The sequence below is a fragment of the Solanum dulcamara genome, chromosome 8, assembly GCF_947179165.1.
Source record: "Solanum dulcamara chromosome 8, daSolDulc1.2, whole genome shotgun sequence".
Classification (NCBI taxonomy): Eukaryota; Viridiplantae; Streptophyta; class Magnoliopsida; order Solanales; family Solanaceae; genus Solanum; species Solanum dulcamara.
This window is the reverse complement of record NC_077244.1, coordinates 60,875,138-61,019,316: the sequence shown is the minus strand read 5'-3', so window position 1 is coordinate 61,019,316 and position 144,179 is coordinate 60,875,138. Positions and strand designations below refer to the sequence as shown.

Genomic DNA, 144,179 nt, shown 5'->3' with positions numbered 1-144,179 from the left:
AAATTCAACCCGCACCTCCACCACCCAAAAAATCCATGCGCAATTTACACATGAAAAACTAGCAAAATCGTCTAATTTTTATTGTGTCGCCAATAAAATGCTCCTAAACCTTTTTAAATCGCCGCCGGGGCTACAGGAGTTGTTCTTAGGTCGTTACGAACGCTAATATGAAAAAAACTAAGAAAATTCAACATAGACCCCGATACCTAAAAAATTCGTGGGCTAACACAGAGAAAAAACTGGCAAAATCACCTAATTTCTATTGTATAGCCAATAAAATATTCCTTAACCCCTTTAAAGCACCGCCGGGGTTATTGGAGTAGCTCTCAAGGTGTTATGGATGCTACTATGGAAGAATCCAATAAAATTCGAACTGGACCTCCAGATCTAAAATATTTGTGGGCTAACACACGAAAAACAAGCAAAATTACATAATTTCAGTTGCATCGCCAATGAAATGCTCATAAATCCCTCTAAAGCACCACCGAGGCTACTGTTGTTATTCATCAAGTCATTACGGACACTACTGGAGAAGAATCCAAGAAAATTCGACCCGTACCCCCGGTACCTAAAAAATCTGTGGGCTAACACATATAAAAAACTGGCAAAATCGTCTAATTCCTATTGCATCGCTAATTAATTGCTCCTAAACCACTCTAAAGCATTGTCGGGACTATTGGAGGTGTTTCCCAGGTAGTTACGGACGCTATTATGAAAATATCTAAGAAATTTTGACCCGAACCCCTGGCACCTAAAAAATCTTTGGGCTAACGTACACGAAAAATAGGAAAAATCGCCTAATTCTTGTTACATCGCTAATAAAATGCTCTTAAACCCCTCAAAGCTCCGCTGGGGCTACAGGAGTCATTTTCCAAAGTTGTTACGGAAGTAACTATGGAAAATCAAAGAAAATTTGACCCGGACCCCCGACACCAAAAAAATCATTGGGCTAACACACACGAAAAACTGGCAAAATCACTTACTTTTGTTGCGTCGCCAATAAAATTCTCCTAAAATCCTCTAAAGCACCTCCGGGGCTACTATAGTCATTTCTCAAGTCGTTATAGATGCTACTAAGGAAGAATTCAAGAAAATTCGACCCAAACCCCCAACACCTAAAAAATCTATAGGTCAACACATACGAAAAATTGGCAAAATCACCTGATTCCTGTTGCGTTGTCAATAAAATTCTTATAAACCCCACTATAGTGCCATCGGGGCTACTAGAGTCATTACCTAGATCGTTAAGGACGATACTATAGAAGAACCTAAGAAAGTTTCACCCAGACGCTCGACACAAAAAAAATCTGTGCGCTAACACACACGAAAAACTAGCAAAATCGCTTAATTCCTGTTGCGTCGCTAATAAAATGCTCCTAAACCCCTTTAAAGCACCACCAGGGCTACTATATTCGTTCCCCAGGTCATTACGAATGATACTATGGAAGAATCTAAGTAAAGTCGACCCGGATCCAAGGCACCTAAAAATCCATGGGCTAATACACATGAAAAAATACAAAATCGCCTAATTCTTGTTGCATCACTAATAAAATTCTCCTAAACCTCTATAAAGCGCCGCCGGGGTTATAAGAGTCGTTTTCCAGGTCATTATGGATGCTAATATGGAAAACTCCAAGAAAAGTTTACTTGGAACCCCTGAAATCTAAAAATCTGTGGGCTAACACACACGAAACATAGGCAAAATTATGTAATTCCTGCTGAAAATCCAATAAAATGCTCCACCCCTTTAAACCACCACTGCAGCTACAATAGTCATTCCACGGGTCGTTACAGATGCTACAATGAAAGAGTCCAAGAAAATTCGATCCGAACCCCTGGCACCTAAAATATCCGCGAGGTAACACACACAAAAAATTGGTAAAATCGCCTAATTCCATTTAGGTCGTCAATAAAATTATCCTAAACCCCTTTAAAGCGCCGGTAGGGCTACTGAAGTCGTTGTACAGGTCTTTACGAACTCTATAATGGAAGAATTCAATAAAATTCAACCTGCACCCCCGACACTTAAAAAATTCATAGGCTAAGACACACGAAAAACTGGCAAAATTGCCTAATTCTTGTGGCGTCGCTAATAAAATGCTTCTAAACCCTTCAAAAGCAATGTCGGGGGCTACTGGAGTCATTCTCCAGGTCGTTACGAATCTACTATGGAAAAATCCAAGAAAATTCAACCCTAACCCCCGACACCTAAAAATTCTGTGGGCTAACACACATGAAAAATTAGTAAAAATCCCTTATTTACTGTTGCGTTGCCAATAAAGTGATCCTAAACCCCTCTAAAGTGCCGCCGAGTCTATTGGAGTCGTTACCCAAGTCATTACGTTCGCTACTATAGAAGAATTCAAGAAACTTCAATTCGAACCCTCGGCACCTAAATAATCCATGGGCTAATACACACTTAAAACTGGCAAAATCGCCTAATTCTTGTTGATAAAATGCCCCTAAATCCCTATAAAGCATCGTCGGGGCTACTACAGTTATTCCCCAAGTCATTACGGATGCTACTATGGAAGAATCCAAGAAAAGTTGACCCAGACCCTCGGCACCTAGAAGATCTATGGCCTAACACACACAAAAAATTTGCAAAATTGCCTACTTCCTGTTGTATCGCAAATAAAATGCTCCTAAACTCCTCTAAAGCACCTTTGGGGATACTGGAGTCGTGACTCAGGTCGTTACGGTCACTATAATAGAAGAATCCAAGAAAATTTGATTCAAAACTCCAGCACATAAAAACTGCATCGGCTAAAACACACGAAAAACTGACAAACATTGTCAAATTCCTGTTACGTCATAAATAAAATCCTCCTAAACCCCTCTAAAGTGTCGATGGGGCTACTAGAGTCATTCCCAGATCGTTATGGACGCAACTATGAAAGAATCCAAAAATATTTGACCCGAACCCCTGACATCAAAAAACTGTGTGTGTTAAAACATACGAAAGACTGGCAAAATGACCTAATTCTTGTTGCATCGCCAATAAATTGCTCATAAACCTCTCTAAAGCACCATCGAGGCTACTGAAATTATTCTCCAGGTCGTTACGGATGCTACTATGGAAGAATCTAAGAAAATTCAACTCGAACACCAGGTACCTGAAAAATTAGTGGGCTAACACATATGAAAAACTGGCAAAATTGTCTAATTTCTGTTACGTCATAAATAAAATTCTTCTAAACCCCTCAGATGCACTATCGGGGATATTTGAGTCGTTCCCTAGGTCTTTCCGAATGCTACTATGATAGAATCTAAGAATATTCGACCTATACCCCGGCACCTAAAAAACTTATGGGCTAACACACCCGAAAGACTAACAAAATCGCCTAATTCTTGTTGTGTCGTCAATAAAATGCTCCTAAAACCCAATAAAGTACCACCGAGGCTACTGGAGTCATTCCCCATGTTGTTACAGACGCTTCTATGGAAGAATTCTAGAAATTTTGACCCATACCTCAGGCACCTAAAAAATTTGTGGGCTTACATACACGAAAAACTGGCAAAATCACCTAATTCGTATTGTGTCGCCAATAAAATACTCCTAAACCCCTCTAAAGCACCGTCGGGGCTACTAAGGTCATTCCCCAGGTCGTTATGGACGCGATTATGGAAGAGTGAAAGAAAATTCAACCCGGACCCCCAGCACCCAAAAATATTGTGAGCTGACATACATGAAAAACAAGTAAAATCACCTAATTTCTATTGCGTCGCAATAAAATGCTCCTAAACCCTTCTAAAGCACCCCCGGGGCTACTAGAGTCATTTCCAGGTCATTACGAATGCAACTATGAAAGATTCTAAGATAATTCGACCTGGACCCCCCGGTACCTAAAAGATCGAGGGGCAACCACACACGAAAAACTAGAAAAATTACCTAATTCCTATTGCGTCAGCAATAAAATCTCTTAAATCCCTCTAAAGCACCTCCTTGGAAACTGGAGTCGTTCCCCAAGTTGTTACGAATTCTACTATGGAAGAATCTAGGAATATTCGACCTGGAGCCCCGACACCTAAACAATCTATGGGCTTACACACAAAAAATTGGCAAATGCGCCTAATTCCTATAGCGTCGCCAATAAAATGCTCCTAAAACCATCTAAAACGCTGCTTGGCTACTGGAGTCATTACTCAGGTCATTACGGACGCTACTATGGAAAAATCCAAGAAACTTTGACTCGAACCCCCGACACCTAAAAATCTGTGGGCTAACAGACTCGAAAAACTAACAAAATCACTTAATTCCTATTACGTTGCCAATAAAATATTTCTAATTCATTCTAAATGTTGAAGGAGCTAATGGAATCATTACCCAAGCCGTTATGGGTGCAACAATGGAAGAATCCAAGAAAATTCGACCCGAACGCCTTGCACTTATACAATCTGTGGGCTAAGACATACGAAAAACTAGCAAAATCGCCTAATTCCTGTTGCATTGATAATAAAATACTCTTATACCCTCTAAAGCCCCACCGGGGCTATAAGAGTCTTTCCCCGGTCGTTATAGATGCTACTATAGAGGAATCAAAGAAAATTCAACCCGGACTCCCTGCTTCTAAATAATCTGTGGGCTAACGCACACAAAATATTGGAAAATTGCCTAATTTCAATTGTGTCGCAAATAAAATATTTCTAAACCCCTCGAAATGTTGCAGGGGCTACTAGAGTCGTTACCCAAGTCGTTACAGACGCTACTATGGAAGAATCCAATAAAATTCGACTCGGACCCCTTGCCCCTAAAAAAATTGTTGGCTAACACATGAAAAATTGGCAAAATCATCTAATTTCTGTTACGTCATCAATAAAATGCTCTTAAACCCCTCTAAATATTGCAGGGGCAATTGGAGTCATTCCCCAATTTGTTATAAACACTACTATAGAAGAATCCAAGAAATTTTGACCCAGACCCCTTGCAACGAAAAAATCTGTGGGCTAACATACACGAAAAACTGACAAAATCGCCTTATTCTTGTTGCCTTGCCAATAAAATGCTCTTAAACCCCTCTAAAGCACCTCTGGGGCTACTGGAGTAATTTCCCGGATCGTTGCAGACACTATTATAGAAGAATCTAAGAAAATTTGACCCGAACCCCTAGCTCCTAAAAAATCTGTGGGCTAACACACATGAAAATTTGGTAAAATCGTCTAATTCCTGCTGTGTTGCCAATAAAATGCTCCTAAATCCCTCTAAAGTGCTGCCGGGGCTACTAAAGTCATTTTCCAGCTCGTTGCGGATGCTATTATGGATGAATCCAAGAAAAATTGACCCGGACACCCGGGTCCCTAAAACTCCATGGGCTAACACTCACGAAAAATTAGCTAAATCGCCTAATTCTAGTTGCGTCGCCTATAAAATTCTCCTAAACCACTCTAAGGTGCCGCTGAGGCTACTGTAGTCATTCCCAGATCATTATGAAAGCTATAATGGAAGAATACAAGAAAATTCAATCAGAACCCCCGGCACCTAAAAAATCTATGGGCTAAGACACATGAAATCTGGCAAAATTGCATAATTTTTGTTGCGTCGCCAATAAAATGATTCTAAACCTTTCTAAAGCATCGCAGGGGTTACTGGAGTCATTCTCCAAGTCATTATGCATTTTACCATGGAATAATCCAAGAAAATTAAATCCAAACTCCCGGCACATAAAAATCTGTGGGCTAAGATACACGAAAAATTGGTAAAATTGCATAATTTCTGTTGCGTCGCCAATAAAATACTTCTAAAACACTCTAAAGCGCTGCCAGGTTTACTGGAGTCGTTAAATAGGTCGTTATAGATGCTACTATTGAAAAATCAAAGAAAAGTCGACCGAGACCCTCGGTATCTAAAAAAATCTGTGGCCTAACACACATGAAAAAATTGGCAAAATCGCCTACTTTCTATTGCGTCGCTAATAAAATACTCCTAAACCCCTCTAAAGTACCGCCAGGGCTATTGGAGTCGTTTCCCAGGTCGTTACGGTCACTATAATGGAAGAATCCAAGAAAATTCGGCCCGAAACCCTGACATCTAAAAAATCCATGGGTTAAGACACATGAAATATTGGCAAAAACGCCTAATTCCTATTGCGTGGTAAATAAAATGCTCCTAAACTCCTCTAAAGCGCTATCGGGCTACTAGAGTCATTTTCCAGGTCTTTTTGGATGCTAATATAGAAGAATCGAAGAAAATTCAACGACCCCCGACAGCTAAAAAATTTGGGGGTTAACACATACGAAAGATTGGGAAAATCGCCTAATTCGTATTGAGTCGCCAATAAAATGCTCATAAACCTCTCTAAAGCACCGTCGGAGCTACTGGAGTCATTCTACAGGTCATTACGGATTCTACTATGGAATAATAAAAGAAAATTCAACCCAAACACCAGGCACCTAAAAAATCAGTAGGCTAACACATATGAAAAACTGACAAAATCACCTAATTCCTATTAAGTCATAAATAAAATTTTCCTAAACCCCTCAAATGCGCCATCGGGGCAGTTGGAGTCGTTCTTCAGGTCGTTACAGATGCTACTAGGTAAGAATCCAAGAAAAATCGATTTGTACCTCGTCACCTAAACAATTCGAGGGCTAACACACATGAGAAACTAGCAAAATCGCCTAATTCTTGTTGCGTCGCTAATAAAATGCACCTAAACCCCTCTAAAGTGCCTCCGAGGCTACTGAAGTCATTTCTCAGGTCTTTGCGGAGCTTATTATGAAAGAATTAAAGAAAATTTGACCCGTACCCCTGACACCTAAAAAGATTCGTGGGCTAACACACATGAAAAACTGGAAAACATCGTAGTGTCGCTAATAAAATGCTCCTAAACCCCTCTAAAGCGCCACCGTGGCTACTAGAGTCGTTCCCCAAGTCATTACGGATGCTACTAAAGAAGAATCCAAGAAAATTCGACACCTAAAAAATCTTTGTGCTAACACACACAAAAAAACTAGCAAAATCGCTTAATTTCTGTTGCGTCGCCAATAAAATGCTCCTAAATCCCTCTAAAGTGTCGTTGGGGCTACTAGAGTCATTTCTCAAGTTGTTACGATGCTACTATGGAAGAATACAAGAAAATTCTACCTGGATCCCGACACCTTAAAACATTCGTGGGCTAATACATGAAAAACTGGCAAAATCGCCTAATTCCTATTGCTTCGCCAATAAAATGCACCTAAACCCCTCTAAATGTTGTAAGGGCTACTGTAAGTTCCTCAAGTCGTTACGGACGCTATTATGGAAGAATCCAAGAAAATTAGACACGAACCCCCGATACTTAAAAAATTTGAGTGCAAATATACACGAAAAACTGGCAAAATCACATAATACCTATTGCGTCGCTAATAAAATGCTCCTAAACCCCTCTAAAGCGTTGTCATGGCAACTGTAGTCGTTCTCAAGGTCGATACGGACACTACTATAGAAGAATTCAAGAAAATTCAACACGGACCCCCGGCACCTTAAAAATTCGAGGGTTAACACACACTAAAAATTGGTAAAATCGCCTAATTCTTATTGTGTCGCCAATAAAATGCTTTTAAACCCCTCTAAAGCATCATTGGGGATACAAGTGTCATTCTCGAGGTTGTTACGAATGCTACTATAGAATAATCCAAAAAAATTTGACCTGGACCCCCGGTACCTAAAAGATCTGTGGGCTAAGACATACAAAAAACTAGCAAAATCTCCTAATTCCTGTTGCGCGATAAAAGATGATCTTAAACCCCTCTAAAGCACCGCCAGAGCTAATGGAGTCATTCCCAGATCGTTAGGATGCTACTATGGAAAAATCAAAGAAAATATGACCCGAACCCCCGGATCCTATAAAATCTGTGGGCTAACACTCACAAAAAACTGGTAAAATTGCTTAATTTCTATTGCATCACTAATAAAATGCTCCCAAACCTGTCTATACTGTCACCGGTGCTATTGTAGTCGTTTCCCAGGTCATTACGGATGTTACTATGGAAGAATCACTGAAAATTTGATCCGGACTTTCGGCACCTAAAAAATCTGTGGGCTAACACACACGAAAAATTGGCAAAATCACCTAATTTCTGTTTTGTTGCCAATAAAATGCTCCTAAACCCCACTAATGCACCGCCGGGGCTACTTGAGTCGTTCCCCAGGTCGTTACGGCCTCTACTATGAAAGATTCCAAGAAAATTCAACCCAAAACCCCGGCACCTAAAAAATCTGTGGGCTAACACATACGAAAAACTGGCAAAATCATCTAATTCCTATTGCGTCGCCAATAAAATGCTCATAAACTCCTCTAAAGCATTGTCGAAGCTACTGGAGTCATTTCCCAGGTCATTACAGATGCTACTATGGAATAATCCAAGAAAATTCGACCCGAACCCCCGACACCTAAAAAATCCCTAGGCTAACACACACAAAAAACTGTCAAAATCGCTTATTTCCTGTTGCTTCGCCAATAAAATGCTCATAAGCCTCTCTAAAGTGTTGTCGAGTGTACTAGAGTCGTTTCCCTGGTCGTTACGAATGCTACTATGGAAGAATCCAAAATAATTTAACCCGGACCTCCGACACCTAAAATATCTATGGGCTAACACACACGAAAAATCAGCAAAATCGCTTAATTTTTATTGGATCGCCAATAAAATACTCCTAATGCATAAATCTATTTTTACTTTTGTTTGCTAAGTTGATTCAATTTTTTTAAAGTGTTTTGCTTGATTTTTTCTTATTATCATTTTTTCTTATATAGATCTAAATCAATTCATTTTTTGTATGTTTTTTTTGCTAAGATCTTCCTTTTGGTATTTATTTTAATATATATGGATCTAGATCTATTTTTACTTTTGTTTTCTAAGTCGATTCAAATTTGCTTAGTTCAAACTAACAAGTTCAGACTACTAAGAGCCTATTTGGCTTAATTTATCTAAAATAATTTATAAGCTGAAAGCAGCTTATAAGCCAAAAAACATAAGTTGGGGTAACCCAACTTATTATTTTTTTATTTTTAACTTATAAACTGTTTTAGATATGTTAAGCCAAAAAGGCCTAATTGTTGTTTTGGGCTTATTTTAAGCACAAAATAGCTTTAAGTTGGCCAATCAAACACTCAAAAAAAGCTGAAAACAACTTATTAGCTGTTTTCATCAACTTATAAGTTAATCCAAACGGGCTCTAGCTAAGTTCTTTCAAGAACAACCCGAAGCTTCAAGCCAGGTAAGTTTTGGATGTAGGGTAAGCTTATCCTTTTGTGCGCTCCAAAGAGATTCATCAAACTTCCACTTTGCAAGTCTACACCAGTGATACTTCCATTTTCTTGATAAGACGCTTGTCCTCACAGTATCTTTACAAGGCAAATGCATCAGAATGACATCAATAACATTATCATGAAGGTCGCTAAGGACGTCAGGAGGTAAACCCTGACAATGTTCTCTTCCTTTAGGAGGCATGACATAACAATAATCACCAAGAATCTATAGAAAATAAGCAATATTACGAAGTAAGGCATCTCCAAATATGGGCAAAACTGACAAAATCTCCAAACTATTAGGACACAACTACTATTCACAGTGTCAAATCAACATAGGAATGAGAGGATCACTTTGTAGCTGTTTGACTTATCTTATCTAAAATAGCTTATAAGCTGGAAATAATTTATAAGCTAAAAAAATTGTTGGTACCTCAACTTATTTTTTTGGCTTATAAGCTAAAAGCCAAACAAGCCCAATTATTTTTTTGGCTTATTTTAAGCACAAATTAACTTTAAGTTAGAAAATCAAACACTCAAAAAAAAAGCTGAAAACAACTTATAAGTTATTTTTATCAACTTATAAGCTAATCCAAATGGGCTTTAAGTTCTTTCAAGAATAAACCAAAGCTTCAAGCCAGGTAATTTTTGAATGTTCCCACAGAATTTGAACCCGAAATCTCCAAAAATAGCCTTCTATATAAGCTCTGGAATTTTGAATTTTTGTTGTCCCACATTGATTTGAACCCAAAATCCCCAAAAATCCCCTTCTATATAAACACTAGTCCCTTTCACTCTAGGCTTTTGAATTTTTTTAAAGTCCCACATCGACAAGTCCCCGAATTTGAACATAAAATCCCCAAAATTTTTGAAAGTCCCACATCACCAAAGTACCCGACTTTGAACACAAAATCCCAGAACCCTTCCACTCCTTATTTTTGAAAGTCCCATATCGACATATCGACTTAATGAGGCATCCGCTTTAGGCCCCCAAATTTAAGGGACTTTATTTTTCAGTAATAATAAAATTATTATAAGTTCATTTTAAAGAAAAAATTATATTATGTGTTTTAATTTATTTGTCTTACTTTTTTTTGATATGGTTTACACAAATTCATAGTGTTAAGAGTTAATTACATTTTATCACTACTCTTTTCCAAAATACAAAAATCTTTTAAAATTGGTGGAATCTAGATACATTCCAAAACGTCCTGATATATCGCATCTCGATTTCAAATACATCCTAAAATGTCTTAATACACCGCATCTCAGTTTCGAATACATCACTCAACGTCCCGATACATCACGTATGTTTTGATACATCGAATAAAGTGATGTATTTGATTAATACATCGCATAAAGTGATTTATTCGAGAATATGAGAGAGTAGAAATTTTTGTAATTTTTTCAAATGATAGGGAATGTTAGAGAATATGATAAAATAAGTTGTGTATTTAAGTATTTTTCCTTCTTTAGTTCGTTTCGAAATATTAAAGAATGTTTTTTTTGCTATTTTTTAAATTTACTTTCCACCTGACATGTTTAACACCATAAGATTAAAAGACATCTTGGTATATATATCTTTAGTTAAGATCATAAAATTCGAAACTCTTTTTTACAATTTTTACATTTCGTATCAAGTCAAAATTGGACAAAATATTAAAACAAATGAAGTACTATTTAGAAAAGTAAACTTTTTCATTAAAAAAAATAATTTTAGGTCTCAAAAAACTAAAAGAATATACTTTAAATATATATTTAAAATTAAAAATTTAAGGTCCCGATTTATTTTTGGCTTTAGGCCACTGATTAGCTTGAGCCGCCCTTGGTTCCACATCGACTTTGAACACAAAATCCACATAACTCTTAATCTATATAAATCCTAGGCGTTTATTCCGGAAATTTAAACCCTAGTCTATATCACATTCTTTGCTTTCTTCTCAAGATAGTATTGTGCTTTCTGAATTTCCTTGTGATTTTTGCGTTAATGAAAAATCGACTCATTTGATTCCTAAAATCAGTTTAGTTAATGTGTTCGGTTATAGTCTTGAACGATTTGTTGTTTTGTAAAAAAAAATTCGATTTTGTCTAGTTACGATTTCTTATATTAGGTTCTTCTAGCATTGGGTTCTAAGTAGATTTAATAATATTCTACTTATTCAAGCTTTTTGCTGGTCTACTATAGCCTCACTCCGGTTTGAATTTTCTTGTGTGATTGGTGCGTCATAATGACAAATTGATTCATTTTTTCTCTCCGAAAATCAGTTTGGTTTAGGTGTTCATAATCGTGTTATATTCTAGTAGAATTTGGTTTAATGACTATTAGTTAGAAATTTTCCTTGTTACGATTATTGCATGAACAATGTTTGCTCATTTGAATATTACTGTTTAATATGAGAATCATATTTTACTTATGAGTCTGTGTGTGGATCAAGGTAATTCTTCATTCCTTCTCGTTTATTTTCAGTTTTCAAGACTTGCTGTTCTAGAATCAGTTTAGTTTAAGTGTTGTAGAATCAGTTTAGTTTAGGTGTTCATAGTCGAGTTGGTGTAGTAGAATGTTTGCATGAACAATGTTTGTTCGTTTGAATATTACTGTTTAATATGAGAATCGTAATTTTTTATGAGTCTGTGTATGAATGAAGTTAATTCTTCATTACTTCTCGTTTATTTCCAGTTTTCAAGACTAGTTGTTCTAGAATCAGTTTAGTTTAAGTGTTCTAGAATCAGTTTAGTTTAGGTGTCATAGTCGTCTTAGTGTAGTAGATTTTGATTTAATGATTGTTAGATGGAATTTCTACTTACACAGCCTGTAAGGTTAGATACCAATTGGAACCTTCTCGATTCCAATTCCTCTTGCTTGTGTCCTTTCAGCCGAGATAACGGCATCAAGTCTACTTCATTGAGATACCAATTGGGATACAGATATACTAATTGGATTCAACCCATACCACAAGCGACAAACCGCACGAAAGGAGAGAAGAAATGAAACTACTTCCTAAAATGCTTCATAACTTCCTGAAGATTAGATGTGGACGTCAACACACCAATCCGCAGGAGTCTATTCCACACTTGCTCTTGTACTGGGAGACAGGTAACCTGGGCTCTGATTTCAAATTGTCACGACCCAACCCACCGGGCCATGCGGACACCTATTCTAACACCTAGATAGAAGAACTCTTACAAAAATAACATGCGGGAGTTTAACAAAATACTAATAATAGCTTTAAGAGTCACGAATACATCATAATTGAATTATCAAAATTCTAGAGTTTATTACAAAATACTTTAACACCCCCAGGATACTAGTCTAAACAGGTACAAGAGCTCCTAAAGATACAGAGTATGAATAAAAGCAAGACACAACTCCCACCATAAGGAATGAAGAGTAGAAGTTGTTTGAGACTCATCTTCATCTTCACTTATGAAACATCACTAACCCTACAATCAGACTATACCAAGTGGCATAGCAAGAGTAGTATCAGTACAAACAATACGTACTGATATACATCGCATAATATAAAGGAATCAACAAGAAGAAAATATGCTCTTAAGAGATTCACTGCCAAACCTTATGCATAGCTATAATCATTCTCGTTAACCACATTAGAGTCGTTCAAGCCTAACTTTCACCCTTTCTAGTTGGTCCACTGCCAATTCTAATACAGATCAAGGCCTAGCCCTTCTATCACATAGAGAAGTTTCTAAACTACGGGTCAGTACTAACTCCGTCTAACCCGTCTACTATATTTAGTTTCACACTATCACATGGACTTAGGATAATTAAAATCTCACTTAGAAGAGGACAACATTAGGGGGACTAAGCTCTCCTCCTAACCGCTATTGTCCCACCATGGCGAGACCTATCCTACTCTGGCGGCCTCGCCATAGCGGGATTCCTCCCGCCAGGGCGGCCTGCCCGGAGACAAAATCTTCTAAAACCTTCCAATCCTTATTTTAACCCATGTGTCTATAGGACATCAATAATAACTGACTTTAAGTCATTAATCTCCCTTAACAACACACTGAGTGCTTTCCACTGATTTACCCGCAACCTTATACCTACTATTCGGATGTATCTAGCTCCTATAACATAATCCAATTAGGCATATATATAAACACATTAGAAATTTACCATTTCAGGATAAATGTACAGTTTCACAAGGTAAATCTAAATTACAACAGTCAACATGATAACACTAGGATCTTCTATCCTTTCATATTAGTTATTCACCGGATATGCATGCTCAGTCATAATCTAATTAGTTTCTCTACCATCACATATATAGTCAGGATTAATTCACAGATGATAGTCACATATTGTTTCTCTCATAGAACCCATACACAAACCATATATGTGTCGGAATGTGACACCCGATCCTATATATGTGTCAGAATGTGACACTCGATCCTATATACGTGTCAAAATATGACACCCGATTCTATATATATATCAAAATATGACACCCAATCCAATATATGAGTTGATACGTGGTACCAGATCCAACATCACAATCACAACACAATCACAGTCCACAATGAATAGTTTACATACTTGCATAATCAAGTAACAAGTTCATTGCATGTAATTATTCACAATAGTCATTTCATTAGTTACATTCTAGTTTTCCCTTCATCAACAATATTTCATCAAGCCTTCTTTATTTAAGGCATCATTTTTGGTAAAGCAAGTTCAAGATTATGGATTTTCACAGTCTTGGGATTACAGACCCATTACAACAACATATCAACCATTCAACCATGTCAATAAGTAGTATTAAGGTTAACAATCAAGAACTAGACTATCATCACTAGTCACAGCATAATCATAACCCACAAAGCACATTCCTACATAAACAGCAATAACAACACATTCAGCCATCCAGACTCTGTGCCCGAAGGCCTAAACATGAAATCTCCCATCAATCCATAATGCATTATGCAATGAAAACGGATTTATAACTACTCAATTGAGAAACCTAGCCTACTTGGGCGTCAAGCAACTGCTGCAGAAGTCTGATTGCGAATTTTGACTCCTTTAATGAAACTTTAGCTTGTTCTTGGTCTAAAAGAACGGTATAATACAAAATCAATCACAAATGGCCTAAATATTTTCAGATTATATGCAAATCCCAAACCCTAGGCCAAACTCATGATTTTCCCATCCAAACTAGGATTTTTCTACCATTAATCTACCTAAACTACCAATTTCATGGCAGCATTAGAGAAATATGATAAATAAATCGAGATTAACCATTATTAAGATTAGCCCAAAATCTTACCCCCTAAAATCCTCATGAAACCATATTTTTCCACCTTAGAATGAATTAAAACCATCTCCTAAGGTCACAATTATGTTTTCTAAGGACTAAAGAATCAAACGAGTGTTAGATTGATGAAAGGACTTACCTTGGAGGAAATCGATGAAAAACTGAAAAAATCGCTCCTCCCTTGCTCTAACCTGAACTTGGATGAGTTTTGGGAGTAAAATAATATTTTAGGTCTGAAAATAACATTTAACTGCGCGTAGCCCACTCTGGTGGCTCAGTCTGAATAGTGTTCAGTAAAAAAGTCATAACGTTTTACTCCGAACTCCGAATGCCACAAACTTGGTAGCATTGGAAAGAAGACTCAAAGACCTTTAATTTGATAGGTCATAGGACACCTAATGATTTATAGGCTGAGAGATATGGTCGTTTGAAGTTGATCTTAGTTTAAACTCAAGTCCAAAACTAAATCGGAAAGACACTTTTAGCTCAATTTTGAGATAGGAGTATAGCACGACCTTAATTCACAACTAATGCACTCACATACCAAGGTATTGATCCTAATCTTATGATGAATGAGATTCGTATATCTTTACTGCAGGTATTTTTAGGTAACTATGGGGTTGGTCGTTACAGATTGCTTTGGAAAAATTAATTCAACTATACCCTAAATCTGTTGGAGAAATCAGTGCATCTCTAACTTCAGCTATACCAAAGACATCAACAAGCATGTAGAGATCAGACATGTTGCCTTTTCAAAAGAAATAATCCAGTGAGCAGGGACAAGGACAATTTGTTGTGCTTATAATCGTTCAATTGCTTGTATGAGCTCTCTGGTGGTTACATTCCTCCTAAAACTCTTTTTCAGGTAAAATTTTGCCTACTCACATAACTTTCATAATTGGCCATATTTCTTTGAGGTTTTGAATAGAATAACAACATTCCATTTATTTGTTATCAATCATGTTGCAGCTGAGGTCTACAAGATGATTGAAAAGGTATATACATCTTTTTTTGGTTAAATTACTTAATGTTGTTTTGCTGAAAAGCTTTTCATTTTGTTTTTTTATTGATTAGGATTACATCAGAAAGAAATTGATGAGTAACTATTTGGGCAATTTTGATGATGGAGATACCAATGCAGGTAATATTAAGCTTTTCTGGTCTGAAATTTATTCTTAAATAATTTAAATATTGTTTTCAATGTTGCTTTATAATAATCTGTACATTATGGTTTATCTATGCTGCAGATGATGAGTAAGACAATTTTTAGTCAAATAATTGTCATCTTTTTATTGGTACTGTAATGGTGAGAATGTTGTTTTTCTTTTTCTGCAGCTTCACACTCTCTCTTGGATTAAATGGAATACAATGCTCATTCAATAAAACTATAATTTTCAGCTTCCTTTTGTTGCCTTCTTATGACTTTGCTGAAATTGATAAATAGTGAATCGATTTGTTCAAGCTAAATGACATCTTGTGTAATAACATGTTTGTATTGTTGAGCTGTTGGATCTCGGTGTTTACGACAGTGTATTTGAACTCTACTGTCAGTACTGATTTTGAATGAAAGTATTGAAAATGTTGATATTATTTTCCTCTTTATCGTCTTATTAATCTAAATTTTGTGTACTCAGCTTCTAGATTCAATTAAGTACCTCCTTCAAGGAGCTGATGGATCTCAGCCGCAGATCCATCAAGTAATTGTAGAGTTTTGATTTTCATGTAATACTTTAATCTTTCTCGTTCCTGAAACTAATAATGCAGGGTGCTGCAAATTTATGGTTTTAGACAAAAATGAAGATGGCCTGCACGTTTCTTAGTCCTAGTATACATGCAAATAATAAACCATGGGGAACTGCATGCTGGAGAAAATGCTTATTTGCTCCTACCAATCCCAGAAGCTGACTTCTGTGGAGATTTATTATCTCCTTGATAGTTGTAAAAGTCAGAGAGTCGTTGCATTGACGATAGAACAACTTGAGATTTTTTGAACAATGTTAAAGATCTCCAATCTGGAAAAATCGTTCAATCCTTCGGGGGGAAAAGAAGAAACATGATTAATTAAAGAAATATTGGCAGCTAGATTAAAACTAACCAATTAACGATGAATCATCACATTATGTTTATGCCAGTAGAAAATATTGAGAGGTTCTACTACTTTTTATGCCAGCTGGAATTACCTATGGGTCATAATTAGCTCAAATATAGGTAATTCGTCCAAACTTTTATGGGTTTGGCTCAAGATAATTTATATTGGATTCAATCTCAACTCAATCAAGCTTTAACCCATTTTAAAAGAATCTTCAATTGAGTCAAACTTAATCTCTAATTTCAACTTATTTTAAGGATCTTTATTTGCATTGGTGAAATGTATGTTCTTATATTAAAGGTATGAATTACTATACATTTTATATCTTTTAGGATTAATCTATCCATTTGTAAATTTTTATTTTTATTTTCTTGAGTTGAAATTCAAATTGTGGTTATAAAAAGTAAATAATAATATGTTAAAATTGGGTCAAATTGGGTTGGTCATGACCCAACCCAAATTTTATCCCAATTGAGCACAACCTATTTGAGCCCAAAGTAAATTTGAGCGGGTCATGACCCAATCCAATTTTTATTATAACTCATTTTAATATTCTCAATTTCAATCCAACTCACTCATTTGACATCCCTAGTTTTGTCATTTATTGGGCCAAGAAGCCAGAAGGAGCCCATTAAATTGAAGAGAACACCACGTTTTGGGTCCAGATAGTTGCTTCTTTTTTAAGTCTTGCAAAACCACAAAAAAAAAATCAAATCAAGAAGTTTGAAACACAAAAACTTATGCAATAAACACAGTAAAAGCAAATCAAGTAAGCTAACTAGTATGACAGTTATCCCTACCTTGAGAAGGTAGAGAGACTATTTCTGATAGATTATCGACTCAAGTAAAACATATTAAAAATTAAGTATATAAAGAAAATATACGGTTGTGGAGAATCCATTCTGAAAACAAAATAGAGAATAGAACAATATAAGAAATAAATAATACGATAACTGAAGTCAAGAGGATGCTAAAATAAAAGAACAAGATATTAGGAGGGTAATAAAAACAAAACTAATAAAGAAACTAGACAACGCTCGACAATGCACTAACCTTCTATCCTAATTTTCAACCTCCAAATCTTTCCATCTATAATGATGTTGATCATGTTTTCGATAAACAAGTAAGCTAGTAAGACAAAGGTTAGTTAATGATTTAGAGACTGTAAATTAAACCTAAGACAAACAAACAAATAAACAAACAGAACCAAAATACGTCCAATGAAGAGAGAAAAAATTATTAAACTAAGGAAATAAAGCATTATTCTGGAGAACACCATCCATTCTATTAAAAATATGAATATGAAAACTAAAAAAGCTATATATGACTACCTATAAATAAATAAAAACTGATTGTGTATAATTCCTCTTTTTCCTATCGTGTCGAAGGGCTTTCAAGACGAATATAATCATACATGAGTCCAGTAAAAGGGCCATAAGCTGATGCTTGCTTCAAATATATTATATTTTCACCAATATGAAGCTTAGTCCCTGGAAATTCAATATTGAAAATCATATATAATCCATGAATTCCATGTCTTGCTATTGCATTACTCATCCCAATTGGTGAACTATCAAACCATGGCCTTGGTATTGATGGATTATTTATCCACACCTATAAATATAAAAATTTAAGAAAAATAAATAAATATATATTACCTTTATGTTATGAAGATATAACGGACAAAATAATATAGAAAAAAAAGTATAGTAGTTATCGTTTTAATCGGTTTATAGCTGTTACTTACCATTTTTATCACACACATTATTGTTCAATAACATTTTTGTTCCTTCTATTGTTAGTAAATTTGAAATATAATCTTTGTAATACCTAATTAAGTATATTTAACTTTTGATTAATTACTTGAAATGTGCATTTTCTTGATTCCCCATATTTACAAATTCTCAGAACTATTAACTATTATACCATTTATGAGGGTAATATATATATTATATTTCCTACATAAAAATGGACCAGTTATAACTTAGTTAAAATGTGTTAGAGTCATATATCACAAAAAAATCGAATTCATAATTAATCAACAACTGGCGAGTGACCAAAAGTATTGTTAGTAATATACTTCATAACATATTTTTCTTACAACCTCAATACATATATAAAACTTAAACTCGTTTGATATTTGATTTTCTTTAATTTTCTTTAAAAAAATTTCTTCATGAAATTTATAAAATAAAATATGTTAATTAATGAGAGAAGAGATGAAGCTTCCATACTAGCAAATGGGCATAAGATGCAGAAGCCAAAGCTATATGAAGATGATAAGTGCCACTAGAATCCACTTTTTTAACATCAAATACAATTTGCCATGTTGTTGGTGAAAAACTCCTGTCCTTATTTCTCCTGCAATTAAATTTTTTTTTTAAAATAATTAAAAACATGAAATTATTATAAGTGATTATTAAAAAAAAATTAGACAAATAAATAATTAAAGAAACATTAAATACCTGTTTACATGGGCAAAGAACCAATCTTTTCGAAAATCACTAACACCAACTTTGTACACTAAATCTCCATTAGGATATAAATCAGTGTAACGATCCCATAAACCATATTGTCTAAACCTGTAATTAGCAACAAATCATGATAATCAAATTAGAAAAAGAGACAGCCCAATGCATAAAGCATCTCACGCTCACGTAAGGTCTGAGGAAAAGTCGCAGTACTCTAATACAAGTATTAATGACTGCTTTCTCGAACTCGTAATTTTATGTAGAATAAAATTAGGATTAATTAATTGAAACTTACTTATGTACAGTAGTGTTAATGTACAAATAATTTTGAAGACCAGGCAATGGATCAGGTATAAAAAATTCATTAGCAGTTCTATCTGCAAATCCAATTTCCCATAATGGTGGACCATTTCTTGGAGCTTCAAAAACTATTTGACCTAAGTTTGTGTCCTTTCCTGCACCAAATAAATATTTTTTTCGTGAGACATTGTATTATACAAAAGTATTTTTGTTAGTTCTATATTATATCATACTTTTTTTCTTTTTATTCAATTAAATTAAATAATATTTTGGAGAACTCTTTAAATTAAACTCCTTACCTTAAAAATAGTGGCAGAGGTAGAGCCATTATTTGTTTAATATATAAAAATATTAATTTAAAATCACATAACTCAAAGTTAAATTTTAAAACTCATAAACTTTAAATCTTGAATATTCGATCTCTGATTACAGAAACATGATGGCATGTTTAAGTTGAGAAATTATAAGAATGACACATGTAAAAAGTAATTTTTTTTCTCTTAAACTTCATGTTCACTTAATTAAATACCGTCATATAAAATAAAACAGGCAGAATACCTTGTGTGACGATCACATTAGAAGAGAACTTGTAATCTCCCATAACTCCAGGGACCCAAGAATATAATCCATAAATTCCAGGTCTAACATTATTTATCTTGAAGTTACCAGAATTATCAGTTTGAGTCCAAAATTGATAATCCTGTCAATAATAAATAAATAAAACATCATAATTAATTAAGATTTTTTTTTTTAAAAAAAAAAAGAAGATAAAAAAGACATTACCTTGGTCTCAGTTTGCCAAGATCCAGCAATTCCAGGTTTTGCAAGTCCAATATATGCATTTAATGCAGGAAAAGCAACTTTGTTTATGTACCTAAAAGACATTTATTAAGTTATAAATTTTCTAACTTATTATATATACTATCGAAGAATCATACGTACGTACATAACAACAAATGCAATAATTTGAATTTTGAAGCATGCATCTAAGCAATCCAAAAGTATCCCTACACCATTAATGAAAAGTCCAAATATACCCTTTCGCGGCTTCCATGGTTAGTCGAGGGGCATATTTTGAACTTTTTAATTGTTCATCGGTAAATTTGAGATAAAAGATAACGATGGGACTGAGCTAGCCGATAGACTAATGAAATGACAAATATAAGTCAAATTCAATAAATCTTGAGTATTCTTTACTCTTTTTCGTTCTTTATATTGCTAGTGTATATACGTTAAACTCGATTTTAGTTAAATCACTCACTAATTATAGAATAAATAAAAAATAATTACCAGTCATGAACCATTAATTGACCACTAACTGAGCCACGTTGATTTGCATGGAGATAATCTACTGATGCAGGAAAATCATAGGGCCATTTTTTTGTTTCTTCATTCATCTGCAAAATTAATTGACAAAATTTTAGTGTACATTCACTCATAGAATTTATTTTTTAAAAAATATTTAATTAAGTACAATTGACAATTAATTAATTAAATAATTACCTGTCTTTTAGCGTCTTCCCAAAGTATGGTATGATCATTGCTAGAATCTGAATTAACATAGAAAAATACAGGCCCAAAAACTTTAGTCCATGCCTCTCCATTTGTTAATGAAACTCCCAATTGTGGCCCTGCATAATGCCCACTGAAAAATATCTGTAGAAAAAAGATGTAATTGATTGCTCAAACATTATAGTGAAAATTTCACAAATAATTACTATAAAAATCTTAATAGACCGAAATAGTTATAATTTAGGTAATTAAATTTTCGTAACTATAGCTATAACAACTATTTGTATAATTTGCATACCCGTTTGCATAATTCGCTGCAAATATAGACAAATTTGTTTGTATAATTTGCTGGCAATATACAAATAGGGTAAGTATATACAAATTTTGTATTTATACATTTTAAGAATTTTTCAGAACTTATACAAATTAAATGTATCAATATTATAATTATATAAATGGTAGGGTAAGCATATACAAAATCTGGATTTATTCAGTTAGAAAATTCTGAATTTATACAAACAAATTTTGAATTTATACAATTGGGAGCTTAATTATACAAATTCTGGACAACTATAGCTATGTATATTAATTAATGGAAAAGGTTTGTCACGAGTGGAAATTAACTTAAATTATAACTATGTATATTAATTAACTAGTATATGTTTGCTAATTCGTGTCATTTTCTCAAATTATAAGGCCACAACAAAAAAAGGCAAAATTCCCACAAAAATAGGGTGATCGGAGGAGGATAGAATGTATACGTACGCAGATTTGATCTCTATCTTTGTAAAATAGAGAGATTGTTTTTGATGGACCCGATCAAAAAAAGTGAAATCAAAGCAGAATTGAAAATAAAATAACGACAACAGAATAACAAGATGAACACAAAACAATAAGTTTCATAGAACGTTGAGAATGTAAAAATTTGTAACATTGTCATTGTACATAAGTTCCATATTTTCGACAAAAATACTCGTCCAATATACGTCTCGTGGTACTAGAAGAATGTACCTATCACTTCTACTTTCATGGAGTTTGACTTATATAAATATACCCATTATTTTTATTTTTTATGGAGTTTGACATCTGTATATTGACCGCATAAAAATTTATTATATTATCAGAGTATACAAGTTAATCGCATTTTTTTCCTTCTACTTATAAGATAATTTGCAGTTAAAAAGATATATATACTTACAGCCATAGATGTTGGACCAACATGAGAGGTAAGATCTTGCTTCATAGGTCCACCATTACAATATTCATAACTTGGTGAAATTACCCAAAACCCCAAGTGTGGAGTATCACTTATCCACCCATGAACTTTAATATTTCTAACCTCGTCTGAATATTGGTACTTGTCATCAACCTAAAAGGTAAATAAAATACTTAAAATTAGCAAAACGTTTAAGTTATATACATTGATAGTACAACAGATTTCGTACGCTATTCATACAAAAACTTTATCAATCATATATATCAGACTTTACACAAAATAATGACTACTCCGGATTTTTAACATTATTAATGCACAGAACGTAAACTCGATAATAATAAATATGTTACCTCATTTTTTAGTCTAGGGTTGGATGGATTTGTAATTTTAACAGCTTCTATAAAATCAAGTGTTTGACCACTTGCACGGTCCTCTTCTGATGGCATTATCCTTTGTCTATCGTCTGATATTGCCATAAAATGAAACCTAAAATAAAAATAATTGTCATAAAATGAAATCTAACGGTTCGAAAAACGTTGGTCGTTATAATAAAATTGTTATAAAGGATGATTGATACAGAGGAGGATTGATATCTTTAAGCATAGTTAAACCTCATAGTTATAGTGAAAATTTCACAAATATATTCAGACAAAAATATCGTTATATCAGATTGTTATAAAGAGGTCAAACTATATTTCATGAAATTTTTGAAAGCATTGAGTTAAAAGATTAATAATTGAATGCTGATAAATAAATCTATATATAGATTATTAATAATAAACTTACAGTGATTTGCTGAGCTTAATAGCAATTCTAGCTTCATCCAAATTTAGTGCTGGCCATCCTTTTAAATGTTCAAATATTCCATATGAATAAAATCCAGAACTCCCACGTAGCATCACATACCTATATATTTATTTTTATAACACAAATCATAAAAAAACAAAAAAAAATCAACATTCTTTCATATAACAATTCATGGCAGCTCGGTACATAAAGTCCGAGAGGGGCCGCACTGCAAGAAATATGATACAGGCATACTATTCTATTGCAAATATTAGTATCTGCTTCCACGGATTTATAAGTCACACGAAAATAATTTTACTGTAGTTTCAAGACTCCCGAAGCTTCTTTTTTCATATTATTTCAATATATTATATTATAAAAGTTTATGTTAATTAATTTTATGAAATAAAATCTCACCTTTTGTCAACATTTAGAGGAGGATTGTTACCATTCAAAGGATCATGTGTTTTTTGGAAAGAAACTTCAACTTTGTTAACATCTTGTGATATCACACTAAATTTTGACGCAAAAAGCCTGCAAAAAAATCAAGAAAAATGTATAGAAAATTCTTTTATTTTATGTAATTAAATTGAAGAAAATTAAATTACGTAAAAATATATATAATAATTAAAAATCTTACGTGTCAAATTTCCCGTTCCACACAGTATCCCAATATCTGCAGTTGTAATTAATAAATCAAATGAATTAATTTAATTAATTATCAGTAACATATTTATTAATCTCTAAATTATAAAATAAAATAAAAAGGAAATAAAATGTAGCTTACCCCCTTTGTGTTTCTTGTAAGGGTTCAAGGAGATTATCAATGCCATTATATTTAACTCCAAAAATAGCACCAGTGGGATTAGTTAGAGAAAGTTGCACAATGCCATTATCAATTACCACCTGATAAAATAAGTTTAAAAAAATTAACTCATAAATCAATTAACTATTCTTGTTGTTTCACTTTATGTGACACAGTTCAAAATTTTAAGATATAAATTGACTACTGTAATCAATCGATAATATATGATTAACAATTTAAAATATTAAATAAATATAAATATAACATGTGATAAGAAAAAATTATTTGACTATCGAAATAGTAATAATGTTACATAAATAAAGAAATTTTTACATATCGACTGGTGACCGTCAATGTAACAGGAGGAGAAACTTGTTGCAATTTGGGACTCTCTTTGGCTGATGTATTCCTGTAATTTAGTTACAAGAGGGAAATTAAAAATAAATAAATATATAACATATAAATAAATATTTTTATTTGACTATCTAATTAATTTTTTTTATAGTACGTACCAATTATCATGGTGCACCCTTGAACCATTGACAAGCAAGAACAATTGGAAAATAATAGCAAACCAATACAAAACAATTTTGTTTTGCTTTTTAAAACCCATATTTCAAAACTGCAATTAATTAAAAGAAAAAAACATCAATGTTAGAGAAAATCCACGAATATTATTATCATATCTCATGCATGCATGAAAAAACAATTAGTTCAAAATATGAATTCGAGCTCCACAACTTTGTTAGAAAATGTTTTACTCCCAATTGGACCGAATTTAATCAGCCGACTATCGATTGGGAAACTTAAAAAAATATTGATAATTTATACATCAATTCACTTTAACCACCTATATTGCAAATCAACTTAACAAAGATATGAAGTGGCGTATACAGAAAATAATACTATGTATATAGGTTTAAAATAACTTTTTAGAGATGTATACTAATTAAAGTTTTGAACATTCTAGCTTCGTTGCTACTGACTATTCGTATGATATACAAAATTTATACATTGTAATTAAATGCTAAATAAAAACCAATAATATTGAGAATTATCACAAGAATAGTGAGAAAAAAGTTTGTGAACCTTGAAACAAAACAAGAATTGTCTTCTAAATTCTAAGGAGAAGAATTACAAAATATATATAGGAGCTTACTTGCCCTTAATATGTAAAAATTGTTAAAGTAAACTACGGAGATATTCCTTATTTAATTTCTCCAAATATAAGTTAAGGTAATATGGAATTTTCTTTTATTTTTTAACAGTAAAATGGAAAGTTGAACTTTATTTATTTATTTTTAGGAAAACAGCAGACAAATTAGTACTATTTCTTTCCACGCAAGGCGGCTTCATGAAGGAAAAAAAACTTACCATAAATGTCAATTCATGTGAGAGAACATTTGTATTTAATAAGTACAATAATTTTATTAGATCAACTTAATATGTTATAATTAAAATTTAGATATTCAATATTATACGAAAAGTATCATAAAGCTATATCTTTTTTTAATATCAATTTAATAAAAAAATATATTTTAAAACATCGATCAAAGTAAACATAATTTGACATAATAACTTCGTTCCACTAATTCCTTGCATTATACTTTCTCAGTCTCAAATTAGAGATTTCGAATTCAACCAATGTGGACGAAGAATTTCTCAGTTTTAAACCTTCAGTCATCCTACTCGATGCTAATTCAAATTAGTCAAACATGATAACTTAAACAGAAGGAACAAACTTTAATAATCATTATAATTTGACGATTCAAGATTAGTAAATTAAGAAATAAATATCAACTTTTTTTTGGCTCTACTTGATCCTTTTAATTCTATCAACATGTATAACCCAAAAATTTCCCCATTCTATTTCATCTAAAAGTTTAAGTCAAATATTAATTCCTTTTGATTAATTGCTTTCATATGAAGGGCCTTCAAGACGAATATAATCATATATAATTCCTCTAAATGGCTTATCACCTCTACTTTGCGTGAGATACATAATATTTGTTCCAATACTAAGGAGAGAGCCAGGAACATTTATAGTATATAGCCTGTATATTCCATGTATACCACGTATTGCTATCGCGTTATCCTTGCCTATCAACCCTGTCGTATAGTGAGGAGCGTCTGTTTCTGGATCATTGAATCGAACCTAAAATGTTAGAACAAACAAGTAATTAGTCGAAAAAACTATGAATATACAATATGTAGAAATAGCGTCCACTGGGCCTTGTCTTTAAAATATAGTCACTGTCATGGTGTTTCAAATTTCATAGACGAAACTTCATAACACTGACTATTTTTCAATTTCAAATAAAATGATTGGAAAGATTATTTGTCCATACTTGCAATTCAGCTTCATGTGCTGAGGCCAATGCTAGTTGAAGAGTATAATTTGATGATTGATCAACATCTTCAAGATCAAATAGAACTTGCCATGTTGTTGGTGCATAAGTCTTGTTTCCATCATCACTATATATATATATATCACCAAATTAAAGTCAGAATCAAAATTCTCTAAAGTGTGTGTTTGATACGACAAAAGTCATTTTCTAGTGTTTGGTTATGAGAAAATATTTTTCATGAATATTGACTAATTATATCATGTTAAGCACATTAAGAACTTTCACTTATTATGCAAAGGAAAAGTTTTAGTGATAAAAGCTATGTCACTTGGACTCCTCAAATATATTGCGGGATACGTAACGGAACGTACAAAAAGCTATGCATTTTTCAAGAATCTAATACACGGGTGCGGCAACATTTTCTGAGGTTCCTAGCAACATAGGATAAAAGATGCTAAAGAATGAAAGACGTTAAATAAACCTATGATAAAAGCTATGTTGTTCGGACTATTCAAAAGCATCCCCGGCTACATTTCGGATTGTACAAAAAATTATGCATTTTTGGAGGATCTGATATACGAGTGCATCAACATTTTTGGAGTGTCCGAGCAACATAAGATAAAAATTTGCTAAAGGGTGTAAAGAAGTTGTGAACATACTTGTAAAAATATCTATTGAGATGAGCAAAGAACCAATCTGTTTGATAGCTACTTAATCCAACAGTAAACACCAAATCATCATCAGGGTATATCTCTGTATACCTATCCCATAATCCATACTGCCTAAACCTGAAAAACCAACAAATTACAATTCTCAACAATAACAACATACCCATACCCAGTATAGTAGGGTCGCGGACCTTACCCGTACCTTGGTAAGGTAGAGAGATAGTTTCCGACCCTCGACTCAAGAAACCAATATGAAATTGACACAAAATTTAGATATTTAAATGAAATTTTGCTAACCTTTCTTGATTATTCACAACATATAATTTATTTAAGAGTCCTGATTGTGCATCAGGAATGAAGAATTCAGCAGCTGTCCTATCAGGAATTCCAATTTCCCACAATGTTGGACCATTTCTTGGAGCATCATATATAAGAGTTTCTACCCTTTTTCTTGATCCTGTTTTATCCAAAAACACATTAATATGTAGAATAAGTTTTGTATTACTTATAGCCAATCAATAAAAATTTCAATATGTACTAAGATCTAAAAAGGGAGTCTTGGAGCAACAGCAAATTAAATTTGAGACATGAAATCAAGGTAGGCTACCGACATCACACTCCATAGGTATGGGTCCTCCATGACCCTGCATTAAGTACAGATGCTTTGTGCACCAGACAGGCTTTTTAGGTACAAAGATCTGAACCTATAATTCTACAAAATGTAATGGATTTTCAGTATCGAGAACATGAATAATGCATCACTCTTGGAGTATCCAGTATAGCATTTTGAAGAGTCCGAGCTACATAGTTTGTCGCTACATTTCAGGTCAAATATCTTATTTGCTAACCAAAGTCTAATAATCAAGGTAAAAATAACACCGACTTTGAGATATCACCTCACTATTTGATGTAAATGGAGGAGTAATTAAAACATTACTCCCTCCGATACGATTTACCAACACTAAGAAGCTTATGACATGTTTAATCTCACAAGTTTAAAAAAAACATTTTTTTCTTAAACTTCGTACCATTTTAAAAAAAGAACCAAAGACGTATTTGTTGACCTGGGGTGACAATAATGTACGGATCATACATGTAATCTCCAACAAATCCAGGCACCCAAGCATATAAACTATAGTTTCCTGGAATGACATTTTTGATCAAGAAATAGCCCTCGCTATCTGTTTGAGTCCAAAATTGATAAGCCTAAAGAACAAAGATACAAAACGGTTAATTTTGCAATTCAAGTAACAGATAGTTCTGCTCATTGTTTATTGCCATTTGACTTCTATATTGTATTGTTGTTTATAATTGTGGCATCGGTGTACTTTGACTATCTTATTTATCTTATCTTATCTTATTTATTTATAGTAGTTAATGTCTCCTTCTTCCCGTACTATTCTACCATGACTTTCTCATTTTTTTTGCTATTCCTTGTTTTCATCTTGTTTTCGATATGCTTGTTTTTATCTGACTTTTTATCTTGTTTTCCTCTCTTAAAGCCGAGGGTCTTTCGGAAACAGCCGCCCTACCTTTCAAGGTGGGGGTTAGGTCTGCGTACACTCTACCCTCCCCAGACCCCACATTGTGGGATTATACTGGGTTTGTTGTTGTTGTAACCTAATTTAAAAATTGACCTTGTTTTCTAATTGCCAAGATCCAACATTTCCAGGAGCAGCCAGTCCAATAAAAGCTGAGTTTGCAATAATAAGACTTTGGCTAACATAGCTACAAAAAAAATATTATATCTTATTAGTGAACAGTTTACAAATCACTCATTTTTTTAAACATAAAACGGGTAATTTTAATGTGAAATGTACCTATCTCGAACGAGCAATCTGCCACTTACAATTCCACGTTGATCAGCTCGAGCAAAATCCTCCGAAAGAGGGAAACTATACGGCCAATTTTCAATTTCTATAAACATCTGTTTGAAATAGGGCTGTACAGGGCAAATCGATAAACCGCACCAAACCGACAAACCGAACCAAACCGGAAAAAAAACCCGACTAGTGGTTTGGTTTGACTTGGTTTGGTATTTGGAAAAAAAAACCGACCATTATAGGGTTGGTTTGGTTTTAACTAAAAAAAGTCAAACCGAACCCAAACGATTATAGATATACTACTTTTAAATTATGTTATACATAAAAATATTTATTAAAATATAATTTATAAATATTTTTAAAAAAATTTTCATATATTTTTTTTCTTTCTTACATTTAGATTTGGACTTGAGAAGCTTATCTAAATAATATACAAATAAAGCCCATCTTATAAAGTTATATTATAAAGTTAAAACTTCAAACAGTGTTCTACCTCCATCTTATATGTTGATATTTTGTACTAGAACTCTTTTTAAGAAGTACTGTTTTGTTCTTTTTATTAGATACTATGAAAAATTCAGAAATCCGAAAAAACCCGAAAAACCCAAAAAAAACTCGAAAAACCCAAAAAATCCGAGAAAATTGATATCGAAAAACCCGAATTTTATTGGTTTGGTTTATAGATTTAATAACCCGACACAAATGGTTTGATTTGGTTTGTAAAAAATCCGAACCAACCCGGTCCATGTACACCCCTAGTTTGAAATTTGAGTGGAAAAAAAATGACAACCATATGTTTGCACTTTACAGTCGGACAGATTTACTGTTTACCTTTTCTAACTGGTATACATATATTATACATCTGCAGACTATTTTTAGTTTTTAATCAAGTAGTTGTGAAAAATTACCTGTTCTTTTGCATCAGCCCATAGTGTGAGAGTGTCTTGTTCATCAGGTGAAAGTGAGTTTATATAGACAAAAACAGGTCCAAAAACTTTTTTCCATGGCTCTCCATCTCTAAATTTTAGTCCCAAGACTTCTCCAGCATAATGTGTATTAAAGAACATATGTTACATAAGTTCATAAGAATTGTGAGTACTCGATGAATAATCCTCTTAGCATAACAATTATGAATGTGTGACCATTTATCAAAGAACGACTCTGATTGGCAAAAGTTGATCTATTGATCAATCAAGTTATATAGACCAAATAAGAAGATATTCAACCATCGTCATGGACTCGCATTTAAGCCACCCACGAGCTAATAGAACACACGAGTCCATGACATCACAACGTCCCCAAAATTTGGGCACAGTATGAGTCATTCTCATTAAAAAAATATAAAAGCATACACGTGTCATACATCTATTGATTTGGTAACACATTTTAACTTATGTATATAAGTTGGGTACTTACATTTAGATTTACTGGGCCGGTATGAGATGTAAGGTCTTGTTTTACAGGCCCACCCGTTCTGAACTCATCCATTGGCGTAATCATCCAAAACCCGGTTCGTGGTGTTGGGCTTATCCATCCATGGACCCGGTTATCTTTGTTTTCACAAGAATATTGATATTTATCGTCAACCTAAAATACATAATTTTTCGAGTAAATAAATGATATTAAAGGCAAAAAAATTATAATATTACTTTAAAATGAGCTAATATTTATTATGAAATTTACCTCTCCTTTGATGAAAGGATTGTTTGGGTTTGTAAGGAGAACAGCTTCGGAATAATCAAGTATTTGGCCCATTTCACGATCATGGGCCGTTGGCATAATCCTTTGTCGCTCATCTGAAATTGCCATATATTGGAACCTGGCCCAACAATGAAAATTATTAACTTTAATTATTTTCAGAAAAAAATAAATACCAAAATTAATGAAAAAAAGAGTATTTATAGAAAGAAAAAAAATAAGGAAACTAAAAATAGGGTAAAAAGAAATTGGCAGTTTGGCGCGCAAAACATTTCGTGTTAATAGGGTTTGGCGAAGGACCTCAACTCGAGGAATGTGATATAAACAATCTACCCAAATACAGACATCAGTGACTGCTTCCACGACTCGAACACGTGACCAATAGAATAAGGAAATACATACAAATTTTCATTGAGCTTGAAGACAATTCTTCCTTGGTAAACATCAATATATGGCCATCCTTCTAAACATTCCAAAATTCCATAACAGTAAAATCCAGAAATTCCTCTTAATATTATGAACCTACAAAAATAATTGGTGAAAATCGAATATTGCATCTCTTAAATAAATTATAAAAGATTAGGACAAAAATTAGCACCTTTTGTCAATATTCATGGAAAGTTGTTTGGAATTTAAAGAATCCCAAGTCCTTGTGAATGAAAGCTCCACTTGATTTTCATCTTCCATAATAACCTTAAAATCTGTTGCATGAAGTCTGTATATACATGACATAAAATGTTCAGTTTTATCCTTCGTTATACTTTGAAATTATTAATAGCTTTACCGTTAACGTCTCGTATTTTTTCCTACCACTAACAAAGCTCCAATGTGAAATGTATTGACGAAATGTGTCAAAATAAAAAGATGTGAACTTCAAAATCACCAGCTTGCGTACAACTCGACTAATTTGATTAGACACTTATTGTCTCCTACGAGTACAAGTAAAGATGATTCTATTCACAAAGATTAAACAAATTACCTAATGTTTTTACCATCGCTAAATTTGACTCTTTTCCAATTAAATTTAAGAGTCAAAATTTATAGAAATTAAAATATATACATAGAGAGAACACGAAAACTTACTTGTCAAAAATCCCTTTTTCTGATGGTTTGTTCCAAACAATATCCCAATACCTAATTTTATTTTCAAGTATACAAAGTTAAGTGAATATTATGACTAAGAAAAAAATTCAAAAAAATGAAATAAATAATAGGAAAAACAAAAAACTTGCCCTCTATTATCATCTTTGTTTCCATCTTCCAATAAATTATCAATCCCATTGTATTGTATTTCAGTGACCATTCCCCCAGGAACAGAAAAAGTAATATTAAACAAACCATTATCCACCACAACCTTCAAAAGAAAAAAAGAAAAAAAGGAATTAAGAGGGAAATAAAAATATTATATCAATCAACTTTACAAAATTCAAATTAGTTGGAATTTTACTTGGACCACTTTTTCATATACTAACAAATTATTTTTCATTTTTTTTCTAGGGAAATTATTTTTTAAAAATAAAAAAAATCATCCTTATTCTCACATAATACTATAATCAGAAAATTTGAAATTAACATATATAGAAGAGAGAGTCGAATAGATATTATTGCAATTTAGAATCACAAAATTATATTGTGAAATTATAATTACCAATCTTCTATATTTCAACCTATATTGCTCGGCCTTTTGAAAAATATCATTAGATACATATCGAATTCTTCAAGAATAATATATTTTCGAAGAATCTACACAAATATGATAATATTTTTAAAAAGTTTGCGCAAGCTAAAATAAAAGGAATAAAAGCAGAAAGCTTTAGAAAAGAGGAAGTAGAAGATTTTACATAATCATCCAGTGTTAGTAATTGCACTGGTGGAAAAGATTGCTGGTCTAGTTGGCTATTTTTCTTAAATACATTCCTGCAAAACAAATACCAAAAAGAAAAAAAGCACAAAATTAAGAAATAAGTAATAAGACACCTTGAAAGTCATTATGCAGGAATGAATGAGATTCTTTTAATCTTGATCAAAAATCTCGTATTCAATAGAAAATAAAAAATTACTAATAATAGAGAAAGCATCCCCACTACCTCTCCACCCCTATACTCAATCCCTCCTCAATTATTAATGGCATAAATTTTATATAAATATATTTTATTTATATATCAAACATAATAAATAAATAAATAAAAATTAACGAAAATATTTTTGGTCTCACAAAATACACCCTTGGTCAAAAGTTGGTAGCATAGAGTCACAAGTACCAAAGAAAAGTAAGATTCCTCATTCACGGGTTATTTAACTTCCACTACTTTCTTCTTTGTCTTTTAACCAAAACCACCTGGCTATGTTGATTGAATAGCTCTTCGGTTTTATGATAAACTTTTATTTAGTTTTAATCAAGAACGGAGTTAGAATTTTTATTAAAAAAGATAGACAAATCAATTGACAGAAAAGAAAAATAAATAAACAAAACACAAAGAAATCCAATGTAAAAATATACATAATTTTTTAAAATTTATATGCATAGTATAATTTTCAGAAAAGATGTGCTTATATTAAATGAAAAATAAGCACATAATTTAGGCTTAAAATATCCTAAAGTTAGGGGTAGTGCACATGTAAATTCAAGGTGGTTGAAGGAATTATAAGAAGAATTGTTTTTGAAAAAAGAAAATCTTTTTTTCTCCGTTTTAAATGTTTTTTTAAAAGACATGTTCACGAGATCATATTGTGTGGTGTGAAAAGTAAAACAAGAAGATAGGAATTGGATGAATCTTTTCAATGGAAAAGATGACAAAGTTAGTTCATATGAAATTGGCAAATTCATAGAGCATAACAAGTGTCATTCATTTAATTTGAATTTTTAAATTATTTTCAACAATAATAACATTCTATAATTTTACAAGTGGAGTACTCTGAATGATGTAGAGCGTATATAATCCGTAATTGCTATTTTCGATAGAAAATTGGGTCAAGAAAATCGTGTTCTAGAACCATTTAAATTTAAAAATAATTTTTTTTCACTTTTTCACTTTTTCACTTTTTGTTCAGAAAAGTACTTTTATATCCATAGTATTTAAAACTCATTTGGATTGAACCACAAATGAGGAGAAGAAAATGCAGAAGAATATTTTAAAAAGGTTGTATATGTAAATTCTACCAAAATAAAAAGATTTAAAATATCAGCTTTCATCATTCTAACTAGTGAGTTGCCAATTAAGATTAGTGACTTAGTGGTAAACAAATGGGATAAAATTAAATACAATTCAAAATTCACCAAAGACGAAAAATGATCCCTTTAAAGTATGCTTTCTATTTTTTAATTGAATATCAATTGCTTGACGCATTTGAAAGCCTCGAGATGACTCGCAGAAAATGTTTAATTTTACTATTTGTGTCTTGATAACAGAGTTAAAGAATTTTTACAATACTAGCAAAAACAATTAAAATGATAAATGAAATAGTCGAGGTGCGCCAACTAATTTCGACATCACAATTATTAAAACACAAAAATATCAGCTCAACTAAGAACATAAACTCTAGTATTTGATTAAAACACAAGTTGACAAGAACAAACATTAAACATACAAAATCTTAGACCATTCTTAAATTAATTAATGCAGGTCAAAAAACAAAATAAGTACTTAAAAATGAAGTTATAATTATAATTAAATAAAATTAAAGAAAAGTAATTAAAGAACACTAACTGTCTTGTTAATGTAGATTCAGCCAGCAAAAATAGTTGAAGCAAAATTCCCAATAATCCAAGAACAAAGTTCCATTCTTTCTTCTTCATTTTCTCACCTTCTAAACAAAATTTTCATAAAACATATATATACATATACACATTAGTTATAAAAAGAATCATTTTCTCGTATACAACAAAACAAAACAAAAAGTGTAGGAAGAAACAGAAAAACATATATAAAAGACAATGCATATACCTTTGTGTTGTGTATAGAATGTAAAGAGATCAAGACAAGAAGAAGCAAAATGTTTTTTTAAAAAAAATTAAGAATTTTCTTTGGATGCTTTTGATTATTTTTTTTTAACTAGGGGATGGGAGTGAGTGGGTGTGAAGAAGTAGATATGGAAGTATAGTGTGAAAATCCAAAAGAGTAATAAAAGCGTTACAACTTACAAAGTTTGTTTTCTTGGGTTTATATAGAGAGATTAGGGCTAATTAAGAATTTATTATTTTGAATGAGTAGAAATATGTGCTCTACGTGGTATATTATCCTACATGATGTTGGGTGTTTGCCTTGACTTTCCTAGTATAATTGAGTTTTTCTTTTTTTAAAAGGAAAACACAAAGTTCTCCATATTTGGCTAGTCATTTTTCTTGTAGGAAAAAGTTTATGACTCTATAAATAGAGGCTCATTCCTTCTAATATACTAGCATTCACAATGTAGTCCTATGGGCTTTCATGAGAGTTTTGGGTAGGGGGAGAATTTGTGAGACATAAGTGTTACGTTAACATTTGTGTGAACCTTTTTGTATTCCAAGTGAATTATGTGAGGTTATATCTCTTGATATTTTGTACTCTCATATTTATAGTGGATTGCCCATCTCCTCTTGTGGATGTAGGTCAGTTGACCGAACCACGTTAAATATTTGTGTCCCTTTTGGTATATTTCTCGTTTGTCTTCTTTCTCATGGTCATTCGAGGTTTGTTTTGCCAGCTTCCGCATGACACCTAATTATTTCGGTCCTAACACGTGATATTCTACGTGTATTATGTCACGTATGAGACATGTGTCAGTTTGTTCAACTTTATAAAAAAATTAAATATTTATTTGAACATACTCAAAGTTGGAGAACGCGTAAATGCTAGCTAAGATAAAATTAAAGGACAGATTTATGTGCCGAATTAACTTATGTTTTATTAATTGGTTAATTTCATTCAAAACTACTTCTCTTGGAAGACTATCCCCCAACTTTCCTACCTCATTATCATTAATTCAACTTCACACTGCGTAGAACCTAGCTATTTTAGAGAAGGGTGTTTTTTTATCGGAAGTTTGTTTAAATTTGAGATTTTTAACTAAGGATGAATGGATTTTGTTCATCTCACCATATTCTTAGTGATGACGGGATGTAACGATAGACATGAATCTCATGAGGGATGAATGTTAAGTTTATACTGTCAAAGCTTTTTCAATTGGGCTCATCGTACCGAGCTTGCATAGTGCAAATTCTATCTTCTGTGTGGTTTGCTAGTTATTAGACATAAGTGAATTTACTCAATGCGCACCCAAAGTTAGAATAGCGAGTTAGCGATTACACATTTTCCTTGTGGTCCCAAAAGGGGGAAAAAATCAAACCTCTCTATAATAGCTTTGTTTGTCTGAATATTTTTTAATTACTATAAAGACCATATAATATAAAAATTGACTAAAGAAGAACTAATTATTATAGTAAAAATATTTTACAAAGGATAACTATCATTAAAAGGTCTAACTATAGTCCTCTTACATTAATTACCGATATATCTAAGTTTAGTCCTTGAAGAAACTCAAGATACTATCATAAAAATGTTTAATTATACTGCAGTAGTTTTTATCTTGTCAGATTAATATTTGTCTGATGAACTCTCCTTGTTTTCACTTAAATTATCTTTCTTGAAAGGAGATTAAGGATATTAATTGAGCAATTTATGAATATCAAGTAAAAAATGTATGAAGTAAACATTGAGAAGTGTAACCATTCCTTTAAAACTTTGATTAAACTAAATTCTTAACATAAAGTAAACATTGAGAAGTAATTCTATAATACGGTATTTTTGTTACGATTCAAGCTTATGACACGTATTAGTCGCTTTAAATCTAGGCTCGCACGAATTTGTTTTTCAAAACGTGTGTATCATCTGAACTTGATGATTATGACTTATAAAGCTCTTTATTTTTCTTTCATATTTCGATGTGAGATTCACCTTAAGATGACATGTACGCTTTATTTTAAATAACTTGTTAGTCTAGAAATATATCAATCCTTCAGTTTTGACTATTAATTTTGCTTATAATTATTAATGTAGTTGGTAATTCAATTATTTTGTCAAATAGAAGCTTGGGGTAGTTGCCTAGTTGGTTCTGGGGTTTAAACATTGGAAAAATTACTAGAAAAAATACTTTTTAATAAATAATTACTGAGTTTAGCGATATTTTTTATTTATTACCATTTATAGCAATATATAACAATATTATGATATATCTACTATGTATTAAAAGTGAATTATGCATGCAATATAAATGTATTATAAGTGTTTTAAAATATATTGTACTTGTTTGGTAAAAAATTGACACAATGTATTATAAGTGTATTAAAGTATGTGATAAATAAAGTATCCATGAATAAAACTTGTCTTATATGATTTTTATAAATTATTCTCGCTAATATATATTAAAATTGTATTATAATTGTATTATAAGTGTTCAGTGAAAAAAAAATATTATTGCTATAAATAGTAAATATTTTCTTAATGTAGTACATTTATGTAAATTTCCCTTAAACATTTCACTATATTTACCTAATACTATGTGTTAGGACAATTAGCATAGGGACCAACATATGAATATTTAGTCTTGTCAAACTATTTTATTTTTAATAGTATTTGCTTGTTGAACACTAGAAACACCTCAATTACAACTCATAAGTAGTGTAAATATTTAATGGAAAAAATTATATTTTAAAATATATATAAAGGTATCAAATATCTATTTTAATTAATATTATTTTAAAGGGTATGTAAATAAAAAAATACTTCAAGTATTTTGAGATGGGGAACCGGGAGGAAGGGGGTTTGGGAGGGAGGGGGAGTACATTTTCTTTTTTAAATTAAACCATATTTTACGTATAGAATTAGTAGGATTTTATCTCCATAAAGACAAAACATAAAAATAGGTACCTTTGCCACAAATATTTTTAGGTGACGACGGTTTGGTCATTATAAAACAATAACTCATCTACATTAATTACCTCGAAGTCTCCAAACCTAATCATTCTTGTCAGCTTTATGTTTGGAACATCTTTCTCTCCATATCCTTCAACAAAATTGCAGGTCATGATCGGATTGAGTAAGTCAAAAGTAATAGTGACTTGGTTTGAACTCGACTCCTCGTCTTCAAGTTCAATCTTCCCTTCGTGGGCTAAGTCCTTGATTTTGTCCTTAAAGACGAAGCATTTCTTGATAGGATGGCCAACCAACCAGTGGTACTTGTAATAGTTTGAATCATTACTCCTCCCTACTTCATTTGGTTATTTTATCTCGGGTAACTTAAAAAGTTTCATCAAAGATTGTGGAAACATCAGAGTCAAGAAATGGGTAATCCTTTATTGCATTTTCTTTAAAAGACAGTTTTCAATTTGTCTTATCTTCAAAAGAAGTTGTCTTTGCATTCTACTTATTGCCTACCTTTGTGGTGAACTTCACAGTAGAAGCATTGACGTTCATGGATTCTTTGTTTTCAACCTTGGACAAATATTTCCCTATTTTCTTGAATTCTTGCTTTTCTTTACCTTTGTGGAGTTAGTGGAAAGGCGGAACTTTAGTTCCGATTAATGTCATGCTTAACTCCATATCATGAGTGCTAGTGGTCAATTATTCAAAATTTCTAGGCTTTATGCCGTTGTAATGACCTTGAGAGTCATTTTTAAAAATTTATGTAAAATTATCATTTTACCCTATCATTAGTGCCCTCGAGTATTATTTGATCAGTTTGTGTAGTTGAAAATGTAAAAAATCTTAATAGTTTGTAAATTGTGCAAATTCTTGAATTTTATAGAGTTAAGAGGTGAAAAAGTGATTTTCGATGCCAACCGGAGCTACGGGTCTCGGAATAGATTTCCGTCAATTCCAGCAACTCTAAAATATGGAAATTGGACTAGGAGAGTTTATGAAATTAGTTTTAGAGTTATAACAAAGATTTTAAGTCTTGAGTTGGGAATTTAAGAAATTTTAGGCCAAGATTTGACTTTGGTCAACTTTTGGAGTTTCGATACTCGAAATGGAATTCCGACGACTCCGTTGGATTCGGGGGATGGTTTTTGGTCTAGAAGAAGTGTTGGTTGAATTTTTAGAGGTCCCGATTCCATTTTGATATTTTGAAGGCCTAAGTTGGTTTAGTTGCGACTTTTTGAGTTTCATCAGCTCCGGAATGGAAAAATTAGGCTAGTAGCATTGTCGGCATAACTATCGAGACAATCAATACGAGTTTGAGGTCATTTGGCGCTTTTGACTTTGAAAGTTAGCGTATGGTTGACTTTGGTCAACATTCTTGGAAAATGCACTCGGATGAAAATTCTGAATGCGCCGTTGAGTCCAGAATATCGAATTTAGTGGGGTAGCATATATGGTTTATTTTTATCGAGTTCCGAACGAATTCCGAGGATCCGTTGGAGACTTTAAATATTTGCAAAACCAGAAAAATCTGGTGCAAAAACCAGATTTTCAGACTTTTCTCTCAACTTTGAACCCTCATTTCTTGAGCATTTCAACTCCAAATCTAGTGATTCAAGAGTCTATCTTCAAGAGATTTTTGCGAGGAATCCATTGGTGAGATCGGAATCTTGATTAGAAGCTTCTTTTTAGGTAAGATTTAATGTTTTAGATGCTGCCTCGATTATTTTTTGATTTAGATTTTTGTAAACTTTGGAAGATGATTTCTTGGTCATCTTAGATCCGAATTCAGTGATTCAAAGCTCTAAATTGTGTAGTTTTTCCATAGGAATACAGTGGTATAATCATAAAGTGATGGAGAAGATTTTTTTTAGGTAAGATTCGCGTTATAGCAGCTGCCCTTCCTATTTTCGGATTAGATTTTTGATGAACTTTGAGATTTGATATCTTGAGCATTTTGGGTTCGTTTTCAGTGATTCTTGAGGCTAAATTGCTGAGTTTTTCATAAGGATTGTTGTGGTGTAATCAGTTTTAGCTGTAGAGGCTTTATTTCTGGTAAATCGCTGTTCAAAGTTGTTGTCTTTTGCCATTTTCGTAATGAAATTGTGGTGATTTTTAGAAAATTGTATTTTCATGATTTGGACTCGATTCTTGCTCGATTTTAATGGGATTTTCAGCCACGAACCCTACTCGATGTGTAGAACATAATTTTCAAATAAAATTCCAGACTTGACCCTTTTCGAAAATAATTATTTTTCTTGGACAATTTTACCCTCGGTTCCGAAACCTATCAATATGGGTGTCATTGGACTCCTTGTGATGTGCATGTTTTATTGTTGATAGTGGGTTGTCAGTCCGAGCATTGAATTCGAGAGTTGCTTGTTCGATGGAGGTGTTCGAGTGCGGTTTCGACAATTGAGGTAGGTTTGATTATTCTTCTTTGAGACTGAAATGGGGCAATTAGTCATTCATATGTTATAGACTTTGGGATGGGGTTGTAGTATGAGTTGAGAATGTTATACATATTGTGATGCTCGTGTGGGGGCTTATTTATTAATATGTTGCAGTATGTGGTTTATTTGTATTACATAGACGGGTAGGGGCCTTATTGGTTATCTTATTTGCTTTGAGGGCATGTGATTCGTGATTTGCCTAAGAGAGACTTGAATATATTATTTGACTTGTGATGCCCGCCTGAGGGGTTGAGTTGGGGATGTTGAACATACTTGAGTATTGAAATATTGTTGAGAAAAGGGGTGAATATTTAAATTGAAGTATTTTCTTCCCATTATTATTTATTGAGGGTGAATATCATGTGTAGGTTAAGTTTTGAGAACTTTGAACCTTGTATCAAATATGAGTTGAATATTACTTTTATACCGTATTTGTTATGATGCATTCATCCTCATTCATCATATCACGAAACATGGGAAATTGAGAAATATAGAAATTCTTTTTGAGAAAGAAAATGAAACACCTTTAAACCTTTGTATCTTGAGTCCCTGACCGAGACAGTTTTCCGGCAGAGTAGTGGATGCATTGTGATCCCTTGACCACGAGGAGGTGGCAAGGATGATGAAATATTATGATTGAGGTATATGGTCTGCAGACCCCCATGGGTCCTGCTTGGTAGCACAGCTCGGCAGGTGTATACGACAGGCTGTGCGACAGTCTTGATTCCACCGTACCACCACATCATTGCATCATCATATTGCATTGCATTGATATTTGTGCTGCTTGATTTTTTGATTAATTGTGATTATGAGTTGTTATTATGGGTTTACTTTACTCGTGCCACTATATATATAAACTGGCGGCATCGATGCCGAAGTGGAACTTTTCTGTATGCAGGTGGAAATGTTCCTTAGTTTATTTTATAGGTTTGATTAATTCCTTATACTCAGTCAGCTAAAACCTACTGAGTACATGTGAATTGTACTCACCCCTACTTTTGTATCCCTTTTTGATGCAGATACTAGTCGGGGTACCTCACGTGGCAGTTGATACTCTAGCGGATTGTGTATTCTCAGATTAGTGGTGAGGTCCCAAAATTTGGATCATCACTAGTCTATCCTTATTTTTCAGTCTTTTGTATCATTCACAGACTTATGTTGTATCTTCCGATTCGAACCTTGTATTAGATGCTCTTTATACTTATGACACCAGGTTTTGGGATAATTTCTTCATTTTTTTTCTTTTTATTTAAATCGTGATAATAATTTTTGGGTCGTGACAATTGGTATGAGAGCACTAGGTTCACCGATCTCATATGTTAAAGAGCAGGGTGTCTAGTAGAGTCTTGCGGATCGGTACGTAGACGTCCGTACTTATCTTCGAGAGGCTATAAGATACTTAATAGGAGGATTTCCTTCTTTTTACTCCCTTCGTACAATTTATTTATATCAAGTATTGTATACTTCTGATCTATTCCTTCTACGCAGATGGTAAGGACTAGAACCACAATTACTGAAGGTGAGGCTGCACCTGCTGCCCGAGCTCAAGTACGCGGGTGAGGTAGAGGACGTGGGGGAGTTAGGGGACGAGGCCGAGCCAGAGGAGCGACGTCTGCTCGTGGACGAGCTAGAGAGCCATCACCTGAGCCCATGTATGAGCATGAGGATGATTTGGAGCAGCAGACTGAGGAGTAGAGACCATCCCAGCCTCCTGTGGTTTCCGATAGTACTCTGATGCTTCAAGAGCTATTGGTTCGATTATTGGCTATAGGTTCTCCTATCATAGTTGGTGCTACACCGCCAGTTCAGGGGCCTAGTGTAGGATTTCAGACTCCTGGTTCATATTTAATGCCTTCTATTGCACCTCTGAGATTTGCAGCTCCGCCAGTTTCTGCTAATGCTGCCGTGTCGATAGCTGAACAGAAGAGTTTTGAGAGGTTCGTTCGATTGGCGCCTCCAAGGTTTGATGGTAAAGCCGGAGAGAAAGCCTATGACTTTTTGACTGAGTGCCAAGATAGGTTGTTCAACCTAGGCATTTTAGAGGCACATGGAGTTGCTTACACTTCATATCAATTTGCGGGAGTGGCCAAAGAATGGTGGAGGTCAGTTCTTGCTCGTAGACCTATTGGTTCTCCTATGATGAGTTGGGAACATTTTACTGAGGTGTTCCTTGAGAGATTTGTGCCTTATAGCCTTCGTGATTAGCGTAGGGATGAGTTTGATAGACTGGAGCAGGGCTCCCTATCTGTATCTGAGTATGAGACTCGCTTCCATGAGTTATCTCATTATGCTATGTCGAGTATTCCCACCGAGTTCGAGCGAATTCACAAACTAGTGAAGGGATTCGCCGGTTATCAGGGCAGACCAGTCCAGGCAGCTATTCAGGGTTCTTCGAGCTCCGGAGGTCGTTTTGACACTTCTAGTTATTCCCCACGGAGTTCAGGTCCTCGAGGTTGTTATGTGTGTGATGAGATTGGGCATAAGGCCCAAGATTTCCCCAAACGTGCTCCTTCTAATGGACGACCTGGGCACTAGTTGTTCATTCTACAGATGCTCTAGTTGTTCGAGGTTCTTTACAGAATACTAGAGGTGGCACCCATGGTGCTAAGGGTAGAGTACGAGGTGGTGCTCGTGGTGGTTCGTAGGCTAAGGGTGACCGTCAGTTATGCTATGCTATACCGGGTAGATATGAGGCAGAAGCCTCTGATGCAATTATTATAGGTATTGTTCCAGTTTTCCATCGTTCTGCCTCAGTATTATTTGACCCAGGGTCTACCTATTCTTATGCGTCGACTTATTTCGATGTGGGTATTGATTATGTGAGTGAGTCCCTTATTGTGCCTATTACTATTTCTACCCCAATAGATGAATCTTTAGTGGTGGATCGGGTATACAAGGGATGTTTGGTGATATTTTTGGGTAGAGAGACCCGTGCAGACTTGATTTTATTAGACATGCTTGATTTTGATGTGATACTGGGTATGTACTGGTTATCTCCTTATCATGCTATATTAGATTGTTATGCAAAGACTGTGACCTTAGCTTATCTCGGTTTACCTAGCGTGGTATGGAAGGGTAATCTGAGTTCATATCCTAAGGGGGTGATATCTTATATTCGTGCTCGTCGCTTGATGGATAAGGATTATTTGTCTTATTTGGCTTATGTATGTGATCTCACCACGGAGTCATCTCATATAGAGACTACGAGGGTGGTGAGAGAGTTTATGGATGTATTTCCTATAGACTTGTCGGGAGTTTCTCCTGACCGTGATATCGATTTTGTGATTGATTTGGAGCATGACACCAAACCCATCTCTAATTCTCCTTATCGGATGGCTCCAGCTGAATTAAAAGAGTTGAAAGAACAATTGGAAGATTTATTGAAGAAAGGGTTTATTAGACCTAGTGTATCACCGTGGGGTGCACCAGTTTTATTTGTGAAGAAGAAAGATGGTACTATGAGGATGTGTATTGACTATCGACAGTTGAACAAAGTCACTATCAAGAACAAATATCCTCTCCCTCGCATTGATGATTTATTTGACCAGCTTCAAGGTGCATCTGTGTTCTCAAAGATTGATTTGAGATCGGGTTACCATCATTTGAGAGTTCGGGAATCTGATATCCCGAAGACTGCATTCAGGACTCGTTATGGGTATTATGAGTTTGTGGTTATGTCCTTCGGGTTGACTAATTCCCTAGCTGCTTTTATGGAGTTGATGAACCGGATATTTCAACCTTATTTGGACTCGTTTGTGATCGTGTTTATTGATGACATCTTGGTTTATTCCAAGAATGAGGCAGATCATGATAGGCACCTGAGGACAGTCCTTCAGAGATTGAGAGAGGAGAAGTTGTATGCAAAATTCTCCAAATGTGAGTCTTGGCTTGAGTCCGTGACATTCTTGGGTCATATAGTGACCAAGGATGGTATTATGGTTGATCCAGCCAAAGTTGCAGCGGTTTGTGATTGGGTTAGGCCTACTTTGGTTACCGAGATTCGGAGTTTTATTGGGTTGGCAGGCTACTATCGTCGGTTTTTTCAAGGATTCTTTTCTATTGCAGCCCCATTGACTAGGCTAACTCAAAATACCGTGGCATTTCAGTGGACTGATGAGTATGAGGCGAGCTTTCAAAAGCTCAAGGAATTATTGATTACAACACCTATTCTAGCCTTACCCGAGGAGGGCGTGGCATTTATTGTGTTTTGTGATGCTTCAAGAGTCGGCTTGGGTGGTGTATTGATGCAAAAAGGTAGAGTTATAGCTTATGCTTCTCGACAGTTGAAGGTACATGAGAAGAACTATCCTACCCACGACTTAGAGTTAGCAGCGGTGGTGTTTATTCTGAAGTTGTGGAGGCATTATCTTTATGGAGTGCATTGCGAGGTCTATACTGACCACCGTAGACTTAAGTATATCTTTTCTCAGCTAAATCTGAACATGCGGCAGCGTAGGTGGTTAGAGTTATTGAAAGACTATGACATTACCATACTTTATCATCCGGGAAAAGCTAATGTGGTAGCGGATGCCCTGAGTCGCAAAGCATTTAGCATGGGTAGTTTGGCCTTCCTTAAGGCTGATGAGAGGCCTTTGGCGTTAGAGGTTCAGTCATTGGCTAGACAGTTGGTCCGACTTGATATTTCTACACATCATGGTATTTTGGCCTTTGTGGAGGCTAGGTCTACTTTGATGGACCAGATTCGTACACACCACTTTGAAGATGACAAATTGACGGCCATTCGAGACAAAGTGTTGAATGGTGAAGCAAAATCAGCCTCTCTTGATCCAGAAGGAGTTTTGAGGATTAATGGTCGCATTTGTGTGCCCAAGGTTAGTGAATGGGTACATATGATATTGGAGGAGGCTCATTGTTCCAAGTATTCGATTCACCCGGGAGTGGCAAAGATGTTTCATGACTTGAAACAACACTATTGGTGGTGTGGCATGAAGAGAGACATTATTGATTTTGTGGCTAAGTGTCTAAATTGCCAATAAGTGAAGTATGAGCATTAGAAACCGGGTGGTCCTATGCAAAGGATGCCTATTCCTGAGTGGAAATGGGAGCGTATCACTATGGACTTCGTATCTGGATTACCCATGGCATTGAGTAAGTATGACTCTGTCTTGGTGATTGTGGATCGATTGACCAAATCAGCCTATTTCCTTCCGATGAAGACTAGCTACAATGCGGATCAGTTAGCTAGGATCTATCTTCGTGAGATTGTTAGTCTGCATGGGGTGCCTATCTCTATTGTGTCAGATCGGGGTTTAGTGTTCACTTCTCACTTTTGGAAGGCATTACAGCGTGGTTTGGGTACACGGCTAAAGATGAGTTCAACATTTCATCCCCAAACCGATGGTCAGTCCGAGCGGACTATTCAGGTGTTGGAGGATATGCTTAGGGCCTGTGTGATTGATTTTGGTGCCCGATGGGACCAACACTTGCCCTTAGCAGAGTTTGCCTATAATAACAGTTATCACTCCAGTATTCAAATGGCACCATTTGAGGCATTGTATGGTTGTAGGTGTCGATCACCCATTGGATGGTTTGATTCTGTTGCGGTTGATGCATTGGATACTGACTTACTTAGGGATACTGTGGAGCGGGTACGTTTGATTCAGGGTCGATAATTGACAGCTCAGAGTCGTCAAAAGAGTTATGCTGATAGGAGGGTTCGTCCCTTAGAGTTCATGGTGGGTGATTGTGTGTGGCTTAAAATATCGCCCATGAAGGGTGTGATGAGGTTCGGAAAGAAGGGCAAGCTTAGCCCAAGGTTTGTTGGCCCGTTTGAAATCTTGAGGAGAGTAGGTGGAGTGGCATATGAGTTGGCCTTACCCCCTAAATTGTCAACTGTCCATCCGGTGTTTCATGTTTCCATGCTTCGCAAGTACATACCAGATGAGTCTCATGTGATTTCTTATGATGCAATAGAGTTGAGTCCAGATTTGACTTATGAGGAGGAGCCGACAGTTATTCTAGATATGCGGCTTCGTAGACTCAGGACCAAGAAGGTTGCTTCGGTCAAGGTACAGTGGCAGCATCGGCCTGTTGAGGAGGCGACTTGGGAGTTAGAGTCTAATATGTAGGCTCGGTACCCTCAACTTTTTGAGATCCCAGGTACTTTTTTTTATCTTATGTTCGAGGACGAACATCCTTTTTAGTGGTGGATGTTGTAATGACCTTGAGAGTCATTTTTAAAAATTTATGTGAAATTATCATTTTACCCTATCATTAATGCCCTCAAGTATTATTTGATCGATTTGTGTAGTTGAAAGTGTAAAAATCTTAATAGTTTGTAAATTATGCAAATTCTTGAATTTTATAGAGTTAAGAGGTGAAAAAGTGATTTTCGGTGCCAACCGGAGCTACGGGTCTCGGAATGGATTTCCGTCAATTCCAGCAGCTCTAAAATGTAGAAATTGGTCTAGAAGAGTTTATGAAATTAGTTTTGGATTTATAACAAAGATTTTAAGTCTTGAGTTGGGAATTTAAGGAATTTTAGGCCAAGATTTGACTTTGGTCAACTTTTGGAGTTTCGATATTCGAAATGGAATTTCGATGACTCCGTTGGATTCGGGGGATGGTTTTTGGTCTAGAAGAAATGTTGGCTGAATTTTTAGAGGTCCCGATCCCATTTTGATATTTTGAAGGCCTAAGTTGGTTTAGTTGCGACTTTTTGAGTTTCGGATCAAGGAGACCTCGAATTCATATTTTGATAGTTCCATCAGCTCCGGAATGGAAAAATTAGGCTAGTAGCATTGTCGGCATAACTATCGAGACAATCGAAACGAGTTTGGGGTCATTTGGCGCTTTTGACTTTGAAAGTTAGCCTATGGTTGACTTTGGTCAACATTCTTGGAAAACGCACTTGGATTAAAATTATGAATGCGCCGTTGAGTTCGGAATATCAAATTTAGTGGGGTAGCATATCTGGTTTATTTTTATCAAGTTCTGAACGAATTCCGAGGGTCCGTTGGAGACTTTAAATATTTGCAAAACCAGAAAAATCTGGTGCAAAAACCAGATTTTCAGACTTTTCTCTCAACTTTGAACCCTCATTTCTTGAGCATTTCAACTCCAAATCTAGTGATTCAAGAGTCTATCTTCAAGAGATTTTTTGCGAGGAATCCATTGGTGACCTCAGAATCTTGATTAGAAGCTTCGTTTTAGGTAAGATTTAATGTTTTAGATGCTGCCTCGATCATTTTTTGGATTCAGATTTTTGTAAACTTTGGAAGATGATTTCTTGGTCATCTTAGATCCGAATTCAGTGATTCAAAGCTCTAAATTGTGTAGTTTTTCCATAGTAATACAGTGGTATAATCATAAAGTGATGGGGAAGATTTTTTTTAGGTAAGATTCGCGTTATAGCAGCTGCCCTTCCTATTTTCGGATTAGATTTTTGATGAATTTTGAGATTTGATATCTTGAGCATTTTGGGTTCGTTTTCAGTGATTCTTGAGGCTAAATTGCTGAGTTTTTCATAAAAATCATTATGGTGTGATCCGTTTTAGCTGTAGAGGCTTCATTTCTGGTAAATCGCTGTTCAAAGTTGCTGTCTTTTGCCATTTTCGTAATGAAATTATGGTGATTTTTAGAAAATTGTATTTTCATGATTTGGAACTCGATTCTTGCTTGATTTTAATGAGATTTTCAGCCACGAACCCTACTCGATGTGTAGAACATAATTTTAAAAAAAAATTCCAGATTTGATCCTTTTCAAAAACAATTATTTTTCTTGGACAATTTTACCCCCGGTTCCAAAACCTATCAATATGGGTGTCATTGGACTCCTTGTGATGTGCATGTTTTATTGTTGATAGTGGGTTGTCAGTCCGGGCATTGAATTCGAGAGTTGCTTGTTCGATGGAGGTGTTCGAGTGCGATTTCGGCAATTGAGGTAGGTTTGGTTATTCTTCTTTGAGACTGAAATGGGACAATTAGTCATTCATATGTTATAGACTTTGGGATGGGGTTGTAGTATGAGTTGAGAATGTTATACATATTGTGATGCCCGTGTGGGGGCTTATTTATTAATATGTTGCAGTATGAGGTTTATTTGTATTACATAGACGGGTAGGGGCCTTATTGGTTATCTTATTTGCTTTGAGGGCATGTGATTCGTGATTTGCCTAAGAGAGACTTGAATATATTATTTGACTTGTGATGCCCGCCTGAGGGGTTGAGTTGGGGATGTTGAACATACTTGAGTATTGAAATATTGTTGAGAAAAGGGGTAAATATTTAAATTGAAGTATTTTCTTCCCATTATTATTTATTGAGGGTGAATATCATGTGTAGGTTAAGTTTTGAGAACTTTGAACCTTGTATCAAATATGAGTTGAATATTACTTTCATACCGTATTTGTTATGATGCATTCATCCTCATTCATCATATCACGAAACATGGGAAATTGAGAAATATAGAAATTCTTTTTGAGAAAGAAAATGAAACACCTTTAAACCTTTGTATCTTGAGTCCCTGACCGAGGCAGTTTTCCGGCAGAGTAGTGGATGCATTGTGATCCCTTGACCACGAGGAGGTGGCAAGGATGATAAGATATTATGATTGAGGTATATGGTCTGCGAGACCCCCATGGGTCCTGCTTGGTAGCACAGCTCGGCAGGTGTATACGACAGGCTGTGCGACAGTCTTGATTCCACTGTACCACCACATCATTGCATCATCATATTGCATTGCATTGATATTTGTGTTGCTTGATTTTTTGATTAATTGTGATTATGAGTTGTTATTATGGGTTTACTTTACTCGTGCCACTATATATATAAACTGGCGGCATCAATGCCGAAGTGGGACTTTTCTGTATGCAGGTGAAAACGTTTCTTAGTTTATTTTATAGGTTTGATTAATTCCTTATACTCAGTCAGCTAAAACCTACTGAGTACATGTGAATTGTACTCACCCCTACTTTTGTATCCCTTTTTGATGCAGATACTAGTCGGGGTACCTCACGTGGCAGTTGATACTCTAGCGGATTGTATATTCTCAGATTAGTGGTGAGGTCCCAGAATTCGAATCGTCACTAGTCTATCCTTATTTTTCAGTCTTTTGTATCATTCACAGACTTATGTTGTATCTTCCGATTCGAACCTTGTATTAGATGCTCTTTATACTTATGACACTAGGTTTTGGGATAATTTCTTCATTTTCTTTCTTTTCATTTAAATCGTGATAATAATTTTTGGGTCGTGACAGCCTTGCAAAATATAGCGGAGACCCCACTATATACCTTGATTGCACATCTCTATACCCGAAGCTTCACTAAGTCTATATTTACAGTTTAGATTTGCATGCCTCCATCAATTAATGAAGTCAAAAACTGGCTTCTTGTTTTGCTAACGGGTGTTTATAAGTTCCACCATGATTACGATACGTCTTATGTTATAGAAGCGGTTGAGAAATTCTTGCTCCATTTGTTCCACATTATCAATGGAACCAGACTAAAGGTATGTGTACCAATCAAAAGCATTACCCTTAAGTGAGCGAATAAATTGTTTGATGAGTTAATCACCATATGTCCTATGATTGTTGCACGTTTCAAAGAACTGTGCCACATGTAGCTTCGGACTTCCCCTACCATCGAATCGCTTAAATTTCGAGGGTTGATAATCGATAAGCATCTCCAACTTATCAATCCTTGCGGTGTATGGCCTCACATATGTAAGGGAGGATTTTGCAGCAACATTGTACTTATCTTTAATGGTCCCCATGATGAATCCTTAATTTGGTCGATTGGAATCATTCCTTCGGAGAAAACTTGGATCTCCTTAGCATGTTCCACTTGCTTTGCAAGACGATCAACAATCTCTTATACTTGTGGATGCTTTCCATGTGCATGACCGGATTCTTCATCCATCATGCCTTCCACCTTATTCATTAACTTAACAATTTGAGCATATTGATCTTGAACATATTTGGTCAAGCCTTCTATAGCTCTTATCAAGCTAGCAAGTTGTTCTTCTATGGATGAAGCTTTAGTCACTATCGCATGCATCACCATCATAGATGATGGAAAATAACATCAATTTTCCCAAACATGTGATGTAGATATATTATGCAGAGTAAATCTAGTGCTTACAACTCATTGGCTAAAGTGAAGGGCTTTTTGGACGTAGATACGCTAAATTGGGCAAGAACCTTCTCAACCATTTCGGCGATGTCTTCTTTTGCGGTGTTTGCGGGAGACGAACCAAAGACAATAGAAGATTCAAATTACACTTGTGAGGCTTGTTGTTCTAGAAATTTGGCTTGGTTCCTTGTGACAGGTCCTATGCTTCCCATAGTAACATATGGGATGTTTTCCACAACGGCCGAAAATATTGATCCAACAGTTTTCGTGGATGTATATGCAAATACGAATACGGATTTTAGTTAACCATTTTGGAAGCCATCTCAGTTTTCTTGAACTTTGATATTTTAAAGAGAAGAGATGAGAGGTAAAGATGTAACACCCCTCAAAAAAATTTCCCTAAGATTCGGACACTTCTTGTTTACGGATAGGGTCGAACCCGAGTATTGAGAGGCATATGCATGAGCTAGGATGAGTCCCCGAGAAATTTAAGGATGTTGAAGGCGATGTGGGTCCATAAGGGGGCCCTAGGACCAAATTAAATCTAGGAGATTCGTCGTGGCTAAGTCTTGGGATGAGTTCATATAAAGGGTCGACTTCTAACGATCCTATCTTTTGAAAAGCGACAATCTGGGTGGCCCACGACCTATCAAATTAAAGGTCGTTGAGTCTTCTTTCCAACGCCACCAAGAATGTAAAATTTTGGAGTTTGGAGTCAAAAGATATGACGATCCTAAGATGAACTAGCACATCAGAGATTTTCAGGCCTAGGTCGCAATTATTGGAAAATTGGGTTTGGCGCCACAGTGGCGCGACGCGCCACTATCGCGCCAGAAACATGCCTCAGTAGTTTGGGCTCTGGCGCGGCGCGCCACTAAAAGGTGTGCAGAGTTTTTCAAGCCAATTTCCAGAACCCAGGAAATATTGGCCTTGGCGCTGTAAGGGCGCGACGCGCCACTATCGCGCCAAGAATGTGCCTCAGTAGTTTGGTCCTTGGCGCGGTGCGCCACTATGAGATGTGCAGGTTTTAGGCGTAATCAGCCTGGCGCTGCAATGGCGCGACGCGCCACTATCGCGCCAGGAGCATTTTTGCCTATTTTTCAAAACTTTTGAGAAGGGGTGATTTGGGAATTCCCCCAAATTATATATGTATCAGCCTTAGCACATTTTGGGATCATTTTTCAATCCCTCACTCTCTCTCTAAAAAGCCCTAGGAGTTCCTCTCTCTCTCTTCTTCTTCTTCTTCTTCTCCATTTCCAACAAGAGATTGTTCTAAGAGCTTCAAGACTTCAAGCTTTCCATTGAAGACCCAACATCAAGGTTTTCTTCAAGAGTCTATTCTAAGGTATGTAAGGCTATCCATGTAATGACCTTGAGGGTGATTTTCAAAAAAAAATTATACAAAAACGCGTGAACAGTAACACGCGTGAACAGTAACACTCGTGAACAGTAACTTTTTGGGCAGAAAATGCCCCTTTCTTTCCATTTCAATATTTTTCATCATTTGTTTGAGTTCTTGAACTCCTTGAGGTGATTTGAGAAGAGATTTTCGAGGCAAAGTGTTGGGTAAGTGATTTTTGACCTAAAACCTTTCTTTTTCATTAAGTTTTTGATGATTTTAACTCTTAAATTTTAGTTTCAAACCCCAAAAATCTTGGTTTCTTCCCTAATCCGAATTTAAGGAAAATTGTGATTTCCAACTCGTTTTAAGCTCTATTTTTATGGGTTTTTCAACCATGAGTTCCTTATTACCAATAGAATGGGATTGTTCAATAAATTTCCAGATTTGACCCTTTTCGAAAATAGTTAATTTTTGGACCATTTTACCCCCGGTTCCGAAACCTATCAATATGGGTGTCATTGGTCTCCTTGTGATGTGTATGTTTCATTGTTGATAGTGGATTGTCATTCTGGGCACTGAATTCGAGAGTTGCTTGTCCGGTGGAGGTATTCGAGTGCGGTTTCGGCAATTGAGGTAGGTTTGGCTATCTTTCTTTGAGATTGAGATGGGGTAATTAGTCATTCATATGTTATAGACTTTGGGATGGGGTTGTAGTATGAGTTTAGAATGTTATATATATTGTGATGCCCGTGTGGGGGCTCATTTATTAATGTATTGCCGTGTGGGGGTTTATTCGTATTACATAGCCCGTGTGGGGGCCTTATTTGTTATCTTATTTTGCTTTGAGAGCATGTGAATTGTGATTTGCCTAAGAGAGAGGCTTGAGTATATTATTTGACTTGTGATGCCCGCCTGAGGGGTTGAGTTGGGGATGTTGAACATACTTGAGTATTGAAATATTGTTGAGAAAAGGGGTGAATATTTAAATTGAAGTATTTTCTTCCCATTATTATTTATTGAGGGTGAATATCATGTGTAGGTTAAGTTTTGAGAACTTTGAACCTTGTATCAAATATGAGTTGAATATTACTTCCATGCATATGTGTTTTGATGCATTCATCCTCATTCATCATATCATGAAACATGGGAAATTGAGAAATATGGAAATTCTTTTTGAGAAAGAAAATGAAACACCTTTAAACCTTTGTATCTTGAGTCCCTGACCGAGGCAGTTTTTCGGCAGGGTAGTGGATGCATTGTGATCCCAACCTTTATATCTTGAGTCCCTGATCGAGGCAGTTTTCCGGCAGGGTAGTGGATGCATTGTGATCCTAACCTTTGTATCTTGAGTCCCTGACCGAGGCAGTTTTCCGGCAGGGTAGTGGATGCATTGTGATCCCTTGACCATGAGGAGGTGGCAAGGATAATGAGATATTGTGATTGAGGTATATGGTCTGCGAGACCCCCATGGGTCCTGCTTGGTAGCACAGCTCAGCAGGTGTATACGACAGGCTGTGCGACAGTCTTGATTCCACCGTACCACCACATTATTGCATCATCATATTGCATTGCATTGCATTGATATTTGTGTTGCTTGAATTATTTGATTAATTGTGATTATGAGTTGTTATTATGGGTTTACTTTACTCGTGCCACTATATATATAAACTGGCGGCACCGATGCCGAAGTGAGACTTTTCTGTATGTAGGTGGAAGCGTTCCTTAGTTTATTTCATAGGTTTGATTAATTACTTATACTCAGTCAGCTAAAACCTACTGAGTACATGTGAATTGTACTCACCCCTACTTCTGTGTCCCTTTTTGATGCAGATACTAGTCGGGGTACCCCACGTGGCAGTTAATATTCTAGCGGATTGTGTATTCTCAGATTAGTGGTGAGGTCCCAGAATTTGGATCGTCACTAGTCTATCTTTATTTTTCAGTCTTTTGTATCATTCAGAGACTTAAGTTGTATCATTCAGAGACTTAAGTTGTATCTTCAGATTCGCACCTTGTATTAGATGCTCTTTATACTTATGACACCAGGTTTTGGGATAATTTCTTCATTGTTTTTTTTCTTTTTATTTAAATCGTGGCATCACTTTCCCCTTTGGGAGTCTTGTATGAGTTTTATTTTTAGGGTTACACATCAGATTAGGTTTTGAGATGTGTGCCATCATGACCTCAGTTTTTGGGTCGTGACAAAATTGGTATCAGAGCACTAGGTTCACCGGTCTTATAAGTTAAAGAGCAGGGTGTCTAGTAAAGTCTTGCGGATCGGTACGTAGACGTCCTTACTTATCTTCGAGAGGCTACAAGATACTTAATAGGAGAATTTCTTTCTTTTTACTCCCTTCGTGCGATTTATTCATATCAAGTGTTGTATACCTCTGATTTATTCCTTCTGCGCAGATGGTGAGGACTAGAGCCACAATTACTGAGGGTGAGGCTGCACCTGCTGCTCGAGCCCCAGTACGCGGGCGAGGTAGAGGACGTGGTGGAGTCAGGGGACGAGGCCGAGTAAGGGGAGCGGCACCTGCTCGTGGACGAGCTAGAGAGCTATCACCTGAGCCCATGTATGAGCATGAGGATGACTTAAAGCAGAAGACTGAGGAGCAGAGGCCATCCCAGCCTCTAATGATTCCCGATAGTGATCCGATTCTTCAGGAGCTACTGGTTCGATTATTGGCTAGACTGGATGGTGCTCCTACCTCTGGTATTGTTTCAGGTACTGTAGGTTCTCCTATCATAGTTGGTGCTACACCGTCAGTTCAGGGGCCTAGTGTAGGATTTCAGACTCCTAGTTCATCTTCAATGCCTTCTATTGCACCTCCGAGATTTGCAGCTCCGCCAGTTTCTGCTAATGCTGTCATGTCGGTAGCTGAGCAGAAGAGTTTCGAGAGGTTCGTTCGATTGGCGCCTCCAAGGTTTGATGGTAAAGCCGGAGAGAAAGCCTATGACTTTTTGACTGAGTGCCAAGACAGGTTGTTCAACCTAGGCATTTTAGAGGCACATGGAGTTGCTTACACTTCATATCAATTTGCGGGAGTGGCCAAAGAATGGTGGAGGTCAGTTCTTGCTCGTAGACCTATTGGTTCTCCTATGATGAGTTGGGAACAGTTTACTGAGGTGTTCCTTGAGAGATTTGTGCCTTATAGCATTCGTGATCAGCGTAGGGATGAGTTTGACAGACTGGAGTAGGGCTCCCTATCTGTATCTGAGTACGAGACTCGCTTCCATGAGTTATCTCGTTATGCTATGTCGAGTATTCCAACCGAGTTCGAGCGGATTCGCAAACTAGTGAAGGGATTTGCCGGTTATCTCCAGGAGGCTACAGCCTCTCTTGTACTGTCTGGGGGTACGTTTCAGAGTATTATTGATCATGCCAGGATGATAGAGAGTATCCGACGTGCTAGACAGGGCGGGGCCAAGAGGTTCCATTGGCAGGGTCAATTCAGCGATCATTCCTCCAAGGGTAGAGAATATTTGGGTTCAGGAACCCATGGTTATCAGGGCAGACCAGTCCAGGCAGCTATTCAGGGTTCTTCGAGCTCCGGAGGTCGTTTTGACACTTCTAGTTATTCCTTACGGAGTTCAGGTCCTCGAGGTTGTTATGTGTGTGATGAGTTTGGGCATAAGGCCCAAGATTGCCCCAAACGTGCTCATTCTAATGGACGACCTGGGGCACCAGTTGTTCGTTCTATAGATGCTCCAACTGTTCGAGGTTCTTCGCAGAATACTAGAGGTGGCACCCATGGTGCTGGGGGTAGAGTACGAGGTGGTGCTCGTGGTGGTTCACAGGCTAAGGGTGACCGTCAGTTATGCTATGCTATACCGGGTAGATATGAGGCAGAAGCCTCTGATGCAGTTATTACAGGTATTGTTCCAGTTTGCCATCGTTCTGCTTCAGTATTATTTGACCCAGGGTCTACCTATTCTTATGTGTCGACTTATTTTGATGTAGGTATTAATTATGTGAGTGAGTCCCTTATTGTGCCTATTACTATTTCTACCCCAATAGGTGAATCTTTAGTAGTGGATCGGGTATACAAGGGATGTTTGGTGATATTTTCGGGTAGAGAGACCCGTGCAGACTTGATTTTACTAGACATGCTTGATTTTGATGTGATATTGGGTATGGACTGGTTATCTCCTTATCATGCTATATTAGATTGTTATGCAAAGACCGTGACCTTAGCTTATCCCGGTTTACCTAGCTTAGTATGGAAGGGTAATCCGAGTTCGTATCCTAAGGGGGTGATATCTTATATTCGTGCTCGTCGCTTGATGGTTAAGGGTTGTTTGTCTTATTTGGCTCATGTATGTGATCTCACCACGGAATCATCTCATATAGAGACTACGAAGGTGGTGAGAGAGTTTATGGATGTATTTCCTACAGACTTGCCGGGAGTTCCTCCTGACCGTGATATCGATTTTGTGATTGATTTGGAGCATGACACTAAACCCATCTCTATTTCTCCTTATCGGATGGCTCCGGCAGAATTGAAAGAGTTGAAAGAACAATTGGAAGATTTATTGAAGAAAGGGTTTATTAGACCTAGTGTATCACCGTGGGGTGCACCGGTTTTATTTGTGAAGAAGAAAGATGGTACTATGAGGATGTGTATTGACTATCGACAGTTGAACAAAGTCACTATCAAGAACAAGTATCCTCTCCCTCGCATTGATGATTTATTTGACCAGCTTCAAGGTGCATCGGTGTTCTCAAAGATTGATTTGAGGTCGGGTTACCATCAGTTGAGAGTTCGGGAATCTTATATCCCAAAGACTGCATTCAGGACTCGTTATGGGCATTATGAGTTTGTGGTTATGTCCTTCGGGTTGACTAATGCCCCAGCTGCTTTTATGGAGTTGATGAACTGGATATTTCGACCTTATTTGGACTCGTTTGTGATCGTGTTTATTGATGACATCTTGGTTTATTCCAAGAATGAGGCAGATCATGATAGGCACCTGAGGACAGTCCTTTAGAGATTGAGAGAGGAGAAGTTGTATGCAAAATTCTCCAAATGTGAGTTTTGGCTTGAGTCCGTGACATTCTTGGGTCATATAGTGACCAAGGATGGTATTATGGTTGATCCAGCCAAAGTTGCAGCAGTTCGTGATTGGGTTAGGCCTACTTCGGTTACCGAGATTCGGAGTTTTATTGGGTTGGCAGGCTACTATCATCGGTTTGTTCAAGGATTCTCTTCTATTGCAGCCCCATTGACTAGGCTAACTCAAAAGACCGTGGCATTTTAGTGGACTGAGGAGTGTGAGGCGAGCTTTCAAAAGCTCAAGGAATTATTGACTTCAGCACCTATTCTAGCCTTACCCGAGGAGGGCGTGGCATTTATTGTGTTTTGTGATGCTTCGGGAGTAGGTTTGGGTGGTGTATTGATGCAAAAAGGTAGAGTTATAGCTTATGCTTCTCGACAGTTGAACGTACATGAGAAGAACTATCCTACCCACGACTTAGAGTTAGCAGCGGTGGTGTTTGTTCTGAAGTTGTGGAGACATTATCTCTATGGAGTGCATTGCGAGGTCTATACTGACCACCGTAGCCTTAAGTATATCTTTTCTCAGCCGAATCTGAACATGCGGCAGCGTAGGTGGTTAGAGTTATTGAAAGACTATGACATTACCATACTTTATCATCCGGGCAAAGCTAATGTGGTAGCGGATGCCCTGAATCGCAAAGCATCTAGCATGGGTAGTTTGGCCTTTCTTAAGGCTGTGGAGAGGCCTTTGGCATTGGAGGTTCAGTCATTGGCTAGACAGTTGGTCCGACTTGATATTTCTACACATCATGGTATTTTGGCCTTTGTGGAGGCTAGGTCTACTCTGATGGACCAGATTCGTACACACCAGTTTGAAGATGAAAAGTTGAGGGCCATTCGAGACAAAGTGTTAAGTGGTGAAGCAAAATCAGCCTCTCTTGATTCGGAAGGAGTTTTGAAGATTAATGGTCGCATTTGTGTGCCCAAGGTTAGTGAATGGGTACGTATGATATTGGAGGAGGCTCATTGTTCCAAGTATTCGATTCACCCGGGAGTGGAAAAGATGTTTCATGACTTGAAACAACACTATTGGTGGTGTGGCATGAAGAGAGACATTATTGATTTTGTGGCTAAGTGTTTAAATTGCCAACAAGTGAAGTATGAGCATCAGAAACCGGGTGGTCCTATGCAAAGGATGCCCATTCCTGAGTGGAAATGGGAGCGTATCACTATGGACTTCGTGTCTGGATTACCCATGGCATTGGGTAAGTATGACTCTGTCTGGGTGATTGTGGATCGATTGACCAAATCAGCCCATTTCCTTCCGGTGAAGACTAGCTACAATACGGATCAGTTAGCTAGAATCTATCTTCGTGAGATTGTTAGGCTGCATGGGGTGCCTATCTCTATTGTATCGGATCGGGGTTCAGTGTTCACCTCTCACTTTTGGAAGGCATTACAGCGTGGTATGGGTACGCGGCTAGAGATAGGGCTGGGCATAAAATACCGAAAACCGAATTACCGAACCGAACCGGCTATTTCGGTATTTCGGTATTCGGTAATTCGGTTCGGTAATCGGTACCAAAAGTCCATAATTTCGGTATTTCAGTTTCGGTTTCGGTATTTATTTTTTTCCCGTTCGGTAGTTCGGTAAATACCGAATACCGTAATTAATATGGCTAGTAGACCACTAGTCCACTATTGTATGTCTGTTGGGCCTAAGCCCTTTAGAAATTATTTTAAGGCAGCCCAAATCCCTAACCCAATAACCCAACAGCCCACTCCAACAACATTACAACAAAAATCCATTTAGGGCTAGGGTTAACTTTCATTCTTTCTTTAATTCTTTCTGTTTCTCATTTTCTCTACTTCTCACTTCTCACTTCCAAACGGCTCCTGTCTCTCCAACAAAAAAACTCACACTGCCATTGTAGATTTGTATCCTCCACTGCCTCACTTCCTTCTCCGGCGGACCCTCTCCCTCACACGCTGCTCGCCGCCCGTCAAGAACCACCAACCTTCGTCGTCTCCTCTCCGCGCGAGCCGCTGTCCAGAGAAGACAGCAGCAACCATCCGTCACCGGCGAACAGCGAGCTCTGAGCTCGCACGATGAACAAAAGCCCACGTTGATCCACCATCAGCAGCCCCTGATTCTTCTTCCTCTTCCTCTCCACCATGCGTATCCTTCCAAATCTTGAGTTGCAGTTTGCTAAAGATAATTTCTTGACATTTGATGTCAAATCTTTGATCTTGGCACTTTGTGATGCTTGGAATCAAAATGCTTTGATGATTCAAACTGTTAGAGGTTACAATTTCACTTTTCTAATATATTTTCTTGCTACTCGCTAGAATTATGTTGCTTCTGCAATCATTATGTGGTATAGGATAGCCAGCGACTCAGCTTGATGTAGAAAATAAGTTTGATTTTAACTTTTTGGATTAGTTCTAGCAGCAGGATTTTGAGGCAAAATGAAGATTGGAGCTATTTAATGAATATATTAACTTGGCTATTGATCTACCGGTGGCAAGATTAACTTGATAATAAGAATGCATAGGCAATTTCACTCTAAATCAAAAAGAATGTATGGGCATTTTATCAAAAGTTAGTAAAAATGATAGTCTGAATGGTAAACTTTTTTTTTTTTTTGATTGGTGATGGTTTTTATGAAAAACTGAGGTGTCCAAATGTAGGAGATTAAATTGCTTGTGCTACCTGATTAGTCTAGCTATAGATTATTGTTGAACTTTGCAACCAAGGGGATGACTGAGTAGTTGAGGTTTTACGAGAAACGACCTGAAGACCTTAGGTTTGAACCCCAACTATGATACCCAGTGGAGCTGTCTATGCCACCATAGTTCAGGAAAGTTGACCTGAATATGCTTGTGGGCTGCTGCAGGCTGTCCGATAGGAGGACTATGTTATCAAAATAAAATGTTGGAACTTGTGACTACCCAAGCCTGTAATCTCACTTTGAAGGACCATACTGACAAGGTAGAAATTAGAAAATTAGCAGTTCTATATACATCTCATTGTGTTGTATCAGTGCCCCCCAGTAACCTAGATAAAGTTGAAATATCTTGTCTTTGCTAGAGTTTGGAATCTGACTGATGAAAGTTGAATTACCTATGGAACATTAGATTAGCTTGCTTTCAAATTATTGAAAGAAACAGATTCATCGTCTTGCTATGTTTGACACAGGTTCAAGCTGAAGCACTTTGGTGTTGTTGCATGTTGTTGCCTTTTAGTTTTAGGTTTTATTTTAAGATGGTTTTGTGGCTACTTATCTTGTAAAAAAAAGTGCTTGCATTTGTGTTGATCTTATAAGATGCAGAAATTTGGGTATTACCGAATACCGTACCGAACCGAATTTTTATTTACCGATTACCGAATTACCGAACCGAAGTTTGAAAGTTCGGTATTTGGTATATACTTTGAATTACCGATTACCGAATTATCGAATCTAAATTTTAAAAATACCGAACCGAATACCGAATGCCCACCCCTAGCTAGAGATGAGTTCAGCATTTCATCCCCAAACCGATGGTCAGTCCGAGCGGACTATTCAGGTGTTGGAGGATATGCTTAGGGCCTGTGTGATTGATTTTGGTGCCCGATGGGACCAACACTTGCCCTTAGCAGAGTTTGCCTATAATAACAGTTATCACTCCAGCATTCAAATGGCACCATTTGAGGCATTGTATGGTCGTAGGTGTCGATCACCCATTGGATGGTTTGATTCTGTTGCGGTTGATGCATTGGATACTGACTTACTTAGGGATGCTGTGGAGCGGGTACGTTTGATTCAAGGTAGACTATTGACAGCTCAGAGTCGTCAGAAGAGTTATGCTTATAAGAGGGTTCGTCCCTTAGAGTTCATGGTGGGTGATTGCGTGTGGCTTAAAATATCGCCCATGAAGGGTGTGATGAGGTTCGGAAAGAAGGGCAAGCTTAGCCCAAGGTTTGTTGGCCCGTTTGAAATCTTGAGGAGAGTAGGTGGAGTGGCGTATAAGTTGGCCTTACCCCCTAAATTGTCAGCTGTCCATCCGGTGTTTCATGTTTCCATGCTTCGCAAGTACATACCGGATGAGTCTCATGTGATTTCTTATGATGCGGTAGAGTTGAGTCCGGATTTGACTTATGAGGAGGAGCCGACAGTTATTCTAGATAGGCGGCTTCGTAGACTCAGGACCAAGGAGGTCACTTCGGTCAAGGTGCAGTGGCAGCATCGGCCTGCTGAGGAGGCGACTTGGGAGTTAGAGTCTGATATGCAGGCTCGGTACCCTCAGCTTTTTGAGACCCCAGGTACTTTATTTTATCTTATGTTCGAGGACGAACATCATTTTTAGTGGTGGATATTGTAATGACCTTGAGGGTGATTTTTAAAAAAAAATTGTACAAAAACGCGTGAACAGTAACATGCGTGAACAGTAACTTTTTGGTCAGAAAATGCCCCTTTCTTTCTATTACAATATTTTTCATCATTTGTTTGAGTTCTTGAACTCCTTGAGGTGATTTGAGAAGAGATTTTCGAGACAAAGTGTTGGGTAAGTGATTTTTGACCTAAAACCTTTCTTTTTCATTAAGTTTTTGACGATTTTAACTCTTAAATTTTAGTTTCAAACACCAAAAATCTTTGTTTCTTCCCTAATCCGAATTTAAGGAAAATTGTGATTTCCAACTCGTTTTAAGCTCTATTTTTATGGGTTTTTCAACCATGAGTTCCTTATTACCAATAGAATGGGATTGTTCAATAAATTTCCAGATTTGACCCTTTTCGAAAATAGTTAATTTTTGGACCATTTTACCCCCGGTTCCGAAACCTATCAATATGGGTGTCATTGGTCTCCTTGTGACGTGTATGTTTCATTATTGATAGTGGATTGTCATTCCGGGCGCTGAATTCGAGAGTTGCTTGTCCGGTGGAGGTATTCGAGTGCGGTTTCGGCAATTGAGGTAGGTTTGGCTATCTTTCTTTGAGATTGAGATGGGGTAATTAGTCATTCATATGTTATAGACTTTGGGATGGGGTTGTAGTATGAGTTTAGAATGTTATATATATTGTGATGCCCGTGTGGGGGCTCATTTATTAATGTGTTGCCGTGTGGGGGTTTATTCGTATTACATAGCCCGTGTGGGGGCCTTATTTGTTATCTTATTTTGCTTTGAGAGCATGTGAATTGTGATTTGCCTAAGAGAGAGGCTTGAGTATATTATTTGACTTGTGATGCCCGCCTGAGGGGTTGAGTTGGGGATGTTGAACATACTTGAGTATTGAAATATTGTTGAGAAAAGGGGTGAATATTTAAATTGAAGTATTTTCTTCCCATTATTATTTATTGAGGGTGAATATCATGTGTAGGTTAAGTTTTGAGAACTTTGAACCTTGTATCAAATATGAGTTGAATATTACTTCCATGCATATGTGTTTTGATGCATTCATCCTCATTCATCATATCATGAAACATGGGAAATTGAGAAATATGGAAATTCTTTTTGAGAAAGAAAATGAAACACCTTTAAACCTTTGTATCTTGAGTCCCTGACCGAGGCAGTTTTCCGGCAGGGTAGTGGATGCATTGTGATCCCAACCTTTATATCTTGAGTCCCTGATCGAGGCAGTTTTCCGGCAGGGTAGTGGATGCATTGTGATCCTAACCTTTGTATCTTGAGTCCCTGACCGAGGCAGTTTTCCGGCAGGGTAGTGGATGCATTGTGATCCCTTGACCACGAGGAGGTGGCAAGGATAATGAGATATTGTGATTGAGGTATATGGTCTGCGAGACCCCCATGGGTCCTGCTTGGTAGCACAGCTCAGCAGGTGTATACGACAGGCTGTGCGACAGTCTTGATTCCACCGTACCACCACATTATTGCATCATCATATTGCATTGCATTGCATTGATATTTGTGTTGCTTGAATTATTTGATTAATTGTGATTATGAGTTGTTATTATGGGTTTACTTTACTCGTGCCACTATATATATAAACTGGCGGCACCGATGCCGAAGTGAGACTTTTCTGTATGTAGGTGGAAGCGTTCCTTAGTTTATTTCATAGGTTTGATTAATTACTTATACTCAGTCAGCTAAAACCTACTGAGTACATGTGAATTGTACTCACCCCTACTTCTGTGTCCCTTTTTGATGCAGATACTAGTCGGGGTACCCCACGTGGCAGTTAATATTCTAGCGGATTGTGTATTCTCAGATTAGTGGTGAGGTCCCAGAATTTGGATCGTCACTAGTCTATCTTTATTTTTCAGTCTTTTGTATCATTCAGAGACTTAAGTTGTATCATTCAGAGACTTAAGTTGTATCTTCAGATTCGCACCTTGTATTAGATGCTCTTTATACTTATGACACCAGGTTTTGGGATAATTTCTTCATTGTTTTTTTTCTTTTTATTTAAATCGTGGCATCACTTTCCCCTTTGGGAGTCTTGTATGAGTTTTATTTTTAGGGTTACACATCAGATTAGGTTTTGAGATGTGTGCCATCATGACCTCAGTTTTTGGGTCGTGACAATCCAAAACATGGGTTGAGTCCACCCATGTGCCCTACTCTTGCTTTGAGGTTAGATGTTCATGAAAATGGAGTTTTCTTGGTATGGTTATGTTTGTATGAGCTTTGTCCCCTATTTATTTGACTCTATATGTGTTGATGTTGTTGCGCTAAAAAGTTCTTTAAATGGGCCTTTATGTGAGTATGAGTTGATGAAGATGAGTTGTTAAATATATTTTATTGATCTTCTTAATTATGTAGATTATGATAAAAGCTGTTATCTTCTTAAAAATGTTGCCTATTATAAAGTTTCGATTTAAAGTCTTGAAGTTGTGATGAGTCTCAAGTATTTCTCAATGAATGGAGGAAATGATTGGTTATGTCTATATTTTGCTATAAATGTGCATTTAAATTTCCTTGAAAGATATGATTGAGATTGATCGGATAGCATGATTGAGAGAGATTTGATCATGATAGAGTTGATGAGTTGACAAGGTTGTGATGAGACTTGTCGATGTGATTGATTGAGTTGATTGGATGGAGTTTTATGAGCATTGAGTTTTGGGAAGAGTATCGAGCACCGAATTGGGCAAGAGTATAGTCCATACTCGAACCCAATAACTACGTCGCTAAACGTAGGAGGGATTGAACCGTTAAAGTCGGATGTTTCCCCGAGATGTTTGTCCTGACATTATAGGACTTAGTTGGATTGGATCCATGATTGGTTGATTCGTTCATACCCTGGCAAAGTATGAACGGACGCGGCAACAACGTCGGTTTGTTGTACTTTCACTGGCTCATAAGTGATGGTTGTCGGTTAAGAGAAACTCCCAAATAGGTCTCGACAGTACTCTGAGTTAGACTGAGTTGAATGATATGTGATTGGTCCCGTCTAAATCATATTCTTGTTTAGACTTAGGACATTTGAGTGAGTTGTCCTGTATATATACGTATATGAGTTGAGATTCCGAGTTCACTGATTCTTTCTTGATGTTCGTTGTATTCGGCCATTTTACATATTCGTACATTCCATGTACTGACGCCATTTGGCCTGCATCGTTTCATGATGCAGAGACAGGTACTAGAGATTATCAACCGGCGCTCCGTTGAATATCCACCTACACTCCCAGCTAGTTGGTGAGTCCTCCTAGTTTCCGGAGGATGTTGAGCTTTCTTGTACAGTTTGTTATCGTTTCCTTTATTTTGATTGTTGGTAGCCATGGACTTGTAATGGGCACCTCTTAGACTTTGATAGAGTCTTCATAGACTAGAGTGTGGGGAGGTTGAACGGTAATTTAGAGGAGTCTTATTATATTTGTTTGTTGGGTTGATAAATGTTTGGCCTTCATCCCCCATATTGTGAATAGTATTTCATTAATTGAATTTCCGCTAAGAGAATGTGATTGAATGAATGTGTGATTGGACCAGATGGTTCGCTCGGAGGTCAGAAATGGCCTTCGGGTGCCGGTTACGTCTAGGGTACCCTCCCGGAGCGTGACAAAAGATCATCCCACTGGGCGTGCCAATTTGTAAGCGACTAAGTTTCATTCCTGAAAAATAGCAATCAAGAAAGGAAACTAGAAACAAACAATAATATTTATATTTGAATGTTTTGTGCGAATGTTACAATCTTTGTGGAATTTAACAAAAAAGACGTAATCCTCTGATTCCTCTCTTCAGGATGGTAAACTCAAGAACCTTACTTCATTCTTGAATTGATAAATTTTTTGCGGCTCAACACTTGGAGACAAAGACTTCTTTGCAGGTGGAAGACTTGCGGATCACCACCGAAGAGCAAAGCTTTTTTATTTATTTCTATGTGTCTTTTTTTGGTCTTATGAAGACCCCTTTATATAGGTGTGAACTAGGGTTTTAGGGGTATTTTGGTCTCCAAATAATTTTAGAGGACCTTGGGCTTGAAGAACATGAGTTGAGCTCGTCTTGTCAACTTAATGGACTGGCCCAAATGTAATTTGGACTTTATTTAAGTCATAAAATTCTAACTTAAATACTAATACAACTTTATTAACCAATAATTTGACTTAGTCAACGTATCATGAATTTAAAATTTAATACGAATTTATCAATAAAACTTCACTGTCTACGGTGACGATCCTACAACTTTTATAGGGGTGATTGTTAGAGTGGGTTGAAAAGTCTCACATTGGTTGGGAATGAACTGGTGGTCTGCTTATATGGACTTGGACAATCCTCCCCTCTTGAGCTAGTTTTTGGAGTTGAGTTAGTCTCAGATGTCACATTTGTTCAAGGTATCAGAGCCGGTACATCCCCGTTTGGGCTCCCGATCCATGCTCCAGTTGGCATGGGCATGAAGGGGGGTACTAGAGTGGGTTGAAAAGTCCCACATTGGTTGGGAATGGACTGGTGGTCTGATTATATAGACTTAGGCAATTCTCCCGTCTTGAGCTAGCTTTTGGGGTTAAATTAGACTCATGTGTCGTATCTTTTTAGTGATTTTGCAGGAGATAATTGTCCATAATTAATCCTCATAACTCATGGTAAATAACACAACTAATGACATTTAAGAATAAAAAGTAACGTCTGGCTCCACTTGTGGAACAATTTCATATTGGCTAATGTTGGCTGCTGACTTTTCCTCCGGGCCTAACGAGCCTTGGTCCGGTTTGATTCCTATGCGGACGAATTGTATCAATGGCCTCTCAGAGTAATAATTTCACTTTGGCCATCTCCCACCTGTCCTTGTTTGATTCAGCCACGTGTTTCATTTGACTATGCTTTGCGTAGTTCCTAATGCCCTTCACGTGTCATGATTCAACTGGCCAAACGCTTCTTGATTTTACCCTATACATGAACCTTCTTCATAAACTTCAAAATGAGTTAAACGAACAACTAATTAAGCAATACATCTAATAGAACTAAATCCTTAAAAAAATTAATTCAGAACTTGGAAAATCCAAATGCAATTTATGTTTAAGGTGACATAAACATTCTTTATCATTTGAAGTTAGTTAAGGTAGTTGAGCTCCAAAACCACTTTTAACCTACATGTTCTCCTTGTTATTTTCCTCTTTTGATTTATAAATTACTTCTAATAATTAATATCTTCTATATCCAACATCAAGCTTCTATACATTCATTTTTCCTCCTTGCACACTCCCTTTTAATTACTACTTCTCCAAACTTTTAAAATTCATTACAAAAATGGAAGGGATAAAATACTCGTCAATTTTGACTATTATTTTAATGGTTTTGAGCACGCAATTAGTTTCCGGGCAGATTAGTACAGCGTGTAGCGCGGCAATGCTACGTAGCTTTAGCCCTTGCATAAACTTCATTAGCAATGGTGGGAGCTATAATTCTTCACCAACTTCAGCTTGTTGCCGATCTCTCAAGTACGTCATGAGCAATGGCACAGATTGCCTCTGCCTTATTGTTACTGGAAACGTTCCATTTCGCGTTCCCATTAACAGGACTTTAGCTATTTCCCTTCCTAAAGCTTGTAACATGGCTGGTGTCCCCGTCCAGTGCAAAGGTAAATAAACGAGTGAGTTAACTTCAATGACCATAAGTGAAATTAAGCTGGTTCCAACTGATATTAGATCACTAATTTCTGACTTGTTTATTACATTGAATGCAGCATCACCTTCCCCTATTCCAGCTCCAGGTACCAAAGTTACTCAATTTATTTAATTTTGGCACCATCATTTCTTGATTTCTGTTTAAACAAGGAAAGAAGATTATTAAATCTTCATTTGGTTACAGGTCCAGCTAGCTCAAGACCAACAGAATCTCCTAGGTCACCTCCATCTCCTAGTCCTAAAGGTAATTTAAACTCTGATTTTCTGGTGAATTTTACTTGAAGTCTAATATATATTGCTTATGGCCGGGTTGCTATTTTTTGTTTCATATTTTGCAGCTGCTAATAATGTTCATCAACCATTCACACCGCCTCTAAGACCAGTGGCTGATAGAAGACCAAATTTAACACCACCTCCAACAGATATCTTTGGAGACCCTGAAACAAATTTAGGATTCAAGCCAAATTTGATACCATCAGCCGCACAGGGTTCCCAGAGATTTTCTGTATTTGTTCTTCTAGCAACCTGTGGGGTAATGGCTTTGCAGTTCAACTGAATTGGCAACTCAATGTAAACATTCGTTGGAAGAGTGATGTAGATGTACATCAGTTTTGTACTCATTGCAGTATGTTTCATGGAATATAACGAATTTGAGGTTTCAAGGTGTCAGTTTTACGTAAATTTGGAGCTTGAATTTTCCACATCATTTTATATATAGCACGTATACATATAGCTAAACACACCATTTTATAAATAGCAAGTATACATGTAGCTAAAATGCAGGCATCCTGAGCTTGAAATTTCTCAAAATGCAAAAACTGCACATTCTAGTGCAGAATCTGAAAAGGTTCTCTGAGTTGAGGTTCAATGCAAACCTCCAAAAGTTTCACCCCCTAGCATAATAAACTAAGTAGTTATTTCCAACCATCAGACCATTCAGCTTCATCCATAACAGGGACCGGGATGTCGTCTGTTTGGTGCATTGTACCCTGTGGAACATCAGGAGATGGCTGAACACTCTGTTTCTCTTCATTATCGCAAGTGCCTTCCTCGTTCCAATTCTTAGTTTGTCCCCCTTCATCTCGGTCCCAATCGTTGACTTGTCCCCCTTGGTCTTGGTCCCAATCGTTAACTTGTCCCCCCTGGACTTGGTCCCAATCATTAGCTTGTGCTCCTTCACAATCCCAGTTATTTACTTGTATCCCGCCATCATACCAATTATTTGCTTGTCCAGAATCCTCTTGAGGGATCTCCAGTTTTTCAGGTAAGAAGCAGCCCTTGTAGGAGCCATTGTCTGCACAATACCACAAAAGCTTGTTCCAGTAGGGATCCTGCCATATCGGATACGTTAATCAGAATTGGTATTTCTCACTCATAGATAGAACAATTGGCAAAATATGTCCCAAGATTCATAATTTTAAGCTCTACAAAGGCCCATAACAAATTCAAGAGGAAAGTCACCTTTTCTAATTCAACTTTTATGAATGACTCGGTACGTGGCTAGATGTAAATATTCAACTCCACAGTTTCCAACAATAGGTATCACCAGGATAAGGAAATTTTTCAGAAAATGAATAGACAGAAACTCGACCTTTACTATGGCATATCAAATCTACATTGGCACTACAAATCACAGTAGCAGAAATAAATATAGAATTACCTTGCAGATGATGTGTGGATTCCCGATAACAACAAGCAATGATCTGGCTCTTGTAGCAGCAACATTGAACCTTCTCGGATTGCTTAAAAATCCTAAATAATGGATTCTATCGAAGTCATTATGCTGTATCGTTGATCGGACGGTCGATATGATAATAACTTCTCTCTCCTGACCTTGGAATTGCTCTACGCTGCCAACCTTTACATTAGCCCAATCAAAGCTCTCAAGGGCTGTTCTTATTTTCAGTACTTGCTGCCTATAAGGTGTTATCACCCCAATATCTTCCTCTTTCAGACCTTTGTTCTCCATCAGATCTCTGATGATCTCTACTACCTTGCTTGCTTCAATCCTGTTGAACCATGATGGGTTGTTTCCTTCCCTTTCATCACAACCTTGTATACCAATGAAAAGCAAAGGAAATTCCTTGTTCGGAAGCAGGTCCACCCAAGTCCGGGTAAAAGTTTTATCTTCTTTACATGGGATCAACTCTCCTCCATAAAACATTTCTGAGGGAAGCTGCAGAATTACCGGATGACACCGATAGTTCCTTATTAGTCTGGTAGCATAATTTTCGTTGAGAGCACCATATAACTGGCATTCAAATAACCTTTCCATAAATGAAGTCACCAATCCATAATTTTCAGCATCTTTTGAGAAAACTACGGGACCAAGTTGCCGTGGGTCACCAGCAAGTACAACTACTGTCTCCTTACTTAAAAGATGTGACAGAGGAACCATGGTATCAGGCTCCGAAGCCTGTCCTGCCTCATCCAAGAAAATATGAGAGAAGTGTCCCCGTTTGATGCCTTCTGCATAAAGAAGACATGCGCTAGCATATGTAGATATGATAACCCTATATCTTCTAAGGTCCCTGAGAAGAGGACACTTAAAACCATTATCTTCAGCATTGCAAAAGCGAAGGTAACTAGGATTCACATCGTCTAAAGGACGTGTGAGTGCATTCAACCTAAAAATCTCATGGTGCTGCACTTCAACATTCTGCTGACTGACAAGTTTCTCAAGTATATGGTCTGCAGCACTATTTGAAGGTGCACAGACAAGTACTCGAGCACCTTTCCTCATAATATGTAGCTGGATTATAGCTTCTATAAGAGTCCTTGTTTTGCCTGTACCAGGAGGCCCATGGATAACATATGGAGCCCCTCCTTTGCACCCAAGAATCTTTTCAACTGCACTTGTCTGCTCCTTGTTAAGCATACATGAATTAGGTACCAGTCTAGCAGCTTGTATATTTCTCGTTCTGGATATGCCAGATGGAAAGAGAATTTCTCCATTTAGGCTTTCTGTAGCTTCAATGGCTTGATGTAACCTCCGCATACCCGTACGATTGAATGAAAACTGCACATTATACAGATTTCCAGTAACATGGTTGATGTGGAATTCTTGATCAAACTTCAAATATACTTCTTCCGCTTCAACTCGGTGAATATAACCCTGTGCAAGAATCACCAAAATCACCAAGTTCATGTTAATACATTTATTCTCCTTTTGATCTATCAAGTTCATGTGTAAAATTCCGCTGATATAGAATCATTCTTCCTTAAAATTCTTCATATGCATATTTTAAACAAAGAGTGAAACTTTTAACATGTATCTTAGAGAGGGGTGCAATGCATGTGTCATTGGGCAGCTTAATTTCCCTAAAGACTAAATATTGGAATCCATTGAATTTCCTCGTACCCTAGTAATTAAACCTCGGGCCTTCAGTTGATTGTACTGACATGCAACTAAGCAAAAAAACAGCTTGACATAGCAGCCAGACATCACAAAAATTGTCACCCTTTCCAGTAAAATAGATGAAATGAAATTAAAAACAGAAACAAAATAAAAGAGACTCAAAGAAGAAAACAAATAGCAAAAAATGTCGATGTTCTACCACGACATCCATAGTTGTAAAGATCAACATGAATATTTCAAGAGATTTGGATGTATAAAGGCCAAATACATAGATAGCCCCTCACAGTTGGCTTAAAATTCCTTTTGGCACCTTAACTTGGTCAAGTACCATTTTAACACCTCCTCATGTACCCTTGAATTGTATCATTAACCACATTATGCTGACATTGATCTATCATCTATGTGTGTTTCTCGCTTTTATCAGGCGCATAGAATGACTTAAACAGAAATAAGCACGGCCCACTCCTTAAAATCACCTTTTACATTTCCTTCCTGTGATTCTCCCTTTCTTCTTTCTTTTCTCCGACCGCTTCTTGACATCATTTTTTTTCTTCCGTTTTTTTTATACATAAGAAAAAGAAAGACAGTCCAGTTGCCAAAACAGAGAATTTTGAACAAGACTGAGATCATTGTGCTCAAAGAAAGAGGAAGTCTTCAATCCTTTTGAAATATTTCTTGGCAATGCATGTAGCTAATACACAGTTGTAGCTTGACCATTATAAGACATATAGAAAATGGCCTAAAAGGATTAATTTACAATTTTTGGTGATAGATACTGGTGTTCACGGTGCTTGCACATATATGCTACAAATTCTTTGAATCGATCTTAAAAGATTCTACTACAATAATAAAAATTTATCACATAATGAAATTCTCGATACCCAGTTTTTTTTTTGCATTTTTCGCGATGATATTGTGGTCTATAATGAAATTTTTAGACCCACATGTTTCCAATTTTTCTCAACAATTTATAAAGACAGTCTGCGAGGTGAAATGGAGCTTTGAAGTGGTGGTGTTGCTGATCAATATAGATGGTAGAGAAAAAGGACTGAAGAATTTTAATGTCAAAAGGGTAAGAATCTAAGCTGGTGGACAAGATGATGCAGAGACAAGAGGAAGTTTTGGCCTTCTGGGGGAAGTTTCTTAAAAATTATTGTATCTTCTTGTTTCCTTGTTTAGCTCAAAAGCCCCTTTATCCTTTTTCTTGCATTAGTTTGATAAGAAGCTACGTGGCATTACCTTATTTGTAATAATTGACAGATAACTGCATGTGAAGTTCCCGCGTCCTGGTTTTCTCAGGGGTTACCATTCAAGGGTCTAAAAACACAGTCTAAGCATATATGAGGTGTTCAAATGGTACTTGGCTAAGTTGAGGTGGTAAAATGAAATTTCAAACCAAGTTTGAGGGGCTATCTATGTATTTGGCCATGTACAAATACATCAAGCGACTCTTTTCAACTTTGAAAATCTACAGGTAAAATGGATTTGTAATAATTTTCACCAAATTATGCAATAAAGAGAGCTTAAATTATCAAGTAGCAGCTTATGATAAAGCACAAATATATATGAATGCACCTGGTAAGGGATGATCTCACTAGCATCTGCAGTAGCTAGCCTTGCAAAGATAAAATCTCCATAAACAAGTGATGGCCTCCTCTCGGCCAGCCCTGGGACATCAAGGGACAAAAATTGTGGTCCTTTGCGCTTCATGGCGACTGACTCCATATCATAGTCCCTCATGTCTTCCTGATGCAAGAAACTATAAGATTTTAGTGCTACCCAAAATCAAGTATTACTTCAAATCAAAATCTGAACACATACCTCCATCTTGATTTCTTCAATTGCTAGTAAAGTTCTAAAATAAGCAATGTAATTATCTCTTCTTAAACCTTCCCCAATAACATCAGGAAATTGTTTCATCTCTATCATTTCCCTTATATCCACTGGAATTGGATATGAAGGAAGTCTGTTTCTGAATCCTCGATTAGAATTCCTTGTAGGACGAGAACCCACAACAAATGCATTTGCAGCAAAAACATCTACTGCTGGTGCTTTCTTCTTTCTGTCTCTGTGGAATGGCCTTCTCGAAGCCAGGGACTGGGAAACCTTATCCTCAGCCAAGATAAAAACTAATCTTTCTATGGTGTCATCACCCACATTGAAATGCACAGCTGATGTGTGCAGTCCAATTTCTTTGGGTTTACAAGTCAACCATACTGTAAGTGTCTGACCTGGTCGTAACATTCTATCCTCTAAGCTAAAGGATTCCATGAACTCTTGAACATATTGCACATCAGAACAAGCAGTTGGAGGTTTCATCAGAGAAAGCGTGAATGAATCCTCAGGTTTCGAGTCATAGATCTTAATTGACCACAGCTCCTGGGTTTCATTGGTGGTATTCTCTATTGTGACTGAATCGACAACAGTTTCCCCAACAACTCCTGATTTAGGTTTTCCTGCTATCAGCGGAAATGGAACTGATATAACAACTATATCGCTCTCTTCATTTGGATTGTAGCTACCAGCTGATTTATACTTGTCAAAGTCGACAAATCCGATGTCTCCTTTATCAGTAATAGTTGAGTATTCATCATCCGACTTATAAGACATTGTGCCCATGCGTAATTGAGAGGAATTTCAAGAAGAACCTGCAGTTTTCAACCAAAGTTATTGTACAACTGTAACTTTTTTAAGATTGATGGAGAAAGTAAACATGAATGAGTTACCACAACAAAGTAACCCTACTTAACACTTGAACCAAATCACTTTTACACAAACAAATCTAAGAAGAAAAAGTAAAATGAAAATGATGAGAACTAGACAACAATCAGCAAATTAACAAGCACGTGTAGATTGGGTAACAGATGAAATTCCAGGACTCAATCCAAAATCTTTCATGAAAAAGAGTGTTAAGATGAAATGCCATTTTCATTTAGAAATGCTACTTCCCTGTACAAGGCATATATATTGATACACAGACAGTATTTGCATCCGGCTTTTACATGGTAACATTCAGGTCAGAAAATACGTTATAGGTACATATTATCTTACTTTTTAAGTAAAATAATCTTAAAGTAAGCATGCTAATGTTGTATTTGTGGATTATTATGCGACATTTTTTGAAACTAATTCATGTATGTGCCATTGTTATGAAAGAATCATCAGTCAGCATAATGACATAGCACAAATAGCTGTGGGCAGCAATAAAATATACCTGGGTTATCAATGTAACTTCTCCTTTTTTATACTATAGGTGGTTAATTAATTACCTACGCATCCAGTTTTTCCAATACCCTGAAAGTATATATGAGCCTAATCAACTTTTCTGAACTATCACTAGGTTCCAAGTTAAAGATTCCCAAAATAAACAGGTTATAGTAACACAAGGGCTAATTGATCTTCTTCATTTATTTAATTACTCAACTCTACATGATTTTTGTAGCAGCAGAACGGCAAAAGACAAGTAATTTAGTAAAGAGAAACTGATGCTATCAGAAAATCACAAAAAAAAAAGAATGAAATATCAAGTCTACATCAGGGTTTCTGGACTGTTCACTCAAAGGAGACGAAAAATGAAACAAAATTATGACAAATTTTACAAAAACTTTTAAAAATACAACAAACTGAGTCAGACATGACCAATGCGTGAAAATCAACATCAACAACACATGATTTTTTTTTAAAAAAAAAAAAGTTACAAATTTCAAAGGTAGAAAGGGAGAGTTGCGATTAACATCAAACCAGATATCCATACACAAAAGAAAAGAAACCCACAATCACAAATCAGTTAATTGGTTCAGAAAACTGAAAAATGCAGATCAAATAAACAGATAAAGAAGAAAACCCACCTCAAATAGAGAAGAAGGGTTTAAACTTAGGGATGAGAAAAATGCTGAATGTCACTAAGTAACCTACTCCAGGTGAAATTCTCCACTAATTAACACAAATTATTACACCAATTTAGAGATTGCAAAGAGACAAAAGGGTTTGCATGATGGGATTTTGATAATCCATATTCCAGATGACAAAGTTAATTAAGTAGTGGACTGAACAGAAATTGCGTGACAGAGTGGACCCAACACACTCTCTCTTTTTAATGAATTTTATTTTAATTATTAGTGAACTTATCAAACACTTTGCGCGGTCAAATAATATAGTGTAAAGATATTAATTGTATTAGGAATTTTGGGATAGGAAAAAAATTATTTAATAATTAATTATATATGTCATTCAAAATAATCGTAGTGATTATTAATAAATAATAATATTTACTTATTAACTATAATAAGAAACTCTTGGAATTTAATAAAGAAAATAAATACTAATTTTATTACTTTGTACAATAACATTTTAAGTAATTGTACATAGAGATTTTGGGGACTTATGTGCATCATCTTGACTTTTAGTTCCCATACTGTTTTACAAATAATGTGTAAGTTTTATTTATGTTCACGTAATAAAGTCAGTTTTATAAATATTAAACGATTAAATTAATTGGATATTATGGAGAAATGAATTCATATTGTAACTCTTTTTTCTTTACGTGATGGAGAGTGGTTAAAATAAGTTGTAACTCCTCGTACAATTTATTATGGGTCCCCTCTCTCTACATTTAAAAGAAGAATAGTATACTCCATTATTCTATGCATTAAGAAGACAGAAAAGGAAAAAGTAGAGAGAAAAGAGTAAATAAAAATAAGAGTAAAGAACAATTAAGAAAAACATTTCTGCTCTTAAGTCAAGAAATAACATGACGAATTCAGGTATATTTTTTTGACCAAATTATTGTAATTTATATTATTTTAAAATTATGTATTTCTACAATTCTGAATAATTGATAGGATTCATTTATTTATGTTTTCATAATCATGTGAAATTCTAACATAATGATCATATAATAAAAGTATGGACTCTTGCATAGAGAAGCTAGTGAGACGTTTCTGTTCAATTCCTGTATAAATTTACTCATATAAAATCAAATATCGTAAAAATGTGAGGCTATCATACTATATTTAGATGGGCTTTAAAATTAAATATCATAAAAATGTGAGCCTATCGTATTCATATTTAGATGAGCTTTAATGAGAATAATTTGATAAAATAGTAATAAATATGTCTGTTATAAGAAATGTTACTTCAACTCTCCAAAATGAATAATATACATCGTAAAAATACTCTTTATAAAATATTTTTTTATCACAATCACTATTTTTTAGTATATTCTTGACAAATTGTTTGAAAGTTTTTCTTTGACGTCCAATTTTCAATTCTTACACCTTTATTTGTATCTTCAATTTTAAAAGGGAATTTTGATAGGCAAATTGGAGTAATAAAACTCGATCATTCCAATTTTTATTACGATTTCGAATCATTAATAACATTATTACAATTTTCTTAATATTCTTTTAGCTTCAATTGAATTTTTTTAGAGAGCAAGATTAGTACTTTTTTTTTTCAAATCATGGTTAAGCACTCCAGAAAAAATAGTAACGGAACATAAATATTTTTTTCAATTATCAGGTTGATCCGCTTCATCAAGGGCAATAATAAACTTTAAATTACAAAAAAACAATGCAACATATTTTGCTATAAAATAATTGATTTTTTGTTCCGCAAAAAAAAACTGCAATTTTAGTAATATTAACATAAAATGAAAAAGCATAATTTTGTTCATGTAGGAATAATCACATCTTAATGATTTCATCTCTGATTCAAAATCTATGGAGCTAATTTCTCTATCTCAAATTCTCGGCTGATCATATTCTGTAATATCAGCAATATAACATAAGAAGTTAAAATTTTAAATCCACCTTCTTCAGTCTTTTAGAATACTTCTACACTAATATTAATTTAATATAATAGTCTAATATATCTAATATAATAAAAAAAATCCTAGACACAATGATGTGGCGGTCTCTAAGATCAGCATACATATTTTCTTTTTTCTTTTCCTATTTATTTATATTCCTCAAATTAAAATTAAAATAGGAAGGAAATTAATTTTAATCAACCATTTAAAAAGGTGTCTTTCTAACTTATTAGAAAACAACGGCAGTGAAAAATTGTATTAGCTAGTGAAACATTATGACGAAACACAAAGAGTCACATTGCTTTAAATGTATAAAAACAAGTAAACTTTACCTAAATTCCATAATGGAAAAGTCTAATTACTATACATCCTTCATCATATCAAAATTACTCGATTTCCCCTTTTTTCAGTTTTGCTAATACATTAATTATGTAACTGATACATCAATTTTAGTTGTAGAATAGTTAATGCAGATCATCTATTTATGGATAGTATCTTAATATAAGGTATGATTGGTTCTTTAAATCAATTACTGATCTAATTAATGGGATTAATTGGTTAAAAAAAGCAACGGTTGTGTACATGAAGATTCAAGCCAAAAAACAGAGCATCAATTCAAACCAAAGTCGATTTCAAAAAAAAAAATCAGTTTTGCTGATACATTAGTTATGTATCTGATACATCATCTTTAGCCGTAGAATAGTTAATGCATATCAGTTATTTATGGATAGTATCTTAATATAAGGTATGATTGGTTCTTTAAATGAATTACTGATCTAATTAATGAGATTAATTTATTAAAAAAAGCAACGGTTATGTTCATGAAGATTCAAGCCAAAAAACATAGCATCGTCTCGAATGGAAAAAAAAAGCATCAATTCAAACCAAAGTCGATTTCAAATTTTTTTTCCAGTTTTGCTGATACATAAGTTATGTATCTGATACATCAACTTTAGCTGTAGAACAGTTAATGTACATCAGATATTTATGGATAGTAGATTGAGATAAGGTATGATTGGTTCTTTAAATGAATTACTGATCTAATTAATAGGATTAATTGGTTAAAAAGGGCAACAGTTATGTACATGAAGTTTCAAGCCAAAAAACAGAGCATCAATTATGTACTGCAGGTTTTTGATACATCAGTTATGTATAAATTGTGCTAATTAGAGACTGATACATCAATTCTTATACATCAGATTTGTAGTTGATACATCAGTTGTGATACATATGTATGAAGTTTATTTCCTGTAATTTTTTGATACATCAGTTAGGTATAATCTGTGCTAATTAAATACTGATACATCAGTTCTGTAGTTGGTACATAAGTTCTGATATATATATATATATGTAAATTTTATTTCCTGCGGATTTTTGATACATCAGTTATATATAAACTATGCTAATTAGAGACTGATACATCAATTCTGATACATCAGATTTGTAGTTGATACATCAGTTGTGATACATATGTGTGAAGTTTATTTCTTGCAGTTTTTTGATACATCAGTTAGGTATAATATCACGCCCCGGGAGGGTACCCTAGGCGTGGCCGGCACCCGAAGGACATTTCTGACCTCCGAGCGAACCACCTGGTCTGGTCACACATTCATTCAATCACATTCTCTTAGCAGAAACTCAATTAATAAAATACTATTCACAATATGGGGGCCGAAGGCCAAACATTCATCAACTCAACAAACAAATATAATAAGACTCCTCAAAATAACCGTTCAACCTCCCCACAATCCAATCTATGAAGCCTCTATCAAAGTCTAAAAGGTGTCAATGACAAGTCTATTGCTACCAACAATCAAAATGAGGGAAATGACAACAAAACTGTACAAGAAGGCTCGATATCCTCCGGGAACTAGGAGGACTCACCAACTAGTGGGAAGTGTATGTGGATCTTCAACGGAGCGCCGGTTGATGATATCTATTACCTGTCTCTGCATCATAAAACGATGCAGGCCAAATGGCGTCAGTACATAGAATGTACGAGTATGTAAAATGGCCGAATACAACGAACATCAAGGAAGAATCAGTCAACTCGGAATCTCAGCTCATATATATATATATACAAGACAACTCACTCAAATGTCCTAAGTATAAACAAGAATATGATTTAGACGGGACCAATCACATGTCATTCAACTCAGTCTAACTCAGAGTACTATCAAGACCTATTTGGGAGTTTCTCTTAACCGACAACCATCACTTATGAGCTAGTGAAAGTACAACAAACCGACGTTATTGCCGCGTCCGTTCATACTTTGCCAGAGTATGAACGAATCAACCAATCCTGGATCCAATCCAACCAAGTCCTATAATGTCAGGACAAATCTCTCGGGGAAGCATCCGACTTTAACGGTTCAATCCCCCCTACGTTTGGCAACACATGTATTGGGTTTGAGTATGGGCTATACTCTTGCCCAATTCGGTGCTCGATACTCCTCCCAAGACTCAATGCTCATAAAACTCCATCCAATCAACTCAATCAACTCATATCGACAAGTCTCATTACAACCTTGTCAACTCATAAACTCTATCACAATCAAATCTCTTCCAATCGTACTATCCGATCAATCTCAATCATCTCTTCAAAAGAAATTTAAATGCACATTTATAGCAACATATAGATATAATCAATCATTACCTCCATCCATTTGAGAAATCTTTGTGACTCATCACAACTTCAAGACTTTAAATCAATATTTTTAAAATCGACAACATTTTTAGGAAAATGACATCCTTTATCATAATCTAAATAATTAAAAGGTCAATAAAATATATTTAACAACTCGTCTTTATCAACTCATACTCATATAAAGGCCCATTTTAAGAACTTTTTAGCTCAACAACATCAACACATATAGAGTCAAATAAATAGAGGACAAAGCTCATACAAACATAACCATACCAAGAAAACTCCATTTTTCATGAACATCTAACCTCAAAGCAAGAGTAGGGCACATGGGTGGACTCAACCCATGTTTTGGATAGCCTTACATACCTTAGTGAAGACTTGAAGAAAACCTTGTGGTTGGGTCTTCAATGGAGAACTCAAACCTTGAAGCTCTTAGAACTCTTCTTGTTGGAGGAGGATTTTGGAGAGGAAGAAGAAGAGAGAGAGAGAGAGAGGTTTCTAGGGCTTTTAGAGAGAGAGTGGGGGCTGAAGAATTGGTCCAAAAATAGTCTAGGGTGATACATATATAATTTGGGTAAGTTCTCAAATTGTCCCTTCTCAAAAGTTCTGAAAAATAGGTAAAAATGCACTTGGCGCGATAGTGGCGCATCGCGCCATTGCAGCGCCAGGCTGATTATGCCTAAAACCTGCACACCTCGCAGTGGCGCGCCGTACCAAGGACCAAACTACTGAGGCATGTTTCTGGAGCGATAGTGGCGCATCGCGCCCTTACAGCCCCAAGGCCAATATTTTTTGGGTTTTGGAAATTAGCTTGAAAAACCCTGCACACCTTTTAGTGGTGCGCCGCGCCATAGCCCAAACTACTGAGGCATGTTTCTGGCGCGATAGTGGCGCATTGTGCCACTGCGGCGCCAAGCCCAGTTTTCCAGCAATTTCAACCGAGGCCTGAAAATCTCTACTGGGCTAGTTCATCTTAGGATCGTCATATCTTTTGACTCCAAACTTCAAAATGCACATTCTTGGTGGCGTTGGAAAGAATACTCGACGATCATTAATTTAATAGGTCGTGGTCCACCCAGCTCGTCATATATCAAAAGATAGGGTCGTTAGAAGTCAACCCCTCATACAAACTCCTCCTCAAACTTAGCCACGACGAACCTTTTTGGTCTTAGCTCGATCCTAGGGGTCTTCCGTGACCCCACATCACCTCCAACACTCCTCGATTACTCGAGGACTCATCTCAACTCAAGCATACACTTCTAAATAATTGGGTTCGACCCGGCATGATACAAGAAGGGTCCGAATCCTAGGGAAGAATTTTTTAGGGGTGTTACATTATCTCTCTCTTGGGATTATTCGTCCTCGAATGACGAGTAACCAAGAATGGACTCGGAGTACAAATCACAATCAGAATTCAGTCAATCAATCAATCAAATTCTCAATCAATTATCAATCAAGACTCAAAATGCACAAATGAATTCAAGTCAAGGAAATGGGCATTACCTCTAACATTCTCGTCAGTAGGCACGAATAGATGTGGATATTTAGATCTCATGGCTTCCTCCGCTTCCCATGTGGCTTCCTCAACAAATTGCTTCCTCCACAGGACCTTGACTGAGGCGACCTCTTTGTTCCTCAATTTGCGAATTTGGCGATCAAGAATTTGGACCGAAACCTCTTCATAGGATAAGTTGTCCTTAACTCCAATACTATCAATGGGGACTACCAACGAAGGATCGCCTAAGCATTTATTCAACATCGAAACGTGGAATACCGGATGAATAGAAGCTAGCTCTGAGGGTAACTTTAACTCATAGGCAACACTCCCAATCTGCCTCGAAATTTGGTAAGGATCGATATATCGAGGACTGAGCTTCCCTTTCCTTCCAAACCTCATGACACCCTTCATGGGTGACACTTTCAAATACACCCAATCACCCACCTCAAACTCCAAGTCTCTCCTCCTCACATCGGTGTAAGATTTTTGGCGGCTTTGGGCTGTCTTTAGCCTATCTTGAATAATTCTCACTTTATCCATGGCTTGGTGGACAAGGTCAGGCCCAATCAACTCGGCTTCACCAATGTCAAACCACCCAATAGGAGATCTACACCTCCTCCCATACAAAGCTTCATAAGGAGCCATTTGAATGCTTGCATGATAGCTATTGTTGTACGCAAACTCTATGAGAGGTAAGTGGTTATCCCAATTTCCCTTGAAGTCAAGCACGCATGCCCTCAACATATCTTCCAATGTTTGGATGGTGCGCTCGGCCTGGCCATCTGTTTGGGGATGGAAGGCCATACTCAAGTTCACCTTCGAACCTAATCCCTTCTGAAAGGATTTCCAAAATTGGGAAGTGAATTGGGCTCCTCTGTCTGAGATAATAGACAAGGGAACCCCATGCAATCTGACGATCTCTTGAATGTACAGCTTTGCATAATCCTCTGCGGTGTCAGTAGTCTTAACCGCCAAGAAGTGAGCTGATTTCGTCATTCTATCCACAATCACCCAAATGGAATCATGTTGCTTTCGGGACTTCGACAAGCCTGTAATAAAGTCCATGTTGATCATCTCCCACTTCAATTCTGGAAGTTCTATGTTTTGGGCTAAACCACATGGCTTTTGATGCTCAGACTTCACCTGTTGGCAATTTGGGCACTTGAAAACAAATTCCGCAATATCCCTCTTCATCCCACTCCACCAATAGATTTTCCTCAAGTCATGGTACATTTTTATGGAGCCTGGATGAATAGAGTATCTGGAACTATGCGTTTCGGCCATAATCCTCTCTCGAACATCATCGACATGAGGTACACACAATCTACTTTGGTACCTCAAAACACCATCTCCCCCTTTGGTGAAGACCGTCACCCCTTGTTTGTGAACAACTTCTTTCAACCGGAGGAGGATGGGATCCTGATCTTGTTTCTCCTTTACCTCTGCTACAAGTGAGGACGTAGCCCCATCTCAAACGTTTACTCCACCTTCATTGTTCTCTTCGAGTCGAACTCCCAATCGGGCTAATCGATGTACCTCTTTCGCCAATTCCCTCCTTCCATTTTCCACATAGGCAGTGCTACCCATGGACAACCTGCTAAGAGCATCAGCAAGAACAGTAGCTTTACCTGGATGGTAGAGGATGATCATGTCGTAGTCCTTGAGTAGCTCGAGCCATCGCCTTTGCCTCAGGTTGAGTTTTTTCTGGCTGAAGATATATTATAAGCTCTTGTGATCGGTGAACACATCGACATGCACTCCATACAAGTAGTGGCGTCAAATTTTAAGTGCAAACACCATAGCTGCCAGCTCAAGGTCATGAGTTGGGTAATTCCTCTCATGAACCTTAAGCTGTCTTGAAGCATAGGCTATCACCTTCCCCCTTTACATCAACACACAACCCAAACCAATTCTGGATGCATCACAATAGACCACAAATCCCTCTGTTCTATCGGGCAAAGCTAGAACAGGAGCAGTGGTTAGCTTGGTCTTCAATTTCTGGAAACTCTCCTCACAGGAATCGGACCATTGGAACTTAGCCTTCTTTTGAGTCAGCTTAGTCAATGGTGATGATATGGATGAGAATCCCTCTACAAACCTTCGATAATAGCCAGCCAAACCCAAGAAGCTTCTTATCTCTGTCGGGGATGTGGGTCTGGGTCAATTCTTCACCGCTTCAATCTTCTGAGCGTCAACCTGAATACCATCTCCAGATACAATGTGGCCTAGAAAGGCCCCTGATGCAAGACAAAATTCACATTTGGAGAACTTTGCATACAATACCTGGACCCTCAAAGTTTTTAAAACGACTCTAAGATGATAGGCGTGCTCCTTTTCATTCTTGGAGTAGACCAGAATATCATCTATGAATACAATCACAAACATATCGAGATATGGTTTAAACACTCGGTTTATGAGATCCATAAAAGCTGCGGGGGCATTTGTCAGTCCAAAGGACATGACCAAAAATTCAAAGTGGTCATAAGGAGTCCAGAAAGCAGTCTTTGGAATATCACATTCTCTCACCTTTAATTGGTGGTAACCGGATCTCAATTCTATTTTTGAGAAACACGTGGCACCCTAAAGTTGATCAAATAAATCATCTATTCTGGGGAGAGGGTATTTGTTCTTTACGGTGACCTTATTCAGCTGCTTGTAATCAATACACATTCTAAGGGACCCATCCTTCTTTCGCACGAATAGGACCAGAGCACCCCATGGTGAGACGCTCGGCCTAATGAATCCCTTATCTAACAAGTCCTTTAACTGTTCCTTCAACTCTTTCAACTCTGCTGGGGCCATTCTATATGGAGGAATCGAGATAGACTGGGTATCAGGAAGAATATCAATCCCAAAGTCAATCTCCCTATCAGGAGGGACTCTAGGCAGATCTTCAGGAAAGACATCCAGAAACTCGTTGACAATCGGAACCGACTCAAGGGATGGAGACTCAATATTGTCATCTTTCACTCGGACAAGGTGATAAATGCACCCTTTTGAGATTAGCTTCCTGGCCCTAAGGTATGAAATAAACTTACCCTTAGGTGCAACAGGACTACCCTTCCACTCTATGACAGCCTCATTCGGGAATTTGAACGTGACCATCTGAGTTCTACAATCAATAGAGGCATAACAGACATAGAGTCAGTCCATGCCAAGGATCACATTAAAATCAACCATGTCTAACTCAACCAAGTCAGCCAAGGTATCTCTGTGATGAATTGACACAGTGCAATCTCTATAGACTTTCTCAGCTACGATAGAATCACCGATAGGGGTAGCTACGTACAAAGGCTCACTAAGACATTCAGGGATTTTATTGAACTTACTAGCCACGTAAGGAGTTACAAAAGATAGGGTGGCACCCGGATCTATCAAAATATAACAGTCAAGAGAAGAGACTCGAATCATACCCGTCACGATGTTTGGAGAGTTCTTCTGATCTTGGCGACTACCCATGGCATATAAGCGGTTTGTACCTCCACTCATACCTGAAGTAGTGCCCCTTTGATTACCCCTAGCTGGCGGTGCGGTGGTAGAGAACTGGGCTCTATTCCCCCATGCTAGACATTCCTTCTGAAAATGGTCTATTTGACCGCATTTATAACAACCAACCCTTCCCGCTCTTCATTCGCCCAAGTGGAGCATACCACACTTGCCGCATGGTGACTTCTCTTGCGAACCTTGACCCATGCTAGCTTGTGATTGAGAACCCTGGGGTCTGAAGTTCTGGCGACTCTGACCCTGCCGATCGTACCTGTTCTGCGGCATAGGTGCACTAGCGGTAGATGAGGCATAGTTGGAAGGCCTCTTTTGGAAGAAGGACCTGTTGCCCTTGTTTTGCCTCTGTTCACTCTCATGGCCCGCTGATCTTACCTTCTTTCTCAGGTGCTCTTCTCTGTCTCTTCTTTTCTCATCCTCTACCTGTTGAGCATACACCATTAATCTAGAAATATCCATATCCGAGATCAACAATGCTTCTTTGCACTCCTTCTTCACATGCCTCCCTAATCCGGAGACGAACTTCCTTATCTTTGACTTCATATCTGGGATCATTTCTGGAGCATACCTGGACAGCTGGATGAACTTCAGGCCATACTCATTAATTGTCATACCTTCTTGTTTCAGATTTACAAACTCATCCACCTTCGCTTCCCTCAATTCTCAGGGAAAGAAGTGGTCAAGAAAGGCTCCCTCAAATTCATCCCACCTAGAAGGTTCATCATCCTCACCCCTACCTTGCTCCCATTGGTTATACCAGATGTTTGCCACATCCTTGAGTTGATAAGACATCAACTCAACCCCCTCAATTTCCATAATATGCATAGCTTTCAGAATTTTCCACATCTCATCAATAAAGTTTTGGGGGTCTTCATCAACCTTAGAACCCGTGAATGCTGGTGGATTCATCCTCAGGAAGTCTCTAATTCTAGTGGCAACAGACGACTCTTGGGAATTAGAGCTAAGAGTCGGCGAACTCTGGTTACCATTTCGGGCAGCCATTAGTTGCGTGAGCATTGCAATTACCCCTCGAAATTATTCCTCTGATGTGGTTGCAGACGGAGTAGCAGGCACTTGGGGCGCCTCCGCATACCTCGCAGGTCGGCCTCTAGCCCTTGCCGGGCGTACCTCAGACTGAGGCATCTCTGCATTTTTGGCATTTCTCTGGTTGGCAGTACATTTTGGAGGCATTATCTGTAATGTATAAACGCACGAATTAGAAGGGAAGTTTCATAGAGTTTAACTCTATCGCACAAAGTCAGAGTATGAAAGAAGTGAAACAATTCCTAATGTCTTATAGCCTCCTGCTTATAAGTGTGGTGCATAACACACCCATAAGCAAGACTCTACTAGACATGGCTTTATAGACTCCCTAGGACACTTGAACTCTAGGCTCTGATACCATGTTTGTTATGCCCCGGGAGGGTACCCTAGGCGTGGCCGGCACCTGAAGGCCATTTCTGACCTCCGAGCGAACCACCTATTCCGTTCACACATTCATTCAATCACATTCTCTTAGCGGAAACTCAATTAATAAAATACTATTCACAATATGGGGGTCGAAGGCCAAACATTCATCAACTCAACAAACAAATATAATAAGACTCCTCAAAATAACTGTTCAACCTCCCCACACTCCAGTCTATGAAGCCTCTATCAAAGTCTAAAAGGTGCCAATGACAAGTCCATGGCTACCAATAATCAAAATGAGGGAAATGACAACAAAACTATACAAGAAGGCTCGACATCCTCCGGGAACTAGGAAGACTCACCAACTAGCGGGAAGTGTATGTGGATCTTCAACGGAGCACCGTTTGATGATCTCTATTACATATCTCTGCATCATGAAATGATCCAGGCAAAATGGCGTTAGTATATGAAATGTACGAGTATGTAAAATGGCTGAATACAACGAACATCAAGGAAGAATCAGTCAACTCGGAAACTCAGCTCATATATATATATATATACATGACAACTCACTCAAATGTCCTAAGTCTAAACAAGAATATGATTTAGACGGGACCAATCACATATCATTCAACTCAGTCTAACTCAGAGTACTATCAAGACCTATTTGGGAGTTTCTCTTAACCAACAACCATCACTTATGAGCCAGTGAAAGTACAACAAACCGACGTTATTGCCGCGTCCGTTCATACTTTGCCAGAGTATGAACGAATCAACCAATCATGGATCCAATCCAACCAAGTCCTATAATGTCAGGACAAATCTCTTGGGGAAGCATCCGACTTTAACGGTTCAATCCCCCCTACGTTTGGCAACACATGTATTGGGTTTGAGTATGGGCTATACTCTTGCCCAATTCGGTGCTCGATACTCCTCCCAAGACTCAATGCTCATAAAACTCCATCCAATCAACTCAATCAACTCATATCGACAAGTCTCATTACAACCTTGTCAACTCATAAACTCTATCACAATCAAATCTCTTCCAATCGTACTATCCGATCAATCTCAATCATCTCTTCAAAAGAAATTTAAATGCACATTTATAGCAACATATAGATATAATCAATCATTACCTCCATCCATTTGAGAAATCTTTGTGACTCATCACAACTTCAAGACTTTAAATCGATATTTTTAAAATCGACAACATTTTTAGGAAAATGACATCCTTTATCACAATCTAAATAATTAAAAGGTCAATAAAACATATTTAACAACTCATCTTTATCAACTCATACTCATATAAAGGCCCATTTTAAGAACTTTTTAGCTCAACAACATCAACACATATAGAGTCAAATAAATAGAGGACAAAGCTCATACAAACATAACCATACCAAGAAAACTCCATTTTTCATGAACATCTAACCTCAAAGCAAGAGTAGGGCACATGGGTGGACTCAACCCATATTTTGGATAGCCTTACATACCTTAGTGAAGACTTGAAGAAAACCTTGTGGTTGGGTCTTTAATGGAGAACTCAAACCTTGAAGCTCTTGGAACTCTTCTTGTTGGAGGAGGATTTTGGAGAGGAAGAAGAAGAGAGAGAGAGAGGTTTCTAGGGCTTTTAGAGAGAGAGTGGAGGCTGAAGAAATGGTCCAAAAATAGTCTAGGGTGATACATATATAATTTTGGTAAGTTCCCAAATTGCCCCTTCTCAAAAGTTCTGAAAAATAGGTAAAAATGCACCTGGCGCGATAGTGACGCATCACGCCATTGCAGCGCCAGGCTGATTACGCCTAAAACCTGCACACCTCGCAGTGGCGCGCCGCGCCAAGGACCAAACTACTGAGGCATGTTTCTGGCACGATAGTGGCGCGTCACGCCCTTACAGCCCCAAGGCCAATATTTTCTGGGTTCTGGAAATTGGCTTTAAAAACCCTGCACACCTTTTAGTAGTGCGCCGCGCCAGAGCCCAAACTACTGAGGCATGTTTCTGGCGCGATAGTGGCGCGTCGCGCCAATCCCAGTTTTCCAGCAATTTCAACCCAGGCCTGAAAATCTCTACTGGGCTAGTTCATTTTAGGATCGTCATATCTTTTGACTCCAAACTACAAAATGCACATTCTTGGTGGCGTTGGAAAGAAGACTCGACGATCATTAATTTAATAGGTCGTGGGCCACCTAGCTCGTCATATATCAAAAGATAGGGTCGTTAGAAGTCAACTCCTCATGCAAACTCCTCCTCAAACTTAGCCACGACGAACCTTTTTGGTCTTAGCTCGATCCTAGGGGTCCTCCGTGACCCCACATCACCTCCAACACTCCTCGATTACTAGGGGACTCATCTCAACTCAAGCACACACTTCTAAATAATTGGGTTCGACCCGGCACGATACAAGAAGGGTCCGAATCCTAGGGAAGAATTTTTTAGGGGTGTTACATATAACCTGTGCTAATTAAATACTGATACATAAGTTCTGATACATCAATTCTATAGTTGATACATAAGTTCTGATATATATATGTGAATTTTATTTCCTGCGGATTTTTGATACATTAGTTATGTATAAACTGTGCTAATTAAATACTGATACATCAATTCTGATACATCAGATCTGTAGTTGATACATCAGTTATGATACATATGTGTGAAGTTTATTTCCTGCAGTTTTTTGATACATCAGTTAGGTATAACCTATGCTAATTAAATACTGATACATCAGTTCTGATACATCAGTTCTTTAGTTGATACATACGTTCTGATACATATATGTGAAATTTATTTCCTACAGGTTGTTGATTCATCAGTTAGGTATAACATATGCTAATTAAATACTGATACATCAGTTATGATACATCAGTTCTACAGTTGATACATAAGTTCTGATACATATATGTGAAGTTTATTTTCTGCAGGTTGTTGATTAATCAGTTAGATATAACATGTTCTAATTATATATTGATACATCAGTATAGATACATTAGTTATGTAGTTGATACATAAGTACTGATATATATATGTGAAGTTTAATTATTACATATATGTGATACAAAAGTATATGTATCAGATTCATTAAAAAATGGTAAATGTTATTGTGATACATAAGCAAGATGCCCCGGGCAGTCAAGTTTGATACATTAGAATATGATACATAAACTTTGATTTTATATTCGAGTTTGACAGATGAGAAAAACATACAAATCTTTTCAATTGATATATGGAAAGATTATTACATTTCAGTTGCTTACTGATTCTGATACATTACAATTAATGTATCAGATACATTAAAACAACAGATACATCTAAAATGTTTACTATTATAAAAAAATGGTTATAATCTTCTTGATGACGTACTTCATTCCCTGCATTGACATGAAAAATGGTTAAATACAACTTGAACTTTATACATAAATATGATGTATCAGACGCATTAAAATATTTGATACATGAGAATCTGATATATACAGAAGATGTATCAGAAGTAGTAAGGCTTCATAAATTATAATCTGATACATAAATGTAGATGTATAAGAATCATTAAAACTTGATACAATAGAAACTGACACTTAAACACGATGTATCAGAAGTAGTAAATCTCCAGAAAAAATGATATTTTTTTAAAAAAACTATGTATCAGAAGCGTTAACGCTTGATACATGAGAATATAATACATAAACAATATGTATCAGAATCAAAAAACCTTCATAAAAATGGCATTAAAAAAATTAATTGTACTACCTTTGGGAGATTAAGGCGTGTTGCAACCCCTTCAATCTTGTTGTCTAGTTCTTTGGGTGCATGTTTAACTAGAGCTTTCGACTTTAATTTCTCACGTAGCTTATCCATCACTACTGGATCGTTACGATGTTTGGATGTAACCTCGTCGTAACCTTCCCAAGATGAATCAGAACCAGATGAAATAAGAATTCTTTGGTTTTTATTCAACTGTGTGAGACCATGAACGGATTTCATATGTATCATTGAAGATATGAGTTAAAAAATAGAAAGATTTACAGAGGAATGCAAAGGATACCAATTTTAGAAGATTTTTCAAAGATTTACAGAAGAAATCAAACGATACAAATTTTAGAAGAAATCAGATTGAATGACGATGAAGTGAGATTTCAGATAAGGAAAAACTTAAATATACCTTAGTTAGAACCTTGAAATTGAGTAACAGATATACTCAGAAATTCAAAATCTCAAAAACTGATGAAGAGGAGCGAATTTAGGCGAGGATTTAGGGAGGAATAGTGATGTATCAGTGAGGGAGAGAGAGTTAAAGGAAAAAGAGGGAATTTGGATATTTTTTGGTATAATAGGGAATACAAGTAAATATGGTATTAGAATATGTGTAAAAGGGTATTTTTTCCTAAAAACAATTATATATCCTTTCATTATGTGTGCTAATGGTCTCCAAACAACCATGTTCTGTGTGTCAAAGTCAAAAAACAGTATGAATGGGTCTCGCATGGTGAGAAAATTGCACAAAACGTTAATGTACGTGTAGACACGTAAATTTTATTGATTTTAATTCATACAAAATTTGAATTAAATTCATGTTCTTTGGGTTGAATAATTAATTTGGGATTCACAAATGCATAAGTCCTTTTTTATTAAATTCAAGTCCAAGGTCCATTTCATCTTGAGGCCCAAGCTCATACCACGTGTCAAGATGACTTGGCATCCCAGTCAAGTTAAAGACCAACAAGAGGATGCCACGTGTTCAAATGATGGGGCGATCTTGTTCAAAGTTCAACAATCAATCAAAAAGCAACCTTATCATATAGTATTTGTGATAAACTTGAAGACTTATAGGAACAAATCAGAAGAAGGCAAAAGAGTTCATCCACATTTGGACTGCCTCCCTCCTACCACTATAAATAGGAGGGTTGCATAATTTTCTGGGGACATTCTGCAAGCATTGAAAAAAAGCTACAACACCAACTACATAGTTCTTTGAAGGAGTGGTCGGCCCTCGAATTACGGAAATATATTAGAAGAGAAGAATCAAGAGAACAATGGAATTGTACTCACAAAGATTCATCAATAAAATTACTTTTTCTTTTATTTATGTTGATTGCAATTAATTTTCAGCACTACGGAAATTTGTTGCAAACAAATTTGGCACGCTCAGTGGGACCAAATCTGCTCTTCATCTCTTCCTCCTACACATCTAAGAACTACGAACAATGAACTTTGAAAAAATCAATGATGCTTCATGCAAGGACTCTACTACTACCACATTTGTTGACCATAGTCATGTTAACCCCATCACTCGACGCAGGTTCAAAACTAGTGATTTGGATGGATCTGAATACTTTACTTTCTTGGATCTAGCAAGAAAGAGTAAATCTCTGATGACGATTGAAACTACGACTCCTGGGTTAACCTTACATCCATGTTGTTTGATGAACTCTCTCATACTGAATTCAGCTTTAGTGAATCTGAGGGTTCGACGGATTCTCCATCTCAAATGAAGGTTAACGCCTTGATGGCTGATTCAACTGACCTAGACAAGAAGTTTGCAATGATGGAACAAACCATAGAGGCTTTGAAGAAGTCCGTTGATGATAAAGATCTTCAAATAGCTCAACTTATGAACAAGATGGAGGCTTTCTCACCTGGAGAGTCGATTCATTTCCTCACTTGTCCACCTGGATTTGTTCCACAACACAAGGATGCTGATGAGTCACTTGCTAGGTCCAACTTTCAAAAGGAGAAACAATCTCTAATTGTTCTTGAAATGATATTTTCTTGCTTACTTACCAAACACTGAAAAATAAGTAACAAATCCACTTATTTTGTTAGAAAATATTTTTTAGAAAATTATTTTTCATGGAAATGTTTTTCCTTCCTACCAAACACGCTATATTAAAAATAAAAGATGATGAGACAGACCATAATTTTACTGAACCAGACCGAGGTAAAATGCCAGGCAACTTGATTGGCGCTAATCATCTAATTAGAGAAACTGATGCTAGTTGAAAATCGTTCATTACTGTCTTCCCATCATAAATCAAAATAATTAGCAAAGTAATTCTTCAACCAACTGAAAGCTTTCCGAACGCTCATAGATCTCTGCAAATAATGATTTAGGTACTTTATTTTTAAACCTTGTTTGCTTGCCTCTTTGCCTACCCGTAAATAAAATCTCTTTTTGTAGTGCATATCAATATTCTCATTTTCACAAGATTACTGTGCATCTCAAAATTAGTATATGTGTTACATTTAATTTCATACACATTAGATTTTTTTCCATTTATGACGTAAAAACGAAATAAAAGATGGAGATACTCAAGAGATAGCTAAGAAAGAAATCGAAAGAAGATATAGAACAAAGAAAGAACAATTATACAATTCAAGTAAATTAGAAACCCACAAATTGTAATCCTCTAACTTGAACAAACAACTACAAGATTAAATTCAAGAAAGATGTGACTCGAATGCATACATGAATAATTTTATCAAAAAATATTCAAGAGATATTTAATGTAGAGAAAGAAATACAACCGATAAAACTTAACAAGAGTGTTCAACTAAAAATTGTGTCTATGCAAATAATCTTATTCTATTTATAATATTAGCTAGGGGCGGATCTATGTTCATCTGAGGGGGTGCCACGCCACTCCGTGGTCTCGGTTGAAAATTTATATATACATGTATATTTGTATAGATATTTATAAGGAAAGTATAAATATTAAATGTGGTACCCTTAGAAATAATGAGTTTTATGGTGCCAGTGATTAAAGTCCAGGTTTACTCTTGGGGTGTATTTCCTTAAAACTTTTTTTACCATGCAAGACATCGTTAACAAATTTATTGTAAAAAAAATTGTGAATAAGTAGAATAGAACCCTAGACCTCTTATAAGTAAAATCTTAACTAAACCAACAGAACAAGTCTAAATTTTATATGCACATTTGCTAATAAATATTAAGTATTATCTTATCCTACGCTGGGGTTTTTGGTATATGTTACTATTCAAAGTAGCGTGACACCCAGAGATTTAAAATTCTAGATCCGCCTCTGCTACTAGCGTTAACTAAAATAAAATAAGACATAAATGTCTTTAATTGCATGTACATTATATATGATCAAAAGGATCCTAAAACATAAGGCATAATATATAAACGAGTCTTTTAACTTGGCTTAACGTAGCAGTTATACTCTTCAACTTTGGGTATGCACAAGCATACACTTAAACTTGTATAGAGTTGAACAAGTAGACACATACGTCCTACGTGGCAATTTGCGTCCTGCATGATATTCTACATGGCGTTCTATATGTATTATGTCACATAGGACGTACATGTTTACTTGTTTACCTTTATATAAATTTAAGTGCTTGCTTATGCACACTCAAAGTTAAAAGGTATAAATGTCATTTGAGACCAAGTTAAAAGCTATATTTATATATTATTTTTTAGATTTGCATACTCTCTTGAAACATTATAAGCTTTTGATATCAAATAAAAATCCTTTCATGCAATGAGTACTTTCTGAACTTGCATCAGTTTAGTAATCAATAAGCTGATTTCCACAAGAGGAAACACTTTGTGATGATAATGCCTTAACCATTCAAAATTCTTCCAAAAACTTTATGCCTTTAAAAGAATTACATTTAAAGTTAATTAGTTGTTATTATTCCGGTGTAAAGTGTTTGTGCATTCCATAATTTCTCAACTAAAAAAATAATCTCCTCAACGTACTTTACCTTTGTCAAAGTTCTTTCATAGATCATCAATGCATCCAGCAAGGATGAATTTTTCATGTAATCAATCGAACTCAGTTTGTTGCCAATATTATTTAGGAGTAGTGTATTCCACCAAGCAATAAACAATGATTTGGACAAAAGGTCCATACGAAGCAATTGAAGAAGTTTAGAAGTGCTAATAATGTCTGACTCTAAAAGGAGGAGTTTGTTTACCAAACTGACATGCATCACAAATATATTCTTTTGAAAACTTCAATTTTGGAAGACATAAAAATAGATCAAGTTTAGATAGTTTTTCAAGAGAATGCATGCTGACATGACCCAGTTTTCTGTGTCATAACCGTAAAACACTAGATATAGCAGAAAGATAAGATAGAGTAGGTAAATTAACATTATTCACTATATGAATATTCTCAACTCGACCACCAATAATTGTGATGTTCTTTGCCAGGTTGCTGATAGTGAATTAAACAATTTTGCATCTCATAATTGACTAATGCTCAGAAGATTATGTTTTAGTCCATCTACTAGATATATTCGATTAATTTACATGAAGAATTAATGGTGATTGATTTAATTTAACTCATATGACTTTTTATTTGGCATTGTCACCAAATCTTACATATCCTCCATTTATATCGTTATCAACTTTGAAATATTTTGCTTTTTCATGTCATGTGTTTGGAATATCCACTATCAATCACCTACATATCTTTCTTGTAAAAACGTTTGGTGTGTGACTGCAAGACAAGAATATTAGTTTCTTTTAGATATTCAAGCTTGGTGGTTAGTACTTCTTTCACTCAGGCTTGATTTTTTTGGATTTTCAAATCCATTTTCTTGGTGATGTCAAACCACCATAAGTGAAACACATGGACTTATACTAATTAAAGGATTGATTAGTGGAGTAAAATTCATTTGAAAAAATTGATATGAAGAGAGTTTTTCTTATAAGAATCAGTGTGAGAGGGCTAATTATTTTTTTTGATGCTGTTAAATTGCATTCTAATATCACTCAGTTCTTCTTCCAATAAATCACTTCGATTTGACTTGCCTCGAGAGGAATTTGGCAGTCCTTTTCTTTGGTCAATTTGTTATAGTCATCAATTAATATTTGAAGATCATCGATGAATAAATCAAAAGGGTCTTGGAGATCTAAACAGTTAAAAAATAGTTTAAAGATCTTACCTCACTTGATTCACCTATTTCCACGAAACATATATTTGAAGTTTTTCCTTGTTCTTCATCACTCCATACTTCAAATTTTTTGAGTGATTATATTTTCGATAATTCTTCCTTTTTTAGCTCAAGACAGTCAGACTTGATACGATTTGATTCTCCACAATGATAATAACGATCATCATTTTTTATGTATCGTTGTTTCTAAAGCTTTGATGTGATTTCTGTCTTCGTTGCCTCAAGGTGTGTTTGACTCCTATGTTTATCATGGCAATGACCTTATTTTTCTGCTCATCATCCTCTTCATCACTTTCGTGTGTTATAGCCTTAAAAGCTACAATTTTCTTCTTTGGTGTATTTTTTTTTTTTTTGGTATGATTTTACTCAAAGGCCATAAGATTTCCTTGAAGTTCATCATATGTGAGATTGTCGAGATCTCCATCTTCCAATACAATGCCTTTGGTTTTCCATTCTTTCAGTAAGCTTCTGATCAACTTCCTTACCTGTAGATCATAGGGGTGTACATAAGCCAGATTGATTTGATTTTACATTAAAAAAACAACTAAATCAATTATGTCAATTTATTAAATTCATAAACCAAATCAAACCAACATAAAGTCTACTTTTTCAGTTTAGTAGTTCTTTGTTTTCTTCGTTTTTTCAATTTTCTCAATTTTTTTATAATTACCTTGCGAATGTAAAAGAGATCAAATAGGAATCTTCACTCCTGTTAGATTTTTCAGTCAGATTTTTCCTTGCTCAGTTTTGAAACTCAAATTTATTGAAAAATGACCAATTTTCAATATATTTGAGCTCTCCAACAACATGAATCCCACAAAGTGAAGTCTAGGGATGATAGATTGTACGCATACCTTACCACTATCTCGTGGAGGTAGAAAGGTTGTTTCAGGGAGACACCCCAGCTCAAGTGAATCCAACCCAAGTAAAAGAAGAAAAACAATAGATAAAATATAGCGGCTAAAATGAAAAACAATGTAAAGTCTATAAGAAAAAACAATAACAACAAAATAATGTGATAATCGAAAAAGCATTAACAACACAACTATAGTGGCACGACTAGTCCTATGACGGGCCCTAAACCTTCACAAGGCAAGACAACACTTTACCCCTATTAGCATTCTACCCTAATACGGACCTTCACTCCTTCCTATCTAAAGTCATGCCCTCGATAATATGAAGTTACACCATGTAAGGATAGGTAATGCAAATTGATGAAAGATTTGAGGAGATCACAATTCCTTTGAATATATATGTGTTCCTCTCAAGTTTGTAATAGAGTACACACCAGATGCTCATACATGATAACATTCCACCATGTCTCATTCTCTTTGTGCTATTGAATCCTCTGCCTAAAACATAAAAAAAAGAAACTTGAAATAGAACTATTATTTTCTCACTTGGCAGTCCTTTTTAACCATAGCTCAAGTTCATCCTGTTAAAAATTGACCAAACAAGAAGCACCTAAATAGTATCGTGGCGGGGCATTAGCTTCAGCTTCCGGATTAGAAATTAGCACTTAGCAGTACTTCCAATGCGTAAGGGGAAAATAGTCCCAAAGTTTGTTCTGTCGACTGTAGTAAACTTCACCTTCTCAAGGATCTTTAGCAAAAGTAGACCCATAACCACAGCTCCAATTTCAAAGATCTTTAGCAAAAGCAGACTCATAACCACAGCTCCGATTTCAAAGATCTTTAGCAAAAGCAGACTCATAACCACAACTCCAATTTCAATCGAGTTGACACACTGTGCTCTCTTGCATGGCTGGCCATAATCTCACCAAAAACCAAAGCCACCAAGCTCCAAGGTTCTGTAATAAAGTTGACTTTCAGTGGTGGAGGCAGGATTTTTGCCAAGGGGATTCAAAAAATAAAAAAATAAAAAAAACACGTGAAGAGCGGCAAAAAACATTTGAAACTGTGGCTAGCAGGGACTGAGCCTGCAAAGTCACAGAGAATTTGAACCCACTTTACTGCTGAGCTGAGCTTTTGGTTTGTATCAAGGGGATTCAACATCTAAAACAGATACATATATCAAAATTTTGATCCTATATACATAGTGTAAGGTAAGGCTGCGTACAATAAACCCTTGTGGTCTGGCCCTTCCCCGGACCCTGCGCATAGCGGGAGCTTTAGTGCACCGGGCTGCCCTTTTTTATACAGAGTGTAATTTTCTGACGAAGGGGTTCCTTTGATCCACCCATGTTATTAACCAGCAGATAACTAATTTTTCCAAATAATGCTGAAGTACATCATAATTACCTAACACAATGGAGGAAAGATGATAGTATGGAACAACTATATTTTGCTCCTAATGCAGTGTTAACTTGCAAGGAAAAGAATGTACAGTTCAAGTCTATCTCAAGGTAAGCTAACCATAATAAATTTGAGTATCTACACCTGATCAAAGAAAGCTGATTCACAATAAGAAATTAAAGAAACATCGGCAGCATAACCAAGAAAGGGACAAAGAGAAAGAATAACCTTTTTCAATTAGTGGGATATGGATGGTTCCCAGTCACCCTTTGTGATTGAGTTTTTCCAAAGCAACGCCTGCCTGAATCTGGTGAGCGGAAGAGAGATGGGATAAGTACCACTCACTATTATGCTTAGACAAACATTTAAAGGTTACAAGCACTTTGGAGATTGAGGCACAAGGCTAATTAGGAGACTTCAGAAATAGTAGTATCACGAGAAGGTTCAAATCATATGCCAAATACAACAGATGAATCTTCTATTGAAGAGCAATCTTACTAAGAATCTCGTAGACCAAACCACAATATCATGCCTTGAAATGGTAGATGTCGATATCAACTTTATCCAGAATTTGAGTAAGACCAATTAAAAAAAATGGGAGAAAAAGAATAGAAAAGAGAAAAGTACAGAGCTTTCTTTCTTCATTGGGCACTTCATATCCTAGTTAAATTAAGATGAGATAAAGTTGTATTTCTCAAATAAAGCATCCATATAGTTATACAAATATAAGATTCACATAAAAAAAGAAGTCAAAAGATAAAGTGTACCTAGACCAAAAAAGGGAGCACACCGGACACTGAGGCTTTATGTCCTCACTTCTACTTCAGAAGAAGCAGAGTTCGGTATAACCATGCGAGTAGGGCAAGAGCTCCTCCACCTCAATTCTTGAGCTTGAACAACTCATTTTCCTCGATCTACTGTGTACTGACTCAACTTCGGCCAAAAACACACTGAAAACTGGTCTATGATCCGAAAATCTAGATTCCCCACGGACATAAGACAACTGTTGAAGACCCCCACCATGCCACAAAATACGATCACACCTTCAGATGGAGATAGCACAGATTAATTCTAGACTTGTAGATAAATCCTCCACTAGATATTTTGATAACATGCATAGAGATTTAGATTGACAATATGTGTTCTTTTTGGTAGTCAAAGAAAAACACTTACCATGCCGGCGTTCGGCGCTTCTCCTTTGGTTGTATGTCATCAACAGAATACCTATCTGAATTCCTAGAATATTTATATGTTGGTGGGAAATATATCTTTCCTTCTTTCCATCCCACAAAAACTCGACCACGTCTCTGTTCTATCCTCAGCTGTCAAGGAAATAGAAAACAAGATCAGTTCATTATTGCCCTATGACATTATTCAACTGAAATAAATTCAGGTATGGAAATAGGAAAAAACACAAGATTGCAGGGAGACCTGGTCATTTCCAAACAATGCTCTCCAGCTTTGCATCTCAACGAGTGCTTTTGCAGAGCGATATGAGAGTGCAATTCGATAGTTCAGATCCCCAAGCCAAATAACCCGGCTGAAGAAAATTGGATAATCATCAGAAAATGGATGCATTGGATAATGGCAGATGAAACGAATTTAAATACATAACCTAATCATGGTTTTACATGTAAGCAACTATATTAAACTCAATCCTTTCCATCTTTTTCATTTTTCAGTTATCTTCATGAAACAGCAACAGGAGTTATTACAGAAAGTAAACAGCCATCGTACTCATGCTCGAGAATGGTTTCTGGTGACTTCTCTTCATCCACGCCACTAACTTGCGGAAATCTTGTCTTCTTTAGGATCTCCATGACATCAGAATTTCTGCGCAACTCATCACCCTCTTTCTGACCAGAGGTTAAGTGAGTGCAGACAAAGCAAAAGCTTGTTTGATGCAACTGCATACTGATTGAAATAGATCCCTGCAAAACCAAATATGGAGTGGTACATTATGCCAAGTTTTTCGCTTCTAAGTCAATATGTGGAAATCTCTCAAGCTATAGACAAAACATAACAACGAAGCTCTTTTCCACTTAAGAATTATTACCTTATTTCTAAGGTACCCCATCAACCCTCTTCCAACACATGAAACTTTCATATTCCGAACCTGTTCCCTCAAATCACTCCGCACCCATACGGTGAGAAAAATGCCAACCATTTGTTTACTTGCTGCTACACAATAGGTTGAATTTCTGGGCATTCTATAACCATCTTCCGCAGGAGCATACCCTCCATTTGTTACAGGTGAAAACGAAACAGTAGGTGAATCTCCAGGTCCATATTCATCATCTGACGAGCCCCATCTGGAGACATCACTTGGCCTTTGTCCGCAGGAATAGTCGCTAAGCCTATGACCAGATGAATAATCACTTGGCCTGTGAAAAGAGGTATAGTCACTTGGTCTGCGAGAAGATGAAAAATCACTTGGCCTGTGAGGATAGGAATAGTCACTTGGCCTCTGCTCCCTATTAGGATCAAAATCACTAGACCTATGTCCAAAAATTACTCCATCACAAACACTGTATCGTCCATCCACACGAAGTTGCAAGAATGATGGATCATTTTCCACGCTCCCGCACTGAGGTGTCTGGACTGACCGACGATGAGAGAAGGATGATGCCTTGTATCTATTTGATCCCTCAAAGTCAGCATTCCACTCGGCAATTGGATCTGGAACAGGAGAAGAAGTGTAGCAACCATTACCTGCACTTGTACCAGGACCGTTGTTTAATGTCTCCCCGATCAAAGCGATCCACTTTTTGGCAGGGCCATTGTCTTTGGCTCCCAGAATATTACCAGCATTTAAAGGAACTATTTCCTGAAATCTGAAATGTGACAACGAATAACATTTCGATCAACCATGGTAAAATGTAACCCAAGATAATGCTTCAGTCAACTGTGGTATATGACAAATTTTGTAAAGGAATAGATGAGAATCAATTCTTAGAGCTCATACCCAAGCACATAAATATCTGCAGGGGGTGAGGAATGAAGCCATTCATCTAGATTCAAATTGCTCAGTGGTGATTCTCCACCCACATTCCATGTAGAGACAAAGAGTCTGAGGCAATAAGAAATAAAGCGAAAAACATTCATGTTGTGAGTTGTGACTATAATGGAAAAAAAAGACAAAATCTGAAATATCTACTGGATTTATCAAGAAGGCAAACCTATAGTCTTGTACATTTATAATCTTAGGGTGATCAAGATTAACACTCCCCCGTGGGAGATGCTCCATACTCCTGGTTGATTTTTCTGCTCATTTGAGAGGGCAGAGAGACTAGAATTAACTTAAGTCACATAAAAAGAGTCTCTTAAATACTACATAGGGAATTATAAGGATTTGGAATATTAACCATGCAACTAACCTGTTTTGGTCTTCTTGATAGCACAATGTTCCCACTCTGATATGCTTCTTCTCCACTCATAACTTCCTAAAGGCCAGAAGGGAAGATCAACATTAGTTCCCAATTGAAGAGTTAGTGAAATTGGTACAAAACCATAACTCCAACAATTTTTACAAATCACAAAATAAGGAGTGATTGTGTTTTACTTTATCTTTATGACTTTATCTTTATGGGAGAGAGCCATCAATTGTGAATAAATACAATTTCAATATGAGACAAAATCTTCACTAATAACATGTGCTGCAGCCAGAGAGAATTATTCATTGCTCAAAGTTTAATACAAGAATAAGACAAAATATTAGATTCTGAATCCCATTACACGCCGTCTTTGTTCTTAATTCCAATTTTCTTAAATAAAGAAAGTGACTTTCTGAGCTATTAGTTAAGTGACCATCTGAGAAAGACAAACAAAACCAAAAGAAGAAGCTTAACCTAAATTCTGTAAGCTACAATCTCCTGGCTTTAGTCATCCAGAAGAAAAAAACCCAATTCAGAACAAACATTTCAACCCCTCAAAAAAAAGGGGTAAAACACAAGGAATATAAATCAAGAAAAAAATAAGAGCAAAGTTAAAAGAAATTAGATGCTGACCTCCATAGACAGATTCATCAGATTGAAATTCTACAGTTTTTCCCTTTAAATTGAACCATTTCCTAACCAATTTTCTGGACCAAGACAGCTTCAGCAATCATAGGGCAAAAATGTCAGAAATTGCATTTTCCAAGAAAAAGAGAAAAGGGGTTTTGATAGAAGTATTCACCTTGCTTTTCTTGGAATACTCATCCCTCATTGCATCACTCTTTTTTTCAAATTCTGAATTATATTCAGAGTTACCCAAATAAAATCAAAATCTTTCTGATCAGTAAATTAACCAAATAACATAAAAAGATAGCAACTTTATAATGAGCACTCCTCAAACTTGACCTGCTGAAACAAGATTCCAGTTTCCCAGCTTTGTGGGTGTCTCTAATATTGTTTATTTTTTGGTAAAATAACTAAATATACACATTGCAATTATATATATAGGAGAAGAAATTAAGGAAGCAAGAAAAGACAAAGAGCAAGAAGAAGAGAGACAAGAATCACTTTTTAAGTTTAGCAGAAGACAATTACTATAGGCCAGAAGAAAGAGAAAAAGCCTCTACAACAGAGTATCAAATTTGAACAGATTAAAGTGCAAAGTATCCCTTATCTTTCACACTCTTTTCCTACTCTTTCTCTAATTTTAACTCATATGGTTGCTCCAATGCGAGCTCGACAACACCATGTTGAAAATTAAAAATAATAATTAAAAAAAAAAACTTTGACAAGGAATTGAAGAAATTAGAGAAAAAATTTCGTTTTTAATTTTGCGATTGTAAGTGTGATGTGAAAAATTAATATTAAGAATTGTTTTAAAAGAAAAAGATATTTTTTTGAAAAAAAGTGGGGAAAAAACTTAGATAAGTTAATTGAAAAAGAAGGGGTATTTCTATTTCCATATGTTATGTTTGTGTGACACTTCCATTCTTAGTTTCTTATCTTTAAAGGAAGTAGTTTTATATATAAAAAAATAACTTAACTAAATTTATTTTTTTATAACATATAATTTTATAATCACAAAAAAAGTACACACTATATTTTTAGTATAGAGCAAAGTTAAAACAAAACAATGAAAATTGCAAAAGCCAAGGCTGGACGGCCAAATAAGATAGAACAAGACAAAAGACAAGTGTGATGGTTAATACGATGAAACGACCCGGTCAGCTGCCAAGATTAGACTCTTTCTTTTTCATTATCCGTCTAATGTTTAATACGTGTATTAAAATTTAATTATATTTGAATTATATATTGTAGGGCTCATTTTGAGGATAACACATTTATAATAGGATTTTTTTCTCTATTCAAAATTTAAATTCCAAATCTTTAATTAAAGGTGAAGAAATCTCAATCATTTCACCACGAATTGCTCAAGATTCAAGTCAACAAAGTTGGACGGTGGAAGATTCTTTACCTGCAAAATTTGGTCTCCTAATTAGTAAATTGTAACCAAAGCAGTTAAAGATAAAGGGAACGTGGGGTGGTTGTTGCAACCGTCGTCATATTAGGTACTGCTATTATATTCTCTATCATACTTTTTTGTTAAAAATAAAAAAATTGTTTTTCACATAGTTTCTGATGCTAATCGAATTCGCATGTTTATTTAAGAAAAAAAGGTTTTCTAACAAGATTTTTTTTTAAATATTTAAGGACTAAATATTATTTTTGATTGAAAATAAAAGAATCCTTTTAATTTCGGACCGCAAACCTTGTTGATATATTTTTTTTATCATATTTTTCTCTTAGTTATATTCTGATTTTAATTTTTTAATAGCATCTTGCTTTTCGACATTCTTTTGTATTAGGCTTTTATTATATGAGCTGTGCAACGAATGTTTCAGAGAAAGGTACTGTCGATTGATCGCCTTGTTCATTTCTTTTAATTAAAGAGGATATGGTCTACCAACATGAGTTAGGTGACCAGGATGATTGAGATCCATCGATTTTTAATTAGAGATTTCGAATTTTAAGTCTATAAGAATGAATTTTTATTTTCACTGAAAGCATCAATTCATATATAATTAAACCTCAATATGAATACTGAATATCGAGCGGAATACCAAAAAAAAAGAGCATGGTCTGGATGGACCGTGAATTTGTAAGAAGAAAAGCAAAAGAGGAAGTTATATGATGAGGTTGAACCATGCGGCATGCACAACCTGAAGTTAGGTGAAACAAATAAATAACACTATGCAACTTTAATCAGGCTAATTAAAATGCTTGTCTAATCATTTTGTTTTGTAGGGTATCAAATATATGAAGATGAAATCCACCTATGCATTCCTTCGATTGTCAACAATTAATACAAGATCAAGTATGTTCCCATATATATATCCAAATCTAATTAACCTTGAAAAACTCATGAAAAAAGGGACTAAAATGTGATAATTTTCTGTCTGAAAATCTAATCAATGTAGTCAGCAGACATATCTTTATATATATATACTTCATTCATTTAATTTCGTTGTTACCTTAACCTCAGTTTGATAAAAAATTAACAATCAATCAATCATCTTTTCAAAAACTACTTTAGACTTATTATAAGACAATGTTCTTTAAAATATACTTCTTTTTAGAAAATTAAAAATAACTAATTGTTGGAATACTAATAGATTAGTAAAAAAGATTACGATGAGGTTCACTTCCTCAAAGCTAAGTAATGTATGTGCTTCAATAAAGCTAAAATACTGAAAAATATAAGCATGGAATTGACCAATTACAAAGAATAAAATAAAAGAATATAAGCTTGGAGAGAAAGTAGCAACTTAATTAGCAAACATCATGCATTAATTAATTAGGAAGACAGTACAACAAATATATAAAGAATTTAGCAGAAATGATAAAATTGCCTTTATATTATATTTAGAGGCAATAACACATATGAGTAACGACTCAGAATATAATGACTTTAACTTAATTACTATTAAATATTTTTACAACAATAATATAACAAAAAATTTACTACCACTAAACATTTCTTTTGTTGTAGAGTGAGACTCTTTGCTGGCGTTTGACCCCAAATTCCCAAATATTCTTGGCAAGTTAATTTTAGATGAAGTTTTGGTAAAGTTTCACCATGCGTTGACCACACATTTTTTGCAAGAATATTTGATTGTTTCAAAAATATTATTTTATACTCATAAGTCTTACAATTATTAAAAATACCCATAAATTTGTATTATCATTTTATAATGTTCCGTTAAAAAAATAATCTTATAAGATAATTAATAAAAATCAACAACAACAAAATAACAATGTGTAAGAACGATACATTAATCGCATTAAAAATAAATTGTTCTTTTGTTTCTCTATCTTGTCACTTAAACTATTCTTTTACAGAGGATGTAGATAGAGATGTTATTTAATGGTGTTGATTGACCACATTAATGGAGTAAGTCGGTAGATAAATATTAGTTGAAATTAATAAATGATATGTGTTTTTATAAAATATAATAGTTTGGGGTAGTTCTTAAATTTTTAAAACTTTTTAAATATTAGAACTTGACCAAGTTCTAATTTTTTCTAGAACTTGAAAACTTGGGATGTTTAATGATAAATTTTTTAAAGTTTTTTTTAAAAACTATTTGGGGCCAAACAACACTCTTTTTTCCATATATGAACAGATATACTTTGAAGGGGTTGGTATACTGTTATTGTTACTTTAATGCAATTTTTCATATATGAACAGATATACTTTGAAGGGGTTGGTTTACTGTTATTGTTACTTTAATGCAATTCAAAATATAGTTGGCCAATGTGATAGAATAATTTGAGGTTGAAAATAGGTAATGTCCCATTAGAGAAAGCTGTCTGAATTTAGTTTGTTGGGGTCCATGCATCCTTATCATAGAAGTAGCCAAAAATTGTGGGGGATCCATGCAATTGTACTATACAATTAATGTTGAATTGGAAAATCTTGTGGATTTGAAGCTTCCTCCTTAGGAATTAATTAATGTATCATCTTATAATTATTAAAGGAGTTTAATTTCACTACTATTTTCCTTGTTATATATGGTAAGGAACAGCGACTTTCTCACATCATATATATTTGTACTAATATGTTGTACTCTGACCTTACTAAACGAAATGGGTGGATGCATAATTTAAAGGGTATTTTACTTAAATTTTAAAGTGAAAAAACTTAATTATAATTTATCTCAATTTTTTTGGTAATTATTCAAATTTTTTCTTTTTTCAAGATTTCTGATACATACGAATGACGCTGATATATTGCGATTTGATATATAAGTCATTTTCATTATACATCGCTAGTTGATACAAATCAAACATTGTAACATCAATAAAACTTATGAATCAGCTTATAACACTTAATATATCATGAACACAACAAAAATAACAGTAAAACTTATGTTTTACTGATATATTTTTTGTTTGGTTTGTATCAACTAGCGATGTATCATGAAAAAGATTTATGTATCAACATCATTCCTATGTATCAGAAGAGAGATTTTTGAAATTTTTACAAATAGTAAAGAATAATTAAAAATATAAGAATATAAGATGTGTAATTTGATAATTTTATAAAGTCCAGAACCTAAATGATGTGGAAGAAAAATAAATATAACAAATTAATGAGTAAGAGTAAAGTTTGCCAAAGTCTTATCAATTTAAGGTATTACTTTTTTTAGAAAATAAGTATAATAATCCATTTATCAAGGAAAACAAAAGACAAGGTAAGATTTAGCTTTTGCTTATGAAAAAATATCTCCTTCATATATTAATTTAAGTGTCTTATTTTTTTATTTAGAAAATAATTATGATCATTTTCTAGGATAATAATACGAAAATAATATACCCTCCACATCAATTAAGTGTCTTACATTTTTTTCAAATAAATTATTATAACAGTAATTCAGTTTCATATCAATTTAAGTGTCAATAAAAAAAATAACACATTTAAATTTAAATTGATATAAATGAGATATTATTTTTCGTAAGCAAGCTAAGTCTTATATTTTTTGGCTTTCTTAGAAAAATGAATTATTATAATTATTTTAAAGAAAAAAAAGTAAGACACATAAATTGATACGGAGAGTATATTATTTTTTGTATCCATTTAAGCTGTGTGTTATTTTTGTTGTTGCCTTAGAAAATAAATTATTATAGTTTTTTTTGAAAAAAAAGTAGGACACTTAAATTGTATTCTTTTGTTATCTTAGAAAATGATTATAATTATTTTTATTAAAAGACGAAGTAGTAGTAAGACACTTGAATTGATAGAGAGGATATTTATATCTCGTATCAATTTTGTCTAAATTTTGTGCACCAATTTTGGGGATTTTAAACACATCCTATGAATTTGTATTCAATACTTTTTGTTAAGTTTTTGCTCTTACATTGAAGACAAAGTGTAGTGGGTAGTTAAAGCTTTATGAGGTAAAGCGATTATTTTCGATAGATTTTCGATTGAGCAAAAGTATTTTTAAAAAATAAGTTAGAAAATACAAGAATAAAAGCTTTCGAGAAAATAATGTAAAAACTAAAAGTACTGACAATAAGAAGTAACTCAAGTAATAACAACAATAATAGTAATATAATTAAAGGTTAAAATAATAATGATGATACCGATAAATAAATAAGGGAGCATAATGTTCTAAGCTAGAACCATATTTTCCCATAGAAAAGAGAGAAATCGCTCGACTAATACTAACTAACTATCGATCCTAATACATGATCTTCATACTTTTTTATTTAAGATCATGTTCTCGATGAATGAAAAATATGTCATGTCATGTCTAATTGATCAACTTTTCCCCAATTCTTTCGCAGTCTACCTTTATTTCTCCTTAGACTATCATTGTAACACCCCTCAAAATTTTTCCTAATATTCGGACCCTTCTGGTATACGGGTAGGGTCGAACTCGAGTACTGTGAAGTATATGCATGAGTTAAGATGAGTCCCTGAGTAATTAAAGAGTGTTGGAGGTGATGTGGGGTCACAAAAGACCCCTAGGACCCGGCTAAGTCCAAAAGGTTCGTCGTGGCTACGTTTTTGGATGAGTTAATTTAAGGGGTCAACTTCTAGCGACCCTATCTTTTGAAAGACGACAATCTGGGTGGCCCATGACCTATTAAATTAAAGGTCGTCGAGTCTTCTTTCCAACGCTACCAAAAATGTAATTTTTGGAGTTCGGAGTCAAAATATATGACGATCCTAAGACGAACTAGCACGACAGGGATTTCAAGCCTGGGTTGCAATTGCTGGAAAACTGGGTTTGGCGCCACAGTGGCGCGACGCGCCACTATCGCGCCAGAAACACGCCTCAGTAGTTTGGCCCCTGGCGCGGCGCGTCACTACGAGGTGTGCAGGATTTTCAAGCCAATTTCCAGAACCCAGAAAATATGGCCTTGGCGCTGTAAGGGCGCGACACGCCACTATCGCGCCAAGAATGTGCCTCAGTAGTTTGTTCCTTGGCGCGGTACGCCACTAACCGATGTGCAGGTTTTTAGGCGTAATCGGCCTGGCGCTGCAATGGCGTGACGCGCCACTATCACGCCAGGAGCGTTTTAGCCTGTTTTTCAGAACTTTTGAGAAGGGGCAATTTGGGAATTGTCCCACATTATATATGTATCATCCTTGAACATTTTGGGGGACATATTTTCAGCCCCTCTCTCTCTCTAGAAAAGCCCTAGAAAGATCCTCTCTCTTCCTCTTCTTCTTCTCCAAGTCCTTCTTTAGCAAAGAATGGTTCCAAGAGCTTCAAGATTCGAGTTCTCCATTGAAGACCCAACCACAAGGTTTTCCTCAAGTCTTCACTAAGGTATGTAAGGCTACTCAAAGCATGGGTTGAGTCCACCCATGTGCCCTACTCTTCTTTGAGGTTAAATGTCCATGAGAATGGAGTTTCTTGATATGGTTTATGTTTGAATGAGTCTTGTCTCTATTAATTTGATTCTTATTGTGTTGAAATTATTGAGCTAAGAATTTCTAAAACCTTTATGTTAGCATGAGATGATGGAGATGGTTTGTTAATATACTCGGTTGACTTCTTTAACCATGTGATTATGTTGAATGTGTCAATTTTCTTAAATGTGTTATTCCTCTTGAGTTGTCGGTTTAAAATCTTAGGGTTGTGTCGAGTCCTAAGAAGGTGATAAATGAGGAGAGGAATGGTTTGTTATGTTGTGAGATATTATAAATGCATATCTAATTTAGACATGATTGAGTTGATTGGAGGATAGAATTGACGAGTGGACAAGGTCCTAAATGAGACTTGCCATTATGACTTGATTGAGTTGAGATGAGAATAGAGTTGATGGGTTGGCAAGGTCCTAAATGAAACTAGCTGTGAGGTCTTGTTTGAGATGATTGGAGGGAATCTTATGAGCATGGAGTCATGGGAGGAGTATCGAGCACCGAAGCGGGTGAGAGTATAGTCCATACTTGAACCCCAAAAACTACGCCGCCAACGTAGGTAGGGATGGAACCGTTAAAGTCGGATGCTTCCCGTGGGATCGAATCGTTAAAGTCGGATGTTTCCCCTTTTATTGTCCTGAAATGATAAGACTTGACTAATCGATGGAATCCATGATTAGGGAGGCTTTCATGCCTTGGCAAGGTATGGACGGACGTGGCAACAACGTCTGATTGTTGTACTATCACTGGCTCATAAGTGATGGTTGTCGAATAAGAGAAACTCTCATTTAGGTCTTGATAGTGATCCGAGTCAGTTGAGTTGAGTGGCATGTGAATTGGTCCCGTCTAAACCATTTCTTGTTAGACTTAGGGCACTTGAGTGAGTTGTTATTTCTTTATGAGTTGAGATTTCCGAGTTGGTTGATCCTTTTCTAATATTGTTTTACTCGTTCATTTTACATACTCGTACATTCCATGTACTGACGTCATTTGGCTTGCATCGTTTTATAATGCAGCGACAGGTGCTAGAGATCATCAACCAGTGCTCCATTGAAGATCCACATACACTCCCAGCCAGTTGGTGAGTCCTCCTAGTTTCGGGAGGATGTTGAGCTTTCTTGTATAGTTTTGTTGTCGTTTCCTTTATTTTGATTGTTGGTAGCCATGGGCTTGTCATTGGCACCTCCTAGACTTTGATAGAGGCTTCATGGACTAGAGTGTGGAAAGGTTGGACTGCTATTTTTGAGAAGTCTTATTATATTTGTCTTGATGAGTTGATAGTGATTGGCCCTCGGCCCTTATATTATAAATAGTGTGTCTATGATTGAGTCTCCCTCTGAGTGAATGTGAAAGAATGATAGTGTGACTGAATCAGGTGGTTCGCTTGAAGGCCAAAAATGGCTTTCGAGTGCTGGTCGCGCCTAGGGTACCCTCCCGGGGCATGACAATCATCACTATTAACATATGTGTCACCTCTTTACTGGGCATCTATAATTCTCCTTTTTACATGCTCGAATCATCTTTTGTTTTTCACATCTTGTCCACCATTGAAGTCACTTCCACCATGCCCTATATATCTTTGTTTCTAATTTTTTATCTCTCATAGTGTACTCAGACATTGAGCACCCTCATTTCCGATACATTCACCTTTTAAACAAGTGGATTCTTAACTGGCTAACAGTCAACCCCATAAAACATAGTTGGTCTAACAAATCACTCTATAGAACTTACCTTTAAGTCTCAGTGCAACATTCATATCACATATGACAGTAGATACGAACCTACTTTTCATCTACCCCACTCTAATACGATATGTGACATCATTGTCAATCTCTCTATTTTCTTAGAATATTATTGCCCCCAAATTCTTGAAGTTCTCTCTTGGTGATGTCCATCGTATCAATCCTTTATTCCAGATCTGCCTATATGATTCGTCACTAAACACTTCATATGCTTTGTCTTAGTCGTGCTCAACCTGAAATCTTTAGACTTTAGAATCTATCTCCAAATTAAATCTCCAGTCTATCATTAACGTCATTGTGTGTTTCGCTAATCGATAGTACTATATCTCTAGAAAATGATATACATCATTGTACCTACCCGTGAATATGTCCTACGTCAATTCATCCATCACCAAATCAAATAAAAATAAGTTAAGAGTTGATCTCTAGTGCAATCCCATCTCGACTGGGAAGTGTTCTAAGTATCCTCCCACTATTCTCACTTGAGTTTGGCTCCATCGCACATTTCTTAATTGCTCTAATGTATGCCACATGAGGTATACCTTTAGACTTCAAACATTTCCATAGAACTTCCTTTGGGATTTTTTCATGTCTTTTTTAAGTCGATGAACACTATATGTAGTCTGTTTTTCTGTTTCCATATTGCTCCAAAAATCTCCATAGAAAATGAATGACTTCTGTAGTTAAGCACCCCAACATGAAATTGAATTGGTTCTCATCAGAAACATACACACGCCTTCTCATCTCTACCACCCTCTCCTAATTTCATTCCCCATAGCTGTTTCAATTCTAAAAATCAACAACCTTCATAATTACTTCACGTATTATACTGAGACCACCTTGTGGTTTCTATCAAATGAACACCATACGAGCATGGCCGTTATATCACCCAAATTATTTTTTTTGTACACCTCCACTCCAAGGGATAGAAAGAAAATATTCCGTATGAATCTTATAACGAGTCCTACTACCTCAAACTTCATCACAGTTGATCACTTTTCATGTCTTTGTCATCCCTTAACTTCTTATCAAAGCCTTATCATGGTTACTATGCTCCTATCTAATATATTGATCCTTTCAAGATTACACTTTTCTTCAAGACATCAACATTGTCCCAATACTGAATTGTTGACTAAACACGGCATAAAACTGTCATAATAAATTCGAACAAAATTGAAGTATCCTTGTCTAAATCACACCTCGAGCAAGTCATCCATACTATTCTCAACCTTCTCAATTGAATTTGTCAAAACCAAAGTACTTATTATCTAGTTATCTTTCTAGCAACATCACAGCATCTCACACTATACCGTGTAACATTATTAATGTGATCTCTCGCCACTCGTGTGCAAATTTAAGAATGTATCTTCACCATTGTTGAGAGAATGAAATAATGATATTTGTACCTCAAACTGAACCACATACGCACGATAGAGAATAAAAGAATGGAAGTTTCCTAGAGTCTACAACCTCTCACAGATAAGTTACAGACGTCTCTGCATCGATCCGCAAAAATCTATTAGACTTTTCTCTTGTACTTAGTGAGACCTATGAATCATAGTATAATACCATGTTGTCAAAACTCAAAATCCAATAAGACCGTGAGGGCACCTACCATGCCCGTAGGCGAACTCTGTTCCTTTATTACCAACTAACAGTTTAACTTATGCTGAAATTATATTGAATTAAGCAACTAACTCGTATAAGTGCAAAATAAATTACTTAAAATCAAAATACCCAAGGACCTGGTGACACAAGCACAAAGGCATCTATAAATATGAAATGAGTCTAAAAACCTACAAAAATTGTCCAGAAGGAAATAAGACAGAAAATAAAAGGAGTCTTTAGAATCAGTACTGCTAAAGAGAGAACAACTCACCCTGAGTTATAATAGTCACAAGTTTTGATCGTAGAAGCAAGTCAAGTATGCTAGTATCTGGCTCAATTCCTGCACACAAAGAGGTGTAGCCAGTATAAAGTGAGTACGAAAAACACATATACTCAGGAAGCTTTGATTACTAACTCTTCGTAGAAGCGATAACGAGATGTATCCTAAAAGTTCTTTTCCTATAAGTATAATTATTTTATAAAACCAATCACCCCAACATAACAACTAAAATATGTACTTATCCAAAACTATCACTTACACCGCGGATAACATATCAAGATGTCTCAGATATATCAAGTCAAATTAGTACCACAATCATCTCAACAACTCAGTACAAAATCAATATAAAATTCAATGTCGATAAAATATAATGCAATGCAATGCACTGGCCAAAAATCGGTATATTCCCACTTCCTTTGTCGGATTGTCCGGACCCAAGGGGACTCATAAGGTACATATACCTGTCGGAACCATTTTCCATCGGTATAATAACAGTCACCGAAAACATTTCCCATTGGCATAATAACATTCGCTAGAACATTTTTACATCGGTAAAATACCTCTCGTCGGAACTATTTTCCAACATTTTTGCATGATGTCACTGGCTGGAATAATTTCCCATCGGCATAATAAGAATATAAATTTCACAAATAACATAATTAATGACATCAACCAATAATTATCATGCAACAATAAGAGTTGTATGAATATGTATGAAAAATATGAACATGAATTCATCAATTGACCCTACAACTAAGGATCATCTAGTCACAATCAAGTTCACATAATTCACTACTCTCAACAAGTCAGTCATATCACGAAATATTGGATACTATCAATCGATAATTAATTTCATATAATTTTCCTTTATCATGGCATCAGTACCTGTATAAATACTCGATCTCATTTAAATGGGACCCCCTTATTTCCCATTACCCTAAAATTTATTTATTACATCAAAACTAACACTTCAAAGAAGTAAGAAATTTTTACTTGCCTCAAACAAAAGTCCAAGTGTCAAATTACAAACGAAATTCCATAAAGGTTTCGAATGGTAAAAAATTATTCAAATATATAATCCTCATAAGAATACGAATCCAATGACACCTACATTGATTTTTTTTTATTTTTGGGCTCAAAATCAAGTCAAAATGTCACCCCGAGCATCCAAATTCAAATCTGAAATTTTCTCTTAGATTATGTTCAGCCATAATAATACAAACTTATATGTCGAATTTCAGTAGAAAAGGATCGTTATTCGATCCCCAAATTAATATTTTATTCAAAGAACCCTAGGCTATATCTTCTTATTTCAACAGTATTTCTCCGCAAATCTACCTGATACATCTTGTCATAATCACATAACAATCTCATGAAAGAGACTAGAATCCTTACCTTGATACTTGGTAATGGAATTCCCAATTCTTCTCTTCTTTTTCCCCCTCTTTTTCTCCCCTTCTCTTCTTTTTTTGCATTGATTACGTTCTTTTTTTCTTTTTTTTCTTAGTTCGCTGCTTCTTTTGGTTCAAAAACATACATGCATATTTGTCACGATCCGATTTCTCTAAGTCATAATGGCACCTATAATAACCCATCAGTAGATAAGTCAATCCATAGCCCAAAAAACCTAGTAATTGATTTAAGGATAGAAACTAAACAAGAGTAAGCAATGCTAAGATAAATAAGATAGATAAGAGGAAGACAAGCCAAATAAATATATACAACTGATCCCTCCCAGAACCTGGAAATCACTAGTACAAAGTTGACTAAACAAAAGAGTAAGTCTCAAAAGTGGACCATAGAAATAAAACTTGTCTCAACAACGAATGACTAGTCATAAATATATAGATGGAGACCAGAATAGTACAAAACGCCAAGTGTTCACCCCAGTCTCCGAATTAGACTGCTCCAAGCTCGGATCAACGCTGGACACTGGTGACCTGCATCACGAAAACAAATATGGAGTGTAGTATGAGTACAAAAATAATAAGTTGGCATCATATGGTGACTGAACTTGAAAAGTTAAAGAGGTATGAAAAGAAGGAATAGAACAGAACAAAAGTCTAAAGTTGAAGTCTAAAGTAATGAAAAGCACACATGTAAAAATAACTAAGTAAATTAACCTACAACTAAACTATACCTAACTAGACCCTAATAAGCCTTAAATGTACACTCGTGTGCAAGTTTTAAAAAAATCCGACCAGACACCCATAACCGACGAGCATACATAATAACTATAACAATTGAGAACTGCAACTGAGAACCCAAGAATGGAGAATGTAGAACCGGAACCTCATGCCGAACTAGTAAAATTTGACAGAACGGAGATCGAACCTCTAACCGGATGCTCACAAGAAGTACCCATATAGCCGATCAAGTATCAAGTAACTGTGGTCGGACCTCTAAGAATGCTCTTTATAAGGATTCGAATGATCGAGGTTGGACCACTAACCAGATGCTCTTCGAAGTGTTAATACGGTAAAGGACGAAGCTTGAGTCCGGATGCCCGACAAAAGTATCAAATCTATCAACTGCAAGTGCATTCAAAGTTCAATAGTTTCCAATCTCTGTGGATCACCGTCCATACTGACTAAATCAATTAAAGTAGAGAAGTTGAATTCCAAATCAATCTTGAATCGTAGAACGGAACTCAATGTCACCTTTAAAAATCGTAAACCTGCAGAACTGGAAGGTAAGGACAAAAAGTCATTGGAGAAAGTGTGCAACCTAGCTAAGGCTTAGAATATCAGACTGAAGTCTGCTACACTAGTCTAAAAGGATCTAAGCTAGCCAAAATGACGTTGGGGGAAAACTAACGCCTATCGGGTCCAAATCATGCATTTCTAAGGCAATCTTTAGTCAAACCTAGACTAAGGCCAAACAGGCTCCAAATAGACAATAAAACAATTATAAAAATTCACCACAAGGCATTGATGATCGACAAGGCAAGTAGCATGCTCACAAGTACGTGATAATATCTCGAAACAGGCCTAAAGCATGATTTCTAAACGTCTAAGCATGAAAAATTCACTACCCAACCTGAATTCCAGCTAATCAACAAGCAATCACATTCCTAACTCAATCTAAAGTCACGTGCGCTCTAAAATCACTAATAAAGAGCTTTCCTTTCTGAACGACCTCTGAATGCTGCCACACTATCAAATATAGGTACACAATGTTAATACAGTCTTTTTGATATCAAAATTATCAAATTCAGAGATAGGCCAATTTCGGAGTAAAAAACAAAAATTTGGGACCTGCTCTAATAATTTCAAAATTGACTCTATGAAAAGGTCCTAAATACTACCCAAAACTTTTGTTTTAAAATGAGACACAATTCGAAGCTCGAAACAGCCCCAAACCAAACATGCAAAATCACAAGTTTAAGCTAAAAAGATCACCAATGCAGCAATTAATTACTGAAAGTTATCTTTAACGACGTCTCTCCGACACTTTTGGAAGTTACTGATGCATTCTCCTAACAATTACCCGCAATCCCAACTATGAATCACCAATTTTGGTGAAGAAACGAGGGAGCTATGGCCTTTTGAATTTTGGGAAATGAACTAAAATTCGTCCTTGGTCTCCATTAAAAGACGAAGGACTTGGCATTATTTAACGCGGCCTAAGTGGCCTGGAAATGCGGAATTCGCAAAGCTTGGACTTTGTGAACGCGTAGGGGACTCCGGGAATGCGGTAGTCCTCTCGTGAACGCGAAAGAAAGCTCAATAACCCTTTGAATGAGACAAAGATCCCGCGAATGCGAAGACCAATTCCCTTGGTTTCCGTGAACGCGGCCCTCTGCCCGCGAACACGAAGTGCAAAAATTCCCTTGATGAGCACAGTGCTTCAACAGCACTTTGGTCAAATCCAAAATCTTTGACGGGATGTTCGGGATTCGTTCTGAATCTCGTGCGCGCAAACAAGATATGCTACCCCACCAAATTTGATATTTTAGATTTAATGGCGCATTTGAAATTCCCATACGAGGTCATTTTAACAAAAATTAGATTCCACACTCAAGTGTCATTTTAAGTCAAATTCCACAACGGCCTCGAAATTAGACCAGAAGCCTCGAAAACCAAATCAAAGGTCGTTCTAGACCAAACCATCCATATCAGACCTAACCGCGTTGACAAAATGTTCATCCAAGCTAATTTTCCAAGAATGTTGATAAAAGTCAACCTTAGACCAAATTTCGAAGGCTAAAACATCAAAATAACCCCACACTCTCACCGGTTGCCTCGATACTCGTGCTAAAAATGCTACTAGCCTAATTTTGCCATTTCGGAGTTGATGGAACTATCAAAATTTCATTCTTAGGTCGTTTACCTGAAATCATGAACGAAGTCAACTTTTCAAGTTATAAAAGTTTTAAAATAGAGAAATGAGCCTAAAACTTAAACGAACGACCAGGCGACCGAACAGTTAGTACCAGCAAGTACAAAAACGCTCTAAACGATGAAAATGGGGCATTAAGGCAAAAATGACGTAGAGGATCATTACAATACTACTCCCTTTCTTTTCTTTCACTGCCAACTAGTATTCGTACCCATGCATTGCGCGAATATTTTTAAATGTCATAATTTTTAAATTAAAATAATTTATAAAATTATTAATCACTTGCCAATTTTTAAAAAAATAATTATAGTTATACATTATTAGTATTAATATGATCATATTAATTGACTTAATGGTATATGCAATAATATTCGAAAATATATTTTCTATTTAAAATTGTCATTAGATCCTATATTATATGTAATAATATTTAAAGTTTATTGATGAATTTATATAATATATCAATATTATTGTTGATTATTTTATCATAAAATCTATCAATATTTAAAATAGCCCTTATATTAGTTTATGTTCAATAAACATACATTTTCTTTATTTTTGCTTTATGTATAAAATTTTGAATTTTACTTCAATTTTTGAAATTATCCAACGAATATTTTTGCATCTTCTTATGTCATGGCCCTTATATTTTTTGCTATGATTACAAATAAAATAAGCCACTAAACAGTCGATTTAGTGGTATTTGCTTAAACAAAAAACACCCGAGAGACATCTTTATGAAATTTTTACAAAATAGTTTAGAGATAGAAGTTTTCATAAAATTAGTTCATTTTTTATTAATTTCTTAAAATTGTTTATCAGGTGCTTAATTAATTTTTTTCAATCTTCAGAAAAAATTATGATATTATAATAACTCATTTTGAAGATGTAATGAGGATTAACATATTTTAAATGAACACGACACTTATCACATAATCTTTTACTGAAAATGACATTACAGATGGTGTGTTTGGTATGAAGTAAAACATTTTCTTGAAAATGTTTTTCAATTTTCTCATATTTGATTGGCTTAAATGATTTGGAAAATATTTTTCAAATCAACTTATTTTTCTCAAATTTAAGGAAAATGATTTCCTTCCAAAAACTAAGAAAAATATTTTCCAAAAACTCTTCTGCAACCTCAAATTATAATGTTTTCTTCTTACCCCACCCCTACCACGACCCCTCTCCCCCCAAAAAAATTTAAAATTTCTTTTTAAGAAAAAAATATTATCATCTTCAATACTGTAAATTTTAAATCTTTATCTTTAAATTAATTTATGTGTTTTATAATTAAAAGAAGAAGAAGCCAACATCCACACACAAAAAGGCTCCACATAAAGAAAACTAACCACCCGCATATAACTTTTACGATTTTAAGCAACTAAAAGTATTTCCTCAATTCCAATTAAAAAAAAAATATCCTTTTATATTAGAAAGGTTTTTAAAAAACATGCACTTTATTGTCACAATCTGGCCATTATTGCGTCTACTACAGCCTCCAAGTAGGCAACCCTAAAACCCAAAGACACAATTTGTAGAAGACAACAATTTAAGTCCAATCATAATAATATAGGAAGACAGGAATATTATAAAGAAAACGGGTCATATCATAATTCTGTAGTCCGATATAAAATGTACAAATGATTCGAAAGTGACAAACAAGACAAATTAACATAGTCTCATATCCCTGAATCTGGTGTCACCTATACAGGAGCTACTAAGTATAGAAGAACTATATATATATAGGGACCTAACTAAGGAAAATACAAAATATTGTCAGTACAAAAGAAGGAAAGTAGAAAGTTTCTGGTGTATGTGGTGACTCCAGGAACTCACCACATACAATAAGAAGTAGATGAAAAGGAAGAAGAGTCATAAGTCCTATGAATTCACAGAGTTTCCTTAGGGAAATTATTCCCCTCAAGTATTCGAGGTTATGGAGTATATCCTCTCATTATAAAATGACTCACGACAAATAAATAGCGATAACCAAATTTATTGTCCAACGAATCATTCAATGGATTGCAATCACACTTGAAGTTTTGGAAAAGCAGAAACTTGTTCTTACTATGTAATGTTTTTCTTCTTGTGAACTTGTTACAAAAACTCTATTTTTAATTTTTTTTTGTGAACTTCTTTCAATTTTTTTTTTATATTTGAGAAAGATTCAGATATTTATAGCCTATAGGTGGGCACAATAATTCATGCATGATATATGAAAAAATAGCCTAAAAATAAGAAAGGTTGTATTAAAATACAAAAGGTTGCATTCATGCACTTTTACATTTTTAATTCACCAATCTTTATTCTATGTACCATTATCCATTCACACATTATACAATGAATCCAACACATATTAATTAATTGACTTTTAAGTTGCGAATTAATTAGAACAAATCATGTACTAAAGTTTATTTGACCAAAAATTGGTTTAATTGATTGATCAGTAGACAGCTGAATGAAGTGGCTATATCAGGACCCATAATCCATAAATATTGTCACAGACAAATAAGATGGAAACCTAAAATTAAATTATAAATTAGAACACTTCACCAGCCAAGTGTAGCTTCAACCACCATTAATCCAATAGGTCCCATCTTATAATATATCATTAAGACAGAAAAAAAAGTCTTGTTGTTATCCATTAATTTGAATATCAAGCACTATCAAAAAATAAAAGATTTTGAGGTAATTATAAATTTATAATTAATACTTTATATAAATATCGTTAAAAGTTTTTAGCGATTCTGGATAAAATAATATTAACTTAATTTATTGCTAAATATATTTACGATAATTAAAAAAATCTATTGCTACTAAGTATCTTTTTTATCATAGATATTATATATTTATGTTAGGTGGAACTCTTCATTGTCAAATTTAATTAAGACCTTATTTAATTTGTTCCTTTGACTTCTCGGTGGATCCTATAATCTTCTAGAATTTATTAGGTTTCAAGATCCCTTTGAAGTTATATCAATTAGTCAAACCCCATGAAACTTATAATATAATAGATTCTTCTCTAATTAATTAGGACCACATATACAATATGAAAGTTGAAGTAGTTGTCTGTGATTTTATAAAGATTCAATCTCGTACTAGATTAAACTTTTGAAAATTTCATGTTATGCATGCACATTCAAATTTTAAACAGGCATAAGACTAAGACAGAGACCAAAATATGGCATGACCTAATTCATTGCTTATTATTTCTTTTTTTTTTCAAAGTATGCATCATAAATTTATGGACTCTTACATATATAGTGTTCCATGATGGTTATCTTATCTGCAGATAATACAATATTTGTATGAGTATGCGTTGATAAAGTATATATGTTTTTTATATTATCAATGTATTCTAACCTATTATAAAAAATTGTGTTCCATTTTTCTAAGTTTATCAATTAATGTTTCTATAAAGAATTAGTTGCATATAGAACTTATAATACTTGTATAAGAACACCCATGGTCATAGGCCTACTTTTTTTTGAACCCATATGCATCTAAAACCAAGGGAATTGTGAGACAAACTCTAGACTATTTACTATTTAGCATATGTGCACTTAACGTGCCATGCACACAAGACCTCACAAAGTAAAACTTTAATTAGACAAACCAATTCGTTCCAACAACTCTAAATTAGTTCTCATAACCCAAAATTGTCTTAATATTTTGACTACTTTAGCGAGATTGATTCTATGCAAACCAAGTACAACAAAATGATGTGAAAAATTATTTCAATAAATTGAGTTGGTATAAAATTTATTCACAAGGAAAATGCAAAACAAAAAAATGAACGGTCTAAAGCTAATACACAATGTCTTTGATTAAACCAATAATCAATGACAACCTATGAACTTTCCCACTCTCAAAAGCATAATTGTCTCCTCTCCACAAATCTACCTAAAATTAATTCAAGCCTCAAAAGCTATAACGTAGGGTGACACAAGTCTATAAATCCCAATGAACATTCAACTATATATATCAATACATTATATTTCATTCAAATAATAAATTGTGTCAAACAGAATAAAATGGCATCAAACAAGGTCATTGCTGTGTTGTTCATCGCCATGGTGACAATGTTTGCTGCTTCAAACGTGGTTGTGGCACAACAAGAAGTTGCGTATAAAGAATGCTACGAAAATGGCATGAAACTTGGTGCGACTGAAGAAAGTGTGATAAGAGAATGTAGAAATATTGTCAGGGACCATGACATGAATACCTAGAACATATTAACCAAGTGATATTTTTCACTTCTAATCTTTTTGGCTATGCTTTTGTCATTGGATTTTATATATGTTGTTCGACAACCAAATCATGAATAATAAAAATTGAATTTTTCAGTTACGTTTTCTCTTCTTTAAGAATTTTATTTCTTTTCCATGATCCTGAGGATTGGATTATGAAAATTTTATTTTTTATCAGAGCTAACACTTTAATTATATTTGCAAAGATGAACGATCATTAGATCATACACAACAAACAGGCCCTTCGTTTAATTTATTTGCGGGTCTAATCTCTCAATAATATTAGCAGGAGCGTTAATTCGTTGACAGTTCAGTTTGAATTATGAAAATTTCGATTTGGATTTTCAATGTTGGAATATAAGAAATTACACATATAAGTTCGATTAGATTCATTCTTTAGAGTTTAGCTTTGTACTAGTCGATTTGATTATTTTGGATTTTTGTTTTGAACCTATAATTAATTGGGCGTCTCCTTGTGATCATCAGCGTACACAAGGTTCTTTGTAAGAGAATAAGCGATGTCGATATTTAAAGAAATAAACAAGAGAAGAACAAGTCACAAGTTTTTGGAAAATAAGCAGTTTATTATATCCATATTGTACAGGTCATTGACCACAATTCGGTTCAGCTTAATTCATCTTTAGATCCTCTGCATACCTTGATTTTTACCTTTTGAGCCTTAGCGGATGGTCCAAGTTGAGATTCGAAGGATCAAAAAGTTTTTGGAACCTAACCGCCCCCCTAAGACCGGCCCATTAAGGGCCCACGGGAGAGACCGGACCTCGTACCGGCCCAATAAAAAAAATTGGACCAGTCCGATCATTTTTTGGTCTTGGACCAGTAAGACCGGCCCGGTAACGGCCCGGTAGCCGGTCCACTGGGCCCGGACAGGCCAGGTTACAAAAAAAATTTTGTTTTTTATTTTTTCTGATATGGCCGTTTGAGCCTCTTTTTCAAAAATAGTCGTTGGGCCCAACAACTATATAGCCGTTGGCCCAACGGCCAAACAGAAAATTGCATATTTTATATATATAAAAAATTATTAATCAATTTTTTTTTTATAAATACCTACAACATTTAATCATTTTTTGCCACCAACAATCATCTAATTCTCCCTCAATTTCTCAATTCTCTCTTAAAGTGATATCAATCTTTTATTATTTTTTGCAATTAACAATATCAAGTGAAAGTTTTCAACTTTCAAGTGATCAACATTTCTGCAATTTTACGATTCTTTGTTTGATTCCGGTAATTTTGTATAACCGTTCCTTCTCTTGTTGTTATTTAGTAAATTAATTCTAGTATATTTGAATATTTAATTTTTGTGTTTATAATTTTTATTAGTTTAATTTGCATTATGGATAGATTAAAAAATATAGATAAAAGTGTTAAAAATTTGTGTCCCAGCGTAGGTAGTGGTAGTAAGAAAAAAAGTGCTTTCGGTAGAGGTAATACAAGTAGAAATTATTTTCGTATGTCTAAAGCACCACCTAGTGAATTTGGAGAAATAGGTGTAGGTGCACATGATATGAATGAGAATAAATATCAAGAAACTTACGGTATAGAAGAACCAAATGAATTTGAAGTAGAAATAGAACAAGATGATAATGATGATGTAGATGTTACACCAACTAGTCCTGGTGTAGATTTAAGTAATGCTCAATCTAGAATTGTTAATCTTTCTCCACGGCCTGTAAAAGAAAGAAAAAAATTAGTTTAGTATGACATTATTTTGAACGCATAGCCGGAACAACTAAAGTTCAATGTAAAAAGTGTCAAAAAAATTTGAGCATAAGACCGGGGGTAATAGAGGTGGAACGGGTCAATTGACTAGACATCTAGACAATGAGCATCCTGGTTGGAAAGAACGAATATGGGGTGCTACTGGGGCAGTTCAAGGTAGAATAAACCCACAGACCGGAAAATTAACGGGGACGTATAATAAAATGAGGGACCATGAAGAGATAGCGAAAATGATAGTTGTGGGTTATCTACCTTATTCATTTGTTTTTTCTGATGCTTTTATTCATTAAATACAATCAATTTATAATCACATGTTTAACGGTATTCCTAGAAGTACTTATAGATCAGATATTTTTAGACTTCATGGACAATATGCTTATTATTACATTGGTTATTAACAAATCTTTCATGTAGAGTTTCACTTACTTCTGATCTTGGTCGTGCTATAAATAAAAATAACTATTTAACTGTTACTTGTTATTGGATAAATAGTGATTTTATTATGCAAAACGTATTTTAGCATTTCAATATGATGAAGAATGAAGACATAATGCATAATTTATTTCTGATTCTATATCAATGGTCGCAAAATATTATGATTTTGAACACAAAATTTTATGTATTTCTTTTGATAATGCATCTAACAACACTGCTGCTATTAATTCTTTGAAAATTGAGTCCCCCCCTTTTTAGATGATATTTTTCATATTAGATGTGTTTTTCATATATATAATTTAATTGTTAAAGATGGACTTTATTTTTTTTTAGCCAGCAATTGAAAATATTAGGCATGCAGTTGGTTTTATTCAAGGAAATAATAGAAAAGCTAGACTTAAAGAATTTAAAAGAAAATGCAAGGAAAATAATCTAAGACCTAGATTAATGCCCGAAGAAATTGAAACTAGGTGGAATTCAACTTATAATTTTTTAAAGACTTGTAATATTTATAAAATTCCTATAACTACAACTTTTAATCAATATGCATATAAATTTCCCGAAATCATGTTGGAAAAATCTGATTGGACTAAAATTAATGATATTGTTGTGTTTTTAGAAAAAAATTATTTGGCTACTGTAACACCCCGGATTATTTTTTTGCCAAGACTCGAACCGTTCTTCTTGTGCGTGTAGGATCGAACTCGATGATTTGTAATTTTATATATGAATTAGGATAAATTCCTAAATATTTGAAGTGTATTATATGTTTTTTAGAATCATAAGAGATCTCTACACCAAGTCAAGTCCAAAGAATTTCAATCGATTAAGTTTTCGGATGAGTTAGTATAAGAGTCAACTTCAAACGACTATATCTCTTAGAATATAATGAATTGGGTGGAACATGACCTATAAAATTATAGGTCTTTGAGTCTTCTTTCCAACGCCACCAAGATTGTAACTTTTGGAGTTCGGAGTCAAAAGTTATGACCATTTTACTATAGACTAGTACTACAGAAAAATTCAGGCCTAGACTATCATTTCAGGAATTCCAGGCCTGGCGCCCAGCGCCACTATAGCGCCCGACGCCACTATAGCGCCAGAAATTAGCCTCAGTAGTTTGGCCCTTGGCGCGATGCGCCACTAAAGCACCTGTAGGATTTTTAAGCCCATTTTCCAGATTTCAGAAATTTCAGGCTTGGCGCTGCAGCGGCGCGCCACTATAGCGCCAGCAGAGTTTTGGCCTATTTTTTTCCGGATTTTGATGAAGGGCATTTTGGACCTTTTTCACCCATCCTATATTAAACCTAATACACTAGAATTCACCATTTTCGTCCCTCACATCAATTTCTAAGGGTTTTCTCTCCAAAAACACCCAAGAATGTTGAGAAGAAAAATTGGAGAAGAAGAAGAAGAGTGAGGTTTCAAGCCATTCCTTCAAGTCTTGATTTCCTCCGATTTCCAAATATGTAAGGCTAACCTAAAATATGAATTGAGTTCTTCCATATGCCCCATGGATGTGTTGGATGAAGATGGTGAAAGACTTGAACCTTCTATGAAGGTTTTCTTGAAATTTTCCCAAACTCTAGAATATTTTTATATACTAGTAATTGATTGATAATTTTCATGACTTAAATTCTTGAATAATTATCTTTCATATTTATTTCACAAACCGTAGTTACATATTGACAACAATGAATTTTTATATATAAATTAATATGTATTGATGGTGTTCTTGAGTTGAATTTTGTTGAGAGTATGGATTCATGTATTCATTCACATGAACCTAAGATGAAATTTCTTTTGTCATAATTGTCATGAGGTTGAGATTAATGATTTTTGTGTATATGTATTGATTGAAATGAAAAAAATGAATTGGGATAGTTATGAATGTGAATGGCATAAAAAAAACGAAACCTTGGTAGAGCTACAATGTCATTTTTTCTATAAATGAAATATAGAATTAAATAAGAATTTTGGAGCAAGATGTTTGATAATGATGTGAATGATGATGTTTGATGATGATGTGAATGGTGGTTATTTAACATAGGTAGAATGATTGATGAAGAGGTATGTTGATGATGATGTTTGAGGTGAAATGGATTGGAGTCTAATGTGACTACATGATATGTGATTTGCACAATGTGATTTGATTGGGGTCATATGAGTATAAATAATTGTTTGAGAAGGAGTTTTAAATAAATGATTTGTGAATATTTTTGCATAAACTATTTATACACTATTTTGAGTTTAAAGAATAATTTTTTTATCTTTGATTTAGAAAGAGTTTAAGCATGATTTGAGTTTGAAAAGTTTCTTAATTATTATTTTGAGTATGAGTATTTGGAGTATAAACGAGTTGATAATTTTTACATTAAAATATCTATTTTTAGATTGAGTTGAGTAGTTAAAACTGTGTTTTAAATGCATTCATTGAGTTGAGATTGTATCGATTTCTAAAGAGAAGAGTTTGATAGTTTGAGATGAGTTGATTTGAAAGAAGGTCCAATGGGGCCAGATTTGATTGAGTTTGAAAAGAGTCCAATGAGACTAAATGAGTTGATTTGAAAATAAGTGCTATGAGACTAAATGAGTATTTTGAGTATTTTACTCACTTGATAGATATGAGCATATTAAGTCTTGGGAGGAGTATTGAGCACCGAATTGGGTATGAGTATAGTCCATACTTGAATCCATGAACTACATAGCCAACGTAGGAAGGGATTGTACCGTGTCTGATGTTTCCCTATTTCATTGTCCTGAAGTGATAGGACTTGATTAATTGATGGATCCATGATTGGTTGATTCGTTCATACCCTGGCAAAGTATGAACGGACGTGGCAACAACGTCGGCTTGTTGTACTATCACTTTCTCATATGGTGATGGTTGTCGGTTAGAGAAACTCCCAATTAAGTGGATTGTGCTTGATTGATTGGTTTGATTGAGATTGTATCTGATTGAGTTGATTTGTAAATTATTGTTAAATTCTAATTTGCATATCTATTAAATTGAGTCCTTTGACTTGAGATGAGTTAATTGCATATGATTGGATTGGATTAGATGATATGTGATTGGATTGGATTAGATGATATGTGATTGGATTGGATTAAATGATATGTGATTGAATTGGAGTTGATGGTATAGGATTGGTGTCACGCCCCGGGAGGGTACCCTAGACGTAACCGGAACCCGAAGGCCATCTCTGACCTCCGAGCGAACCACTTGTTACAATCACTCATTCATTCAAGCACATTCTATCAGCAGAAAACTCAATTTAAGAAAGACTTCTCATATCATAAGGGCCGAAGGCCAGACATTTACAATCAAGACGATAATCAAAATAGGAATCCTCAGGATGACCGCTCGACCTCCTCACATCTCAGTCTATGAAGCCTCTATTCAAGTCTAAAAGGTGCCAATGACAAGCCCATGGCTACCGACAATCTAAATAAAGAAAAGACAATCAAAAACTGTACAGGAAGGCCCAATATCCTCCAGGAACTAGGAGGACTCACCGACTGGCTGAAAGTGTAAGTTGATCTTCAACGGAGCGCCGGTTGATGATCTCTAGTACCTGTCTCTGCATCATGAAACGATGCAGGCCAAATGGCGTCAGTACATGGAATGTACGAGTATGTAAAATGGCCGAATACAACGAACATCAAGGAAGAATAAATCAACTCGGGAGCTCAACTCAAAAGGGATGACAACTCAATCAAATGTCCTAAGTCTAAACAAGGATATGATTTAGACTGGACCAATCATATACAATTCAACTCAATCTGACTCAGAGTACTATCAACACTTATTTTGGGAGTTTCTCTTAACCGACAACCAACACTTATGAGCCAGTGAAGGTACAATGAAACGACGTCGTTGCCACGCCCGTTCATACCTTGCCAGGGCATGAACGACGAACACTCATGGATCCAATCCAACCAGGTCCTATAATGTCAGGACAAAAGCTCTCGGGGAAGCATCCGACTTTAACGGTTCAATCCCCCTTACTTTTGGCAACACAGGTATTGGGTTCGAGTATGGACTATACTCTTGCCCAATTCGGTGCTCGATACTCCTCCCAAGACTCAATGCTCATAAAACTCCATCAACTCAACTCAATCAACTCATATCAACAAGTCTCATTACAACCTTGTCAACTCATCAACTCTGTCACAATCAAATATCAATCTCAATGCTCAATCTCAATCATATCTTCAAGAAAGCTTTAAATGCACATGTATAACATCATCTAGATATAATCAATCATTACCTCATCCATTTGATAAAATCCTCATGACTCACCACATCTTCAAGACTTCAAATCAACATTTTTATAATAGGCAACATTTTTAAGAAAGTAATATACTTTATCAAATCTACATAATTAAGAAGATCAATAAAACATATTTAGCAACTCATTCCTTCATCATCTCATACTCACATAAGGGCTCATTTTAGGAACCTCTTAGCTCAACAACATTGGCACATAAATAATTAAATAAAATGGAGACCAAGTTCATTCAAACATGTACCATACCAAGAAACTCAATTTTCATGGATATCTAACCTCAAGACAAGAATAGGGCACATGGGTGGACTCAACCCATGTTTTGGTTAGCCTTACATACCTTAGTGAAGACTTGAAGAAAACCTTGTAGTTGGGTCTTCAATGGAGGACTCAAATCTTGAAGTTCTTGGACTCTTTTTTTGTTGGAAATGGAGAAGAAGAGAAGAGAGAGGAGCTAGGGCTTTTAGAGAGAGAGTGAGGGCTGAAGAAAATGGTCCCAAAATATACAAGGCTTGGGTATATATAATTTGGGACAATTCCCAAATTGCCCTTCCTCCAAAATTCTGAAAAATTAGGCCAAAACGCCCTTGGCGCGATAGTGGCGTGTCGCGCCCTTGCAGCGCCAAGGTCAATTACGCCTAAAAAACCTGCACACCTCGTAGTGGCGCGCCGCGCCAGAGACCAAACTACTGAGGCATGTTTCTGGCGCGATAATGGCGCGTCGCGCCCTTACAGCGCCAAGCCCATTGTTCTGAATTCTGGGATTTTGGCCTGAAAAACCCTGCACACTTTTAGTGGCGCGTCGCGCCAGGTACCAAACTACTGAGGCATGTTCCTGGCGCGATAGTGGCGCGTCGCGCCCTTACGGCGCCAGGGCCATTTCCCCAGCAGTGGTAACCTAGGCCAAATGAAGTCCCTATCGTGCTAGTTCGTCTTCGAATCGTCATATCTTTTGGCCCCGAACTCCAAAATCTACGTTCTTGGTGGCATTGGAAAGAAGACTCGACGACCTTTAATTTGATAGGTCGTGGGCCACCCGGATTAAAGTCTTTCAAACGATAGGGTCACTGAAAGTCGACCCTTACGTGAACTCGTCCTAAACATAGCCACGACGGATCTTTTGGACTTAGCTCGGTCCTAGGGGTCCTCAATGACCCCACATCACCTCCAACGCTCTTAAACTCCTCAAGGACTTATCTTAACTCAAGCACGTACTTCGAAATAAATACGATGGGCCCCACACATGTACAAAGAAGGCCCGAATCTTGGGAAAAAGTTTGAGGGGTGTTACATTATCTCACCCTTGGGATCATTCGTCCTCGAATGACGAGCAACCAAGAATAGACTCGGGGTACAATTCACAATCAAAATTCAGTCATTCAATCAATCAAATTCTCAATCAAATATCAATCAAAACTCAAAAAGGTACGAATGAATTCGAGTCAAGGAAGTAGTCATTACCTTCAATGCTCTCCTCGATAGGCATGAATAGATGTGGGTATTTAGACTTCATGGCTTCCTCCGCTTCCCACGTGGCTTCCTCAACAAATTGATTTCTCCACAAGACTTTGACTGAGGCGACCTCCTTGTTCCTCAAATTGCGGATTTGGCGATCAAGGATTTGGATTGGGACCTCCTCATAGGATAAGCTATCCTTAATTCCAACGCTTTCAATAGGGACTACCAATGAGGGATCGCCCAAGCACTTTTTCATCATTGAAACGTGGAACACCGGATGAATAGAAGCTAGCTCTGAGGGTAGGTCCAGCTCATAAGCGACACTCCCGATCCGCCTCAAAATTTGGTATGGGCCAATGTATAGAGGACTAAGTTTACCCTTCTTTCCAAACCTCATGACCCCCTTCATGGGTGACACTTTCAAATACGCCCAATCATCCACTTCAAACTCTAAGTCTCTCCTCCTCACATCGGTGTAAGACTTTTGGCGACTTTGGGCTGTCTTTAGCCTCTCTCGGATAACTCGTACCTTCTCCATGGCTTGATGGACGAGGTCAGGCTCAATCAACTCGGCTTCACCAACTTCAAACCACCCAATGGGCGATCTACACCTCCTCCCATACAAGGCTTCATAAGGAGCCATTTGAATGCTTGCATGGTAGCTATTGTTATACGCAAACTCTATGAGAGGCAAGTGATCATACCAATTTCCCTTGAAGTCAAGCACACACGCCCTCAACATATCCTCTAATGTTTGAATTGTGCGCTCTGCTTGGCCGTCTGTCTGGGGGTGGAAGGCTGTACTCAAGTTCACCCTCGAACCTAATCCCTTCTGAAAGGATTTCCAAAATTGGGAAGTGAATTGGGCTCCTCTGTCTGAGATAATAGACAAAGGGACCCCATGCAATCTAACGATCTCCATACAGGTAGTGGCGCTAGATTTTAAGTGCAAACACCACAGCTGCCAGCTCAAGGTCATGAGTTGGGTAATTCCTCTCATGAAGCTTAAGCTGTCTTGAAGCATAGGCTATCACCTTTCCCCTTTGCATCAACACACAACCCAAACCAACTCTGGAGGCATCACAATAAATCACAAAACCTTCTGTTCCATCAGGCAAGGTTAGAACAGGAGTAGTGGTTAGCTTGGTCTTCAATTTCTGGAAACTCTCCTCACAAGCATCAGACCATTGGAACTTAGCCTTCTTTTGGGTCAGCTTAGTCAATGGTGATGATATGGATGAGAATCCCTCTACAAACCTTCGATAGTACCCGGCCAAGCCCAGAAAGCTCCTTATCTCTGTTGGGGATGTGGGTCTAGGCCAATTTTTCACAGCTTCTATTTTCTGAGCATCCACCTGAATACCATCTCCAGATACAATGTGGCCTAAGAAGGCCACCGATGCAAGCCAAAATTCACATTTAGAGAACTTTGCATACAATACCTGGTCCCTCAAAGTTTGTAGAACGACTCTAAGATGATAGGCATGCTCCTCTTCATTCTTGGAGTAAACTAGAATATCATCTATAAATACAATCACAAACATATCAAGGTGCGGTTTGAATACTCGGTTCATGAGATCCATAAAAGCGGCGGGAGCATTAGTCAACCCAAAAGACATGACCAAAAATTCAAAGTGGCCATAACGAGTCCGGAAAGCAGTCTTCGGAACATCGCATTCTCTCACCTTCAACTGGTGGTAGCCGGATCTCAAGTCTATCTTTGAGAAACAAGTGGCACCTTGAAGTTGGTCGAATAAGTCATCTATTCTGGGAAGAGGGTATTTGTTCTTTACGGTGACCTTATTTAACTGCCTGTAGTCGATACACATTCTAAGGGACCCATCCTTCTTCCGCACAAATAGGACCGGAGCACCCCATGGCGAGACACTCGGCCTAATAAATCCCTTATCTAACAAGTCCTTCAGCTGCTCCTTCAACTCCTTCAACTCGGCCGGAGCCATTCTATATGGGGGAATTGAGATAGGCTGGGTATCAGGAAGAATATCAATCCCGAAGTCGATCTCCCTATCAGGAGGGACTCCAAGCAGATCTTCAGGAAAGACATACGGAAATTCGTTGACAATCGAAACCGACTCAAGGGATGGAGACTCAATGCTGTCATCTTTCACTCGGACAAGGTGATAGATACACCCTTTTGAGATTAGCTTCCTAGCCCTAAGGTATGAAATAAACTTACCCTTAGGCGCAATAGGACTACCCCTCCATTCTATGACAGCCTCATTCGGGAATCTGAAAGTGACAATTTGAGTTCTACAATCAATAGAGGCATAGCAGACATAAAGCCAGTCCATACCAAGGATCACGTCGAAATCAACCATGTCTAACTCAACCAAGTCAGCCAAGGTGTCCCTGTGATAAATTGACACAGTGCAATCTCTATAGACTCTCTCAGCTAAGACAGAATCACCGACAGGAGTGGCCACACAAAAGGGCTCAAGAAGACGTTCAGGGATTTTATTGAATTTACTAGCCACATAGGGAGTTACAAAAGATAAGGTGGCACCTGGATCCATCAACACATAACAATCAAAGGAAGAGACTCGAATCATACCCGTCACGACATTTGGAGAGTTCTCCTGATCTTGGCGACTACCCATGGCATATAGGCGGTTTGTACCTCCACTCGTACCTAGAGTAGCGCCCCTCTGATTTCCTCTAGCTGGTGGTGCGATGGTAGAGGACTGGGCCCTGTTCCCCCATGTTGGACACTCCCTCAGAAGATGGCCCATTTGGCCGCATTTATAGCAACCAACCCTTTCTGCTCTGCATTCTCCCAAGTGGAGCCTACCACACTTGCCGCATGGTGGCTTTCCCTTCGAACCCTGACTTACACTGGCCGGGGATTGAGAAACCTGGGGTCTGAAATTCTGGCGACTTTGTCCCTGCCGATCATACCTGTCCTGCGGCATCGGTGCGCTGGCGGTAGATGAGGCATAGGTGGAAGGCCTCTTCTAGAAGAAGGACCTGTTGCCCTTGCTTTGCCTCTGTTCATTCTCATACCCAGATGACCTTGCCTTTTTGCTCAGGTGCTCTTCTCTGTCTTTCCTCTTCTCCTCCTCTACCTGTTGAGCATACACCATTAATCTGGAAAGGTCCATATCCGAGATCAACAATGCTGCCTTGCATTCCTTCTTCACATGCCTCCCTAATCCAGAGATGAACTTCTTCATCTTCGACCTCACATCAGGAATCATTTCTGGAGCATACCGGGACAGCTGGATGAACCTTAGGCCATACTCCTTAACCGACATTCCTTCCTGCTTCAGATTAACGAATTCCTCCACCTTCGCTTCCCTCAATTCTCGGGGAAAGAAGTGGTCAAGAAAAGCCCCCTCGAATTCATCCCATCTAGCAGGTTCAGCATCTTCACCTCTACTCTGCTTCCATTGATTATACCAAATATTTGCCACATCTTTGAGTTGATAAGATACCAACTCGACCCCCTCGATTTCTGTAGCGTGCATAGCTTTTAGAATCTTCCACATTTCATCAATGAAATTCTGGGGATCTTCATCAACCTTAGAACCCGTAAATGCCGGTGGGTTCATCCTCAGAAAGTCTCTAATTCTAGTGGCAGCAGATGGTTCCTGGGAACTAGAGCTGAGAGTCGGCGAACTCTGATTGCCACTTCGGGCGGCCATTAGTTGGGTGAGCATGGCAATTGCCCCTCGAAATTCAGCTTCTGATGTGGGTGCAGGTGGAGTAGATGGCACTTGAGGTGCCTCCGCATATCTCGCGGGTCGGCCTCTAGCTCTTGCTGGGCGTGCCTCTGACTGTGGCATCCCTGCATTATCAATATTCCTCTGGCTAGCGGTACGTTTAGGAGGCATTATCTGTAACGTATGAACGCACGAATTAGAAAGGAAGTTTCATGGAGTTTAACTCCATCGCACGAATTCAGAGTATGAAAGAAGTGAAATAATTCCTAATGTCTTATAGCCTCCTGATTATAAGTGTGGTGCACAACACACCCATAAGCAAGACTTTACTAGACACGGCTTCATGGACTCCCTAGGACACTTGAACTCTGTGCTCTGATACCATGTTTGTCACGCCCCGGGAGGGTACCCTAGACGTAACCGGCACCCGAAGGCCATCTCTGACCTCCGAGCGAACCACTTGTTACAATCACTCATTCATTCAAGCACATTCTATCAGCAGAAAACTCAATTTAAGAAAGACTTCTCATATCATAAGGGCCGAAGGCCAGACATTTACAATCAAGACGATAATCAAAATAGGAATCCTCAGGATGACCGCTCGACCTCCTCATATCTCAGTCTATGAAGCCTCTATTCAAGTCTAAAAGGTGCCAATGACAAGCCCATGGCTACCGACAATCTAAATAAAGAAAAGACAATCAAAAACTGTACAGGAAGGCCCAATATCCTCCAGGAACTAGGAGGACTCACCGACTGGCTGAAAGTGTAAGTTGATCTTCAACGGAGCACCGGTTGATGATCTCTAGTACCTGTCTCTGCATCATGAAACGATGCAAGCCAAATGGCATCAGTACATGGAATGTACGAGTATGTAAAATGGCCGAATACAACGAACATCAAGGAAGAATAAATCAACTCGGGAGCTCAACTCAAAAGGGATGACAACTCAATCAAATGTCCTAAGTCTAAATAAGGATATGATTTAGACTGGACCAATCATATACAATTCAACTCAATCTGACTCAGAGTACTATCAACACTTATTTTGGGAGTTTCTCTTAACCGACAACCAACACTTATGAGCCAGTGAAGGTACAATGAAACGACGTCGTTGCCACGCCCGTTCATACCTTGCCAGGGCATGAACGACGAACACTCATGGATCCAATCCAACCAGGTCCTATAATGTCAGGACAAAAGCTCTCGGGGAAGCATCCGACTTTAACGGTTCAATCCCCCTTACATTTGGCAATACAGGTATTGGGTTCGAGTATGGACTATACTCTTGCCCAATTCGGTGCTCGATACTCCTCCCAAGACTCAATGCTCATAAAACTCCATCAACTCAACTCAATCAACTCATATCAACAAGTCTCATTACAACCTTGTCGACTCATCAACTCTGTCACAATCAAATATCAATCTCAATGCTCAATCTCAATCATATCTTCAAGGAAGCTTTAAATGCACATGTATAACATCATCTAGATATAATCAATCATTACCTCATCCATTTGAGAAAATCCTCATGACTCACCACATCTTCAAGACTTCAAATCAACATTTTTATAATAGGCAACATTTTTAAGAAAGTAATATACTTTATCAAATCTACATAATTAAGAAGATCAATAAAACATATTTAGCAACTCATTCCTTCATCATCTCATACTCACATAAGGGCTCATTTTAGGAACCTCTTAGCTCAACAACATTGGCACATAAATAATTAAATAAAATGGAGACCAAGTTCATTCAAACATGTACCATACCAAGAAACTCAATTTTCATGGATATCTAACCTCAAGACAAGAATAGGGCACATGGGTGGACTCAACCCATGTTTTGGTTAGCCTTACATACCTTAGTGAAGACTTGAAGAAAACCTTGTAGTTGGGTCTTCAATGGAGGACTCAAATCTTGAAGTTCTTGGACTCTTTTTTTGTTGGAAATGGAGAAGAAGAGAAGAGAGAGGAGCTAGGGCTTTTAGAGAGAGAGTGAGGGCTGAAGAAAATGGTCCCAAAATATACAAGGTTTGGGTATATATAATTTGGGACAATTCCCAAATTGCCCTTCCTCCAAAATTCTGAAAAATTAGGCCAAAACGCCCTTGGCGCGATAGTGGCGTGTCGCGCCCTTGCAGCGCCAAGGTCAATTACATACTCGTACATTCCATGTACTGACGTCCATTTGGACCTGCATCATTTCATGATGCAGAGACAGGTTTAAGAGATCGTCAATAGGAGCACCATTGAGGATCTATTCACACTCAGCTTATTGGTGAGTCCTCCCCTATATTCGAAGGACACCGCTTATGTTATTCTTACGTTGAGTTTAGTCCTTTTCATTCTGATTTGAGGTAGCCATGAACATGTCATTGACACCAATTAGATAGTAATGATAGAGGCTTCATAGACTAGATAGTGATAGATCGATTGAGTATTTTATTTCTTAAATTATTCTTGTCAAACTATTTAACGGCATAAATTGGAGTTCGATTTGTTGGCCCATGGCCTTTATTATTTGAGTTAGATTGACGATTTGAGTTGCCCACTAAATTATTTCTTTATTTTAAACTTTCCGCTGATTGATTGATATGAATGGATGTATGATTGGATCAAGTGATTCGCTTGGGAACCAGTAATGGTCTTCGAGTGCCGGCCACATCTAGGGTACCCTCCCGGGGTGTGACAACTACTCTTGAATTTTTTGGTGCTTATTATCCTACTGTTTCTAATATTTTAGCTTATTTAGCCAAAATTTCTGTATTTCCTATGGAATATAAAAAGAAAGTTAATTACAAAGATGTTGTTATTGAAATGATAGAAAAATGTTAAAAATATTTTTTTCCTATTCCTCATATTTATTTAATTGGTGTTATATTAAATCCGTATATGAAATTTAATACTATGTATGAATGTGTTTGCCATATATATATATATATATATATATATAATTAAAAGGATGTTTCAATTTAATTCAATTTCAACTTAAATTAATTTGATTTCAACTTAATTTAACGTTTTTTGACATATTGTTGTAAAATCCTACTCAGTACTCCCTCTCTCAATTTGTCTAGTCATGTTTTTTTTAATTTTACCAGAATTTTACCATAATTTTCCCTTTTTTTTTTAACTTAAGTACGTGGCGTTGTTACACCAGATCTATGAGTCTCCCGAAGGACTCTTTCGGTTGATAGTTCTGGTTTCCAGCCGATATACTTTAGTTGTTTTGGTTGGATTACCCTGTTCATCTCTTCTTCTTAACTTTACTTTTAACACTTTCATCTTTAACCTCACCCCGGATATTTCTGGCCACAATTACGTCCTTTGTTCAAATGGACTGTTAAGGCCAATCCAAGTTCCTAGGAATTTACAGGTTAATCCATAGAAGTTGTTAAAAATTAAGAAGCTAACCATATACTAAGGGTGTTTAAATATATACAAATATTTACATCATAAACATAAGCATAATTATAAAGACATATTTTTTGGGGAGAATTAATAGGTAAAATTCAAATAGGTAAAGCTTAATAAGACTTACATGATTTTGACTGAGAGAGGTTTCCCTTTCGGGAACCCCGAAGGTTGCTGAGATATAAACTTAAAACTTCACAAACACAAACTTCTTTATTATATGAACTTCTTTAGTACAAAGGTTTCTGAGAAAGGGTTTGGTGTTTTTACAAGAGAAAGGAAATGGGTTTCTCACACTTAAACTTAGAGCGTCTCTCTCTAGAATTCTGTCTTTCTAATTCACACAACTATCTCTTATATAGAGGTAGAGATAGCACAATGAAAGGATACAAACGTTACTACGTGGCCTAATTTTAGATGGCCGACACCTGTTGATAAAATTTAATAATGCGCGTCGGGTGCTCATTGGGCCCCATCGTCACATGCATTATTAATTTATCTTTTTGGACTAACTATCTACAGACGCGTGCTTTTGTCAACAGTTTTTCCCTCTTTTGGAGGGTAGTGATAAAGTGACAGCACTCACATAATATTAGTAGGCATACCCACATGGCACACTTATCTTTATGTCATGTCTATCTTTACGTCTTTGTCTGTCTTTATCTTCTTGGATACCTTTGCTTTATGTATCTAAATTATGAAGGGCAATAAAGTCAAAACTCATGCCCGAGTCATCGTCTTCGTATGGGTCTTGGGCATCTTGGTAATTATTATTTCCATAGCCTTCGTCTGAGCTGGGTGTTCTTGCATTTGCGTCTTCGTCTGATTGAACTCTTTCATTGTCTGGATCTGGACTGTCTTTACTAATAACATGCTTGTCACATCCTTGATCTTTAAAAAATTATTCTAGGGTCTGTTTAATTATGGCTTCAATTTTATTATTTTTTTTCTTTTTTATTGCCATATTTCTTTTTGAATTGTCTTGGTAAAAGGTTTTAGGTAATCTTATTCGTGAGGAAGAAGATTCCTCTTCTTCACTTTTGGGCAAAGTGACAGCCATTAACGGATTTGATTTGTCTTTACCGGCTACCGTTTGAGCCGGACTAGCTATACCTTGATCTGGTATAGTAGATTTCTGAGCATTCAGAGGGGAATGCACACTCTTCTCATCCATTTTTGGTTGAGATGGAGAACTCAAGTCTTCTGTCTGAGTACCTGTATTAGATTTAGAAATAAACTTACCTTGTACCATCTCTAGTTGTTTCCGAAGTTTCATGTTTTCTTGTATAAGAGCCTCATTTTTTGTATTCAATCTTTTGAAGGCTTCGGTCATGGTGGAACAATGGTCACAAAATATGATTTTGTCTGTGTCTTTTTGGATGTTGTATTGAGGTATTTGGGCTTGGCTTTGTCTGAGAGTTGGAGATATGTAATAGTTTGGGCCTAGAATTCCTCTGGCATAGTCTAAGGCTTCTGTAAAATTATTAAATCCTTTGAAAAGCGGGTTTTTAATTCCATTTATAGAGTCTACTACTTCTAACCAAGTCTGAAACACGCCATTTGTTTTTCCATGTATAACTACATAATATTTAAACTTGTTTCCCCTATTTTTGTCTGAAAAATATTGACATAATGCATTATTAGTTGCAATAAAATGTTTAGTGTCTTGTTTATTGTATGCTATCCATAAATTGTCTACTAAATATTTTTGAGTCTTGTCTATATTGCATTCTGGAAGTATTCTAAAAGAGAGGTTACATTGAGGATAGGATATTAGATTAAATTTACCAAAATATATTCGTTCCATCATCTCAATGGTTCCCTGAGGTCTAAAATTAATCTCACCAAGTAATGTCTGGGCGTATGAGTCTGCTGGGGCTATTCCCTTGCCTTTGTCTGCTGGCTGTTGGCCAGTTGGTGTCATGCTGAAACATAGTTTGTTTAATTAGTCTTTAGTTGTAATCTACTTAACTTATCAGCTAAATCGTTATCTTTTCCTTTTACATATTCAAAAACTATATTGTTGTATATAGATATAACATCCATAAAATTAAGCCATCTTCTTTTACTACTTGCTTTACTATTTTTTGTCTGGTGAAATTTAACTATTGCTTCACAATCTATTCTTACTAATACTTCTGGTTTATTTAATATATATAATTTAAAACTATTTAAACCATATATTATTGCTAAAACTTTTGCGTCTATACTACTCATATTTCCTTTTTCTTTATATTTACCACTTTGATATGAACATATTTTTTCTTCATTTTTACTACTGTATTTATTTGGTCTAGTTTTTAAAACAGCTCCCCATCCTAACTGACTTCCATCAGTTTGTACTATTAAGCAGTCTGTTTCTAGGGGAATTTGTAAATCTGGTATATGTTTAACTTTGTCTTTTATTTGCTGAATTAACTTAATATCTTCTATATTAAAATGTTTTTGTCCTTTACTACCTGTTTTAGCATATAGTGGTCCTGCTATTTTTCCTAAATCTTTAATGAAATTTCTAGCATAATTTACTAATCCTAAAAAATTTTGAAGTTCTTTGGTTGTATCTAATCTATCTGGCATTTCTAGTACCTTTTTAGCTATATGTGGTTGCAATTTAATTTTACCTTCTCCTATTGTTACTCCTAAAAAAATAATATGAGTCTTACACAGTTCCATTTTCTTTTTACTAATTATGATTCCATTTTTAACAAACAACCGGAATACTGTTTGTAAATGTCCTAGATGTTCTTGTATGTCTTTACTAAATACTAATACATCATCTACGTATACTAATACGAAAATTTTATATTCTCCAAATATACTGTATCTGTGTCATCTACTAGGTTTTGAGTTATATAATTATAGTCTGCGTATATTAGGATTTAATCAAACCTATTAAAATAAATCTAGAAGAATATGCAGGATTAGAATGGAATTTAGATAAATTAAGTAAATCTAAATCATTTGCACCTAAAGAACACCTAATGTATACTAGCTCTAAAGGAGAAACTTCGATAAGATTTACAGACTATAATTATATAACTCAAAACCTAGTAGATGACACAGATACAGAAAGTACTATAGCACAAGAAGAAGGATTTATGAATATAGAAGTAATACAAACAGGATGCGAAGTAGATGATGTCATAGAGATAGCAAAAGAGTTATACAAAGAAAATAAATATAGTATGTTTAAATGTAAAGGTTGTAAAAAAGGTAAAATGGATATTTTAGAAACCATAGAACACTTTAGATCTTGCTCAGAAAGAGACGATAATTTGATATACCGAATACAGGATACAGATGAAAGTATAGAAAAGACCTCAACCATAGAAAACTCAGAATATTTTAATGATATAGAATCCCTAATCAGTTACAAAGAATTAATGAATGAAGCAACTAGTGCTCATAGTGCGAACCCTTTCCAAAGAACTAGTCCGGCAGCAAATGTTACACATACTTCTGAAAATCTTCCAAGGAAAGCATGGCATACCACACAAGACCTAGAAATAAGAGATAACATTAAACCAGCAGGTAGACGGATGCCTTTAGAAGAACCAATTAAATTACAAGAATGAGGAAATAAAGGAAAAATACTTAATATAGCAGCTCATGATCCACAAATGTGGAACACAGTAATAGATGTATGGAAAGGAATAATAGTAGCAGATTTCATAAAAACCTACCAAGAAACAGATGCAGAAACAATGTATAAATATTTAGAGAATTTTCTAGGAGAATCATGCAAAGCAGTTTGGGAAGCATATAAACAGACTTACCCCCAAGAATTCCAAGGATTAATAGAAATGGGACCTAATCCATACAATTTTGCTAATAAAATACATGTTTTGTTAATACGAGAGGATCCAAATAGTGGATTATTAGCTTTACAAAGAAATGCAGTAATAAAATTAGAACAATTAAGGATAACAAATTGGATGCATATTAAAGACTTTTTAAAGGATTATTTCTATTATTGTACAGTTAGTGGTAATACTTTTGATGACGAACTAGGTAAAAAACTATTTCATAAATTACCAGGAGCTTTAGGAAGGGAAATAGAAGAAAGATGGTATAAAAGGGCAGAAGTGATACAAGACCCAAATGCTTTATGGTCAATATGACAAAAAATACAACATGTAATGGAAATACTACAGGAAAAATGTACCAATATACAAATCCAGAAACAACTTAAACAAAATGAAATGAACTTTTGTAAATCAGTTATCTATACAACTCAAAATTATGATAAAAGACCACAAAAAGCAAAAAAGCATTAAAGACAATCATATTATAATCCCAAACCCTATAGACGTAAAAAATACTACTTAAAAAGATCATCGGCAAGAAAGCCATATTTAAATAAGGATAGACATGTTAGAAAATATAGAAGTGATAGAAACTACAAAAATAAATTAGAATGTTATACATGTGGAAGTATAGACCATTTAGCTAATATATGCCCAAAAAGAAATAATATTAGAACTAGAAACTCTCAATTAATCGAAGAACTACAAGAAACACTCTTAAATGTAGACGAATGTATGTCAGATACTGAAAGTATATATTCCATTGTAAGTGTGGAAGTAGCAGAACATACCCAATCTGAATCTTCTGATTCAGAAGACGATAACCTAGTAAATGAAATAGGATTAGATAGAGGAATGCTAAATTGGTTATTTAAATTTACCCCTCAACTAAATAAATATGGTTATCGAATAGTCTAAAGTACTCATAAAAATATACGAAATGCGTCTTTTATGAAATAAAAAGCTCTATTTCTCAAAACGACATAATGGGTTGTTACAGTAGTAATACGCCTTCTCGAAACAATAGACTCTGTAGTAAACAAATAAATAAAGACTCTAAATAAGTTAGAACAAAACTTTGATTTTCTAAAAACGCAACAGATAGAAGTTGATAGAAAATTACACTTTATAAACACTAAATTTAACCTTGAAAAAATACCTACTAAATCAGAAATAGAAAGATTAATAAAGACAATTTTAGAAACACCTAAAGAATTAGAAATACAAAACACCCAGATAATAACAAAAATCACAGAACAAATAGATTATATCATTTCTGAAATAAATAATTTAAAGGAAATAATAAAAAGATTAGAACAAATTTCTCTTTCATGAACGAACAAGAACAAGATATAAACTATCTAAAAGCCATAGAAATCTCAAAGGCATACCATGATGACCCAATAGGATTTACAAGACATATTCCGACTAGCACTTCAGATAAAATTATTGTAAAACAAAACAATACAATAATAGCATTATTGATAGACTTAAATATTAAAATAGATAAGATACTAAAGGAAAAACAACCTGAATTACCAATACCGCAACTTCCTAATAGAGAAATAGATGATTTAGTAAAACAATTAAAAAGAATAGAAATAACCCCCCATAAAGAAAAAATACAAGTTGTCAAAAAACCTCAACCATGGACCTTTTTTCACACAAGTCTAGATCAACAGACGAAGAAAATATCCAAAGAAGCGGGCCAAGCATAAGCTACTCAGATAATAGAATAGGAAATAACCTTATATCACGAATACTATCTAGAAGAAGAAATCTTACTGAAGAACAAAACCAAGAGCTAAATGAAATAGTAGACGTAGATAAAGATTTACAGATTTTTCAGCAAAATCAATTAAAACTACTAAATCCCAAGACCTTATACAAAGTAGGCTGTTTCTCAAAAGACAATCAGTTATATAGACACTATAGAGAAGAACAAATCTCAGCCCTAGGTGAAAATTGCTCTATCTTAAACTTAGTCACTCCCAATTTTTCAAAGACAATAAAAAATCCTAGACTTATGATGATGCATATGGGACTAATTGTTATAGGACTCAAAGGTCTAACTAGAAAGAATTTAGGTACAAAAGTATTAATAGTAATATATGATGATAGATGGTCAGACTTAAAGAAATCTATAATAGGACTCACTGAAGTATATATGACGAACAACGGAGGGATATTTTATATTAGTCCAGACTTTCTAATGAATTTAAAGGATTTTGGTTATAATATTAAAATAGGCATACAAACAAAAGGCTATGAAGAAATGGTTAGCGGTAATAATTTATTAATGTGTTTAGGATTTATAGGAAAACTAACGTTAAATAGTAATACAAAATTTAGATTATAAGTAAATGATGTAGTAGAAGTAATGGGAAACAAAGGAATAAAATTAATCAAACCTATTAAAATAAATCCAGAAGAATATGCAGGATTAAAATGGAATTTAGATAAATTAAGTAAACCTAAATCATTTGCACCTAAATAACACCTAATGTATACTAGCTCTAAAGGAGAAACTTCGATAAGATTTACAGACTATAATTATATAACTCAAAACCTAGTAGATGACACAGATACAGAAAGTACTATAGCACAAGAAGAAGGATTTATGAATATAGAAGTAATACAAACAGGATACGAAGTAGATGATGTCATAGAGATAGGGCACTAATAAGGTCTCCTTTAACTAATCGTCTTTCTCTAATCTGATATATTTTATCGATAGAATCTATAGTTTCTACTATGTAAAGATAGTCTTCTAATGGTTTTTTCAATTTTATAGCTGTCTGTTTTAGCTTAAATTCTCTATATAATAGCCAAACTCCTCCGATTCCTAATGCCCAACATCATGAGGATGGGGTAACCCATGCCGAGTTTCGCAGTGTTATTACTTTGTTAGCTCAAGTCGTAGCTAACCAAGGGAATCTAGGTGTTCCTCCTCCCCAAATGCAAAATCCAGCCTCTAGAATTCGGGATTTCCAAAGGATGAATCCACCTGAGTTCGATGGTTCTAAACTAGATGAGGACCCTATAGAGTTCATTAATGAGGTGTACCGGATTGTGGCTATCATGGGTGTGCCACCAAATGAGAAGGCCGAGCTAGTGGCCTATCAACTCAAAGGTGTTGCTCGAGTGTGGTACGAACAATGGGTTGTTGAGAGGGATAAAGAAATAGGATCGATAGGATGGGAAGAGTTCAAAGGTGCCTTCCTAGACCGCTTCTTCCCATTAGAGCTAAGGGAGGCCAAAATCCAAGAGTTCATCAACCTCCGTCAAGGGAGTATGAGCGTGAGGGAGTATGCTCTCAAATTCACTAAGTTGTCAACGTATGCTCCTTTTATGGTCTCCGACCCAAGAGCTAGGATGAGCAAGTTTATTTTCGGTGTCTCAAGCTTGGTGTCCAAGGAGTGCAAAACGGCCATGTTGGTCAAAGAGATGGACATCTCTCGGTTAATGACTTACGCAGAACAAATCGAAGAAGAGAAGCTTAGAGAGAGATCAAGGGGGTTCAAAAAGGCTAGAATGGATGGTGGAGAGTTTAACCCTTAAAGGTCCGATCATGGTAACAATGGCAAAGGTCAAGGTGGGCAACGATTTGTGGGAAAAGGTTCCACCAATACTCCTCCTCCAAAGTTCAACAAGGACAAAAGTGGTAAACCAATGATTCCAAGAGAGAATGTTGCTACTCAAACTTTCCCCACTTGCAAGAAGTGTGGAAGGACTCACAAAGGGGAATGCTTAGCCGGCTCCAATGCATGCTTTAAGTGTGGCAAGCTGGGCCACCATGCTAAGGATTGTAGAGATGGTGGTGGTAGGACTCAAGGACAAATTGCTCATGGTCAACAAGTCCAAGGAGGTGTCCAACTCACCAACCGCTTTTATGCCTTGCATGGGAGACAAGAGGTTGAGGATGCACCCAATGTCATTACCAGTATGTTAAAGGTCTTTTCTTTTGATGTGTATGCACTATTAGATCCGGGTGCAAATTTATCTTTTGTTACTCCAATCCTTGATAATAGATTTAATGTTTTACCTGAAATGTTATTAGAGCCTTATTTGGTGTTTACCCCTGTTGGTGAGTCAGTTATTGCTAGAAAGGTCTATAGGGGTTGCCTTGTGTCTATCTTGCATAAAGTTATTCCCTGTGATCTCATTGAGCTTGATATGATAGATTTCGATGTCATTCTTGGGATGGATTGGTCACATGCATCTTATGCTTCCATAGATTGTAGGAATCGTCGAGTCAAGTTCCAATTTCCAAATAAGCCTATTATTGAATGGCAGGGTTGTGATTCGGTGGTTAAGGGTCAATTTATTTCTTATCTTAAGGCTTGCAAAATGATTTCTAAGGGATGTATTTACCATATTGTGAGGGTTAGGGATGTCAACTCCAAAAGTCCTTCTCTTGAGTCAGTTCCTATAGTCAATGAATTCCCCGATGTCTTTCCTGATGACCTTCCCGGTGTCCCTCCCGAAAGGGAAGTTGATTTTGGTATTGATCTCCTCCCCGATACCCAACCTATCTCTATTCCTCCTTACCGCATGGCCCCAGCAGAATTGAAAGAGCTGAAGGAACAATTAAAGGACTTGTTAGAGAAGGGGTTCATAAGACCAAGTATTTTGCCATGGGGTGCTCCCGTTCTATTTGTAAGAAAGAAGGATGGGTCACTTCGAATGTGCATAGACTACCGACAATTAAATAAGATGACCATTAAGAACAAGTACCCACTCCCTAGAATAGATGACTTGTTTGATCAATTACAAGGGGCAAGTCACTTCTCCAAGATCGACCTTCGGTCTGGCTACCACCAACTACGGGTAAGGGAGTGTGACATTCCCAAAACAGCCTTCCGAACAAGGTATGGTCACTATGAGTTTGTGGTGATGCGTTTTGGGTTGACGAATGCACCGACGGTGTTTATGGACTTGATGAATAGGGTGTTCAAACCTTACCTTGATACCTTTGTAGTAGTTTTCATTGATGATATTTTAATTTACTCTCGGGGTGAGGAAGAACATAAAAATCACTTGAGAGTTGTGCTTCAAACATTGAGGGATAAATAATTATTTGCAAAATTTAGTAAGTGTGAATTTTGGTTAAAGGAGGTAGCATTTCTTGGTCACGTAGTGTCCGGTGATGGAATCAAGGTTGATCCTAAGAAAATAGAGGCAGTCAAAAATTGGCCTAGACCATTATCTCCTTCAGACATTAGGAGCTTCTTATCATCCAGGTAAAGCCAATGTGGTTGCTGATGCACTTAGTAGAATGTCTATGGGGAGTGTGGCCCATGTGGATGAAAGAAAGAGGGAGTTGGTGAAAGATGTTCACCGATTGGCTAGATTAAGGGTGAAGTTGGGTAGTACTAATGATGGGGGTATGGTTGTTCAAAATAGGTCTGAATCCTCTTTGGTGGTGGATGTTAAATCAAAGCAAGATCTTGACCCAAAGTTTATCGAGTTAAAGAAGTTGGTAAAGGAAAAGAAGATAGAAATCTTTTCCCAAGGGGGAGATGGGGTTCTATACTACCAAGGTCGGATATGTGTTCCAGATGTTGATGGCCTAAGGAGTTTGATCTTGATGGAGGCTCATAATTCTAGATACTCCATTCATCCCGGTTCAACAAAAATGTACCAAGACTTAAAGGAGTTGTATTGGTGGGGTGGCATGAAGAAGGACATAGCAAGGTTTGTGTCCGAATGTACAAATTGCCAACAAGTGAAGGCCGAACATCAAAGACCGGGTGGCCTAGCCCAAGACATTGAAATCCCAACTTGGAAGTGGGAAGATGTGAATATGGATTTTGTAGTGGGTTTGCCTCATACCCGGAAACGTCATGACTCAATTTGGGTAATTGTTGATAGAATGACTAAGTCAGCTCACTTCCTATCGGTTAAAACTTCCTATAGTGCCGAAGACTATGCCAAGTTGTATATTCAGGAGTTGGTGAGGTTGCATGGTGTGCCATTATCCATTATTTCGGATCGTGGTACCCAATTCACTTCTCACTTCTGGAGATCATTTCAAAAAGGTCTCGGTACTAAGGTAAAGTTGAGCACAGCATTCCATCCTCAAACGGATGGGCAAGCCGAAAGGACGATTCAAACACTAGAGGATATGTTAAGGGCTTGTGTGTTGGAGTTTAAAGAGAATTGGGATGATCATCTACCTCTCATCGAGTTTGCCTATAATAATAGTTACCACTCAAGTATTGAGATGGCGCAATTTGAGACTTTGTATGGGAGACGATGTAGATCACCGGTTGGTTGGTTCGAAGTAGGTGAGATGACCTTGTTGGGCCCCGATTTGGTACTTGATGCTTTAGAGAAGGTGAAGATCATTAGAGAAAGGTTGAAGACGGCTCAAAGTCGTCAAAAGTCCTATTCTGACACTAGAAGAAGGGATCTTGAGTTTAATGTGGATGATTGGGTGTATCTGAAGGTTTCACCCATGAAAGGTGTGGTTCGATTTGGTAAGAAAGGAAAATTGAGCCCTAGGTATGTAGGGCCTTATAGAATTGTGAGACGTGTTGGTAAGGTTGCATATGAGTTGGAATTACCATTGGAAATGGCCATGGTTCATCCGGTGTTTCACGTGTCTATGTTGAAAAAAAGTGTGGGTGATCCTAGTTCCATTGTACCTATGGGAGTAGTGAATATTGAAGAAAACTTGACCTATGAAGAAGTTCCTGTGGAAATTTTGGATCGGCAAGTTAAGAGATTGAGGAACAAAGAAGTTGCATCTGTTAAAGTCCTTTGGAGGAATCAACAAATAGAAAGTGCAAC

At 36.0% G+C, this 144,179-nt stretch overlaps 5 protein-coding genes across 8 annotated transcripts; 1 reads left to right on the top strand and 4 right to left on the bottom strand.

Annotated features, from left to right (window-relative positions):
- Window positions 1–17,813: 17,813 nt before the first annotated feature.
- LOC129900022 (probable rhamnogalacturonate lyase B) lies at window positions 17,814–23,783 on the bottom strand (the record flags this gene model as incomplete). The annotated part of the gene is made up of 14 exons (XM_055975010.1): window positions 17,814–18,200; window positions 18,821–18,947; window positions 19,052–19,168; window positions 19,353–19,512; window positions 19,916–20,057; window positions 20,141–20,231; window positions 20,648–20,754; window positions 20,861–21,013; window positions 22,068–22,238; window positions 22,436–22,571; window positions 22,872–22,991; window positions 23,289–23,405; window positions 23,512–23,547; window positions 23,659–23,783. Coding segments are annotated over 14 exons (1,842 nt in total), but the record flags the coding sequence as incomplete, so codon positions are not given.
- Window positions 23,784–25,525: 1,742 nt separating this feature from the next.
- Window positions 25,526–34,013, bottom strand: LOC129901315 (probable rhamnogalacturonate lyase B). 2 transcript variants are annotated; one of them, XM_055976459.1, is made up of 16 exons: window positions 33,921–34,013; window positions 32,055–32,130; window positions 31,446–31,567; window positions 31,297–31,347; window positions 30,812–30,928; window positions 30,616–30,735; window positions 30,199–30,334; window positions 29,934–30,102; window positions 29,424–29,584; window positions 28,513–28,619; window positions 28,330–28,420; window positions 27,757–27,898; window positions 26,990–27,149; window positions 26,684–26,812; window positions 26,025–26,151; window positions 25,526–25,831 (listed from the first exon to the last, which is right to left on the bottom strand). In XM_055976459.1, the coding sequence occupies exons 1-16, from the start codon at window positions 34,007–34,009 to the stop codon at window positions 25,586–25,588; spliced, it is 2,043 nt and encodes a 680-aa protein (XP_055832434.1). In that variant the 5' UTR covers window positions 34,010–34,013; the 3' UTR covers window positions 25,526–25,585. The 2 variants fall into 2 exon arrangements, with proteins under 2 accessions (XP_055832434.1, XP_055832433.1); XM_055976458.1 differs by lacking the exons at window positions 28,330–28,420; window positions 28,513–28,619; window positions 29,424–29,584 and having other exon boundaries at window positions 29,932–30,102.
- Window positions 34,014–65,606: 31,593 nt separating this feature from the next.
- LOC129898972 (non-specific lipid transfer protein GPI-anchored 21-like) lies at window positions 65,607–66,774 on the top strand. The gene is made up of 4 exons (XM_055973702.1): window positions 65,607–66,014; window positions 66,120–66,146; window positions 66,245–66,304; window positions 66,399–66,774. The coding sequence occupies exons 1-4, from the start codon at window positions 65,684–65,686 to the stop codon at window positions 66,614–66,616; spliced, it is 636 nt and encodes a 211-aa protein (XP_055829677.1). The 5' UTR covers window positions 65,607–65,683; the 3' UTR covers window positions 66,617–66,774.
- A 14-nt stretch (window positions 66,775–66,788) lies between these two features.
- On the bottom strand, window positions 66,789–73,436 carry LOC129898971 (probable RNA helicase SDE3). 2 transcript variants are annotated; one of them, XM_055973700.1, is made up of 5 exons: window positions 73,267–73,436; window positions 71,240–72,066; window positions 70,994–71,164; window positions 67,721–69,175; window positions 66,789–67,391 (listed from the first exon to the last, which is right to left on the bottom strand). In XM_055973700.1, the coding sequence occupies exons 2-5, from the start codon at window positions 72,035–72,037 to the stop codon at window positions 66,975–66,977; spliced, it is 2,841 nt and encodes a 946-aa protein (XP_055829675.1). In that variant the 5' UTR covers window positions 72,038–72,066; window positions 73,267–73,436; the 3' UTR covers window positions 66,789–66,974. The 2 variants fall into 2 exon arrangements, with proteins under 2 accessions (XP_055829675.1, XP_055829676.1); XM_055973701.1 differs by lacking the exon at window positions 73,267–73,436 and adding an exon at window positions 72,633–72,788.
- A 19,300-nt stretch (window positions 73,437–92,736) lies between these two features.
- On the bottom strand, window positions 92,737–100,152 carry LOC129899320 (type IV inositol polyphosphate 5-phosphatase 7-like). Of its 2 annotated transcripts, none has more exons than XM_055974248.1 (12): window positions 99,635–100,152; window positions 99,466–99,553; window positions 98,836–98,901; window positions 98,638–98,722; window positions 98,424–98,528; window positions 97,515–98,292; window positions 97,196–97,389; window positions 96,890–96,998; window positions 96,632–96,780; window positions 96,226–96,501; window positions 95,687–95,765; window positions 92,737–93,688 (listed from the first exon to the last, which is right to left on the bottom strand). In XM_055974248.1, exons 1-10 carry the CDS (start codon window positions 99,662–99,664, stop codon window positions 96,282–96,284), a joined length of 1,824 nt encoding a protein of 607 aa, XP_055830223.1. In that variant the 5' UTR covers window positions 99,665–100,152; the 3' UTR covers window positions 92,737–93,688; window positions 95,687–95,765; window positions 96,226–96,281. The 2 variants fall into 2 exon arrangements, with proteins under 2 accessions (XP_055830223.1, XP_055830222.1); XM_055974247.1 differs by lacking the exon at window positions 92,737–93,688 and adding an exon at window positions 94,182–95,013.
- Between the last annotated feature and the right edge of the window lie 44,027 nt (window positions 100,153–144,179).

Coding starts and splice junctions, on each gene's coding strand:
- LOC129901315 (XM_055976459.1), bottom strand. CDS start 34,009: ATGAAGAAGAAAGAATGGAACTTTGTTCTTGGATTATTGGGAATTTTG. Junction 30,335..30,615: donor TTCAAGCTCAATGAAAATTT/GTATGTATTTCC, acceptor TTGTTGGGCCAG/GTTCCAATATATGGCAATTT. Junction 26,813..26,989: donor GTTGTGAATAATCAAGAAAG/GTTAGCAAAATT, acceptor TTGGTTTTTCAG/GTTTAGGCAGTATGGATTAT.
- LOC129898972 (XM_055973702.1), top strand. CDS start 65,684: ATGGAAGGGATAAAATACTCGTCAATTTTGACTATTATTTTAATGGTT. Junction 66,015..66,119: donor TGTCCCCGTCCAGTGCAAAG/GTAAATAAACGA, acceptor CATTGAATGCAG/CATCACCTTCCCCTATTCCA. Junction 66,147..66,244: donor TTCCCCTATTCCAGCTCCAG/GTACCAAAGTTA, acceptor ATTTGGTTACAG/GTCCAGCTAGCTCAAGACCA.
- LOC129898971 (XM_055973700.1), bottom strand. CDS start 72,037: ATGGGCACAATGTCTTATAAGTCGGATGATGAATACTCAACTATTACT. Junction 71,165..71,239: donor TTGAAGAAATCAAGATGGAG/GTATGTGTTCAG, acceptor TTCTTGCATCAG/GAAGACATGAGGGACTATGA. Junction 69,176..70,993: donor GTGAGATCATCCCTTACCAG/GTGCATTCATAT, acceptor ATTCTTGCACAG/GGTTATATTCACCGAGTTGA.
- LOC129899320 (XM_055974248.1), bottom strand. CDS start 99,664: ATGAGGGATGAGTATTCCAAGAAAAGCAAG. Junction 99,554..99,634: donor AGTATTCCAAGAAAAGCAAG/GTGAATACTTCT, acceptor TGATTGCTGAAG/CTGTCTTGGTCCAGAAAATT. Junction 98,529..98,637: donor ATAAATGTACAAGACTATAG/GTTTGCCTTCTT, acceptor TTATTGCCTCAG/ACTCTTTGTCTCTACATGGA.